Source organism: Castanea sativa, chromosome 11 (genome assembly GCF_040712315.1).
Source record: "Castanea sativa cultivar Marrone di Chiusa Pesio chromosome 11, ASM4071231v1".
NCBI classification, from domain to species: domain Eukaryota; kingdom Viridiplantae; phylum Streptophyta; class Magnoliopsida; order Fagales; family Fagaceae; genus Castanea; species Castanea sativa.
This window is the reverse complement of record NC_134023.1, coordinates 57,396,082-57,529,180: the sequence shown is the minus strand read 5'-3', so window position 1 is coordinate 57,529,180 and position 133,099 is coordinate 57,396,082. Positions and strand designations below refer to the sequence as shown.

Sequence of the window (133,099 nt, the reverse complement as noted above, 5' to 3'; positions counted from 1 at the left end):
AAATAAAGAACCCTGTTATTAAGTGTATGGGAAAAAAATTTCGATTGTTTCATGGAATACATTATATGAAAATGTTAGAAATAAAGTTTGATTGAAATGTGTAAACTTTGGACAATGAAAATGTTACTTGGGATGTGTAAAGGGTGAAATGTATAAATCCTATAAGGGAGATGTATATCCATAAGTGTACTCATTATTATAACCTTATCTTATAAACTTTATAAGCATTCTAAGGTCTTATATATATGTCGGATTACTTTACTGTTATTGTATAAATCTAAGAGACATCAAAAGAATTGTGGATGACCACTTGAATATAATAGTTTATCAATATATATTTCTTGTTTATTTTTACTTTATTTTATATATATTTCTATCATTTCACAATATGTTATTAGCCCGAGCTTCTACCCAATATTTGGAAAGGAAGTTGTCCTCCTATTGTTCTTCAATCATTAAAGATTATTTGTGTAGTTCTCTCAACTCACTATTATTAAGTGTATGGGGAAAAAATTTCGATTGTTTCATGGAAAACATTATATGAAAATGTTAGAAATAAAGTTTGATTGAAATGTGTAAACTTTGGACAATGAAAATGTTATTTGGGATGTGTAAAGGGTGAAATATATAAATCTTATAAGGGAGATGTATATCCATAAGTGTACTCATTATTATAACATTATCCCATAAACTTTACAAGCATTCTAAGGTCCTATATATATGTGGGATTACTTTACTGTTATTGTATAAATCTAAGAGAGATCAAAAGAATTGTGGATGACCACTTGAATATAATAGTTTATCAATATATATTTCTTGTTTATTTTTACTTTATTTTATATATATTTCTATCATTTCACAATACGTTATTAGCTCGAGCTTCTACCCAATCTTTGGAAAGGAAGTTGTCCTCCTATTATTCTTCAATCATCAAAGATTATTTGTGTAGTTCTCTCAACTCACTGTAAGTTTTCCTTTTAAGGAATTAGTAATTATCCTATTTACTTTTTACGTTTTATGCTCATAATTTTAGTAATTTTTAATTGATTAAAAATTTGATGAGATACACATTATCCTATTATTGTATATTATTATGAGATTCACTTTATCCTATTATTATATATTATGAGATTCACATTTATTTAGTTATGGTTAGTAATATATTGTTATATTGTCTTCACGTTTATTTATACCTATAGCTATATATTACGTGTACTTATAATCTTTAATAATGCAAAGTATTGTTTCATTACAATTAAATTTGAACATGTATATGTAGTACTATTTTTAAAAAAAATTGTGTATGATAAAATACATATATTTATTTATTTATATTTAGTCATTTAATTTCTTACGTAGTTATATATTTATATAGATGTCAAACCTTACAAAGCTTGAATTTGCCGCCCTTAACATCTCAGGCAAGAATCACTTATCATGGATCCTCGATATTAAGATTCATCTAGAAGCAAGGAATCTTGATGAGATCTATGTTGATATAATAAATCTTGAAAATATTATTATGGATGGCAACAGAGTATCCCAAAAGGATCATTCAAAAGCAATAAATTTTATTTGTCATTATCTATATATATAATAATAGGTAAAGCATATAGAAAATCCAATTAAATTTCAAATTAGAATTCAATTAAAGTCTAAATTTGCGTCATGTGTCTTATTTAATCTAAATTTTAGAATTTTGTACCAAGTAAGTTAATTTAGTGTAAAAGTTGAATTTCAATTAGAGTTTAATTTTGTGCTACGTGTCTCATCTAATCTAAATTTTTAAATTTTTGTAACAAATTAGTTGATTTAGTATAAAAAACGAGGAGTCTAATATAATAAACCATAAAAAACATAATCATATAACTAAAAAAAATTGAAATTTATAAATCATCTATATGTATATTAATAGGTAAAACTTAGAAAAAATTGAATTATAATTTGAAATTATAATCCAATTTTGTGCCATGTGTTTAAATTTATGTGGGAATTACAATATAATTATCCATTTAAGCTTGTGTCATATGTCTACTTAAATTTTTTAATTTTTTTGTCAAGTGCGTTAATGAGTACAAAATACTAAGAATCTAATATTAATGAACTATAAAATTTCAAAAAAACAAAACAATCACATATACTCGATAAATATCACCACATGTTTCTCAAAAGATAAATAAAATAAAAATCACCACATAACAAAAATCACTACACGTTCTATTTTATTAAAAATTAGGAAAAAAATTTATCATAAGTAGTATTAAATTTGTTTAAGAATTTTAATATATGACTAATTACGTTTACTTTTAAAAAATAATTTGACTAATTACCAATATTTTATGATAAAAATTGTGTTTAATTTTAAATGTATCTATATGTATGCATGTGACATGCTTTAAAAAAAATTAATTTGACTAATTATTTAAATTTTTATAATAAAAATTTTGTTTAATTTTAAATGCATTAATGCGTTTACATGGAGTTACATGTTAGTTTACATAAAAACTGAGTACTTTACTATGAAAGACCCCTTAGGAGAATTACTTTTTTTTTTTTAATACAAATTTACCTTTTTTTTTTCTATGTTCAATTAGTAACTTTAAATTAAGATACAACTGTCATGCACCCTTAACGCGATAGTCAATCCATAAGTATAAGTGCTTATAAAGTGTGGAAGGTAAGGACTGAGATTCAAGTTTTCAAAAATGAGTTTCACACATATATATACTTCGATTAAGTTAGAGTAGAATTTATATATTGTATAAAAAAAATATATATATATATTTTTAAAGAGATAGAGTTACAAAATGAGAATCATTTTTATTTGGGCAAATTACAATTTACCTACATGTGATTTGGCTGAAATTAAAACTACCTATCTATGATTTAAAATTTCACACTTACCCACCCGAGATTTGACCAAAATTTAATTTGTCTACTTATAGTTTGAAATTCCATAATGCAAATGTTCTAATAGATAGTTTTTTTTTTATTATCTTATTTGATCTTGTATTTTTTTTGTCTTTTGTGTTTTTTGAGGAAAGAAACATAAAAGTGGAACAAAATTATATATTTAGCTCTGTTTTCAACAGAGATGAGTTATAGAAATCTATCTAAGCTAACTTCAAGTAAGTAAAGTGTCAACTTTCAAACCACAGGTACGTAACTTAAATTTTGATCAAATCACAGGTAATTGTAATTTGCCCTTTTTATTTTTTATTTTAGTTTAGAGTCGTAACGTTTAAAAGTAAGAAATAATTACCTAATTTTTAGGATCTTTTAAAAGTTTGAAATTTTGAATTTAAAATAAAAAGTTATAATTCAAAATGAAAAAGAGAAAGGAAAAAACCTAAAATTTAGGAACTTTTTAAAAAATAGTAAATTATTCTTTTAACCAGTTTGTGTTTTTAAATTTAAAATTATTTAACTAAAATATAGGGGTATTTTAGAGAGTTTAAAATTTTGTGTGAGGATATTTTAGTAAACAAAATTATGAAACCTAAATAGAGAATCCTATTATTAATAGTATGAAACAAAAATTTGATTGTTTCAATGTAAAACATTATGTGAAAATAGTTTTTTTTTTTTTTGGTATTTTTTTGTAAAACATTATGTCTAAAACAAACTGTCCTTAACTTTCTAGCTTTAACTTGGTATGAGATAGAGTTGTTTTTCACCAAAATTTTTTATGAAAAATAACTCTATTCACGCAAAGCTATCTAATGCAAAGTTAAATAAGGAAAATCAAGAGATAATTTTTCAACTCATTTTAAGGTTCCTACCAAACATGGGAAAATAAGACATTTTTCTATAAAAATAATTTGTAGAAAATGGTTTTTAGAAAATGTTAATCTTGAAACAAACAAAACTTTCGTAGGAAACAACTTTGTGTCTCTATCCCAAGTCAAGCTAAATAGGGAACGTCATAAGATAGTTTTCTTTTGATTTTTTTTATTATACTACCAAATACAGGAAAATGAAAAATATTATATTCACACAAGATTTACATTTGAAACAAATGAAGCATTATAATTCAATTCATTATAATAACTACACTTTCATTTGATTCATTTTTCTAAATTTCAATTCAATTCTTCAGGTTATTAAGGGCACAATTCTAATGAAGAATAAAGGGTGGGCTAAAAAAAATGAAATTTCAAAAGCTTACGTAAGTAAAGTAACAACAATAAATAAGCAAAGAAAAATCCAAAGACATTCATTTTATAATGTTACGATTCTCCAAGTCTTGCAATATACAAGAAATGATGTCTGTTTAATTGAAAGGCCAAATTTTAGATAAAATAAATTCATAGTATAATTATAATTTGTTTAGAAAAAATCTCAAACCTAATTTAATGAATTTGTGTAGTGTTTTAATGCTTTATAGAAAAGAAGGTGAGGTTTTCTTAATTTTAATTTAATTTTTTTGGAAGAAGGTTTGATTGATTTATATTAACATATTCTAAGATTATAAGTAATACTAAAAAGAAAATTAAAAAATATATATACAATTATAACGATTGTAGGGGTATTGGGCCCAATAGTATATGAAGGATGGCCCAACGAAGTATTTTGGGCTGGAAACCCAAAATCCGAAGACATCAAAATGGTCGTGGACTATTTACATATCCAAACACGTCCGAGGAGTAGATTTGTCCTCGGGTTTCAAGGCCGAGGACATAGAAAGAGAAGTTTGGTATCCCTGGGTTATATTATAATGAGTCCTACAATTATGGGGATGCACGGTATACGTGGAGGGCGAGAGAAAGAACGGTGGAATGTCTAAAAATAAAGCTGCTACCACCGCCCATACATTAAAAGCTCTGTAAATTGATACGCTGACTGTATAGATGGAAGGATGGGACCTGAACATCGAGCTTGGAACTTGGTCCCTAATCCCAGCGGGCTTTAGGGAAGAATGGATGGGACAAGTATCCAAAAAGGGGGATTGCAACCAGGAAAGTGGAAGGTGATGAAGGGAAAGGAAAGGATATAAATAGGAGGAAAGGCATACGAAGAAGAGGAGGACTTTTCTGAGTAAAAGAGATAGAGCCAATAGTAAATGATAATCAACACTTGTATCCAAACTTGAGAAATATCATTAGAAACCATCCTCGGACACAATCCGAGGACGATTTCTCAGTCTTACTCTTTGCAAACGATTCTTTGTTCTGTTCTATTGGGCCCAAAGCCCGTTCTTTTTGTAATTGTCTAAACCATCCTTGAAATCTAAATTACAAGCCCATCCTCTACAAATTCATTGTAAAGAAAGGCCTTTCAAGCCCATTTTTCTCCCAGTCGTAGTTTGGGAACTTGAATTGTGTCCTTACAACGATGATTTGGACAAATGTGAGATTTCAAAGTTTATGCCACAACCTTAAAAGAAGTCAACAATGTAAAATATATATATATATATATATATATATATATATATATATATATATATATATAAAGTAAAAAACAAAAAATTTGTTTTGTTTATGTCACTTTGATATATTTCAAGTGAATTCGACCTTATACCTCTTTCTTAAAAACACTAGGAGGTCTAAAATTTATCAAATTTAAAAATCCTTGTTGGATTTGAAATTTCTTAATTCTAAATTTATAAAATTATTATTTGGATGTGTTTTACACCAATGACTACTTGAAATCATAAATTTTGGAATCTATTGTGTGGCGTTTGGTACAGGGTAATGTTTTAGAATTCACAAGAATGCTTAAAAATTCTCATGTTTAGTTGCAAATCACTCTAAGGAATCAGATGCCATGGGAATCTGGATTCCCTCCTTAAACCTCCCTCAGTAGGAATGTGGATTCCATTTAAAACAGGTGGGAATCCAGATTTTCAAGTTTAAAGGAAATTGTATTTTTTTTATAAATTGACAATTTGAACCCCTTTTTATTATCATTTAAACAATTAAGATAAAATATAAAATAAATTATTATGGATTAAACTCTTTTAAAATTATTATTAAGAATAAAAGTAGTTGAGAATTTAAATAGTTATTTTTGTATTGAACCTGTCATTTTGAAATGTTAGACTATAATTTTAATGAATTTTTTCTAATTAATAGTTTATATTTGGTTTTTCATTATTTATTTAGAGGAATATTTTTTTTAAGGATTTGGTAGTTCACGTTCAAATCTAAGGATAAAATGGAAAAATTAAATAATTCATTTAAGATTCTTGGGAATAAACCAAATATTATCATCTCACGTTCCTAGGAATCTTAAGAGATTCCTAATGAAACCAAACATAGGAATAGCTACATTTTTAGGAATATAATTTTTAAAAATCACATTCCTAGGAATTTGGATGATAAGAGTAATATGAATTTTCCCGTACCAAACGTCACATTGAGGTATGACTAAAAATATCTAAACTGTGAAGTTAGATGTGATTTTAAATCAAAATATTTCAAAGTTTAAGATCTTTGGTGGATTGGCTAAATCCAAATCTTTGGTCTTTTTAAAAACTACCCAAAAAAAGGTATTTGAATTTTAATCATCCTAATTGAAATCCATTTGCCAAAATCTTGCTACCTAAACACACCATCATTGGAACGTTTTTTGTTTTTGACAACCCTATCCAAATCAATCAATCTATTTTAAGTTACATCCACCTATTATTCATCATTTTTCCGGGTATCTCATAGGCAATGAATGAAAGTCAGTAAAAAATTTGGCACACCACTCCTTTATATAAAAGATAACAAAACTACTAATACTTTATGAGAGGAAAAAGAAGACTCATGCATACACTACACACACAAAATAAAAACACTCATATACATATTCATTTACTCTTTTTTTTTTGGTAAATTGAAGTGCATTGTGACATCAACTCCATAATAACTACTCATATTTAGCTTAGTACACTAATTAAAATTTTTTCTTTTAAGAATCTATTAATTTTTTATGTAGACTGGGTACAAACCTAAAATCTCATATTTGTCAACAACAAGCTTTATGAGTCAAACTATTTCAAACTCACCTCTTATTTTACTAAAATTTAAATAAACTAGCCGTAATAAATAATTATTTTAATTAAATTATTTGTAAATGAAATCTAGTATTTTTTTTCTTCACAAACTCTATTGTTTAAATTTTTTTTTATTTCATAATGAAACAACCATAGACACGATAAATATTAACATTGACATCCACGCAAAAAGAAAATTATTTATTTATTTTAAATCACCTAAGTCCGACCACAAACCAACAACACTTGTAGACCCCAGAGATACAACAACACAATCGTACGGTCAAAAACTAACTGACACACACTTCCACCGCCACACCCAAAAAAAAAAAAAAAAAAAAACCAAAGAGAACACAGAAACCAACCGCCAAGATCCCATCAAACTTCATATCTATACTACTATTTAAGCGGCTCCACCTATTTGGAGTGGATTTTTTTTGTTCCAAAATACCCCTACACTCTTAAATTTAAGTAGAGACATAACTAAATGATAGTTTAGTAAAAGATTTTTTTTGGGTCTAAAATACCCTTATTTCCTTAAATTTAAGTAGAGATAGAACTAAAGGATAGTCTGATAAAAATACATGTCTAACTTGTACTAAAACATTGTCTGCAAATTTAGAACACTCTTCTATTAACCCACTTCTTCCAAATAACTATGCGTTTAATTTTTTTTAAAATAGAAAAATAAGTTAAACAACTCATTGCTGTTTTTTTCTCTAAAAAAAACACCTCATGTTTATCCAAAAACAAGCTACATATCAAAAAAAAAACTAAACTAAATAGATATAAACATTTTTTTTATAAGTAAATACATTTTTAACTCCATTAAAATGTTGCCTACAAAATAGGACCACCTTTTTAATGGTTCTCAAAATAAAAATTATATATATATATAAAAAATAAAAAAACATAATTTTTTTTTTGCTACCCACTGAATGCACATGCGATGAGCTAGTCTTTTATAAAATATCTTAAAGCCCGCGCCAGCGTAACCACCCACTGAATGCACAACACGTGTCTCCTCTTCCCACAAAAACCAGTTACAACAACAAGAGAGAGAGAGAGAGTGTAGTTTTGTAGTTTAAAGTACGACGTTTCTTACTGACCTTGCGTGGGCCCCAATCTATTCACCAATACACACTTTCCTTATATAACCAATTCCACTACCTATTATATAAAAAACACTATTAAAAAAAAAAACAACTAAAAAAAAAAAAAAAATTTCTTATTAGCTCAACTTACTCTTTTCTCTTCTCGCTCTCATTCTCTCTCTTCCTCAAAGAGAACAGGTTTTCTTTCTCTCTCTCTCTCTGAAATTTTTATTTTTATTTTTTATGATTCTTTGTGTGTATATTTATATATATATGTATATATTGTGTATGTATACGTGTGTATAGGTGTGTGTGTTTGTGTGATTAATAAAGTTTTAATTTTTGTGAAAAATTATTGTGGTGTGTGAAGGTGGGAATTTGTAGAGAAAGATCTGATGTACTTGCCGGGGGATCTCAACTATACACAAGATCATGATGGCCCTTGAAACCAAAGGTACCAAATTTTTTGCTTTTTGTTTTTTTTTTTTGTTGAATTAATTTTTTTTTTGATCTGACGGTTACTGCTCTGAATTCTCTTTGTGTCAGTGTAATTCTGGCACTTTGATTGCTTTGATTATGTTATTGTATGGTGGTGTGTAGAATGAAACTTTTACATAATGAAAGATGAAATTTTTATTTTGAGAATTAGTATTTGTTTGAGGAAAAGGAGGGATTGGTGTCAGTGGCAGTGTTGGGATAATGGTAATTGGTAGTAGTGAGTGATTGGTGGGGATGTGAGAAATAATTGTGATGTGGGTTCTGAATTTCGAGGTGTTTTGAGTAAATTTAACTCGTTTTTGGGTTTGAATTTGCAACTTACATGGTAGTGGTTGAGTGTGTGAATTTACATGTGGGAGGTATATGATAGAAAGTTTCATTCTTGGTTATCTTTTTGTTTCTAGAATGTGAAATTAGAGCCAAGAATCAAATCCAATTGACCAGTTGAGCCTGGGTGTATGCCATGGCTGGGGAAATTCTGAAGCTGAGCATTCTATCAAACAGTTTGGTTTTGTGAAACCTATCAACAACTTTTAGCTTAGATGTTCTTAAGAAGCCTTTTGTTTCATGTCTTCCCCTTGGCATTTGTATAATGGATATTTGTAATTGTAGTGGAGCGATGGTGTCTTAAAATCATAGTGTGATTGAATATCTTTAGTTGAACAATGAACTTGAAGTGTAAATGAATTAAGGTGTTAATGAAGTTTTCTGTATTTGTCTTAGACTTGCTTCAATGAAGTTCTTAGTAGATCCTAATCCAAGTTAGAATTTCCTTGGGCAGTCTGAATGTTTGCTCGAGTCAAAATCATAATTTTGTAGTACAATTTATATCTACATATACAGCCATGATAACTACTCTACTGCATGTGGTAGCAGATGATATAAGTTTGATTTTGAAGATGTTAACTTAGTGTGTTAATTTCCTACAATTACTCATATTGACCTGCTTTGAGTTCTCAAGCAAACAAAAGGGTCTCTTTAGGTGGTCTTGGTACCCTACCAATTTCGGTTGAGGTTCCTCTTAGCGTATGGTCCGATGGTGCCTTGTTTCTTCTGTTTGTGCTCTTCTTAACATAATGTTTTGAGGGTCTTTATTTCTCTTTTTCTCTGTGTATAAGGTTGCATGACTTTTCATTTTAATCCTTCCCATATATATATATATATATATATATATATATATATATATCCTCTTCTTTAGTCGATTGGAAGCACATATTTAGCAAAAAATAAAATTAAAAATAGCAAGAGAAAAAAGTGGACCCTGCTCTGTCATTTTTGTCCTTAGCAATCCAGCCAGATGATTTTGCTTTGATGAGTTTAAGATATAAAAAATAAAATAAAATAAAATAAATAAACAAAGGAAGAAAAAGAAGAAGACGACAGTGATCTTTTGAGTTTAATTTAGTTGATTGACCAATCCAGTCTGTGTCAAATTTTGAGCGAGAAATTCCTTTTGGAGCTTTCTTGAGAACTTCCATTAAAACCATTTGCTTTATAGAGTACTATACTTTTTTTTTTTTCAAAAAAAAAAAAGGTTTTCTTGCATGTTTTTTCTTTTGTTTGATTATAAATTTATTGATGAAGATGAGGGGTGGGGTGGGGTTGTATATCTGTGGTTTACTCTCTAGAGTGGGTCCAAAAGGCCCTACCTTGGTGAGGTTCCATGTCATAAAAAAGAAAATAGTGATGGAGATGAGGGTGTGGAACTCAAGTATTCCATTGAGCTCATGGATTCATAATCCACTAGGTACTTGTGTAAATTTCCAATAAAAAAGGGCATGAAACTCAAGTGGACAAGAAGAACATGAGAGAAAAAAAATCAACTAAAGAGAATGTTAAAAATGCAAATAATCAATAAAATCTGGCAAAAATGGAAAAAATAAATGTCCATAGATTGCATAAAAAGTTCTGTTTTTTGTCTTGTAATTTATAACCAAAAGCCTCCTTTTTAACTTATTTATCACTTTCCAAAAACTACATCCTTTTAAAGCATTATTAATGAGATGTTGACATTTAATAAATCCATGAATTTCTCTTTTGTGCTTTGTCCAATTCTTCTTATAGGAAAAACTTGAGTTGGTATTCTTTATTTAATTAGCTGTAAAATAAAAGGCGGCTTATTTATGGTTGATGCTAATGATATTTAATGTCCTAATAAATTGTTTTCTGCTTCTTAAATCTTACTGCAGAAACTATGCAAAGGAACTGTGAGGCATCCGTAAAATGCCTCCAGAGCCAGGGAATTCCTTACAACCCACGTTGTAATGGGAATTCTATAGACAGCTTTACACAGCTTAAAGATGAAATAAGTACTCACCAAGGTGTGGATGTTGATCCAGACCGCCCATTGGGTGGTGGGTTTCTTGAGCCACCTAATGATTATTACAGCAAACCTACCTATCAACATGATTTTGGCACCTGGTCGACCTTCCAATTTGACTCTCACAAGGTGCCACAGTGCCAAATCAATGCATTTGAGAGCCAGTTTTACCCATTTACTGTGGAGAATCAGTTCCCATATGTTCCAATTAATATGATTGCTCAAGGTCACCCCTATGATTTCCAATTTCAAGATTTTCAGTATTTTGTGGTCATAGACTTTGAGGCTACATGTGACAAGGATAGAAATCCCCATCCACAAGAGATAATAGAGTTTCCGTCTGTCATTGTGAGCAGTGTGACTGGCCAGCTGGAATCAAATTTTCAGACATATGTGCGGCCAACTTGCAATCAGCACCTGAGTGATTTTTGCAAGGATCTTACTGGTATTCAGCAATTTCAGGTTTGTTCTGAACTCATTCAAGAAGTGAACTCCAACTTCTTTTCTTAGACTTGTGATGAATTAACTGGATAGACAAGCATATGCTTTTCTTTGGAGAACCTTTTTTTATTATAGTTTAGTGTCTCATAAAATTTCTAGTTTCTAATTAGGTCATTGAGAAATATTTTGTGACATTAGCAATAATTGATATTGTCAGTGGTAGTTTGGTTCTTACTTTATGTAGAGAGTTTAACTTCAGACTGGTGTAGCTATGTGTTTGTCTCTGATTTGTCGATTTTAGTATCTGGAGATTTGACAGATGGTTAAACATTGCTAGAAGTTCTGAGGAAAATATTTCCTCGATGAAGTGCTAATTTATGTTTTAGATCCCCCCATCCACCATCACACCAGCCTATTCACTGTTTTTGGAACTTTGGGGGAAATGTCAGTAGGACTGTATGCAGCCTATATTGGTAACAGCATTAGGTTTTGGTCCTTTTTCCAATCATAATCTAGGTCATTATATATATATATATATATATATATATATATATATATATATAATTATCCATTTTTAAATAATGGATGAAGAAGAGGAGAACAACCAAATATTTCAGTTGATACTTGCTATTCCATAAGAATATTGAAGAGTTGCGTTGTGTTTGTGTGTTTTTGTGTCTGTGTTTCTGTATACATGTCTTTCTAATTTATAAGGAAATTGAAGTTATATCTTAGATACCTTTAGAGACATACAAGGAGCAATAAATCTAGCTAAAGAACGGCTCTACCTGAAAAGAATGACCATACAGCGTCTATTATGTTTGGCAAATCAGATGATGGATCTCTAGTAGTCAAATTTGACATTGGATGATTTAGTAAAAAATGGTGAAAAGCAATTTCTCATTTTTGCAATATTGCAATCAAATCAATAATGGAGGCTAATGAATCTCAATGTAAATGATTTTCTTGAAACAAAATTCATCATTCACTCCAAATGTCCTTGTATATATATTAAAATCTATATATATATATATTCCTAAAAGAGAGAAGAATTTTTATGCATGGATTCTGAAGTTGACCGTGCTGATATGTGCTTTATTGGATCATGGTCTTAGATTTGTGTGCAACTTTACATTGATATAAGTGGAATATCAGCTGTTCATCGTGAAAAATATTCTCCAACTTTAATGTATGTTGATGTTGGGTGTCACTGTACATGGTAATTGGTATCATGGATTTTTTCTATTACTACTCCTTCCATCTCCAAAAAGATGATGTGGTTTTAGATGACTTGATGATTAATAGGTAAAAGTATCTGGATGCTGCTGCCTGAAACTGATGGAATATGTGACTAAATGATGGAAGAAATAGAAACTTGTACAAGAACATTACTGGATTTCTATAGCTTATAAAAAAAAATAAAAAAAAAGTATATCTATAATATATATACTTAACTGTGCCATGACCAGACTTCTCATATTTTCTGTCTTCTAAATCTCTTTCTTTCTTTGAATATTCTGTCGTTTTACCTGTTTGCCTTTTTACATTTTAACGTTGTTCTTACTTTATTGTCTGGTGCCAGGTGGACAGAGGTGTTACTCTGAGTGAGGCTCTCCTTAGGCATGATAAATGGCTTGAGGAGAAGGGGATAAAGAACACCAATTTTGCTGTGGTGACATGGTCGAATTGGGATTGTCGGGTGATGCTGGAATCTGAGTGTCGATTCAAGAAGATTAGGAAGCCTCCTTATTTTAACCGGTAACTATTTATGCAGATAAGTAAATATCATTAATTTGAACTCTTGGCATGTGGATATCATGTGATTCAGTTTTTCTGTTGGTGTTGTTTTCTTAGATGGATCAACTTGAAGGTTCCTTTCCATGAGGTTTTTGGTGGTGTGAGGTGCAATCTTAAGGAGGCAGTTGAGATGGCAGGATTGGTATGGCAGGGCCGTGCTCACTGTGGCCTGGATGATGCCAGAAACACTGCTCGCCTACTTGTGCTCCTAATGCGCAAGGGATTCAAATTCTCCATTACAAACTCTTTAATGTGGCAGACAACTGATCATTCATTGATGTGGAAGCAGTCCCCAGACCAAGTGTCCTTTTCCCCTAATCAATCCCCAAAACCAAAAGACATGCAGATTCCTATTTTCCAGCATCACCCTTATTGTTATTGTGGGGTGAAGAGCAGCAGAGCAACGATCAAGAAGCCAGGGCCAAAGCAAGGGTGCATTTTCTTTGGATGCGGGAACTGGACTGTCACTAGAGGAGCCCTCTGCCATTACTTTGAATGGGTTTCTCCCTGACCAGGAGTACGAGAAGATATCTCTCAATCTCTCATGGTCGTATCCTAAGTTTTCTTAACGTAAAAAATGATAAAAAAAAGAAGAAGAAGGGACAAAGTAGTGGGTTGTCTCCTAGTAGAAGCTTATGCCTTGCTGCTTGGTGAGGTTTTTTGCTTCATACAGAATACCATATAAATAGTTGGCTCAATTGCTTAATAGTGTGTCTTTGCTAAACACCAAAGTAGTCCTTTAAGAAATGGGAGCTCCAACCTGTAAAGCTGACTTATCGTTGACTGGACAACAATTGGGAATGGTGAGAAATGGGTAGTTAGGATGGTGCTTTTACATGCTCAGGCATGCTAAGTTATCTTAAATAATTTGAGAGGTAGGGACACTTATCTTAATGCATTTTCTAATGGGAATCAGTAGATCATCTGCTTGGCCTGGTTTGCTTTTAGATTCCTATTGTTGACTTGTCTTAGTTGTCCTATCTGTTCATTGTTCTAAATTGTTTGTTTCCCCTTTAGTGCTTTCTTTCAACAATGGTAACCTTTTGGATTTTGCATGAAAGTTAACTAGTGCTGGTTCTGAATTATTGTTATGTTGGGAAAAAATAAAACAAGGAATTCGATTTTTATTGTTTAGCAAACTACCAACTTAAAAGTTACAAATATAAATTATTTTAAAATTTCCGCTACTACAGTTTTCTTTCATATCTCTAGATAGTGAATAATAATACTCTTTTTCTAAGGACTCGATATGTAAAAAATACCATTTTTTTTTTAAAAAACTTTTAGAAGCCTTAAAAAAATAAGATGAAGAAATAGGTTTCTCTCCAAACTTTTTGCTAGTTTTAGTATCTCGTTATAATCTATTAAGCGATGTATCTTTATTAACTCAAACTTTTTGCTGGAAAAGGTTTCTCTCCAAAGCTCTTCAAACTCATTCTATATCTCTTTTATTAAATGTAAAATTTGAAAATATAATTATTGTATTGCATGTTTTTATGCCCTTTAAAATGTATGTTAAATTTCATTCAAATTGAATGTTAATTACTATTCTATCAGGAAACTTATCTTTTATATATAATTTTTTGCCACACAAACTTGAACAGTGAAATGTTCCGTAGGTTAAACTTTGTGAGTATTGGCAGCCTTAGAGAACTCATAGAAAGCCTGAAACAACCGCAATTTAAAGCAATTATTTTTTTCTTATCACAAGATATTTGTTCTATCAATTTACATTGTGAATGTAAATTTTCCGTCTTCTCACTCAGTAATTAGTTTATGCATGTTGAATTGGTATTCTCAACAAAGAACAAATGATCTGCTCTCAACTTGGCTTTTTTGCCTGAGTAGTGCCTGTTATCTCTTTAACTATGGGTGGGTTCTTGCCTGGATTACTAGGTAACAAGCCCATGATTGAGGAAGCACTATCATTTCAATCTTTTATGACTTGTTTGGATTGAGGGAGAGAGACTAAGAGGGGGAGTAGAGTAGAATTGGTCAAAAATTAGTCTAATTTCCAACCAACTCTATTTTACTTGGATTCTAGAATTAGAGCCCTTCCATTCCCCTTGTTTGTGTTATGAATGATTTAAGGGTAAATTACATATTTAGTCCCTAGCCTTTATACCATATTTCAATTTGGTCCTTAACCTTTCAATTGTGTCAATTTGGTCCTTAATCTTTTAATGTCGTGTCAATTTAGTCTTTGCCATTATATATTGGATGAAAATTGTTTACATTGCAAACAGTCAAAATAAAATTTTAGTTTATTGTCACATCAATAGAAGCTAATTTTTTATTTTGGCCATTAAACGCGTCATTAATTTTCATTCAAAAGATAACTGTAGGGATTAAATTGACACAGTACTGAAAGGTTAGGGACTAAATTGACACAGTACTGAAAGGTTAGGGACTAAATTGACACAATTAAAATGTTAGGAATCAAATTGAAATATGATATATAGAATAGGGACCAAATACGTAGTTTACCCATGATTTAAAAAGAGAGAAACAATGGAGTTTTTCTTGAAGTTGAACACTATTTAATATCCTCTTGGTTTTCTTCTTTATATTTTGGACTTTGATGAATTTAAGATTGAAGGTCCCTAGGACTGGGAGTACTTGGATACGCACACCTAATAAGCTAGCTCATCATTTGAAAATTCAAACCTTTTTGTTTATAACTCTTTAAAAAAAAAAAAAAAAGGGGGCGGGGGAGAGGGCATGAGAGCAGTGTTCCGTTCCACGAGATGCCTACAGGCCAAGGCAACTGTGCATATTAATGAGCCATTTGGCTTTTCTCAGAGAGTAAAGGGGCAGCTAAAAATAATGTGAATAATGTGAAAGGTTTAGCTGCTGGTTTGAGTCCAAATCTTCTGTCCCACTTTTCCTGCTCCATTTTATACTCCACCAATAAAAACTAGCCATGTGTTCACCTAAGTAATTAAATATTATAATTATTGACTTATTAATGCTACCATTATTAATTAATTAGGTGAACACGTGACAAATTTTTATTGGTGGAGTATAAAGTAGAGCAGGAAAAGTGAGACAGAAGATTTGTACTCGTATGTGCATACATGGGTTATACCTCCAAGGCAATCAGGGAAGAGAAGTAAGCTGAGACATGATTTTAGGGTCTGGCTGTTTACAATGACTGGACGAATTATATGTCACACCAAATCCCATATGGAAATAGGCACTAACAGGAGAAAGATTAACAATATACTTACAACCACAATAAGCAGAAAACAAATTTTTATTAAATTAGTCAATTAGAGCCACTACATTTTTCAAGCTCCATACCTAACTTACATAAGCACATGGGGGTGGTGGCAGCCATTCTACAATAACTCGCCGCTCACACAACACCCCATCATAAGCTAAACAAGTATAGATTAAATAAGTGAAGAAATGAGAGAAGAACAAGAATTTACAAAAAGGGACAGTATGCCCATTGAATCAGGAGTCAGGTTGCTCAGATTTCAGTGGTGCACCTGATGAGGATGCACAACTCCCATTTTGAAGGTAGAGGCTGTTGGCAACCATAGAATCACTAACCAAGCCAACGTCAACATCGTCGAAGTTTAGGGTGCCTCTAAGTTTCCGGGTACTGAAGAAAGAAGTAATTCAGATGAGGACATGGTCAATATAGTACAATAACGGGGAAAAAACCTCAAACCTTAGAAGTTGAAGCATATAGAAAAGCATACCCATTCAAGCGGTTATTGATGGCAGTCAGGTCTTTTGAAGGGCTCTGATATGCATGAGTACTCTCTCCAACGCAAGCATAATAGCTTTTCGAGCTATGTGATATCAGAGCATCCATCTGCAGACATAATTCAATTTTTATTATTATTTTTTTTTGTCAGCATAAGGAACCAATAACTAGTCCAAGGATGCTTAGCTCCTAATTTAAGAACAGGGCATTTGCAAATTCAAGTTATTTTGATTCAAGTCTGCATTAAGATCACAGTCACTGCATTATTATCACCAACATTTTATATTTATATTTTTGGGTTTGGTCAAAGTATCAGCATCACAATCAACAGAGGAAGCTAAAAAATAATATTGATCCAAAGGAAATAAGTTATCACAGTTAGCATTCAATGTAGAATGAGAACAAGAAATGCATCACAGTATTTAGGTGGTCAAATAACAATCAAATATGTCATCAAGCACCCAAAAAAATTCCTTATTATGGATGCTTCATCATCAACATAACCTTTCTTTTTTATTTTAATAAATACATTTTTTTTGGAAGAAAACAATATAGGTGAAGGTCAAATGCTACACTAAAAAATAAGAAAGACATGAAAATCATCATCTCAGATTGTAGAGAGAGAAAGAGAGAGAGAGGACATTGATTAAATTCTATTAAAAAAACCCTCAACATCCACTGGAAACTCCGGTTTGAAGATCTCAAAAACACCAACTTTAGTCCAAGAAGTGGAATCTCAAAACCCTCCACAAAAATACCATTTTGAACAATACTCCTTCCTATAAAGAATTCATTGTGTAGAGCTTAAATTTTTTGTTCCAAGGAAATTGTAAGACACACAAGTTCAACTTCTACAGACCTATTTCCATGCCTAGCCTACAAATTTATTTGCCCATCAATGAGATAATAGATGAAGGGAAATTTCTACATAAAAAAGCAGTTGATTTGCTTTCTAATCATACCACCGAATTCGTACAAATCTACACAACCCCTTAACAGTTAACTATGAATATATATATATATATATATATATATATATATATATATATATATTTCATATGTCCATTCAATTGGTAATTCTCACACCAAAATTAAGTGAAACAAAATCACCTTGGGGGGGGGGGGTGTCAAGGTTCCAACAAACTGAAAATGTAACGGAATTGCATAGTCAACCCTCTGATGAAAGATGCACATGAACTCAAACAAATGGGGTTTTAAGTGTAATATAAAACCAGGCATGTTTACGAAGTTGAAGAGTCAAGCAAACGTCAAATATCTCAAATGACTTCACATAACACATGAAGAATAATACTCAGCTCCAAATGCTTGTTGTCTTTTGCTAGAGGGGACTCATCAATATGTGAGGTCGACAAATTTGATCAAGAAGGAAAAGGAGCAAACATCCTACTAATAACACCTAAAGAAACATACAAGTACCTTGGATGATCGCAATGGAGAGACGTACACATTGTGTGTAGCTGATACTTTCTTCGGAGACATATCAGGGAGACTTGGAAAAGGAGATATTTTAGGCGATCCAGGACATTGAGCTAATCAGCCAAGAAAGACAAAAGAGGCATATCAGGCAATGACAAGCAGGATGGCATTTGCAATAAAATGAGCTTAACAATTACATATAAATTTGTAACAAAAGTATACCATCATTATTATTGTGGACTTCAGGAACTCGGTTAGTTTTTGTAGTTGCTCCAGCAGGGCCAAGCTCAACCAGCAGAGGCTTTACAGCGGGGATAAAAATTTCATTGTAAAATGTAATGATATCAACATGATCTGGTCCTGTTTTCTGTTTCCAAACAGTTCAGGGGGTTAAACTTATCTAGAAGACTGACAACTAAAGAGTAGAGATTAGACCACATACCCCATTGCGCCGTGCAGATGACCAATCAACAAACACACTGCGAAAAACTTGAGGTTTACATTGTGGTTGCTTCCTATAGTTGTAAATAATTTCCCTAAAGGTCAGATTGAGTTGAGATATCTGCAGGCAAAAACAGGTCAAGGGTAAGATAAAAGGAGAATGATTGAACAGAAGTCCAAAAACTCTCATGAGTTCATCATAGCAAACCTTTGCAACTCCATAGAAACAACAAAGGATGATTTGGTCAATGTGATGGTTAAAAAATAGAGACGTCCGCTGACTTAGTATTTGTTGAAAAAGACAATAGACATTCTCCCTAATCTGCTGAGACTGTTGTAGCCTTTCAACCATACCATTGATTCTGACAGCAGCCAACTTAGTAATCTAGAAGCACAAGCACACAACATTTAACTGTTAATGCATAACCAAAAAGAAAGTAAAGCAGCAGAGAAATTGAATGCTAACTAAGTCCAGAAAGTGAGGCCAGGTAGCAAACTCACCACAAGTACAATTAATGACTGGAATAGATGTTTACGATAATATTTCATTTGTAAATTTATAAAAATAGTGCAAAATTAAATGCAGATCCAGAGAAATTAGCATAGGGACAAAAGTATTGCAGAACACATTCACTTTTAGATTGTCTCCAAAATCCTCCACCACAGACCAGACAGATGGCTGACAGTTTGATCTACATGTCACCTACAGGAAGACTTATGATCTATCCACAGAAAAGCTTCAAATGGGATGGCTAAAAAAATTTTTGGCCAGATAAAATATGCCACCAAATGGATAGCTAGCCTCATAAGGTCTAATAAATATCATTTGTACGCAACATGGAGGAAAGGCGGAGAGACAAATTGTCTCCAAAACCTTAGCCATATTCATGATACATCCATCTGGCAAGTTCTCTTAGACTCTTGAGTTAGTGTACAAAGCGAGAATTTTCATCAGAATTGTGCTTAATACCTTGCTAAAGAATATATTGATTTCAGTTTCTGCACACGTCTCCCCTCCACCACTTGGATTTGGCCGTGTTGGACTGCACATATAAATATCCAAATGTAGAACCCTAGTTAGAGAATAGCCACAAATAAAATCATGCAAATAAATTAGATTCACCACTTCCTGCCTCCTGAGAATACATCTCTGTTAATTAGTACCTAGCAAATGCTGACTGCAAAGGAGGTGGTGGCAGCGGCTTTGATTTAAGGTTGGCCAGGAGGCGTTCCTTGACTGGTGATGTAAAGGAATTCCGCTCCACTAATACACTCCGATAGTCCGGGCACGATCTCTTTGGGGATCTGATATCCCCATTCTGGCCTGAATAATAATTAGCTAATAGCGTAAGACGTTAATAAAATTGACATCACAATTTATTTCAACAAAATAAAGCTATTCCAACTACTTTTGCACATCCCCATGTGTCTCAGCTTGGTAGTAAGGCATAACCATTGTGGTAGATGCCATGAGTTTAACTCTTACATTTGCAACAACTACTTTTCATACACCATGATGAGTTATCATCCCTCCACAGTACAAGTTTTTTGATGTTGAGAACTTGTGCATTGCATATTATGTTACTTTGAGAAAAATATTGCAAAACTTAAAAAGGAGTAAAGAAACCATTACCTGGTGAAGTCTCATGCTTCTGCAAAGAAGGGAAGTGAGGAACCCCTCCAGAAATAAATTTAGAATTCATGTTAATGTGCATGCAAATTGCATCCAAAGGTGGCATTGGTTCTGCCAATAGTCCAAGACGGTTTATTTCTGCGGAGAGGTTAGGCCTTGCTACTGTCAAAGAATTATACATGGAGGAACCCTTTTCCCATACCATACTCTCCAAAAGTCGTTCTTCTAATGAATTCAGATGCCGCCTCAATTCTCTTGGGAGGGATTCCTCATGTCTAATGAAACTTTCGATGACCTTGCTAAGATCAAAAGCTGTAATGCCAGTCCTCTCCAGCACCGCAGGAAACAACATTGTAACAGTCTTATGTGTTGCCAGAACTAGTTCAGCAGAACAGGCGAGCATACATCTATGGAACCTCTCATTAGTCAATAGCGCTGTCAAATTACTTGCATGCAGTATTTGGGCCTCTGCTCTACAAATTGCTTCCAATACCCTATAATATAACTTGAGTGCTTCAAATTTCCGTTGTTCTGCCCAGATGCTGTCCATGAGATTTGCAGATTGCAGGTTTGTAGACATACAATGCTCTCCCTGAGCAGTACTTGGAAATGTAGCAAACAATATTATTTTTGCCCTTGTATCTACTTCCTCAGTTAAATCCCTATCACAAGATGCCAGGAAACGCTTCAGCTCTGCTGAGGGCTTTGGTGGAAGTGGTGAAATGACAGTACGAAGCCACTTTGCAGTTGTCATTGCTGTGCTTACAGGCGTAGCTACCATCTTTGAATTAGAAACCCCCATATTTCCATTTGCATGAGATGCAGGAGAGCGCTGAGGAGAGAGTGGACTTGTGATCGTCTTAGCAGGTGAGGCTATTGAATCAAATTTCCTCTGAACAAAATAATAAATATCAATATTGAACATATTTTCTTCCACACAAATACACAAATTGACATCATTTGCACACATATTCTTCATTGAAAACATACCTTCACACCACTTATATTCACAGAACCTCCTGACAAGCTCCCTGAACCAAGTAAGCTGTCCTCATCATTAATGAAAACCCTCTCATCCAGTACGACCTTACCACGAATTGCCCCATCATAATCCTTTTCTAAAATACCTAAACTGGATGACAAAGATGATTCCTCCAGTAGATCTTGAAAATATGTCAAACCATCTGCATGGGTATCAAAGTTTCAGAAGTGTCTCCTAAATTATAAAATAAATAGTTATTATATATGTGTGTGTGTGTACCTGTGTCGATATTCTCCAAGTTTCCAATTCTACACTCAGATGCTGGTTGTGGCTTTTTACTCAAAATATCTGCTATTAAATTATTGGCCTTTTCCATTATTTTCCTCAACTCATCTTCTGATGTTTGATATTTGTTGCAAAGTGATGCGAGGATGTCTACACCTTTGCCATCTTTCTTAACTGAACCACACATTAACGCAATCAGCACAGATGAAGAAGGAAAATAAGGGATCAGATAGCCATGAATCATGTAAAAAATAGACATCTCTTCTGAAAAAGAAGAAGAAATCATCTAACAAAATCTGCTGGATAAATGAGGAATTACCAAATAGTTGAGAATCATCAAATTTGAAATTTCTGAAGCGAACAGGAACATGAATAATTAAGATAGCCTGTTACAGATTTCAATAAGCAGTAAGAAAACACTCTTATTGAAAATGTTGTTTCTACATTACCACACAATCTTCTAAAAAGGTAAAAAGTATTGCAAAAAATTATTATCAACATGGTCAAATTGTCAACCATAATGTACAATATACAAAATCTTTAACTTTAATTGTTTTCTAATCCTCCATCTATGACATTGGCTCATTTTGCCACACAATCTAACGACAGTGAAACTGTCTCCTCTCCTAAGCTTCAGAATAGCAACATTTAAAATAAGACACATAACATTTCATGCCCCTAACCAGAACAACATCCCAAAACTTTACTAAGCAATGGAATTGAGTAAAGCAGAAAAATGACTTACCAATATGGAAACCAAACCATTCATGCAAGTCACCAAGTCCTTAAAACGGCTGAACGCATGTACACGGAGTGCCAGAAAAAGCAACCATCCAAAACGGTGGTAGTCTGAGACATAGCCAGATGCACTAGCAACAGCGGACTGCTTATCAACATTTGCTTCAGTTGTCAAGAAAAATTCCCGGATTGCACGTTTGTAGGACCTTGAATTATTAATGTGTAAGATAATTACGCCATTTATGCACAAACTCGAAAAATTATTGAGAGAAAGTACTGAAAAACACAGTTGGGTATTGCAATAGAAGAAAGTTTCATCATATGCACAGTGAAATTCAGATGCAGAAATAGAATAATACTTTTAACATATAAGAATAAAAAATATCACTAGAGCTGTTGAGTTCCTCCAAAGTAATTAGTGGAGCTCAAAGAAAAGTCGAAAGCTTTACAAAATCCAATCTTTGACACAAAATTGTCTCCATATACCAAGCAAGTACCACCATGTGGCCACCACTGCCCTACACAACCTATTGCCACCATAACGCACCATGGCAAACAATGGCAATCGTCAATGCACACTACCACTTCCACCAAAAGCATTAATTTTAATATGGACACTCGATACTTCAGCACACACATCATGACTACTAAAATACACATAAACTAAAGAGATTTGCATGATCTCCACTAACATAAGAGCTTCTGGAAGTAGCTGTATTAAATTGCATCCTGGTCTCATTCTTCTTGCATACAATATAAAACAGTAAAACCAACTCAAGCAAAAAGAAAGGGATTAAAACAGAAACATGTGGTGTACTCAATGGAGAAGGCAAAATCTTAAACAAAAAGTCAATCGATTATGCAGCAGATACTAAAGTCATTACTTCATATAAAAGATGAAAAAAGAAAAGATACGCACTGGCTTAGTAGACTCAAGTGCACAAAATTAGCCTGCATCTCTTTTGCCTGATTGGAGAAAAATGAAAAACAAAACCATGAATAAAAGCCCAAATAAACAGACACATATTTAAACAATAATTTTTTTAATTATAGGCATAAATTGCTGTCACCCCAATACCTCAAGTCTATTCTCCCAATCTGCACCATATACATTACTCAAAGTTGGACCAGCCTTGACAACAAACTGAGGAAGCTCCTTGAAGAAGTCCACAATGCTATGAAAAACAAAAATATGAGGATGACCCCGAAACACAAATTAAGCAATCGATCACAAAATAAAGGAAATTTGAATGATCAGAAACATACTTCAGCTTTGCAGCTCTCAATATCTGGCATAACGTACATCCATTATCATCAGACCCTTGCTGCTCACTATCCCCATTCTTCTCATTTAGCCTTTTAACAGAAAACAGAACAAAAGCAAACCAAAATCTTTCTGCTTCATCAAGCTGGTACAGACAAAACACAATTCAGTTAGTTCACATAAAGACCTTTCCTCGCCTTATCTTCACATTACTGGACAATACAAACCAATAATACATACCGTTCCGTTGCCAAAAGATGAAACATTAGTCTGTAGAAGGTGTTTGGTCTCTTTGAACAGCTTCATAGCTTGCGTGCAAGTGTTCTCATCCAACGACATTCCATTCTGTCATCAAAAACCAATATTTAATTCACAGAAAGCCCACATTTTTTTTTAATAACATAAAAATATAGAACCAACCCGCCAAACCTAAATTTAAATATAACATTAATAACAAGGAATGAAGAGAAAAATAAACCTTGCAAGCCTAAATTCACAGAAAACTCACTTTCTGCTTATAAAAACCGAGTAATGCTAGGGAAAGCAAGCAGTAAAAACTAAAAGCAAATAAAGATTTAAACCGCGCGAGCCTCAATTTAAATGCATACAATGAAATATAACATTGATAACAATGAACAAGAGAACAAAAAAAAAAAAGAAAACCTTGCAGAACTCGGAGAATCGAGCTTCAGATGGGTCGACAGTAGCCGCCGCGCTATCTGTTTGTGAATTGTTGGCCGATGCTGCTTCCGAAGGCTTAGCATCTTCCATCTTCTCCAATGCAGCTGGACTCATCCAAACCCTAGCTGATTCAATCTATCACAATAATGCACCAATTTCAAATCTTTCACAAATAATTAAAAAAAAAAAAAAAATAGAAGAGGCTAATATCACTTAAAAACTTAAATTCCCAAAGTAAATATTCTGAGTCCACAAAAACCCTTAAAAACTCCAACCTCATAATCCAAATTCAAAAAAAAAAAAAAATCAATAATAAATTACGGAATTTCTAGAATTAAAACTGAAGTATGTAAAGAAAATAAAGCAAATTGTAAAAAACAAAGAAAATACTTTCTAATTATTAAAAAAAATCATATTGAAGAAAAATAGTATTAACAAGACTGAGATTTTAACGAACAAAAAATTGAAAAAAAAAAAAAAAAAAAACTTACGAATTTGGTATAGATCTGGTTGATCTCTCTGACCTAAACTGTAGGTATGAAGAGTGAAGATGCGACAGCGTTTTTTTTTTTTCAGATCGAAACCAGAAATATGGATTTTTGGGGTTTTTGTTTCTCTCTCACACACACACACACTCTCTTTCTTCAGTTCTCTCTGAACCCTATCTGTCTTTTTATTTTTATTTTTTTTCCCTCTAAATTTTCTCTCTCTTCGTCTCTTTCTCTCTCATCTATTTTAGGGGTTTTCTCTCTCTTTGTGTTGTTTTTTTTTTTGGGGAAACCCTCTCGTGTGGGTTAGTCTCGCGCGGGAAAAAATCCACACATGGATGATGCTTATCAGTTATCATCATCATCATGGCCGACACTCATACATGCATGGGTTGCCCAATGGGGTTCTGACACGTCATGGTAGTTTGAAGGTTAGGTTTTTTTTTTTGTTTTGTTTTGGTTTCTTTGTCTCTCTTATTTACCGCCAAAATTTTCTCCGTTATGGAGAGAGAGTGTGTGTGATTGAAGTCTATCGTTACAGCGAGGATGACGGTGACTAACGGAAGTGTTTTTTGGGCTTGAACTTAGTCTGGGTATGTGAAAAAGGAGGGTTCAGCCCAAACGTGTGTGAGCAATGGGGCCCAATAGGGTTGGTGTTTTTTTTTTTTTTTTTTGGGGAGAATCTCTAAAGGCTCCAACTACTGTTTTGATAAATGGCTATACTCACATTTATACTCCCTCCATCGTTATTTTGTATGCAACTTTAAAATGGTTTTTTTTTAAACCAAAAAACAAAACTTTAAAATGATATGAATATTGTCGGGATGTTTTTACGACAAAAGCCAAAATTTAATAATTGACCCAAAATTTTTCTTGAGTTTCTTATTTGTAGATAGTCAAGCTTAGAATTCTAAATGTATGATGAACAAAGGCTAATGATGATTTAACAAGAGATAAATCAAAATTACAATAACAAAAATGCTAAAATACACTTAGAACTTTAGAAACTTTGACACACAAACAATTAGAAGAAGAAATTGAGTGAGTTTGTGAGGGGAAAGGGAAAGTTCCTCTATACTAGTATTTCCACCTTTCAAGCTTTAGAATAATGAGAATCTTTGCTAGTTTAATGAGCTCTTGCTCTAAAGTTTTAGCTCTAAAGATAAAACGTGGCTAATTCATTTTGACCTCATGAAGGGGGGTTTATACTAAGTATTGAGTGTGTTTAATGATTGGCTTTTAGATAATTGCTGAGGCTTTGCGCCACCAAGATGTTGAATAACGGTGCCAGCCAAGCTTTAGGGGATAAAATAGGTTGGTCAGAATGTTCAACCACACACAACAAGAGCTAGAAGCCTATAATTGGGTGAAAATTTCGGGTATCAAACCCTTTCCTTAAGCCTTTGGGAATGTAAATGTCCCCAGCCCACTTTACAACACGCATGACCTGGGCTCATGCAAAAGGTCTAAAGAAAAGTCTACTCATGCCCTCTAGACCACACTCTCTCAACTTCCCCTTATGTCACATGGATTTAGGCCATGATTAAAAGAATGAAATAAAGTATAATACATGAATCAGGCCCCCCATAAAGTCGGACTCGGCCAAATTGGACTTATAGAAAATGTGTCATCAAAACGACCATCAACAATCACTAATTATAACATCAAAAATTTGTTAGCATTGGATTTATTCTATTATATATGTGTTTAAGCACTACAATTATGTAGTATGAAGCTTTAGAAATAAGAGATGAATTAAAGCAACAAGAGTCTCATGGCTCAATGAGATAGCATGTCTTACAAATGGTAAAGCTCATGCCCACACAATTTACTTTCTCAGAGCTGCTAGGAACATAGTATGCACTATGCAGTGATTGCACAAAAGTAGTCCTCAATAGAAAAAAGCTTTTTTCTTTTTTTGCTAAGTCAACTTGAAAGGCATCAATAGCAAAGCTTTTTTTTTTTTTTTTTTTTACAAGATAGAAATTCTATTATAAAATAATCTAATCTAAATATATATGTGTATGAAACTCCCTCTTGGAGACTTGAACCTTGACTCATACCCCTCACACCCCACAAGCACTTATACTTGTGGAATGACCATCATATTAAGGGGGTGCTGTGGTGGCATCAATAGCAAAGCTACTATTTGATAATCAATGCATATTATTTCATTAGTCTGAATAACCAACCTTTGTTGATTGATTGGATAATTGGGGCAACATATCCTCGGTTGAATATGTTATCAAGAACTACCATAAGATAAAACCTTTGTTAATCTATGTGCAACTGAAGTGAACCTCATTCAACAATATTAGTATATGAAAGTCTATAATGGTGTTGGCCCTTAAATGTGCATTACGATTGGTATTTTTGAAAACTTTACAAAGATTGATTGTATAGTGTACATGAACACCACCCCAAGATTCATTGTTTGCCTTTAATGGTCCTTCCAATAGTTAATTTGAAGGATGTTTTGGATTGATTTCACTTATCGTCCAGGGTCCAATTTTTTCCATCTAAGAGTGAAATTTACTACATGAAGAAGCAGTATGGTAGCATTTTGTGATATAAGCAATGCTATGCTCCCATTAGAAATTCAGGAGTGTCTACTATCATTGAAGGATGCCTTGTAGCATGCAAACCTCTGGTTGAGAAATATAATTTATTGAACTGTCTTGAATATCAGTATCTTTTGACTGTCCATATTGTATTGTGGCACAAAAAAAGGGGCTAATGATGGAGTGCGATATCTCAAGACAAAAAAGTTGATCAAACCAAGTTGAAAATTGGAATTTTGAACTTCTTTATACTACACAATTCTAAATGTATCAGATTTGCCTCCCAAAGACAAACACATGCAATGTACCTAATTCAGTTTATACATATAAGTAACATTGCTTATTTTAATCTATATCTATGTATATCTAAAAGCTGAAGCATAGCATTTATTGTTGCTACGCTCCAGTTAAGCCATATCATCGACCATGTTACCTTCTTCTTTTTTTTCCCTTCTTTTTTTAAATAATATTAATATATAAATAAATAGTTCAACTTTACACATTCTCTAAATCATTAAATCCAACTCAATATAAACAACCTTACACATTCTTTAACTCATTAAATTCAACTCACCATTAATTTAGCCTTCTTCCAATTCTCAACTCTTCATTTTTCCCTTCAAAACCGTTTCGCTCTTTTGAAGTTCAAACCCTTCAATTGCCACTCCTGTGATTAACTACGTTATTTTTAACACTATAAATTTCCAGTTGCTCTCTCTACCTCCGCAAAAGTTGCCAAAGTGGCATCAGATTTGGAAAGTCTCTTTGAGGTGTGTTCTTTCCCTTCTTATTTTTTCTTTTCCCCCAATTGCGATTTTTCCATTGGATTTCTAAAGTTTGTGGGTAATATGCTTTTTTGTGGGTTGCCAACAATGTGATCACTTTGGGCTATCAGTGGTTAGGATTGGTTTTTCGGTTATGAGAAGAGTTTTCAAGAATTAAAAATCTCTACAACAACTTCTTACTTCATATTCATGTTGTACAATTTTTATTTTATATTCATGTTTTACCCGTTCAATTTTTTTTATCTTTGACATTTTAGTTTTCTCGCATTTGACATTTGTTTAACTCTATGTTAAAAAAAAAAAAAAAGAAGAAAAGAAAACCAAAGTTTAATGTATTTGCCTCTAATGGTTTTGAAATAATAATAGAGTATACGCTGTAATTATACTCCAATTATTGCTTTCATATTTTTTGACTTAATGGTTCTTTTTTGTTGTGGGATCTTTCTCAATTTTTGTTTGGCTTTGATAGATATTATGTTTAGCACACTTTTTCTTATTATATGCTACACATAATAATTTGATCTTACAGTCCAATAGACAATAAAAAATCTACCTCAAAAGTTTGGTCACAAGGGAATAGAAAATCTCAAAACATGATTAGGGGTTTAATTTTTATTTGATTTTGATAATGCTAAATGTGGAATTTGGTTCTTGCAGGGTTTAGGATCATTGACCTAGATACATGAGAGTTTGACAATGAAAGTTTCTTAAGTGGCTAGAGACATTTCTAAGGAACTTTAAGAGAAGAAATAAAGGTTTTTTTTTTTTTTTTTCAAAACTTCCATGTATAGATATGTATTGACATGTATAGACATTGTTTTTGGTTTTTGATTCTTCGTTGATTTCATGATTTAGTTATTAAAAAAAAAAACCAAAATAATAGAGCAGAAATAGATAATACTTTTAAAAATATTTCAATTTTTAAAGAGAATAAATTATACATTATACCATATTACAAAATAATTATATATTCCCACGCATCAGGTAGGTCTGTGACTAGTTATATTAATTCGTAAGCAATAAAACCCGTTGGCAAGATGCTTCACTAGATGGAACAAGTTTTGGGCAAAAGCTCATCGAATTTGAAAAACGAACACCAAAAAGAACAAATAATAGATTGATTTGCTAAAATCTCTTAAGTAGGGCTGTCCATGGGTCAAGCGGATCAAGTTTGAGATGAACCTGCCACTTAACCCGCTCAGGTCAGGTGGAAGAAGTGAAGACTCATGACTGACCGGAAACCACTACAGGTCGAGTCGGATTGGGGTTTGGTGGACAATCGGTTAGTTCGGTCGAAACCAATGAAGAAGCAGTGGTGGGTGGAGAGTGGTAGATCTTCGCCGAATCTTAGCAGAGGAGAGAAAGATTCAAGCAGATTTAAGTGGATTTGAGCCAAACCTTGTCGAATCTATAGGCCAAATGTCACCGAATCTAAGACCAGCATAGTCAAATTTGAGCAATCTACAAAAAAATCACCGAATCCGAGCAAATCTAAGTCAAACAAATAATGGTTAAATTTCCCTTTGTCTGCTTTAGTGGGAATTGTGTGACCATATAATGGTTGATATCCCTAACAATATTAGAAAGGAGATAGGGAAACATGTTATTGTCTTTGGATACCAACATATATGGTTATGCATGAAAGTAACTTCATCTTATAATATAAGGAGACATAGTAACTAATTAAAAAAAAAAGTGCAAATTGCAAATCTTAGATACTAAAAATATAAAGGACTTAAAAAATTAACTACAAAAAACATGCAAGCTCACCTATCACTGAAAAGGGGTTATGAGCCGGGTTGCATGGTTAATGGAACCCTCATCTATAGAGGAAACAATAACTCAATATCATATTCGAAATTTTTTCTAATTAATGCAAGAATTCAGGTGAAAAAAAAAAACACACAAGATACTTCAGTAGAGTGGAAGTTCACCAAGTACATAATTTCTAACTCTTTAAGCCTAGTCCCTTGCTGGAAAATGCATCATTTTTAAATTTTAGTTCACAATGCTAAGAATTATGGTATTCTATCCCTAATTTTTCTTTTCTATATTTTAGTTCACTTTTGAAAACTTACTTAGTGTATAAAACACTTATGAATGTTTAGACTTCCAAAAACAAAATATTCAATACAAGCTTATATTCAAACAATATATGTGCGGAATATGAAATATAAACAATACCTAATTTGGCAAACTGCTTTAACACATAATTAATCACAAACACAACAACAATTAATGGTTAAAGAGTAAGGGAAGAGATATGCAAACATAAGATAACACCGGCCGGCACGTGTTATCGAAGAGGAAACCGAAGAACTCGGCGAAAAACTTCTCTGCCACTTTCCAAGCGGTAAATAATCCATTAGAAAATCAGTTGGGATACATGAGTAGCAATAGACACCCCAAGCCTAATCTACCCAATGCACCTAAACCCTCCAAGCTTCTTGCTCCAACAAAATTACGCCAAACCGTGTCTTCTTTAGCTTTCCGGATCCCGCAACAAGCTCCATATTGCATCCACCATCCTTGGCATCTTCCAAAACTTCCCAAGCTCCAAAAACACTCTCAACACTTTGAATGGGGGTGGGTAGTTTTTGGGTACGAATCTCCTCTCAATGGGTATAACAATGGGAAAGGGAAGGAGAAGAGGCTACAAAGATTTCTCTTTAAGAATGAGTAGCTCTCTCTCTCTAACAAGGTGGGTGTGTTGTGGAAACCTCTCTTAAGGTTTTTCTCCCAATAGGCTCCTCACAATTTCTGTGGGTAATAAGGGTATATATAGTAGGTGTGAAGAGAATAAGAAAAGTCACAATTTTTAGTAAACATGGGCACTTCGAGGGTCACTCGCAACTGGTGCAAGTCGTGAATCTAACCCGCGAGTTACCCTCCTAGACAGGCTGTACTGAGCTGGATACCTGGCCTGACTGTTCACCTTCCTGCATGTGCTTCTCTTGTAACTTTCAGTTGTCTTAATCAAATCTTCACCACTTAATACTAAACCCATTACAAATAAATCTCACAAAAATATAAGGAAATAAATTAATTAAATTACAACACATTTTTGTCATGGAATAAGCCAATACAAATGTTATGAAAAAAAATCATAACTTAACAATCTCTCCCTTTGGTTATTCCGTGACAAAACACCCTAAAACGGACTCTAGACTTAAACGTGAGTTTGGGAACAATGACAAAACTCACTCACACCTAAATCTAGAAGCTGTGATGAACTTGGAACGTTTATACCTTTAACCTGAAATGCTTGCACAAAACACATTAAACCCTCATGGTAAAGCAAGTAATAAAAGAACAAGTATAATGTAACAAGTAATAGCGATCAAGTAAACATGATGTAAAACATATGAGCAACTTGATCATACACCAAAACAGTCATATGGAAATGACTACAATGATCACATAGCAAAGCAAATGATCATCCGAACATGCAATCAATGAAGCACGATGGCATAAGGATGTATGCATGTCCAACGCACAAACACGATGCGATGAGAACAACAAAGCATAGCTCAAAGCACCAAAAAGCAAACAAGAAAACAAACATAATAAAAATAAACATGACAAAGTTTTCTCGTAATCAAAGTCTTCTCCCCCTTAGTATATGCATCTCCCCTATGATAATCTCTCCCCCTACGAATGTGCATGAGATAGAATTTCTTCTCCTAAGGATGTGCACAAGAGTCATATAAAAATGAAAAAACTCTCTAGTATACTCTCTAGAGTATAACTTCTAACTTGAAAACTTCCTAGACCAGAAAAAGGATCCAATGCATTGCGTATAAAAGTTTCTAATTCAGGTTAGTGTTTGCTGATTACAATATTTACTAAAGTTTTGTTGTGGCAAAAACCATCTCAATGGAGCAATCACTAATTTTCTTGGGACTTCAAATTGTCAACCTAAAACAAGTAATAAAATTTGTAAGCGTTTTCACAAATTATGCCAAATATTCATGTTTTTAAATAAGATGAAACTAGGTTTAGACACATACTTATGCACAGCCTTTACCCTTCATATAGAACATGTTTCAAGAAAACCAAACAGTTTGTTACAAAAATTATCATAAAAAAAAAAAATGAACTAAAGAAAGTGAGAGATGTATGTCTCAATCTATTGCATAATGATGCTTAATTTTTATAGCACCTCTAAAAATATTATTCTAAAATTTTGTCTGAAACTTCGACAATTATGATTCTAATACACAAATTGTTGAAAGCTTATGTATAAGGAGCACACCTGCATTATATGCTAGTTCTTGTAGTATAGTTGGATGCTGGATTATTATTCATACACCCTAATCGAAGTGTTACAAAGCATCTGGCAAAGTAAAAAAATATTAGCACAACAGCAACCAAAGTATTTATTATGTGTATACCAGAGAAACAACTTTTCTTTTGGCAGGACAACAATAAGAGGAAAAGCAGAATAAAATGACAAGAATCTCTTCCCTTTGAAATATATGGAGATGAGGCAGATGCTACAACAGTAGAAGGTGCGGCAAGATCCAAAAGATTCAAGATTCAACTACTAGGAAAATAAAAATTCCGAAAGTCCTGTGGTTTGAGCATTATGCCATTACCAACCTGACTTGTAAAAAGAGGGGGGGAAAAGGGTAAGAAAATTGATAGATTTGAAAGCTGTTGTCTGAAAATTATTACACTTTCCAAATGAGATTGGATTTTTTTTTTTAATCAAGACATCAGAAATGTATTTAGGATGGAAATTTTATCTTAAATCTACCTAAGGATTTGTGCATGTCTAGACACACTAGACTCGATATCATTTATGCTTTTGAATTAAACAAATTCTCCAAGCTACATTTGAGAAATTGAAGATATTATTCAACCTAATTATCTCATTGCAATAACTACATAAGACATTAGTTATTTACTAGTTACTCAAATAACATTGTGCAATAAGAACATGTTAAAAGCTTATATATAAAGAAAAAAATTGATAAGTTCCTTCAAACAGCAATACAACACTATAAAAAATGTGGAACAACTGCAAATTTTGTTAAGAAAAAAGTGCATCATTTAGTATAGTAAAGGTATACACAAGAGAAAGTGCTAAAGGGTAGCACCTAGTCAAGGCACCCCCTCGTAGGACCGTATCTAGTTGAGACCATTGTTACGCTCTGTTTGTTTTGCTGAAAAACTTTCTGTAAAAATAGTTTTCCACATTTTTCAGTGTTTGGTAGCACAAAAAAAAACTGGTCAACGGAAAACTATCTTTAGTCAATGGAAAATCCTAATAAAAATAAGGCTTGTTTTTTATAGCTTGTTTTCCAAAAAAAATTTTTGGAAAACAATCTCTATCTCACAGTACGCTCTCTCACTCTCACTCTCACTCTTTTCCCTTTTCTTTTTCTTTTCTCACACCCTCACTATCACTCACTTTGGTCTCTCCTCTTCCATAGATCTCTCTCCCTCACTCTCTCTCCATATTTCTCTTCCCCTTTATAACACAGTTCTTTGAGTAGATTTTTTTTTCCCTCATTGCTCAGTAATTATTTTATTCCTCTCTACCAACTTGCAAAAGAGAACATATTTGCTGCGGTAATTATTCATTCCTTTCTACCAAAATCTCAATTCTTTACTTTGAAATTCAAACTTGATTTATTTTTTTCTCTAAGAATCTTTTGGTTTGATGGATTCCATGTATAAGTTTTTTTTTTTGCACATAAAAGTGCTAAAAATATATATAAAAAATAAAAAAGAAGAAAGAATGAATGAATGAAGTAAAAGACGAAAATTTTAAACATAGTGCCTATATGACTCTAAATTACTTTTACATAGCATAATTTTTGTTGTTGATAGATACATTATGCAGATATTATGTAGTGATGATATATTATGTAGATACCTTATATAAATACATAATTTTGAGTAATATTAAAGACTTCTGGTTGACCATAGTAGACAATTAGTGTACTAGCAAAAAGAGCAGACAATGAAAAGTTATTGTTATTTTGTACTTATTAAAGATGTATTCTTCTGTCAATTTTATGTATATAGACAAATGGTTAATATATATATATATATATATATATATATATATATATATATATAAATGTGTATGTGTGTGTGGACGTTCATGTCCATATATATAAGTAAAATGAGTGGTAGAGATCATAAAAATTTGACAACTAATTTTTATTGTATTTATTGTCAAAATTTTAGTATGAAAACCAAATTCATTCTTGGTTTTTTTTATAATATTGATTACATTAATTAGTTTACATAATACGCATGTTTTAAATTACACAAGAAATATAAAAAATAAAAATAAAAATTTGCATACCAAACACCAGAAAACATTCTCAAGCTCATTTTCAAGGTCATTACCAAACACTGGAAAATGATATAGTTTTCTAGAAAATATTTTTTAAAAAATGAACCATTTTCTAGAAAATGTTGATGCTGAAACAAACAGAGCGTTAGGTAATGGTCCTTAGATATGCTCAAAAACTCAAAATATTCAAAATTAGGCAATTAAACCATTAATTTATTAAATTTGTGGCCTTACCACCGCTAGAAAAGGACACATAAGTGTGGGGGATATTGTATTTATTTTACTATCTAAATGAATCCTTGGAAGATATATACAGTATTTAGTATATTGTCTGCATAATTCACTGACTTCTGGTACAGAAATGATCAGAATGTAAGAGTAATTAAAAGGCTAAACTTTGTTTACCATTGCTTTGCTTTGCGACGAATTATTCCAGTTTGGGATGTTTATCTGAACTGCTTCTTTTGCTGTCATGCTCTACAATCTTTACACTTCTTACTCTCTTTGGCCTGAAAGGTTCCATGACTTCCATCCATTCCATTCATCTATGGCCCAAAAGAACATGCAGAACGCTGCCCCATGTTTGAACAGAGACTGCAGTCACGTCAAGAAGAAAATCTTATCGCTTATCAACCTTTTGGAAAATGAAAAGCTCCTACATTTGGAAGCTTCTGTGAGAAGTAACAACCTACCATATAATGGGTAAAAGAACATAAGAAAAAAGATGGTTATTTTAAATTTTGGAAAAATTCAAATTTAGTTTATAATCTTTAAACTAGTATTAGAAAAGAACCATTGCACCTAAAAATCACACAGCCCAGCACAAAAGTATGAATTTTCTATAGATCAACAGTTCAAATGAGAATATTAAAATTAATATTAGTAGATATATAGACCCCCCCCCCCCAAAGAGAGAGAGAGAGAGAGAGAGAGAGAGAGAGAGAGAGAGAACCAACAATATACCTACAAAGTAAGCTAATTCCTGCGATGGTAATTGCTAGATTAAGTCCTCTCGACGTGTTTTAAAAACCACTCTATTTTTGCAATTATTAAGAAGCGACCATACAGACATCATATTATCAACATGGTCTTATGTACAAAGATATAGATCATTAGAATTTAAAAAAAAAAAAAAATCAAGGGAAGGATTATCTTATCCTAATTTTTCTTGTTCAAATAACTTTTTGGAGAAATCAGGTGTCTAATGAACATTTTATAGACAGGAAAAAGAAAAAACAGATTGAAAAGAAAGAGAGTTTTAAATTGGTTCAATTCAGCATAAGAAAGAAGTTAAATAGTTTTTAGAAGTTGTCTAGAATATCAAAACCCTCAAAACCAGTAGCTGAATTTTAATTTGGGATTAAAAGATAGATAGATAGATAGATGCTTACCTAGAGAATTTGTTTCTTCTTGCTGGTTCTCATATTCCACGATCACGCATGGGACATGAGAAATGATGGGCCAATCTTCACCTGTAGGCCTCAAGCATCTTCGCCATAAGATTGGACAATTCTCAATTGTTAACTGCTTTAAAGAGATGATATTGCGAATCCCTTAAGGAAGTGAAGTAAGATTGAGACAACCCTGAATTGAAAGTTGTTGTAGTGATGTGAGGTTGGCTATCCAAGGGAGAGAACCCAGTTCTTCACAGTTGTATATTTTGAGTTTTCGGAGAGAAACGAGGTTTTGCAGCCACTCCTCTGGATAAGATTCTAAATCTTTGACCAAACATAACTCCATAGACTGTAATTGAGAGAGAGGAAAGTAGCATGAGGAGGGTGACGTGGTTGCTCCCATTTTCATTTTCATTGTTTGTTGCAATACCTTCAAACTAACTCTAACCATTTTTAGATCTTCTTTGATGTATGGAAACAGAGGCATGCAAGTCAGGTTTGAGCATCCGACAATCTTTAACTGAGAAAGACAAGGAGGAAATGATGGAAGTAAGAGATGGTCTGGTTGACTATCATCATCATCATCTGAATTCCTCCACCACCGCTTCCATAATTCAAGATAAGATAAGGATGGGAAGAATGGTGTTTTTGAAGAAGAGGAACCACTCAACACATTACTCACACAGTCTTCATCTGATATGTATTCAAGTGCTGCCATAAATTGAAGACATATAGACTTGAGAAAAGGGAGATGATTTAATGGTGGGAGGTGCTGCAATCTTTTATTATTAAATACTACCAATTTGACAAGATTAGTGAGCGAAGAGACCCAACTTGGAATTCTCACACCCATATATAAAGACAACCACAACACTTGAAGATTTGGATGTGGCTGGAGCCCTTCCAATGACATTTCATCATAAAATTTGGTTTCTCCATCATCCCACACTCGATCCCACAATAAATGCAGCTCTTGAAGATGTTGTTTCTCCTTCATGTTTGTGGCTTTACATTCCACCATGTCATCTTTTTCATGTCCCAAATTTCTGATCACAAGGCTTCCTCCCAGATTGCTCAGCTCCTTCAATTCACTTAGCCCACCACCAGTTCTACCCTGTTTTTTCTTATACCAACTACAAGAGCTACCCTTCAAACGTTCTTCCCTCACCACAAACATTGTTAGTATCTCAAGAGAATTAAGACGACCAAGTCCAAGGGGCATATGAGTCAAATTCGAGCAAGAAGCAATGTCTAGTTGCCTAAGATTGGCCGACTTTATAATGTCTCGGGGTAATTCTATAAGTGAGTAACAACTATTGAGTTTTAGTGTCTGCAAATGCAGTAGCTTGGTAATGGTATTAGTGAGAAAATTTATTTTATTATCAGAAAAATCAAGATATCGTAAATGTTTCAATTCTCCAATTGAATGTGGCACTACATGTAGACTTAAATTGCTCAAATATAATGCACGCAAATACTTAAATTTTGAAATGAGTGCATTACAAGTAAGGTTACCCAAAATTTCCCCTACACTAGATGTGAGAATTGTTCGTATCTTCCTTTTACTAGGGTTGGGAGTTGATACATGGCGAACTTTTTCAATAAAATTTTTCCCACTTGAATTTAATATGGCACATTCCATTTGAAACATAAGACTTGCAAGATCATGCATGAGATCATGCATTTTACATGATTTTATGTTGCCCAAATCATCATTCTCTACATCTTGAAAAAATGACCTCCAAAGTAATTCCATAAAGTATTTTCTACCAATATCCACAAAATGCTGCCTTGGACCTTCTAGCTCAATAAAACCTTGCGCTATCCAAAGATCAATAAGTGTATTTACATAAATTCTATGATCTTTTGGAAACAATCTACAATAAGCAAAACATTGCTTCAAGTGTGATGGAAGGTGATCATAATTCAACTTAAGAGTTAATGAAATGTTATTTTCTTGTTGAGCTATTTTTGAGAGTTCGTTATCTAAAAAAGATTGCCACTCAATTTCAGTGCTTTTGCCATACAACAAGCTTCCTATTGTTCTTATAGTGAGGGGCACTCCAATGCAGTTTTCCACAATCTGTTTTCCTAGGGCTACTAAGGTTTGGTTTTCTAGCTCTTTACCCTCTTTAAATGCCATTTTTACAAAAAATGACCAAGCCTTTTCAGGAGCTAAGCCTTTAAGTTCATGAGGTGAAGTCGTGCCCATTATCTCAGCTACCATTATAGAGCGAGTAGTTACCATTATCCTACTCCCTCTTGCACCACCCATTAATAAATCTTTTAAAAGAATCCATTGATTTTTGTCCTCATTCCACACATCATCTAAGACAATGAAATATTTTTTTCCATTAAGTTTTCGTTGAAGGTGTTTTTGTAAAATATTAAGGTTTTCAATTTCTTCACACCTCTTGCCTCCAAAACATTCTAAGATTTGTTTCACAATCCGTTTTACAACAAAGTTATCAGAGACACAAGTCCACAACATTAGCTCAAAATTATTTTTGACATTTTCATCATTGTATATGAGTTGAGCTAGTGTAGTTTTCCCTAAACCTCCGCTCCCAACTATTGGAATAACTGACACATTCTCTACAGTGTTGTTATCCAAAAGAAGTTTTATAATTTCTTTCTTATCATCCTCTCTCCCAACCACATTTTCTTCCAATACAAAAGAATAAGTTTCCCTCCCCCTATTCATGACTTGTTGCTCAATGGAGCTTTGAATAAAGTGGAAGTCCTTCTTATCTATTGTAATGGCATCTAGTCTCTCCCTAATTGCCTTTATTCTATGACCAATCTTAAGACTATAAGCAAGCTGGTTTGAACTGGAAAAGAAAATTCGTACCTCCTTTGTCATCTTATTTCCAGTCATCATTTTGTATCTCGAATCTTCAGTGGATAAATCGTCCAGCACGTCATCTGCATCAAGTAAGACATCTCTAAGCTTGTTGAGCTAGTCTTTGACCTTCTTGTTATGAGAACCCTGCTTTTCTGCATCTAGAAGCACAGCTTGGATTATGGAAACTGTGTTCTTAATATTTTCAAGCTCAGCTTTGACATCACCATACGCCAAGTTGATCTCTTGGAGAGTTAAGGGACCCAGCATTTCAAGGACTTTCCCAGCAAGGTTGAAAAGAACTCCTTCCGCCATTTTTTTTCTTTCTTTCAGGAATACTATGTGGGTTTGTGGGATGATGGAAGTGATAAGAGGCAGGTTGCTGTTGTTGTGTACACTTATAACAGCCACATCAATTTTTATAGTAAGCCTTGAGAAAAATCTTGCTCTCCTGGAACTTGTTAATTGTGGTAATAAAAATTGAGAGTCAACTCTTTTGATACTAAAAACCCGGATTCCACTTTGTAGACATAAAATTTTGTTACAGAGTCAACTCTTTTGATACATGCATTCAAAAAAAAAAAAAAAAAAAAAAAAAAATATATATATATATATATATATATATATATATATATATATATATATAAACAAATACCTCATGTGAGAGAGTATGCGGTTCTGCCATGTGGTGCTCTCTTTGGCAATGAATTTGTTTACATAAATTCTTTACTCAAATGCAATATCAAAGATAAAAACTAATTAAAATTCAAAAGATAATTCCCATGAAAAAAAATTCAAAATATAAGCAATTTATTTTCTTAAATTCATTGTATCAAGACATTTCTCAAGTGTCACATTATAGATAAGGACTAATTAAAATTTAAAGGATAAGGACTCTTTATTTTTTTGAGTTCATTGTTGCAAGACTTTCCTCTCTCTCACAAAACACTAAACATTTCGTGTTTCCACTCACCCTTTTTCACCTCTGGCACTTCTGCTACTTTACATACACCTACCTATAGTCTTTCATCTTCATGCCATAGGTTAGGTGCTTTTTTATTTTGTTTTAGCCCTCACAATTTCTTGGTTTTTTTGTCTTTTTTTTTTACTACTATTTAGTGTGGTATTGGTATGAGCCTCAACCATAAAAGTAAAAAACGATGATTATTATGGAGTTTTCTTTGTTGTGAATCAAGATTATCTCAACTTTAGTTGCAACCCTAAGTTTAATTGTAGCTATTCAGGAATAGTCTGAAACGGTATACAAATCACAATCATATTGTTAGTTCTCTCCATCAAAGCTACAATTAGGTAGTTCTTCACATAATTTTTATGTTCTTTCTCATGTATCTTTTATGTATAATATATACTTATCCACCTATATTTTTTTTTGATTACGTTTGTTAGTGCTGTAAATTATAATTGTTGTAGCTTGTTAAGATTAGTTTCAAATGATTTAATTTGTTGTTACGATTTGGATGCACGATTGTAAATTAATTAGCGTGCTCTTCTTTTCTATATAAAGACAAAACTCGTGTGTAAAATTAATAATACAAGATTAGTTCTCCCATTTTTAACTTATACTTTTTTTGAATTTTAGAATTCTCTTTGTTTTTTTTAAAGGATATAAAAGCCATATTAGAGGTAATTAAATATTGATAAATGGAAGTGTATCTAGCCAATTTTTATTTATTTGATTATGTTCTCTATATGTTGGTACACAAATAATTTTGTTTCATTTAGATTACGAACAAAGTGTTTGAGATTGGGGTCTTGGGATTTGGTGGTGAGAATGAAGCGGTTGAGGAAGTGTTCAGTTTTAGAATAAAGTCTACCTTTTATCTAGATGTTATTTTATTATTTTAAATATTAAATTTATAATAAGGTGTAAACTCCTAGAAATGTCTAAAAATTATGTAATTACAATAATATATATATGTTAGTAAAGAAATTCTACTCAATAGTTGGAAACTACTTCTAGAATAAAGAAAAATTAAAATGATAAAATATGAATTAAGAAAATTAAGTTTCAAGGCATTAATACTATATAACAAAATGATTATTATATATGGGTCTTAAAAAAATAAAAATTATTTTCAAATGAAATTTCAAGTATCTGCGCATCGCGTGGGAAATTATCTAGTAAACAATAAAAAAAAAGGTAATTACGTTCTCCGCCCTTGAAGTTTGGGAGAATGATATTCCACCCCAAATGTTCCCTTTCCGTTAATATTAATAATGGAATATTCCAATTTTTAAAAGATTCTCAATACTAAAGTTCAACCATAGGATTCTAAAAAAAAAATAAAGTTCAACCATAGTTAGTAAAAATAGCATATTATAAACTCAATTCTATTTGACGTATAAAAAAGTCAACTTTTTTTTTTTTTTTAAATAATTTTTATAGAAGCAAATCAACTTAAATTGAAGACTGAGCTACATATTCAACTAATATTATTCAAGTTTGAATTGCCAAACAAAGGTGTTTAGTATCTCAATATGCTAATTAACCTTACTTAGTAAAACGTTGTTCTTTTCATATATATATATATATATATATATATATATATATATATATATATATATATATATATTGCTTTGTAAATATATCTTAAATCTCTCTCCTTCCCCAAAACACATTTGTGAATTACAATTTTAACAGAAAAAGAAAAGGGTGACGAGTCTTATTTTGTAGTCGCACATTACCAAAGGGCATGTTAGTTTTAGAAATTGTAACTCTAAGAGGGAGGGTAATTTTGGAAATCTACTCTTCACCAAAGGGCATGTTAGTACACAACATTTTTAACATTAATATAATAGAGTTTAGTCAAGTGGGGAAAATGTTTTTTTCGTAAAAGTTTGGATAGGGTATTATTTCATCAAATCTCAAAGGATGAGAATGTAGTTACCCAAAATAAAAAATAAAAGGAAAAAGAAGCCAGTCCATTGTCTCTACTCTCTCAGAAATTATTATTACCGTCTATAACCTTACAGTTTCAACCCTTTTTCCTCCTAAACCCTCAAGTACATTAGGCATGAAAGGATATTAATTAAGCTATAAGGCTCTTTGTAGACACTGTGGTTCTTGGATTATTGTAATCGGACATTGCGTGAACATATCAACATACATTGTTTCTGATTTCCACTTTGTTGACGTGATATTTTGTTAAGAAAGTCAACTCTGTTGATAGTTGATACTCACATGCTTTCAAATAAAAATGAAAAAAAAAAAAAGATATTCACATGCATATGCAGGGAATGTGGAAATCGGGATTAGTTGCTCAATAATCAACATTACATTTGCTTTATACAAGATAATCGGGTCTTGTTGCTAACAATGCGCAGCCCTGTTCTCTAAAAAATGTTTGTTTAAAATTACGCATGCCATTTTCTTCTTAATAAGTAATTAAAGAGCTGAAAGAAACATTAAAAATAAAAAATAATAGGAAAAAGAAGCATCAAGCAAGCTAGTCCATTCTCTCCATTTTTTATAGCCTGCCCAGCAATTTTAGAAATACTCTCCCATGATACTCGGAGCAAGTTTTCCTCCTGCACTGAGTCACAAACAAAAAAAAAAAAAAAACCTTTAAAAAAATAAAAGTCTTTAAAGTAAAATATTTTACTAGTCTTTAATAATTTGGGGATTATAAACAATTTAATTAAAAACAATATGATGTTATAATAAGGTGATTAGTTTTAATTGGTGTAGAATACCTCGATCGTCATTTGTTGCCTACATTCCGAGATAAATTAACTAATTAATAATTTTACATTTGACATGAGAGTGAATTGGAAATGGATTTTCCGGTTATATTTTTCAAAGTATTAAACATTGGCTTTGTTTATTGATTAAGTATGCATATATGTGTATAGTTTTAAACATACGATCTTAATCAAAACTGTTTCCAATTAGAGAGTCTAGAAAAACTGGATATAAAAAAAAAAAGTTCAAAATTGATATGATTTGATAGGTCAAAAATGTATTGACTGCTTGTGATAAATTAATTTATTAATTAATCAAATTAACATGCAATGTACATGGCAGCACAAACAAATCACCAACTAAAGTAAAATGCAGCAAAAAATAAAGTTGACAAGGTGATTTGTTTTCGAATGGGGAAAACTTCCAAGGCAAAAACCCCACCGGTGATTTTAAGGTCACAACTTCCAAGAATTCATTATTATCACAACAAGCGGTTACAAGTAAAGGAATCTCAATACCTTATACCAACCTACAGTTGAATTCTTACTCCAATACCTAATTGGACTTGTTCTATAGTGACAATCTCTCCTTTTAATGCACGACTCCCAGTACGTGACTATCCAATAGATGCGCGGATCCCAATACGCGACTTGATCACCAACTTGAGAAGGATGTTGGCTACAAAGTTCTTCAGTTCATCACACAATGAAGATCATGAAGTTGCTTGGTCACAAACCCTACGGTATACAAACACAGCAGCTTCTTCAAGATGAACTAGGGCAAACTAGGTTTCTGGTCACAATTTGCATGAACAACTCTTTGCTTTACACTTATGCAATTGTGCTCTTTGTGACGGTCCTTAAAATAATCCTTATATATGTTTAGAGTTGTAAGAAAAGAAAAACCAAATACATACTCACGGATTGGCATGAAATCAGAACTTAAAATCTGATTTTCATAATTCTCGACAAATACCCTATCTGTCGAGCAGCTGTCGAGCTTCGTGCTTAGACAGCTTTTAAAATCTCGATAGATATTAGCTGTCGAGTTTTAAAAACCAGCACTTCAACACTTGATTCTTGGACAGACTTGCATGGCTTTAACACATCCTAGATCTACCCAAATACAAGTAAAGTGCGTTTTGTCAAAGGATTAGCCAATACATGATGACATATGTTCCTAACATGAATCACATATGTCTTAACATAAATTTATTTCAAGTTCAATTTAGATGTGAACTAAATCTATTCTATGTTCTAAGTTTATTTTTTATGGCTAAGTAATGAAAGGAAGCAAATAATACTGAAATTTTAGGTTTGATATATCAAGAAAGAAAGAAAACTTGCGGTAGGAGGGGATTGAAAAGGGGAAAAACTAACCTTTTTTGTAGGTTAAGATCCTTAGTTAATGAAAACTAAAGTCATATACAATGTACCAACAATTGAATCGCACACACCGTGGTCCTTGGTTTATAATTTCAGGAACACATATGATTTCCACTCTGTTATATAATATTTTGTTAGAGAGCACAATTTATTTTTATTTAAATATGATAGAATTTCAATTTGTCCTACACGCTCATCAAAAAGATGTAGAAAATAAAGGCCCCGATTGGTATGGTAACTCAAACACATGTTTTCAGTTTTTAAATAACATTATACGTATTTTCACACACTTTTTTCACTCACATGTATTTCCACACATGTTTTTAAGTGCATATACCAAACAACTCTAGAATTGACAAAATTGGTTGGAGTTGAACCAATTAACCTGACCTAAAGAAAAAATTAGACTTGAACCTTATTTTTTGGACTTGTATGGGAAACAAATCAGCTTGTACCCAGCCAATTCGGGTTGGGCTGACCTTTTGCTTTTTATTTTTATATTTTTTAATAAAAAATTGAAGGTAATATGCACAGTTGGATGAATCAAATTTAATACTTGAGGTAAAATTCTTACTCATTATGGATCTTCTTTTATTGCCTAAGAATGTAGAAGCTTTGATGTTATAAATACGACACCCAATTCTAGTCAAGCCTTGGTATGCAAGCAAAGAATAATATTTGTACTTTAAGTCTGTTAACATTGATTTAATACATGGTTAGCCTAGTGTTTAATCTTCTATAAATACTCACGTTGGGTTCATTGTAATATATATTTCAATATAGTGAAGATGTAGTTATCAAGAGCTTCATTCGTAGTCGTAGGTCATTTGGCCAAATCACTTAAATTTGAAAAAAATGATTTTCTATTAAGTTTTTGGATACTTAGTTAGAGTGTGTTTGAATTTTGCTTATTTCCAATAGCTCATTTACGCAATGTTAAGTTTATTGTATATGATTTTTGGTAATTTTTATTGTAAATGTGTTGAAAAAGCTAAAGCTAGTTTTTTGAGAATCATTACAGAAACAAAAAAAAAAAAAAAAAAAAAAAAAGAAGTGTACCGAAGGCATGGGAGGCCAGAGAAGTTAGGGCCTAGGGGCAACTAATCTGGATAAAGGTGAATCCCCAGGCCCTTGGGCTTAAATAAATAAATTGATATATGCCCCCAGAAGCCATCAAGAAGTTGATCCATATTTACTTATTTAAAAAAAAAAAGTTAAATTATTTGCAAAAAAAAAAAAAAAAAAAAAAAAAAAAAAAGCAAAGACAAAAGGCAATATATATATATATATATATATATATATATATATATATATATATATATATATATATATATATAAATGCAAATCTCGAACACACTCTTAACAGCAATCCACTAACAGAAGTAGACAGAAGGATTAAATTAAAAACAAAAAAAGTTTTTTTTTGAGAATAGAACAAAAGTTAAATGACTAAAATAAAGGATTGACTAATTAAAAACCAACTAAAGTTGAATACTGTAACTTATAATTTAGCGTAAAATTAAATAGGCCCATGTGATATGGGTCTCTATCTTTTGAATTGTAAGAGGTGTCTAAGGCATGCTCTAGTGGACAAGATCATTCGGAAATGTTTTTGGTGAGGAACAGGATCCTCTGTATTGCCATTGAAATGGACAAGATCCTTTGGGTGAGGATACATTGATAGATTTCTGAACATTACAAATCATACTACTAAGCTTAAACTCATGATTCTCACTATACTGCCTTTTAGAAATTAGAAACAAAAATAATATTTTTCAAATACCACAAAAAGAAGAATAAGAAGACATGTTTATATATATATATTTCTAAATCTTGTTAAGGGTAGAACCTAGAAGAGGGTTGGGTTTATGTCCCGTGTATTAGTGCACTAGACAAGTTAGAATGCGGACTCATGTCTAGTTTTGGTTTTTTCCTTTTTCCAATTAAAACTGTTGCTTATTTATTCATTTTTTCAACATTTGTTTTCCTTTTATAGGTTTTGAACCTTTGAAAATATTGATAATTTAGAAACTAATCTGTTTCCCCTTTTAAATGTGACATAAAAAATAATAGTCTATTTTCATTAACAAAAAAAGTCTCCCTAGCTATGATATAAATTAAAAAGATGTCAAAATTTAGCTATAAAACTGGTTGTAGCCTTTAGTCTACAACTTTACTCAATAAAATAAACATTATTATATATTTTGAAAATCTAACCGTTGAATTGCATATTCTTTATACTCTTAATATACATGTCAAATTTTGTGTCAATCGAATATTATTTACTATATAATTTATAAGCTTATATTTTATGCATAATTTTAAACAACAAAAACTTGCATTTAAATAATTTATTGATGACATAGTTATTGATCTTTAATTTTCTAAAAATTTTGCAAGCATAGAGGATATAAGAAAATAATGTAATCCAATGGTGAATTTGTCAAAATTCATGTCCAATAAAAAGATATAGTGTAAGGTTTTAGGTTACAATCAATTTTGTAGGTAAACTTTGTCCTTAAAAATATACCTAAAGGAAATTATCTATCACCACCAATACTCTTTATCATTAGTCTTTAAATGGATAGAGCATACTGGTTCCAAGCATGCAATACAACTTGAGTGAGGAATGAAATCCCATGACTATTGAGGGTCTTTTTTTGCCATCACAATTCACAATGTGTACAATATTATGTTCAGAAAAAGGAGAATTGAGAAAACACATTTCTGGCTCAAGAGTTTATAAAGAACTACAATAAAACCTATTTGATCCCAAGATGTGCAATTGAGGTTAACCTTCTGAAGGTATATGAGTCTATAATTGGGGGGTTGGGGCCTACAACACTCACTTCTATTGGTATTCCCGGAGCCTTGTCAAATATTGATTGCAAAATGAACAGCATGCCCAAGATATACCATCCTTAATAATTCTTTGAACAGAAACTTTAAAGGGAGGAATGGCCTAAGACCAAGGTTGTCATGATCAGGATCCTAGATAGGATCTTCTCTTGATGACCTACAACAAAAATAAAATATTTATGTAATTCAATTTCCATAATACTAAATACTAGTAATTTTTTTAAAACTTATTCTCACATAAATAAATAAAAAACTAATTTTTCATACATGAGCAAGGAAGAAACAAAACCCTTTTTTAAGTATTAAAATTTTCAATTATAAGCACTGAAGATTTATTTGGAGTTGGAATAATTTAAAAATTTATGGAGTTATATATAAAAATCTACAAAATCAATAATGGGTAGCCAGCTAGAGACAAACTTTGCTTCAGCCGAAAAGTAAATCTATTAGTTTTCTTAAGTATCTAATAATCGATCTCTTGTACAAAAAAACAAGTATCTAATAATAGACCTTGTGTAAAAACAATAAACCATCGTCTCTTTTCATTTATTAAAATTAAGAAAAAAAGATAGGAATACAAATTACACCATTTAAAATTGATAATTTGTCATCTTGGTCTTTAAAGTTTCATTTTCTTCCTCTTTGATTACAACTTTATTTTCAATTTATGAAAAAAAAACTTTGTACTTATTTTAGATAATTTATGTGTCTTTCCATTAAATTAAAATAATTAATCACTTAGCTTCTGTCGGGGACGTTTTTGTGACAATTGACAAGGGCAAAAAATGTGAGAATGACCCAAGTCTCATTTTGGGTTTTTTTTTTTTTTTTTGATAGGTCATTTTGGGTTCTTTAGAAGTGATTATTTGTAGAGAGTATCAAGTTCAAAATTTCAATAGTTAGTAAATACTAATTAAATGCTAATGGTACTTTAACAAGAGAGAAATTAGACTGACAATAACAAAAATGCTGAAAAATGCAAAAAAACAACACAAGTTCGAAACTTTGACCCACAGTCAGCGAGAAGATGAAATTGAGAGAGGTTGTGAGGAAGAGAGGGATGGTTCCCTTCCCCCCCCGGCAGGCACTCATATTTCCAACCATGACTTTAGAATTGTGAGAATGTTAGTTGGCTGAATAAGGTTTTTGCTCTAAAAATTTAGTTCTAAGGGTAAAACGTGGTTAGTTCCTTTTGAATTTGATTGAGACTTTTTATATTGAGTGTGGGGTGTTCTAAGCGATTGGTTTTTTGTCAATAAAAGAGGCTTTGAACCCCAAGGTATCAATCAAATATGTTATGGTCAGATTTGCTTTGATTAGGTTAAAGGGATAGCTTGCTTTTTGCGTAATTTGGGAAATGAAGTGGCCTAAATTCATAGGCTGATATTTCCTAGACATGACAGATCCTTGGAGGCTGCATTTAATTGTTGTGGCAAACAAGGCTAGCCACTTAGGTTAGCTATGTGTTTTAGGCAAAAAAAGTGTAGAGCAGAAAAGTAGGGCCATAGTCAGCCAGAGCATAAAAGTTCTTTTAGGGGGGAAATTTCGAGTACAAAACCTCCTCCATGAGCCTAAAGTGCTACTAGCACGCATGGGCTGGGCTCATGCAACAAGTCCAAAAGAAACCGACCTATACCCTCTAAACCACACTTCCTCAGTTTCCCCAATATGTTGCATGGGCTTGGGCCACGCTTAAAAGATTAAAATAAAATATAATACATGAATTGAGTCCACAAGGAAGTCGGGCTGGGTTGAATCGGGCTTGTAAAACATGTGTTGTAAATATGGGTATCAACAACTTCCAAAGCACAAAAGGGTTGACATATGGAACTTACCTAAAGTGTAAAATTGCATACACTACATGCATTTCTAGTTATAATTACAAAAGAAACTACCTTCAAACTGTAATCTCAATTCAAAGTTATTAAAAATGAGAAACAACTTCCACTAATTTTTGTAAGAAAATACATGTCATTTAATATCAGAAAAGGGTATACTCAAGGGCAAGTGCAAACCAATAGGACTGCATACAAGCCACCCCTTCCTATGTGAGATCAACATATAGAATTGACCAATTTAACCCATAATTTATTAAATTTGTGGCCATACATGTCCATCAAAAATGAATTCATGAGAGAGATATTGTATTGGTTTCTAAATGATCTATGGGAAGAATGTTGATATTGGTTTCTATATATTCTTTTGGAAGTTGGCACAAAAATAATAAGGTAAGAATAATTAAAAGGCTAGAATTTGCTTACCTCTACATCGCTTTGCAGCAAAGTACTCCATCTTTGGTACATTTAATCAAACTGCTTCTCTTACCTATCACGGCTCAACTATTTGTACTCGTTCCACCTCTCTTTGGCCCAAAAACTATATCTACCCATCTCACAATTCCCCATATTCTTTTCTTTCTAGTGATTAAAGAAAAGAACATGCGCGTTGTTGCTGAATGTTTGAACAGAGACTGCACAACCAAAAGTTAAGAACCAAATGCTAAGGCTTTAGGAGGTAGAGGTAGAGGTAGAGATATAAACAAAACACCAAAACATAGAGAATGAAAATATCCTAAACTAAGATTTTGCTGCTTTGAGCATTAATAACCTATCATAAAAAACTCATAGATAAATTTGTAAGAAAAAGCGAGTATTCTAAAATTCTGTTTAAAATTTAGGAGGTAAATTCAAACTTCAATACAGAAAGCTTATGTATAACAGGAAACACACCCCAAAAAAAAAACCCCCCCTGAAAAGCATACAATAGAAGTTATGAAGCACCAGAAAAAATGGAACATTTTCAGCACAAGAACGAAAGTTTTATTATTGTGTTTACCAAAGAAAGAACGAAGAAGTTTTCTTTTTGTCAGGACAATATATATATATATATATATATATATATATATATATATATATATATATATATATATAAGAAGCTAAGCACAATAAAAAGATGAGAATATTTTACCTTTGATATATTGGGAGAAGAGGTAGAGACTGCAGCAGTAGAAGGTGGGGCAAAATCCAAAAGATTCAACCATTGGAAAATAAAAAGTTCCTACAGTCAGGTTTGAGCATTAGCAACCTGACTTATAAAAATTGAATAAAAAAAGACCAAAAAACATAAGGAAGTTCAAGGATTTTCTGAAATTTAAGAATACATCCAGAATCTAATTGGATTTTATTTTATTCCTTTATTTATTTTTTAATAATTTGATAGTTGGGGGTGGAGGATTTATGAATTCTCAACCTCTTTGTCGGAAATACCGACAAAACACTTAGCTATTCTTTTTTAAATTATGAGAAAAGAAATGCAACGATGAAGATTGTTTTATTCCTTTTTCCTTTTAAATCTACCATTAAATTTGTGCACGTCTAGACATGCTAGACTAAATTATAGCCAGTCTCTTCATTTGGTATAGCTTTTTATAAATGTAGTTATTCGAAAAAATTATACTTAAAAAGAAAAAAGTAAAGTTTAAAAGAAATTGTGCTTTGAAAAAGTAAGGTTAACAAAGCTTTATCAAATTAGCAAATGCTTTTGACTTTAATGAATTCTCCTTAAACATTTGGGAAAAAATGACAATATCCTCAAGTCCAATCTACCTTTAAATATGTGCATGTATGAAAAAATTGTACTCATTAAATCATTCTCTCATTCTTCTTTGACTCTAAAAGTTTCTTCACAACAAGTCACCAACATGTAGATATCTATCCACAAAAAAAAAAAAAAAAGGAGAGAATTTGATAGACACGTTGGAAACTTTTATAAATGAATGAATTTAAATTATCCTTTTTCTTCTAGCATTTTGAAGAAATCATGTATCTAATTAAAGTTCAATATTATAGAAAAATAAATAAATAAATTTTGTATTAAGAAAAACAAAAGAAGATGATTACTTTTGAGTTCTTGATCCACAATTGCAATTTTTGAATAAGGTTCAAATTTTGGGGGTTAAAAGATAGATGCATACCTTAAGAAGTTTTGTGTTGCTCTATCATCCACATACACGTCTCGGACATGAGCAATGTTGGGCCAATCTTCACCTGTTTGCCTCTGGCATCTTGGTTGTAAGAGGGGACAATTGGTAATTACTATTTCTTGTAATGCTGAGAGATCGCGAATCCCTCGAGGCAATGATGTTAATTCAGGGCATTTGTCAATTTCAAGGCTTTGTAGTGATGTCAGGTGGCCTATCCATCTCGGCAGTGCCATCAAATTAGGACAATTAATAATTTGGAGATATTTAAGAGTGGTAACCTGTTGAAGCCCATTTGGCAAGGACACCAAATTTGGAATTCTCTCTAAATGCAGAAAACGGAGGCTCCTAAGGCCTTGCCATTGCATGCCATCATCTTCATCATTTAGTAGAGCAAGCTCATTGCAGTACATGATTTTCATCTCTTGAAGTGATGTGAGATGTTGAATACCTTTACAGGGGAGAGATTTGAGTCCATTGCAGTTGTAAATGGAAAGTTTCTTGAGAGAAGTAAGGTTCCGCACACACTTCTCCTCTGGAAGAGATTCTAAATTGTTAACCTCTTCTAATGAGGAAGAGGTTGATGTGGTTCCTGCTGTTGATGGGCTCTCTGTTTCTTCCATAATCATTGTATGATGAAAGGCCTTCAAGCTAGTTGTGTCTAATATTAGCCCTTCTTTGAGATACGGAAACAAAGGCATGGAAGTTAGATAAGGACATTCAGTAATCTTCAAAAAAGAAAGGCAAGGAAATGATGGTAGTAAAAGATGGTCTAGCTCATTACCATCAACTTTCCTCCACCAACCCTTCAAATTTGGGCATTCATACATTATGAGAGAAGATAAGGATGGGAAGAATGTTGTTTTTGAGGAACCAACTGCTTTTCTAAGAATGTCTTTAGATATGTATTCAAGTGCTTCCATATATTTAAGAATGACAGACTTTAGAAAAGGTAGTTGACTTATTGGTGGGAGGTGTTGCAATTTGATATTTCTATAGAATTCCAAATTGACAATATTAGTGAGTGAAGAGACCCAACTTGGAATTATCACACCCATATAAAACCCCAACTTCAAAGCTTTAAGATTTGGATGTGGCTGGAGCTTTTCTAGTGACATTTCATCATAACATACATTATTTTCAGCCCCCCTCGAGTCCCACCATAATTTCAATTGTTGAAGTTGTTGTTTCTCCTTTAGTTTTGCAGCTTTGCATTCCAGCTCCAGCATGTCATCTTTTCCATGTCCCAAATTGTTAATACTTAGGCTTCCTCCCAAATTGCTTAACCCCTTCAATTCACTCAATCCACCACTGCACTTAGCCTTGCTTACAACAAAAAGTGGTAGTATCTCCAGAGAAGTACAAAGTTCAAGTCCAAGGGGCATATGAGTCAATCTTTGACATTCAAAAATATCTAGATGCCTGAGATTGACAAAATTTTTAATGTCCCTCGGTAATTCTCTAAGCGACTTACAATACTTGAGTTTTAGTGTTTGCAAATTCAATAGTTTAGTAATGGAATTAGGGAGAAATTCAATATCTTCATTTTCAGAAAGATCAAGATATCGTAAATGCTTTAATTCTCCAATTGAATTTGGCACTACACATAGCTTTAATTTACTCAAATCTAATGTGCGTAAATAATTGAGATTTGAAATGAGTGCATCACAAGTTAATTTACCCAACTCTTGCCCTACACTAGCTCCAAGGATTGTTCGTATTTTCATTCCTTTAACCATGGGGATTGGGAATTGCCTCAATGAATACCTAAGATCAAATGATACATGACGAAGTTTTTCATCAACATTTTCCTCACTTAAAGTTAACATGGTACTTTCTGCCCCAGCCACAAGATTTGCTAGATCATGCATGAGATCGTGCATTTTGCAAAATACTATATTGCCCAATTCATCTTTTATTACATCCTGAAAAAAAGACCTCCAAAGTAATACCATAAAATAATCTTTGCCAACATCCTCAATACATTGCTTTGAATTTGATAACTTAATAAAACCTTGCGCTGCCCAAAGATGAATAAGTGTTTTTACATCAATTGTGGAATCTTTTGGAAACAATTTACAATAAGCAAAGCATTGCTTTAAGTGTGATGGTAGATGATCATAACTCAACTTAAGTATTAATGAAATATTATATTCTTCTTGTTGTGTTATTTTTGAGAGTTCATAGTTTTTGAAGGATTGCCATTCATTTTCTGAAGGTTTGGAACATAGCAAGCTTGCTATAGTCCTTATGATGATAGGTACCCCACCACACTTTTCCACAATCTCTTTTCCAATGCTTATAAAGGCTTGGTGTTCTAGCAGTTGGCCTTGTTCAAATGCCATTTTTACAAACAAGCTCCAACTCTTTTCTATAGGTAGGCCTTTTAGAGCATACCATGAAATTGACCCTATTATCCATGCTACCCTTTTTGAGCGTGTGGTCACAATTATCCTACTTCCCCTTGCACCAACCATTAGCAAATTTCTCAAGAGAAGCCATTTCTTTTTATCCTCAATCCACAAATTGTCCAAGACAAGCAAGTATTTTTTTCCATTAAATCCTTCTCGAAACTGTTTTTCCAAGATCTCAAGGCTTCCTTCATGCTTCCTCTTTGTCAACTGTTCTAAACTTTCCTTAACAATTCGTTTTACATCAAAGATATCAGAGATACAAATCCAAAGCTTTAGCTCAAAATTTTTGTCCACATTTTCATCATTATATACTAGCTGAGCTAAAGTTGTCTTCCCCAATCCTCCAATGCCAACTATTGGAATGATAGAAATATTCTCTACAACATTATCATTAAAAAGACGTTCTATAATCACTTCCTTATCATTCTCTCTCCCAACAACTTCTTCAAATACAAAAGAATAAGTTCCCCTTTCTCTATTCATGACTTGTGGCTCAACAAAGCTTTGGCTAAAATGAAAATCCTCCTTATCTTTTGCAATGGCATTTAGTCTCTCCCTAATTGCTTTTATTTCATGACCCATCTTAGGACTAAAAGTAAGCCGGTTAGAACTTGAACAGAAAATGCGTACCTTCTTTATCAATACTTTCTGTCGCAAAACTTCAGTGGAGAAATCATCCAGCAAGTCATCTGCATCATGGAGAACATCCTTAAGCTTTTTGAGCCAATCTTTGATCTGCTGGTCTTGAGAACTCTGCTTTTCTGCATCTAGAATCACAGCTTGGATTGTGGAAACTGTGTTTGTTAGTTTTTCAATCTCTGTTTTGACGCTAGAGGCCAGTTTGACCTCTTGGAGAGTTAAGGAACGCAGCAGTTCAAGGACTATTTCTGCAAGGTGGAACAAAGCTCCTTCAGCCATTGTTTTTCTTACAGGAGTATTAGATGAGCTTATGAGTAGCCACACACACATTTATCTTCTAATCCAAAATCTTGTAGCTTGTCTTTGAATGGTTGGTGGTGGCACACACACCATCCCACGCGGTTCTGTTGATGCTGACACTAGGAGAAAAGTTGTGTAATGGCATTACTTATTTTGAAACAAGCATTACTGGATTAGAGTCTCATTTAGTAAAGGTGTTCATAATGTATTTGTGTTACACAATATATAAATCCCAATTTTTATTATTATTATTTTTTTTTAAAAGATGGTAGATGATTCACGCACTTTTTTAAAAAGTAAGCACTTCTTATAAAATTCTTAAAAGAAATTTAGTATTAGGATTTTAATTGCACTTGTGTAGACTTCTTTGAAAATCAAATACAGAGGGTTTCGCTAAGGGCATAATGTTTTATTAGTGTACATAAAAGTGTGCTATATAAAAAACATGCTCTACAAAATGTAACACTTATGTGGAAGCATATATTTGTAGTACGTATTGCTCTATCTGTCCTATACTATTGGCCTTATTTGAAAAATCCAACTTTTTGGAAGATTGTTAATTAATACATCATCTTTCAAATGGAAATGTACAAATTTCAGGTCATCATTTTCTTAAGTTTGGTATCATTAAATAATATAGGTTAAAAAAGAAAATAGTACACAGCAAAAATTTTAGGCTAAAATACAAATAAATTTTTTAAATTGTTCAATTGATATTTTCATCTTTCATTTTTATAATTCAGTCCACAAAATTTACATATTTTGTCACCATTAATCCTACCGTCCCAAAAGTGCCTATTTCTATTAAAAAAAACTTTTTCTTAATGCTAATATACTATTAAATTCTCTTTTAAAAAATTTCATAAAAATCCTTTAAAAAAAAAAAAGAAGTTGAAACAAGGATTGCTACAATAAAGTATCGCTTTCAGACGTATAAGAGCATTCTTATCAAACATTCTAAAAAATTTAGCATTTACCATCTCAAAACCTATATTTATAACATATAACACACCACTTTACAATACAACATATATCAAAACTTCTAAAGTTCCTGAAGGACTATTCAAACGGATTTCCGATTCAAAGCCTGATGACCAATCGGAACTGTCCTCCGCAGCCAATACCACGCCGGTTCCAGCGGCGGACAAGGGCGTAGAGATCATGGTACAATGCCAGGCTGTACCCACACCTTCCCAAAACACGTGTCCAACACCGTCCCAAAACACGTGTCTGCACGCTACGTATCCAGTACCATCAAATCTAGAGGGAAGTGGAAAACCTACGTATGGATCCAACTGCTCAGTATTAGATTCGGGACAGATGGCACCTGTGACAGCTCAGGAATCCTCATCCACTCCCAACAAACAAATGGGTTAGACCTTCCGTAACCTCATTCTTCTGACCCCTGTAAAAGTTAGGCCAAGCAGTAGCATACCATCAGTTGAGCTGGACCAAGAGGTTCAAGAAGTAGACCATATAGTTGAATGCCCATTCTATGAGGGTCAAGGCCCACAAAATCTTCATGACCACACTCACACTCCATAACACCACTTCCCAAGCCCACAAAAACAAAAAAACATAGCACTTTCTCATTCTTATAGTCCATCCAAACCTAAGCGCCACTCTATTCGCAAACACACCAACACCTCAGTTGCTCTGCCACAAAATCTCATTGAATCACAACACCGTGTCTCCGACCCCAACCAACCATCCTTTACAACCACAACCACCCAAAGTTCGCTTAAAAGAAAAACCCCCAAATTTGTGGTTGAGCTAGTTGCTAAACGAATTCGAAGGGCGGTGGAGGCAAGTGAACCAGTGTACTTCGACCCAGACACGGCAACACTAATTCCACGGCCAAGTCTCGAACATTACATCTTAGGGGAAGAAGGAAGTTCAAACAGCCCAGGGCTAACCAATTGTCTTAATGAAGGTAACATACCTCAACTGTCCAATTTTAATTCCAGTTCTCCAAGTACTATCTGTGATCTTCCAAATGTTTCTATGGCCGAGGAGGCGGGCCTTATCATGCCCCCACCGTCGCCATGAAAATCCTGGGTTGGAACAGTCGAGGCATCTGCAACACCTCGATAGTTCAAGCCCTAAGGGCTCAAATAAAACAAGTAAAGCCCAATGTTATCTTCTTATCTGAAACAAAGGCAGATGGTAGTCGTATGGAGATTGTTAGGAATGCTTTAAAATTTGAAAAAAAAAAAAATTGTTGTTGAAGCAAAGGGCCGTGCTGGTGGTCTATGTATTTTGTGGAGGGATTGTGTCTCAATCACGGAAGTGGAGTTTAATAAAAATCTCATTGCGGTAAATGTCTCTGATCTTATCTCTGATTGGTTGTTAATTGGTTTCTATGGCCTTCCATACCACATAAAGAAGGCAAAAGCTTGGGGGAACTTATTTGCGTTGATAGAAGCCTATTAGGGGCCCTAGGTATGTATGGAGGATTTTAACTTCATTCTTAATGAGGATGAGCAGTTTGGAGGAAACAGGGGAAGTTCTTCAGCAACAAATTTCCTAAGGGAATTAATGTTTGAATTCAATGCTGTTGATCTTGGCTACTCGGGGAATAAATTCACTTGGGCTAAAGGTCAGTGGGGTAATGCTCAGATTAAGAGAAGGCTAGATAGGGGTGTTGCGAGCATATCGTGGAGATTGGCTTTTTCGAAGGCATGCATTTCTCATCTATGGGCTATAAAGTCAGATCATGCTCCCATTCTCCTTGACACAAGCCCAGAGGATAGTTTTGCTCATAGGCCATTTAGGTTTGAAGCAGCTTGGCTTAGAGACAACAGTTGCAAACTTGTTATTGAAAATGCCTGGAAGGCGGGAACGAAAGGCTCTCACTTCATTCAGCTATACAAAAACTTAGCTGATACAAGGGAAGCACTGAGGAAATGGAACAAAGAAGTCTTTGGCAAATGTCAAGATAGAGTAAATTCCCTTCTCCAAAAAATCAAAGATATCCAGGAAAAAGAGCCGTTCGAAAATAATGCCAGTGTGGAAGCAGCTTTTCAGTCTGAACTGACAAAGTGGCAAAGTTCCACTGAGAAACTCGAGTCTTATAAAAGACGCTATTAAGAAGTGAAATCCTGTGGCGCCAGAAGTCTAGGGAATTATGGCTTAAGATGGGAGACAAGAATTCAAAGTTCTTCCATCTATCCACCATTATCCGTAGAAGACATAACAACATTGATGCTATTAAGAAAGAAGATGGGAGTTGGATTACTGAGTCCAAGCTCATTAGAAATGTGTTCCTTGGAAATTTCAAAGATCTGTTCCAACAGGAAGAAGTTTATTTTCCGAAGCATCTTGATCACCTCATGCTTCCTTGTATCACGAAGGAGGAAAATGAGTACCTCCAAAAAATTCCATCTCTAGAGGAGATTAAGGAGACACTCTTCCAAATGCAGGATTTGAAAGCACCTGGACCGGATGGCTTCCCAGCTTTGTTCTATAAGCAGCTCTGGCCTACTGTGGGCAACAATGTCATCAAAGCAGTAACATCATTTTTTGAGATTGGGTCTATGCCTAGAGAGGTAAATTGTTCATTGATTGTTCTCATTCCTAAAATTACTAATCCGACATCTGTTAACCATTTCAGGCCAAATAGCTTGTGTAATGTAGTCTATAAGATCATCTCAAAGCTTCTAGTCGTAAAATTAAAGCCAATGCTGGATAAGATCATTTCGCCAGCTCAGTCAGCCTTCATACCCAATAGATGCATTGCGAAAAATCAGATTATTGTCCAAGAGCTATTACATGGGTTCAAATCTCGGAACACAAAACCGGGACTAATGGCTATAAAGCTTGATCTGCAAAAGGCGTATGATAGAGTTAATTGGAGGTTCATCAAGAATGTCCTACTCCACCTTGGGTTTAATGAGAAGTATACAAACTGGGTTATGGCTTGCGTATCATCTGTCTCGTTTGAAGTGCTTGTAAATGGTGGCAAATCTGAAAGCTTTAAGCCGAGTAGAGGGCTGAGGCAAGGGGACCCATTATCCCCGTACCTTTTCATCTTGGGGCAGGAAGTGCTGTCGAGGTTAATTGAGAATGAACTAAATCTGAAAAACATCAAAGGAATCAAATCTAGTATTAGCGGCCCTATTATCACCCATGTAATGTATGCTGATGACATTGTGATCTTCTCTAAAGCCTCCAACAAAGATGCAGCTAACCTGGTGAAAGTATTGGATAAATATTGAGAGTGGTCGAGACAGTCTATCAACAGAAACAAGTCTGGCATTTTCTTCTCCAAACATACGCATAAGCATACCAAAAGGGCTGTGAAAAGCATCATGCAATTGAAAGGCCTAAAAAGGGATGCAGTGTACTTGGGGGCCCCCCTTTTCCTCTCTAGAGCACCATCAAAAGATTTTGCTTAACTTCAAGTTAAGTTGGAGGCCAAACTTACAGGTTGGAGGAGTAATTGTCTCTCATGGGCAGGAAGGAAGACCTTAATAACCTCGATTGCTCAATCTCTTCCAAACTATGTCATGTCCACCTTTAATATCCCAGGCAAAGTTTGTGAAAATCTGGATGCCTTATCTAGAAGATTTTGGTGGAAACAGAAAGAAAAGGAGGGCAGGTTCCTCGCATGGAAATCATGGGACAAGATGTGTAATCCTAAATGTGTTGGCAGTCTTGGGTTCAAAAAAGCTAAGAACATTAATAATGCCCTCTTAGCCAAATTGGCTTGGATGATTGCCTCAGGTAGAGAAAGTTTGTGCATGAGAACTCTAAGAGCAAAGTACAGAGTTAAGCAAGACTGGCTTCGCGCTGAACCCCATAAAGCTGCATCTCCCATATGGAAAGCCATTGAAAAAGCAAGGTCAACCATCATTAAGGGAGCATGTTATCTCATTGGAGATGAAGACTCTATAGATGTGTGGCTGGACCCTTGGGTGCCTTGGGTGCATGGTTTCATTCCCTCCCCAAAGGATAACTTTGTTGATCAGTCCCCTTTAAAAGTTTCACAGCTTATTGACCAGGAGTTGCGTTGTTGGAAGTATGAGGTCATTAGGGAGCTCTTTACCCCTACATCAACACAAGCTATACTAGCTATCCCCATACCTGCTAGACAAAAGGAAGACAAGTTGTTTTGGGTGTTGGATTCAAAAGGTCAGTTCTCAGTTAAAACAGCATATCAGGCCCTAAACCCACTGCCACCATCTCTCAACACCAAAGTCTAAACTGGAGGAAACTTTGGAATCTCAAAGCACCTGAAAGATTGAAGGTGTTTCTATGGAAGGTGGGTGTCAATGCATTACCCACCAGGCAAAATATCTCCACTTGGATTGGCTTAGAAGACCCCAACTGTGTCCTATGTGGTCATAACACTGAGTACCTTGGCCACCTCTTCTTCAAATGCCCATCTGCCAAGGCTTTATGGTTTGCACCATGTTGGGGATTCAAATCAGATGAGCAAACAATTAATTCAACCGAGGACATCATCAATATCATCCTAAATCCCCTTGTGGCATCCAGCCAAGGCCGTGAGCAATGGACAGTTTCCCTCATCATGGCACTTACACTTGAGGAGATTTGGCGTATCCAAAACCATGTCTTGCATCACAATGTCAGTATAGATATTCCTACCTCTAGCCAGAACATTATTCACAGGTTTCAAGAATACTTTGTTGCTACATCTGGACCTGCACACCCCAAAACCCCATCCATCTTGAGCCGCTGGGTTCCTCCACCTCCTGGATATATAAAAATCAATGTAGATGCAGCCTTATCTGCCAACAAAGCAGCCTGTGCAGTGGTAGCTAGAAATCACCTTGGCGATGTGGTGAAGGTATGGGCTAGAATACTACCATCTCGACCCTCCCTCCAAGCCGAGACAAAAGCCCTCCTTTGGGCTGTGCAGCTTGCTAAGCGTGAACATTGGAATCTAGTCATCTTTGAAGGGGACTCAAAGATTTGTTTTGATGCACTCAGCCTTCCATCATGCGACCCAGCTTGGTCAATTTGCAATTTAGTTGATAACATTCGCGATTTATCTGTTGCTTTCCTTTCTTGTTCTTTCCTTTGGGTCAATAGGTGCTGCAATAATGCTACACATGTAACTGCTAAGTTTGCTTTAAGCTCTAACTCCTCTTGTTTTTTCAATTTAGGGAACCTCCCATCTGCTCTGTATGTAGCTTGTAAGGAGGATTCACCTTGATGTTTTCTTTTGGTGTTTTTAATGAATTGAAGATTACCAAAATATATATATATATATATATATATATATATATATATATATATCAAAACTTCTAATTTTTTTACAATTTCATTTAAATATTGTTTCTTTATTATTTTTCACTAATTTTTTATTTTTCCTCTCTCTAAAAGTAATATAAAAGTGGGCTCTACGGAATAAAAAAATAATATAAATTTTTACAGTGCCGTTTCAAATATGAAATGACACTGTTCATAAATTGCAAAATTTTACAATAAGAAAGGTTTGATGGAGCAGGCTTAAACCTTTCAAATGCTAAAAAAAAAAAAGATTTTTAGCATTTGAAAGGTTTGATAAGAATGCCCTAATAGTCTCATTTACAGCGAAGGTGTTCATACATATGTAAAACTTGAATCATACATGATACAACACATTGTATAAATCTGAATTTTTATTATGAAAAAAAAAAAAAGATTTTCATTTTGGAATATTCCTTCACCATATAAAAATAATAATACAAAACATAAATTGACATTCAAGTATGGACAATGGAGAGCACCCTAGCTATAATCAAATCCAGGTAGCAAAGAAGAACCCAATAAACAAGTTGTTTGTGCACACAAAAATGCCAAATCATAAAATTTGAAGAAGAAATGAAATATTTGATAGTCAGCCTGACAGCAACATACAGGTTGAGAATTGCAACAGCAACATTAAACAAGTTGAGAATTGCAAATTCAGCATTCCTAATGAAATGAATGGATCCGTTCAATTGTTCTCATTCTCTGGCGTAAATGTTGAAGATGACTAATACTTTTCCAAAGGAGAACAATGTCCAATCCACATTATTATGTGATCTTAACCATCTTCCTTGTAATAGGTCAAATTCTAGACTTGACACAAAATTTGCTCTGTATTAATGGTGAATAATCCCATTGATGACCCTCCCATAGTTAACTTCACAACCATAATGGCTGATATCCCTGACAAAGAATTAGGGAGTTAGAGAAACTTTTGTTATCTTCATATACCTAGAGATATGATCATGCATGCAAACAACTTTCACCCCATAATGAAAGGAAACAAGGGAGTTTTCCATAATAAATTAAAGAAAAGAGTATACAATTTAAATATTAGATATTTAAAAATATAAATGAACTGTCAATTTTACAAAAAAGAAACATGTAGGCTCACCTCTCATGGAAAAGGAGTCATGAGACAAGTTGTGTGCTCAATGGAACCGCCATCTATAGAGGAAACAATGATTAAAATATCATATTAAAATATCAATAACAGCATAATTGTATCATTTAACCAAAATATTATAGCTACCTCTATTTTGTACTCTAATAACCCAAAAGAATAGCTGTCCAACATTGAAGCAATTAGTCGGCAAAACGAGAACAGAGGCTCCAAGTATCTTACCTACAAAATATAATGCAAGTCTTAAACAAGAAAAAAAGAAGAAGAATAAACCAATAAGAACTTCTTGAAGTAATCTATGCCTATGCTGACCAAAATAAGTAGGACCAAACAAAATCTAAGACAACTCCAGCAAACATATGGGCAAAGGATGAGTGTAACATTGGGAGCTGAAACTGAAACTGGCAAGAGGTAAAAGGAGTGAACTATTGACAAGATTTGGAAGGCATACACTCACACTTAAAGTGAAAGCAATTAGTAGGATTTAACTTTTTTATTTGGACAAAATGTAACCTAGTTGGATTTAACTTCAATTGTTGTGAGAAATACGTAAAATTGCCTCTTCTGAAGGCTTCTCAAAACTTGCTTCTAGAGAGAATACAGTAGTACAAAACTTCAATCACCAATTCTTCCTTGATTAATAACTTCACCAAGCAGCAATATTCGTACAAGGTAAATTCCAAGATTATAACTTACAACAACAAAATGTAACAGGAGAATTCAGGTGAAAAGGCAAGGTACTCCTCCAAGTGGAATTCAACCAAAATTCTCCCTCTTCATTCCTCTCCATATTACACAAAGATAGGATCATCTTCACACTTTCCACTTACTTCAAAGAAATTGTTGCAGTGACCTTCATCCCAACCACAAAAGAGAGAGAATATTATTAGGAAACAGATACTATAACATGAAACAGACATTCCTATCATTAGCACAACTCCAATTAATTGTGATATTAGTGGAAAATCGATTTTTTCTAATAAGCATGATGATACTTTTCTGCCACTTTTTGTTCTTTCTTTGTGTTATTTCACTTTCAGCTTGAAATCTTTGTCGACTAGACGAACAGGATTCCAGTGCATGTGAATACAAGTTTTCGAGTTCAAGTTTTCAGCATTAATAAACCATCATAAAATAATAGGTAAAAAAGTAAGAAAAAAGAGGATATTCTACAATTCTGTTTGAAATTTTGGAGAAAATTTTTAACATTAGTACAGAAAGCTTATGTATAACAGGGAACACACCCAAAAAAAAACCTGAAAGCATACCTGGAATAATGAGCCAATTCCTACAAGGTAGTTGGATGCTCAATTTTCATTCATACTATAATGGAAGTTATGAAGTATCTGCAAAAATAAAACATTTTCAACGCAAGAAAAACTGAAAAAATTATTGAGTTTACCAAAGAAAGAACTTCTTTGGAGATGAGGTAGAGGCTGTAGCAGTAGCAGGTGCCACAAGATCCAAAAGATTTAATCACTAGGGAAAAAAGTTTTTAAAGTGACTTGGCTTATAAAAGTAGGAAAATAAAAATTAAAAAAGTAACAAAGTTTATATTGCTAGTAATTTTCCTTTTTGATACTATATTGCTAGTAATTTTTCCATTTTTTGATACTCCCTCAAAGTGTTAAAAGATTTTCTCTTGTTCATTCATTCTCTTGTTCTTTTTTTTACTTTTTAAAGCCAGTATACACACAAACATGTGAGGAGTATTTTGGTTTAATCATCTCATGAAAAGCATTTAGTAGATATATGTTAGAAACTTTTATGAACAAAAAAAAAAAAATTAACTACCCAAATACCGGTTTAGTAAGCTAATTCCTGCAGTGTTAGTTGCCTGGTCAAGTCCTTCCTTCAAAGTTCTAAGAAATTTGCTATGATTCTGCAATTATGAACACAAGCGACCATATATGTCATTTCATTAACACAAGTTTAGATGAAAAAATATAAATCATTAGAATAAAAGAACAGATGATAAAACAGTTATCCTTTTTCATTGTCCTAATAATTTGAAGAAATCGTGCGTCTTATAAAAGTTTTGATTGGAAAAATGGGAAACAAATGAATACCATTGAGTTCTTGACCTGTTGCACAATTGCAGTTTATGACTAGGGTCTGAATTTTGCGCCCAAGCTTGTTCTTTGCCTCAGTTGGTTCTGCATAAGAAGTCAAATGACTAAGAAATTGTTCTCAGCAGATTCTGATAATTCACTTGCAATTCTGGGACATGCTGCACAATTGCAAGGCCTGAAAGTTTTGAATAGGGTCTGAATTTTAAGTTCTGCATGAAACCTGAAAAGTCCATTGCCTGATAAATTCTCCAAGATATATCAAAACAAGATTATTGGTGTTGGTTTCTTCATTAAAAGTCAAATACCTGAAGTTGTTAAAGATGCCATCAGATTCCAACTTCTATCCAATATTCACTACTACTCATGTTTGTGGGACTGTATTTGGACCCCACTGATTAAAAAAGAACAGATGTGCTGCTGCCTCAAGATTACAGGGACTTCACAACCAAATGCAGCAAGGACTACGGCTTTAGGAGGCAGAGAAAGTGATAAAATAACAAGCACTTGAAAAACCAAAAGTTCTTAAACTTGAGTGTAGCTCTGAAATTAACAACCTATTATTCAAAAAATGGGGGGGAAAGCAAGCAAAATGAGGGATCTTCAAGTCTTAGTTATTCAAGTAATAAAAAAACTAATTATCCCATCAAAAGCAGTAACTAAACCATTAGTTATTTCTATATATCAATAGTTCAAATGAGAATTTAAAAATTAATCTTAATAGATACATAGACCTGCAAAATACCTGCAAAATAAGCTAATTCCTGCAATGGTTGTTGCAAGATTAATTCCCCCTCTGGAAGCTAATAAACCGTACCCAATTCCTACACAAATTCTGCAATTATTAAGAAACAACCATACACACATCATATTATCAACATGCTCTTAGGTGCAAAGATATAAATCATTAGAATTAAAAGAAAGAAAAAAAAATGGGGATTGATTACATTATCCTAATTTTTCTTGTTCAAATAACTTTGTGAAGAAATCATGTGTGTAATTAACATTTTATAGACTTTAAAAAAAAAAAAAAAAAAAAAAAAAAAAAGACCGGAAAGAAAGAAAGAGAGTTTTAAATTGGTTCAATTCAGCATAAGAAAGAAGTCAAATAGTTTTAAAAGTTGTCCAAAATATCAAAGACCCTAAAAAAACCAGTAGTTGAGTTTTAATTTGGGATTAAATGATAGATAATGTAAGAATAGTTCAAAGGCCAGAATTTGCTTTCCTCTGCATCACTTTGCAGTGAATTACTCTGTCTTTGGGATATTTAATCAAACTGCTTCTCTTACCTGTCACGTCTCAACCATCCTTACTCGTTCTACTTCTCTATGGCTTAAAAATTCCATGAACTCTATCCCCCATACTCGTGTGGGGAGCCTGCAGGCTGGCCTCCTCTTCTTCGCAGTGATTAGAGAAAAGAACATGTGTAATGTTGCCCTATATCAAACAACGTCTGTACAACAAAAAGTTAATAACCAAAGGGGCTTTAGGAGGTGGACAAATAGACAAAACACCAACCACATAGAAAATGAAAAGTTCCTAAGCTTGGATGCTGCTTTTAGCATTAATAAGCCACCATAAAATAATACATAATGAAGTAAGAAAAGTAGCGTACTCTGAAATCTGTAGATAATTTACCATTGGATTTGTGCATGTCCAGAAACACTAGACCAATCTCATTTTATACTTTTCATTTAAATGAATTCTCAAGAAACATTGGGAAAATAACATTGTGGAAATCAATTTCTAGTATATATAAGAACACGTTTTTAGCTTATATATAGAGAAAATAATTGACCAAACAGAATCCATTTAATAAGAATCCTGCATTTTTAGTTGGCATGGTAGATACTCCCCTCAAGTAGTAAAAGTTTTTCTCTATTTCTACAATTGTCAGCAAAGCAACCAAGTACATCACCTCATAACTTAAAGTCAAATATATAAACGCTATCCTTTCTTCTCCATATACGTGAAGATGTCATACATACAACAGCAGGCCTTTGAACATACAGAAAGGAAACAAAACATAAAGAGATTTCCCAATTGCTTTTTTAAGAGAAGATGATTACCATTGAGTCCACTACTTGTTAAATAATTTCAGGGCCAAAACTTTTTGAACAGGGTCAAAATTTTGAGCCAGGTTTGTTGTTTCCTTGATTTGTTCTGTGTGATAAGCCAAATGATTGAGAAGTTAAATACGCAATTGAGGATTCCACTCTTATGTTCTTTCCCTCCTACCCATGTTTTTGCTGCCTCATGTTCACACAGGGACTCCACAGCCAAAATTCAAGAAGCAAGGGCCACCGCTTTAGCAGAGAGAGAAAGTTCCAAAATAGCAACCATTGGAAAAACCAAAAGTTCTTAAACTTGGGTGTTGTTGTTTTGAGCATAACAACCTATTACATAAAAATGGGTAAAGTAAGAGAAATCACAGTATCCTCTAATCTCAATTGGAATTCAAGCAAAAAGAAAAACCTTAATTGGAAATTTTCAATTGAGTAACATATAAAAATTCAATCCAATCTACCTTTGAATTTGTGCATGAATGGGCAAATTAGACACATTCAGTCATTCTCTCGTTCTTATTTGACTTCAAAGTCTGTCTTCACACCAATGATTCAACATATGAGGAAGCAAACAAATATTTTTCGTTTAATCATCTCATTAAAATGTTTAACTTTTAAGAAACGATAGAATAAAAGAACAAATGAAAGACTTTAAAAAATAATTTCCTAATAATTTGAAGTAATCATCTGCATAGTTTTTGAATAAAAGAACAAAAAGATTACCACTGAGTTCTAGTTGAAAAGATTCCGAATTTTGAGGCCAAGCTTGTTCTTTGTCTTAGTTGGTTCTGCATAAGAAGTCACATAACTAACAAGTTCTCCAAAATATCCCAAATCTCAAAAGGCACCAACAAGAAGATTGACGCATACCTGAAGAAGAAGAGGCTGGCTATAACTCTGACTCTGACTCAGATTCTGCAATTATTAAGAAGCAACCATACACGCATCTTGTTATCAACATGCTCTTAGGTACAAAGATATAAATCATTAGAATTAAAAGAAAGAAAAAATAAAATAAAATAAAAGGATGGATTACATTATCCTATTTTTTCTTGTTCAGATAACTTTGTGTGTGTCTAATTAACATTTTATAGACAAGAAAAAGGAAAAATACCGAAAAGAGAGAAAGAGAATTTTAAATTGGTTCGGTTCAGCATAAGAAAAGAAGTTAAATAGTTTTAGAAGTAGTTAATTTTAAATTTGGGATTAAAAGATAGATAGAGAAGATGCATACCTGAAGAAATTGTTTCTTGTTGCTGGTTCTGCCTATCCACTAGTACGCGTGGGACATGGGCAATGATGGGCCAATCTTCACCTATTTGCCTCTTGCATCTTTTCCCTAAGAGGGGACAATCTTCAATTCTCAACTCTTTTAAAGAGGTGAGATTGCGAATCTCTTGAGGAAGTGACGTCAGATTGGGACATCTCTCGATTCCAAGGGCTTGTAGTGACGTGAGGATGCCTATCCAATGGAGAGAACTCAGTCCATCGCAGAAATATATAGAGAGTTCCCGGAGAGAAACGAGGTTCCGCAGCCACTCCTCTGGAAGAGATTCGATATCCTTCATCTGACATAAGCGTATATCCTGTAATTGAGAGAGAGGAAGGTAGGTTGATGTGGTTGCTGCTCCCATTTTCATTTTCATTTTCATTGTCTGCTCCAATACCTTCCAGCTACACCCACTCAATACCAGCCTTCCTTTCAAATATGGAAAAGGGGGAATGGAAGTCAGGTTAGGGCAATCGATGGTTGTTAAGCTCGAAAGAGAAGGAGGAAATGATGGAAGTAAGAGATGGTGTGGCTCATTATCATCATCATCATCATCTGAATTCCTCCACCATCCCTTCAGATTTGAGCAAAACCCTATGTTAAGAAAAGTTAAGGATGGGAAGAATGGTGCTTTTGAAGAAGAAGAAGAAGAAGAAGCACCCAAGACGTTACTAACACTGTCTTCATCTGAAATGTATTCAAGTGCTTCCATTCCCTCAAGAGAGAGAACCTTGAGAAAAGGGAGTTGATTTAACGGTGGGAGGTGCTGCAATCTCCAATTATAACTCAATTCAAATTCAACAAGATTAGTGAGAGAAGAGACCCAACTTGGAATTCTCACACCCATATAACAACTCAATTTCAACGCTTTAAGATTCGGATGTAGCTGGAGCCCTTCCAGCATTTCATCACATTCGCTTTCTCCATCCCACGAACCCCACTTTAATTCAAGTTGTTGAAGATGCTGTCTATTATTTATATTTGCATCTTTATATTCCCACACGTCATCTTTTCCATCTCCCAGATTTTCAATTCTTAATTTTCCTCCCAAGTTGTGTAGTTCCTTTAATTGACTTGGCCCACCATTGGACTTGGCCTTTTTTTTCTTATACAAACCACTACAGCTAGCCCCAGAACCTTCCTTTCTCACAACAAGCTCTGGTAGTATTGTCTCAAGACAAGTAAGGTGTTCGATTTCAAGGGGCATATTAGTCAATTCGATGCAACCTGTAATATCTACAAACCTGAGATTGACCAACTTTTTAATGCCCCTGGGTAATTCTCTAAGCGAATAACAATACTGTAGTATTAGTGTCTGCAAATTCAGCATCTTAGTAATGGAATTAGGGAGAATTTTAATCTCAAAATTTCTAGGAAGATCAAGATATCTTAAATGCTTCAATTTTTCAATTGAATGTGGCACTACAAGTAATTCTAGATTACTCAAATCCAATGCACGTAAATACTTAAAAGTTGAAATGAGTGCATCACAAGTTAAGTTACCCAAGTTCCCCTCTACACTAGATGCTAGAATTGTGTGTATCTTCCTTCCATTAAGCATGGGGATTGCAAGTTGCATTGATGAATCCACAAGATTAAATGATACATGACGAACTTTTTCAATATCATTTTCCCCACTTGAATTTAATACGGCACTTTCCGTTCCGGACACAAGACTTGCAAGATCATGCATGAGATCATGCATTTTACACGATTCTATATTGCCCAATTCATCATTTTTTACATCTTGAAAAAATGACCTCCAAAGTAATTCCATAAAATATTTTCTACCAATATCCACAAAACGTTGTCTTGGACCTTCTAACACAATAAAGCCTTGTGCTGCCCAAAGATTAATAAGTGTAACTACATTAATCAAATAATCTTTTGGAAACAATCTACAATAAGCAAAACATTGCTTCAAATGTGATGGAAGATGATCATAACTCAACTTAAGAGTTGATGAGATCTTATTTTCTTGTTGACCTATTTTTGAGAGCTCATTATCTAAAAAGGATTGCCACTCAATTTTAGAGGTTTTACCATACAATAAGCTTCCTATTGTTCTTATAGCAAGAGGCACCCCAATACATTTTCCCACAATCTCTTTTCCTAGGTCTATTATGCCTTGGTTCTCTGGCTCTATGCCTCCTTTAAATGCCATTTTTACAAACAATGACCAAGCTTTTTCTGGATCTAGGCCCTTAAGCTCATGAGGTGAAGTTGTGCCCATTATTTCCGCTACCTTTATCGAGCGAGTAGTTACTACTATCTTACTTCCCCTTGCACCACCCGTTAGTAAATTTTTTAAGAGAAGCCATTTATCAGTATCCTCATTCCACACATCATCTAGGACAAGGAAGTATTTTTGTCCATTAATTTCTCCTCGAAGGTGATTTTGTAAAATCTCAAGGCTTTCTTCATCCCTCCTATTTCCCAGAGATTCTAAGATTTGTTTCACAATATGTTTTATATCAAAGTTATCAGATATACAAATCCACAACTTCAGCTCAAAATCATTTTTGACATTTTCATCATTGTATATGAGTTGAGCTAGTGTAGTTTTCCCTAAACCTCCAATCCCAACTATTGGAATAATTGACACATTCTCTACAGTATTGGCATCCAAAAGAAGTTTTATAATTTCTTCCTTATCATCCTCTCTCCCAACCACATCTTCTTCCAATACAAAAGAATAAGTTTCCCTATCCCTATTCATGACTTGTGGCTCAACGGAGTTTTGAATAAAGTGGAAGTCCTCCTTTTCTTTTTTAATGACATCTAGTCTCTCCCTAATTGCCTTTATTTTATGACCCATCTTAAGACTAAAAGCAAGCTTGTTTGAACTTGAAAAGAATATGCGTACCTCCTTTGTCATCTTATTTCCAGCCATCACTTTGTGCTGCAAAGCTTCAGTGGAGAAATCATCCAGCACGTCATCTGTTTCATGAAGGACATCTCTAAGCTTGTTGAGCCAGTCTTTGACCTCGTTGTTATGAGAGCCCTGCTTTTCTGCATCTAGAAGCACAGCTTGGATTGTGGAAACTGTGCTCTTCAGATTTTCAAGCTCAGCTTTGACACCACGAGCCAACTTGATCTCTTGGAGTGCTAAGGAACCCACCACTTCAAGGACTTTCTTGCCAAGGTCGAAGAGAACTCCTTCTGCCATTGGTTTTTTTCTTTCTTTCAGGAATGCAATATGGGTTTATGGGATGATGAAAGTGATGAGAGGCAGGTTGTTATTGTGTCCAGCTTAGAATAACAACATCAATATTTATAAGCTTTTCGCCCTCAAGGGTTATCTTGTTAAATACTACTTTACTCGTAATTGTCTTTCTAGCGATGCTTTGTAAAAGTGTGGTTGGTTCAATACTCTAATATTAACTAATATTAGTATATCTCAAGGTTCAATTCAAATTTCTTTATGTATATAATTCATCTATTTAATAATTATTTGCCAATGGGATCATTTTAAACACTAGAAAAAGTTTTTTTTTTATTTTTTATAATTCTAAAACTTTAGACTGTTTTTTCTACCTTTTTCTCTTTTCCCTTTTATGGTGTGAACATATGTTTTAATTCATTTCATTTTTTAATGCGATATTGGCAAGCCTATTTCTCTTTATTTGTGTGCGTTTGGATAGGAAGAAAATGATAGGAAATTTTGAGTTTTTCTCTTTTCATTCATTTTATTTTTTCAACCAGACTTTTGAGTATTTTGTGCTTTTTTTTTTTTTGACTTGGCTTTTTTATTTATTAAAATGCTGAGGTGGCTTTTTAAATATCATTTTATTAGCCATGTAAGCTTCAAGTATGTCAATGTGCAATTAGTTAGCTATGTCAGTATTTTTCATTAATGAATTAACGGTAAGGACCAAGTTGACTGCAACTTGAAATTAGCAAGGACTAAATTGACTACTACCAAAATATAAGGACCAAATTAATTGTAGTTCCAAAATGTAAGGACCAAAATGGTATTTTTACTAAAAATTAATGAAAATAAAGTCCAATATGAACATGAGAATACGAAATATTTAGGGAATGTTTTGTAAAGTAGTTTGAGATTAAATTTTTATAATTTTTTAAAATATGTTTAAATAAAAAATATAAACATATATATATAATATTATTTAAAATGTAAAAATATGAGTTTATAATACTAAACTAAGACGTTGTTATTCATATTTCCGTGTCAGCACCAGATTTGATTTTTGTACCAACCCAAATTTACTTTCAGCAAAAGTTATTAGACCTGTGAATCAATTGTTAACAGGACAAACATTATCATCTCAACCTTATCTCTTTGTACTAGAATTATTGAAGCTTTTCACTATTTCATATTAGTCCTACCTTTGACAGTTTGGATTCTATCCACTTTTCATCAGATTAGAGTGAATCAGACAACTTAGCACTTATCCTTGTTGGCGGTATTAGGAAATTATTGCCAACATGTCACTGTACCAAGGATGACTCAAGTTACCGTTCATCAAACAGTATTTTGGACGTATCAGGAAATAATTCACAAATGCCAAGAGTCACTGTCCTGGATTGAGATGCAATTAACCCCATCTCTCCCACTCACACACTATTTTTTTTACTAATCCTACAGTTTTTAACTTTCATTTTTTTTTTTACTCAATAGATTTAAAATTGCAACTTTTTTTTTTGAGAAAAATTTAAAATTACAACTTTAAATCTCAGCCACTCACACCGATTATACCAGGTTTAATAGCTATTGTAACTGATCTCAATCCATCCAACCACACAAAATAAAAGAAAAAATTAAAAAAAGAAAAAGAAAAGAAGAACAATTATATGTGGTCTGGTCAGCATCAACAAAGCACAAAACCAAGAATTCCAGAACAGCTAGCCTCAATAATCATACCCAACCAAAACGTTGTTTTTTAATTGTAAAACTTTAGACTGTTTTTTCTCTTTTCCTCTTGCTGGGGTCGTGTCAATATTATAGTATTTACAAAGTGGAAGTGGGAAACCGTGTGCGGTTTGTGGAGCAGTGAAAGTGATGAGAGATACAGCTAGCCTCAATAATTATGCCCAGAGAAAAAGTTGTTTTTTATTGTAAAACTTTAGACTGTTTTTTCTCCTTTCCTTTTGCTGGGGTCGTGTTACTGTGTTAATCATTTACAAAGAGGGAGTGGGAAACCGAGTACATGTGATTAGTGTGAACGCAGTTAGCAGCTGTGGCAAGCAGTATTGTGAAAACTTATAACTTTTAGGATTTAAATGAATCAACCAACCTTTTCTTTTTATCAGAAATGGATCGAGCTGCTGAGTCCAGCTCAAACTTGAGTTTATGATTAGCAACTGTTAAGCATCCCTTAAATTTAATAACATGTTCATAAATAAAATTAACATCATGCTCGATTTTCTGTCTTTTTTTTTATCATAGCATGATGCTAGATTTAAGTATATATTTATGTATATAGGTTTTTAAAAAAACATATATTTATGTTTATACATGCATAAAAATCTTCTTAAATATATGTAAGATTTGAAAATTTGTTATTTATAAGTAAAAAAATGATAACTATTAGCTAGTAAAAAATTGGGTACATCAAATAGAGAATATTTGTTTTTAGCAACACAACAAAGCGCGGAACCAAAAAAATAAATTGTCCTCTTATTGGTGGTAGCAATAGCATCACACATAAAAATGAGCAATTATACGTGGTCAGGTCAGCATTAACAAAGCGCGGAACCAAAAATTCCACCACAGCTAGCCTCAATAATTATGACCAAAGAAAATGTAGTTTTTTATTCTAAGCGTATGTTTGGGTAACGCTGAACGCTGGACATTTTTATAAATGGTTGATTTGGAGAGTGATTATTTGTAAGTAAAAAACTGAAGATATAGTGGGCTCAAATGATAACTAATAAAAAATTGAATGCATCAAAGATAGATTATTTGTTTTTAGCATGATAACAATACTAAGGTTTTGAAAGATAATGAGAATATTTTTACCATCCAATCTATTAAATAAAACAACATTGCATTGTTGCTAATTTTCTACAGAATTGCTTCTTCCACATTCAATCTTTCCCCATCAATTAATCCCTACACCACATGTAATTGTTCTAATTCCACAGTTACGGAGAGAGAGTGTGTGTATGAGTACGATTGAAAAGCCTTTGTTCTAATTTCTTGTGTTTGTTTGGGAACTCTTGTTCTTGAGAATATAAATTAATTAATTAATTAAAATTCATAATTTATAGAACAATAATTTATATGAGCCTCATCACATGTGCTTTGTGAGTGCAATGAGGCTATTTTTTTGTAGTTTTTTTTTTAAAGGAACTTGTTGTAGTTTTTTTTTTTTTTAGAACATGGAGTAGGTTTTTTTTTATAGGAACATGGGGTAGTTTTGGTTGTGTACATGGGGAAGTGAGAAGTTTTATAGAATATGGGGTAGTTTTATAAACATGGGTAGGTTTTTTGTTTTTAATTTTTGTCAATTTATTGTTTTAACCTCATTTCTTATGTTTCAAGAATAATGATAAGTTAATTAAATTAGGGGTATTTTTGACAGTAAAAAATGATTTAACTAACTGTAAGTGCACAAATGCACCTGGCCCCAATAACAGTTATGGGCCAAGGCCCAATGAGCCTTAAACAATATGAATTTGTAGAGGGTGGGCTTGAAACCCAGGTTAGAAGTGTGTGGGGATTAAATGACAAATTAAAGATTGCAAATACTTAGAAACAACAAGTGATATTGTAAATTGGCCTCCTCGGACTTAAGCCGAGAGCTGTTCTTCTATTATATCTTTCTCCTTGTCTTTTTTCTTCTTTAGATTACAAAAAGTCCGTCCGTCTTTCTATTCCCGGTTTCTCCTTAAATACTCCTCTTTTGAACACTTTGTACACGTGTTGCCCCACCTCCCCCTTAGCCTAGATATTTCCCTTCTCAGTGCCTTTGAATAGTAACCAGAAGTTTCTCTTCTGTTCGTTCAGTGTCACTTCCCCATAAATGCGGCCAGGGTGGTAGGTGCAGGGTCTTTAATGTGGAGGTAGCAGCCTTTATCTTTGACATTTCTTCAACATCGGTACTTCTGGGGCGTTCTAGGGTTCCCCCCTTTTAACCATTGGCCTTAACCATGTCATCCCCTAATCTTTACTATGAAATCCCGAATTCTTCGGTGTTCATCCGAGGATAAGGTCACCCTCGGCTGGATCCTCGGATCCTCGGCGTATGGGCCGACCCATAGTACTAACAATTTCTAAACCCAGGATCAGGTCGGCCTTCCTTAACACGGCCCAAAAGGCCCACGTTCCCATCAGGATCTTTTTGCCCCCCACACTAACTTTCCAAATCCTTTTAATATATAGAGATAATTACATTTTCCTAAATTTTTATTTACAATTTGTTTAGTTTTTTGATGAAACTGTGCTAAAATATACTTGTACTTTGAAAATGTAAGAAAAAATTGAGGTTTTAAAAAATTGTACATAAATAAAAATTATTGTATACTCCATCTCACAAAGGGGTGAGTCCCACCCACCATTGGATCCACCCATTCATGCCAAAGAGGGAGCATACTCTCAGAGTATGCAATAGCAGCCCGTAAATAAAAGTTTAAAAAAAAAAAAAAAAAAACTAGCTTATATAAATTGTACCCAAACACACACAACCCTATTAGAGAATATAGATTAATAGATTCAAATCTTGCCAACTTAGAAAAGAAAAGAAGAAGGATTCTAGAGGGTAGATAGGATAGAAGCAATTGTCATTAATGCCAAGTCCTCGAAAGAAAATGAAATTTTGAGGTGAAAGGAACAAAGGTGGTTTAATTCACTTTATTCTATACAAATCACTTAAGACTCCCTTCTTTTCTTATGTGCTTTGAATTTAATTGCAGTTATGCCTCCCCTTTTTCTTTTCTTTTTTCATAATAAAAAAAGTTGTGGTCAAAGTTATCTTTTCAATTTAATTAGAGACTCTCAAGTTATCCGTTTATTAATGTCGTTTGTAGTGATATATTTTACTGATTTTTGTTTAATAAAAAAAATTGGTTTCCTAGCTTGTCAAAAATTATAGTACCATACTTCATAGCATTCATAAATATTCATTTTAGATATGATTTATTTTATCTTTTTATATATAAATTGATCTTCTTATTACAATGCATATGCTTAAGATTAATTATTGAATATTAAAAATGAATATAATTTTTTATAATTAAGAGAATATAGTAGTAGTTTAGAAGAAAGAGATGGCTTGTTAGAATAGGATAATACATGACTTTATAATTCTCTTTGTTAATAGTAAAGATACGGAGGTTTTGTGTCAAAAGTTGACATTTTTTCCAAATCATCATAACTGTTATCAAATAAGCAGTGACAAAGTCAAGAATTTTTATTTAGGATTCATAATTATTATAGTGATAAACAAACTAAAATAAGCTAAAAACATATTCATGCACTAATATATATGTGTGTGGGTGTAAATACAATTTTTTTTTTAAGCCAAAAATCTTAATTTCTTAATATTAAAATTAGTTATAACTCATAAATATATTGTATACAAAATTATTGACTTTGATATGTAATTTTTACTAATACAAGGTGTAAGGATAATAGGCCCAGTAGTATATATTTATATATATGTTGGGCCGGGGGCTCAATCCGAGGACATCTAGTAGTTCGAGGATGGGTAAACGTTTTTATGGAAGTCAGCATTAATGAATAAAGAAAGGGTTCTGGTCATGAAGGTTTGAGAAAGTGGTCTGAGGAGAGATGCTTCATCGGCTGAGCAAAGTAAAGGTCAGAAGGTGCAAACTGCCATCTAGAAGCAACATTTCAGGAGATTCTATTGATGAAAATATACATCATGAAAGCACAGGACAAAGGAAAGTTATGAAATATTTAAGAGAAAGCTGCTACCACTGCATTGAATGCTCTGTAGCTAACTCTCTGGCTGTATTAATGAGGAAGTGATACCTGAACAGCAAAGTAGAGGTCAGAAGGTGCAAACTGCCATTTAGCAGCCACGTTTCAGGAGATTCTAATGATGAAAATATACATCATGAAAGCACAGGACAAAGGAAAGCTATGAAATATTTAAGAGAAAGCTGCTACCACTACATTGAATGCTCTGTAGTTAACTCTCTGGCCGCATTAATGAGGAAGTGATACCTGAATAGTAATTTTCAGCCTTACAGCTACTTCTAAAGACTTCAGGAAGGTGCTGATAGGACAAGGATCAACACCAGCAATCTAATCTACATGTGGAGAGTAGAGATGAAAGGAGGAAGATAGTATAAAATAGAAAGAAGACCTTGAGGAAAAGCGATTGGAAAATTAAGAGAAAAATACTATAGCAACAAGAGATTTATACAAGAACTGATCTCCTCGGATTGTGCCGAAGGCGATTTTCTTTAGATAAAGCCAATCTATCTTTACTTTATTGTCATCTGGATCCATTGTAATTGTTACCCACTCATTAGAGCATAGTTTTCTAACCCACTCTCTACAAATTCATTGTATTGACTGTTTGGGCCTAGATCCTTTTACCTTTTGAGCTTAGAGACCAATTTGTGTTTTTACATAAGGTTAGTGAACGTAATATTTTGTAAGTTTTAAAACAAAAATCATTATAACTATGTAACTCAAGTAATATAATTCAAATTATAATTTATTTATTAATTATCAACATATATTTGTGAAGGAACACAAAATTTTAGTCATTGTAACGTATAAATAAGTTCAAAAAATTGTTTAATAATAAAATAAATAAAGCTTAAACATGTAATTTAGTTTGTTGAAAGACTCAAACTCGACTTGTGCTCGTAATAAAATTAATTAAATAATTTTGAAAATTAAATACTTCGTTTATAGCAGTAAGTGCATTTAGAGGAGTGCCCTGGCTTTATTCAACCCTTTTTGATGCTTCTAGTGCAATAATAAATTGTTCTATCGCTTTTTATTCTAATTTTTTTTTTTAAATCGATCATTTTTTCTCTCTTTAATTTTAAATATGGTGCCTCTTGGATTGTATTGGTAAAGAATGGTGAAGAATATTAAGAAAAATAACCACAAAAAAAAAAACTAGTTTAGAGAAAAGTTTCTCTACACCAATATTTAACCATCATGATGGTTACATATTGGTGTAGAGAAACTTTTCTACATGACCTATCAATTCCTACTCACATGTAGTTTTAACTTTTAACTATATGACTTATTTCACTGTCATGTGATTTGTTTATCACTTGATAAATTATATAGTTTTTTTTATGGGAAAAATAAATTATATAGTTAAATATGTGTGGGTAATTGATTGATTGTTATTTATTAGTTTTAAGCCGGAAAACTTGGTTAAAAAAAAACGTTGGCCTAAAAGTTATTATCCATAATGAAATTTGAAAAGGGTGACGTGTTGCTATGCTTAGAAATTTGAATGATAACTCAATATTTAGAATTTTTATCCGAGTAATAATTAGTTAAGCAATAATAATTTTTAAAGCTAAATTACAAGGTATATCCTCTAACTTTGGGGGCAGGCTTAGGTCTAGTTGCATTGGAACTAATGGGATGCTACCACGTGACAATTCCTAGAAACATGCCTACATCCTATCGGACCCAATGTATAGGACACTAGACCCAAATCGAACCCCTTAGGGCTCGTTTGGTACATGTGTTTAAAAACTGAAAATTGTTGTTTGAAAATTTTTATAAAAATACGTGTGGACGAAAAAGTGTGTGAAAATGCATGAAATATTATTTAAAAACTGAAAATAGTTGTTTGAAAACAACCACCAAACACCCCCTAACTTTGATATAGTTGCAATTTAATCATATAATTTTTTTCCCATTTTAGTCATTTTACTTTATCTTATTTTCAATGTACTTCATTATGCTAGTCCTATCTAATGCGTACCATTAAGTCTATCAAAATGACAAAAATAAGTGTAGCTAATGATTTTATCATCACATTTTAGGGTGGCGAGTCACATTAAACCACTCGTCGGCGCCGCTCTCTAGCTTATTCACTTCCAATCCATATTCAAATCAGCGGCGCACTCATATCCAATCCAACTCGGCGGCGCTTCTTCTCTTCCATTCTAAATCGGCGGTGACACCCACAATCTTCAGGTTCTCTGTTTCCATCTCAATCTCCAACTTTTATTGACTATTCTTTCTCCTGGGTTCAACTAATCACTATGAAAGTTTAGGGTTTATATTGGGTTTTTCATTATACCACGTTTGGTTGTTGAGAAAAAAAGGTAGGAGTCGAAAAAATTAAAGTTGGGTTTTTTTCTTTATCTGGGTCTTATAAAAGCAGTAATGTGAATGTCCACTCAATTTTGCCCAACAAACAGTTTTGGAGAGTAGGGCGTTAAAGACACGAATTTTTTTTTTGGGGTTTTCTTGATTTTTTTTTTTGAGTAACCAAATAGGGTGTTAATGTTCGTGAAATGGCACTTGGGTTTATGTTATTTCTCTAAACTTTGTGGGTTTATGATATTATTGTTTTGTTTGAGTTTTGATTCTTATATATTTGACAAATTAATCTTTACACCGAAGGGCTTTGGCAAAGAAATCTTGGGCTGGGCTAGAACTAGAACATCAGGTTTGGGTTGAAGAATTACCTGGGGACATTATCCCCCTTGCTCTGTTTGATTAGTTTTCTTATGTTTTAATAAACGCATCGGTCTGTCTCACAGACTGGTTTCTCAAAAAAAAAAAAAAAAAAAAATCTTTACACTTTTGAGTTTGGTATGTGAGACGTGAAACTTGAGTGAGACGTGGGAACCCTTATCCATAAGTTGGGATAAAATTAACACTTCTACAAAAATAGTCTGAGGCTGAGGCTGAACCTGGCTACCAGCATATACTCAAGGTATGGTCTCTCTTATATAAATTAATGCATTACAAGTGTCTTTTAAAGACATTAGAAAATTAGGAATATTAAATGCAGACCATAAATGATTTGAGTCATCTAGGTGTTTGAATGCGGTACATGCTACATAATGATGTTAACATGCACCACCTAGTGGGTGAATTCTCTCCCACAATCAGAATGTTTGAAAAATAGTTTTAGAAATCATTCAGTTCACATTTGAACATACTTTAAAATGTTCATTTGCTTCCCCATTTAATTAAAATCTAAGTTAAGCCTTACCTGCAGAGTATTTGATTACAAAGATATAAGTGAGCACTAGGATTTTTCTAAACTAGGAGTTGTAGAAGATGTCCTTATTAGTTGAAAAAAGAGTAACCATCACATATTAAATTTTATAACTAAGTTTATTATAGGGTAATGCACCATTTGCTGGTTCTGCCAACTTCTTTGGCATTTTCAAGTTTTGAGTGGCAGAGATTGGAATTCTCAACTGATTTGGTTGGGAGTGTGGGGAGGACACGATACTATGAACCTATGGACTTAGGAGATTTTTTTTTTTTTTTTTTCAACCACCTTGGCAGTAAGAACACCAATTTTAGTGTTGGTTTGTGCTATATTTTAGAGTTGGTTTCCAATTGTAGAGTTGGTTTCAGGAGCAGATATTTTATCTGGATGATGTTCACCATAAATTGAAGTTGTAATAAAAACAGCCTTCCTAATTAGATCATCTCCTGTATCAAAATTGTGTCCCTCATTTAGCATTAGTTTCTACTTTCTACTTTCTAGCAGTGTGGCTCTGCATAGAGCCAGTTGGTGACAAAGGCACGGATTCAACTGGGAATTAGTCAGTAACAAAGCGATCTCTCAACTTGAGTAACGAATAGTTGGTCCCCCAGCTCCCAAAGCATTTGTACATTACTGCAGAAGTTGTAGAGTAGCACTACACCTAGAGAAAGAGAATGTAGCAAGAGACAAAAACCGAAACCCACTTGTTTGTTTGACAAAGATATAGCAACTCTGACACCTTTACCTCAACAACAATTACAGAGTACAGGGTATAGTCATCTCCAATTCTGAATAGCAACAACAGATGCTACACAGATAGTTTCAAGTTTAGCCCAGTGATTACTTTCAAATTAGGATTAGCTAACTATTTTTCTTTTTTCTTTTTTAGTCCAGTTACTGTGAAAAATCAGGTTAACATTATTTCTCATTGAGAGTTTATTTTAGCTTTGGTTTTTCCTAGGTGAGGTGAGGTACTCTGAATCAAGATGATACCGAATAAACGACTTACCATCATGATTGGCTCAATCCCCCTTTCTGAATTAAAAATCCAACTATGTACAACACTTGCTTAATCAAAAAATTACATCACATCATCTTCAGTCTAGAGCAAAACTTTTTTTTTTTTTTTTTAGATAAAGATAGAAATTTTATTACTATAAGGAAATTATAATCGGATACACAACCATGGGCACAACACAGTTCAAAACTCCACATTTGCTGTAGAGAAATACACCAAACACTAAAAACCAAACACCACACCAAGGCCTTAACAGCAAAACACTAAAGCCCAACTACCAAAACACACTAAAAACCAAAACAGCACACCATGGCCCTATCAGTACAGATTCAGAGCTCCACATTGCTTGACTGAATACATCAAAACACTAAAGACCATATACCAAAAAAAGACACTAAAGACCAAAGCAGCACACCATGGCCATAACAACACATTTCAGAACTGCACATTGCTGGAGAGAAATATATCAAAACACAAAAGACCTTACATCAAATACTAAACCTTTCAACAACTCATAACACAGGTTTACAAGCAAATTAAGGAGTCCTCATTGCTGCAGCTAATTTCTGGTACTCGTCCAAATAGGCAATTGCCCCCTCCATAATAGCTTTAGGATGGTGTTGGATCTTTTCGAAATAGAATTTGTTTCTAGCGTTCCATATAGCCCATGAGATCGTTGCCCATCCGTCCAACTCCATCTTTGTTAGCCGATCTGCTTGCATCCGAAATGGTGCAAAGAAGTCTTGTGCATCATTTTAGCATTTTTGTATTTTTTCCTCTGCAAAGTGCCCACACATTCCTTGCCAAAGGGCATTCCCAAAGAAGATGACCTGCAAACTCAGTTTACTGGCAGCAAACTTCACACTGTGGATCAACCTTTATTTTCCTCCGATGCAAATTTTCACTTGTAGGTAGAATGTTTGAGCAAGCACGCCACGCAAACATTCTAACCTTAGGTGGAACATGTAGAGTCCAGATTTTTTTCCAAATAGCCCAGTCAGTTACTGCTCTTGAGTGTTCAGCCTTCACTCTTTCCTTAAGTTTTAAAGCAACATGATATGCAGACCGCACAGTAAACATATTTGCTGAATTTTCCTTCCATAGCAGCTTGTCCCGAGAGGCAGTCATAGGCAGAGGTATAGCTAGAATTTCCATTCTTGTTGGATGAGCAAAGAGATCAAATATCTTCTCCCTATCCCATTGCATTGTTGAACTATCAATCAAATCACTCACAAGCAATTGTGGCTGGTCTGCATCTAAGAACACAGGTTCATCTTAGCGACATATATTGTTATTTGGCTGTGTAATGGCATCTCTTTTCACTTCATCCTAGTTCTACCCCACAGGTTCTTTATATAGAACATCTTTAACGAATGTGTAAAATGTAGAATTATTGACTTTTTCCTCTCATGCTTGTCTTATGTACTTAGTACTTACAATTCAATTAAAATGCTAAGGTGTGACAAACCAAATCAAAACACATCTTTCTCTCTCTCTCTCTCTCTCTCTCTCTATAGCACGTGTTCATGTAATGTGCATAGTGTACACATTTCATATTCCATAATGCTAAAGTAAAAAAAAAAAAAAAAAAATTAACTGGTTATAGTTTCTCTCACCTCTTGACTTTATGAATAAAAATCCAGGTAATGCATGCGTGATGGCTTTGTAGTTTGTACATCTTTCGTTATAGAAAGAGAGTTCATTTCTTTGAGGCTAAGGAACAAACACTTTTGCTGCATATTAGCAGAAAAGAAAAAACCAATGAAACTAAATGAGTTGGTATTGATACAGTAAAAAGTAGAAAGGCAATAATCTACACATGTAAGACCGTCCAAAAGCTTAGAAGTCAGAAATTGTGATTCACGCATTTTTTTTAATATCTTAGTTGGTTCATTACTTCATTTTGCTTCCAAGTTTCAACTAAATTCTTTGATGTTTATGGTTTACCTTTAATGATGTCTGTGGTTTTGGTTCACCTAAATGGAAAAAGAATAAAAGTTCTTCATAGCTCAAAGAAGAAAAGAATGGAAAGGTGCATATTTTGTGGATCATGTAGGTTCATCCCTTGATAAACAAGATTGGAAACCAGCATTTATTGAATCACATGTATCACCATACCTACTACAGGATATCTAGTTCAGTTTGTCATTGCAGAATGTATCAATATAAAACTATGATCTATGAATGACATGGTTGTACATATCCGATCTAACTTATATATGACAATATACGCAATTAGTGATTTTCATAACATGATGCTTGACCAAATTTTAGAAAAATTTCCATCCCAAATCCAAACTTATCCAAATCTGCCCATTTATGTTGTTATCCTGAGAGAATTAGGAGCCTTTAGTTCAATCCCATACAAAATAACGGGTACGTACTAAGGCCACTCCTGTTCCATTCAATCAGAGTGGGGTGGCTCTTGTATCTCCCATGAATTACCATGTACTTTGCAAAATATGGTAAGGCTACAATAGAAATAAATTATATTTTTCTTTAATCTGGGAAGTTCCTTTGTCTATCACATATTGACCCTTAGTTAATGTACTGATTGGAACTTGGAAGTTGGATATACGAATTGGGTACTCAGGCCCTTTCTTTTAGGGTGTAGGGGCTTGAAGTTATTGTTATTGAAATTGTAATTTTGCATGCAGTCCAGCATAGCAGTGGACATTTTGTAGGCCTGTGGTCTTCCTCTTGAGTTCTAAGAGTATAAATTTGAATAAAAAGTTTGGATGTCTTTTGGTGCTGTAAACATGGCTGGATTTTTAAATGTCCTATATGAATAATGGCATATATTTTAGATCATAAGAACTTTGTTATTAGAGTGCATGTTAATTAAAATGTCTTTTTAAGTCTTGGTCATATACAACATTTACGATTTATGTAATCTATCAACCAAAACCATGTCTAGTATTCTGCATAAATTATCAGAATCCAAGCAGAATGCTAAGAAAATGCTTGCATTTAAATATTTTGTTATAAATTTTAAGGATATTAATTTATTTTTAATTCTTGTGTTCCTTCTGTGTTTATCACTTTAGTCATAATGTCTTTATTATGTGCTTTATTTAATAAATTCCCCTTTGATGTGCAGAAAAATACCAGAATTCTCTATGCAACGATTGACTGGGGGAGTGGGACTCGCACTGACAGAGCGCCTATGACCGCGGCATTGGTGTCTCGAATTATCACGCCCAAACTAGCTAAGTCAGTGCTTTTGAATAGAGCTCTATCGAAGTTGGCTTTGTATCGTGGCCGTGTTGGGACAAACCATTTAGACTGGACTGGATTCCGGACTAGGACTGGTGCATCATTGTGAGCCTTAAGGGAGTCTTGCAAGATTCTGGCAGCTTCAAAGAAGACCTGGTTCAGTGGCATTAACATCACTATGATGAATCTCCCTCAAGACTACACAACATACGAATAAATTAGATTAACATCACTTCAAATTTCTAACATATATTTTCTCAAACATCTTCAGTGCATTTCACAACTCAAACCACAGTAATAACATAGGGAATGAGAAAAAACTGATCAACTGTAACAAACTTCAAACTGAGAGATTTTTATCAAGCTAAGAATCATAGTTCTGTTTTAGTGAAAGAAACTAAGGAATAAGAAATGGATACTCTTAGGCAAAGAAATCAAGATTAGAAGAAAAAAATCATAGATTTAGTATCAACATTTCCAAAATGCCAAAGCCAATAGACCCATACACACAACAATTACAAGAAAACCCATTTTCATTCAATCACAACAGATTCGGCCATATTGCAAAGTCCTAATTTTCAAACTCAAGCAAAACTATCAAGCTTTACACTCAACAAGAAAGCCCATTAATCAAGCTAATAAAAAAAAATCCAATTTCCATAAACATAGCATCACAGTTTTGGCATAAAAAAAAAAAAAAAGGGGCAGAATACAGAGAGATGAACTAAAACTCTATGAGGCATTTCAACAAACATCTTCAATACCCACCTAAAAACTAGCTTTAAAAATGCCAATAATAACAGTTATTGCTAATTCCAGAAATCCAAACAAGAAAACCCATTCATCAAGCTAATCAAAACTGAAACAAAATGTTATTCATAAAACAAAATGTTATTCATAAAACAAAATCTCATCCCTCTCACCTCAAAATCAGTGAGCAAACAAGAGGAAAAAAAAAACCCACATAGAAAAGAAAATAAATTAAAGAGAAAGAGCGGGTACCCAACGGTCATTAGCGTTGGTGACGTTGTTGAGAAGCACCGCCAGAGATGGTGGTGTTGGGGCAAGCAAAATCTTGGTCACGGCTAGACTTGAGAAAACGAGAAAAGAGAGGGACCTTAAGAGAGGAGAAGGTTAGATCGACAAGCACCGCCAGTGATGGTCGGCAGGCTTCGGAGGCTTCCAGTTGTAGCCATGGTTATGGAGATTAAACTTGTTGGAAGAGAGAAAAGTTTTGAAAATTGGATTTGGTGAATTTGAAGACAATAGAAAGGGGATAGGTGAAGAAAGGTAGCCCAACACTAGGTGAGACACGAATCGATGACGTGGCAGCTAGTTACAACTGTTGGATTAAATCAAAGGCTGAGATTATGAATCCAATTTTTCTTATACGAAAGTGCAGAACGATGGTACTACTCCATGGGGAATTCCATAAAAGTGCACCGACATGTGATATTGGTGTTGCATAATGTGAGGATAGTACCTTCAAATGTGAGAAAAAAATAAGAAAATTATGAATGTGATAAAAGTACAGTCACATGTGATGTTGGTATTATGCAATGTGAGCCTGGTACTATAAAATGTGAGAAAAAAAACAAGGGAACCACCGAACGTGATAAAAGTATAGTCATATGTGATGTTAGTACAGTCAAATGTGATGTTAGTACAGTCACATGTGATGTTGGTATTACGAAATGTGAGGCTGGTACTATAAAATGTGATAAAAAAAAAATAAGGGAACCATCAAATATAACAAAAAAAAATAGTCACAAGTAATGTTGGTACTGCGCAATGTCAGAATGATACCATAAAATGTGAGAAAAAAAAAAGGAAACCACCGAATGTGACAAAAGTGCAGTCACGTGTGATGTTGGTACTGCGCAATGTGAGAATGATACCATAAAATGTGAGAAAAAAATAACGGAACCATCGAATGTGACAAAAGTACAATCACATGTGATGTTAGTACTGCATAATGTGAGGATGTTACTATAAAATGTGAGAAAAAAAATAAGGGAACCATCGAATGTGACAAAAGTACACTCAAATATGATGTTAGTACTGCACAATGTGAGGATGGTACCATAAAATGTGAGAAAAAAATAAGAGAACCACCGAATGTAACAAAAGTACAGTCACATGTAATGTTGGTACTGCGCAATGTGAGGATGGTATTATAAAATGTGAGGAAAAAAAAAAAGGGAACCATCGAATGTGACAAAAGTACAGTCACATGTGATGTTGGTACTGCGCAATGTGAAGATAGTACCATCAAATGTGAGAAAAAAATAAAGGAACCATCGAATGTGACAAAAATACAGTCATATGTGATATTGATACTACATAATGTGAGGATGGTACCATCAAATGTGAGAAAAAATAAAGGAACCATCGAATGTGACAAAAGTATAATCACATGTGATGATGGTACTACGCAACGTGAGGATGGTACCATCAAATGTGAGAAAAAATAAAGGAACCATTGAATGTGACAAAAGTATAATCACATGTGATGATGGTACTACGCAATGTGAGGATGGTACCATCAAATGTGAGAAAAAAAAAAGGAACCATCGAATGTGACAAAAGTACAGTCACATGTGATGTTGGTACTGCACAATGTGAGGATGGTACTATCAAATGTGAGAAAAAATAAGGGAACTATCGAATGTGACAAAAGTACAGTTACATGTGATATTAGTACTACACAATATGAGAATGATACCATCAAATGTGATATTTTGGTAACCTGGTATAGCAAGTTGACTACTAATAAGTACCATACCCAAAAAAAAAAGGGGTACGCTAGAATTACCCCCTTAACAAAAGCCAAAAAAGAAAGAAAATTATAAAAATATATACTTTAAAATTTTATATATAATTTTTTTTCTCTCTAAAAAGGTTGGTTGGAGTTGGTTTATATCCGATATTGGGTCACTGAATTTGGGGCCTTATGGGCCGACACTGACTGATTCGAGCTCAGATATTGGGCCAGGCCGGACCATCGATTAACCGTGGTGCTCTACCTGTACTGTATGAGTATGAGTAATGCTATTCTTTCTCTCTAGCTCTCTTCCATTCCTTCTGTCGATTCCAGATTGGAGCGTTCATTGCTTTCTTTGAGGTTTTGCTTGAAATTCTTCGTACAAATCAACATGGTAAGCCTTCTTATGTTGTTCCGTCGATTCCAGTTGAAATTGCATACAACTATTTTTTTTTTCTTCCCTTAAATTGTTTTTGGTTTACCATTTGATTTTTATTATTTTCCCAAATTTCATACATGGGTACGGCATAGTTGTTAACAATTTGTAAAATTTTCATCACTGTATTGCTTAAGAGTTCCATTAATCTCCACCCATTTGTTTAAAATTGTTTGTTAGATGTAAACTCTGATTTCTATGTTTATCTTTGCTTTATTTACTTTTTTTTAAAAAGCCTAACCAATATCCTTTGTGGAATGCTAAAGTTGCCCAATTTAACTATCATTACCCGGGTTGAGGTTTTGAGTGTTAACACTCAAAACCTTGTGATAAAGTTAATTGTGTAAACATTAAAACCTTCTGGGGGGGTTTTGAGTGTAACAGAAGACCCCCCTGTGGTACTGTTTTATACGCGGGTTAAGTGTTCAACTCAAAACTCTGAGCGGCTTTCGTGTTGTTTAGGGAAACCAAATAGGGGTTATTATGGTATTAATGTTAGTATCATGGCATGTGTTGTTTATTATTCTCAGAAAGTGTTCAGGAAGTTATAAAACCTCAGGTATTTCACACATCATATATCAACATGTATCAGCTTTGTTTCCTTTTTTGTTTGGTGTGATTATGGTTGTTTAAACAAACATTGATTATCCCTTCGTTGTGCTGTTCATTTTAATTTTGTTTAGTATATGGGAGGCTGTAAGTTCAAGACCCACCGGGTTCATGCATAACTCACCCAGAAAAAAAAAATATATTTATGTTGTTATTTGTAAAATAAATTGAATGATATAATGGCATTTGAGAGAGATCTATGATTTGAAAGGGCAATGTATCTTCGGTGGATACGGTTTTGGATAGAATTAATTTAGAAGTTTTACCTTTATGTCTTGTAGTTTCTCTACTCTCTAACTTCAAATGATTGTTTTAATGGCCTTTGTCTTATTTGGCTCTCAATTTACAAGGTAAGCCTTCAGCTCTACCTTAGTTAATTTGAGCATTTGGAGTGCGTGAAAAAGTTGGTGTGTGAAAACCTTCTTACAAGCATTACTTAAAAAAGAAAAAAAGAAAGTAAAAAAAAAGGAACAAATAAAAAGCTCAAACCTTTATATAGGAGTTATTTTCTTGTGTCTCCCAAATGAAATTACCCATGTTTCAACTGTGATCAATGCTTGATCCTTGGAGTGATTTCTGATCATATGTCTTTAACATATTTACTGTCAATGACTTACTCCACAAGGACTCCCTCTCCAAAACCATACCTCCGTAGCCATTTGGGCAGTAGAGCACCATTAAAACATAGCATACTTGATACTTCTGATACCTAAGCCCCCTTGTTGTATTGGCTTACACAGTGTAGACCAATTAACCAGGTGGAATTTGTGTTCTCCATTATGATCCCCCCAATCTTTTCTAGCTTGTTAGCAATACTGACTGGTAGTGGAAAGAGAGACAGGAAATAAGTAGGGAGGCTTGAAATTGTACTTTTTATTAAGGTGAGGCAACCACCTTATGAAAGATAAATTTTCTTCCAACCCGCCAACCTCTTCTCCATTTTCTAAATAATCCCATCCCAGATTCTACAAGATTTGTAAGGAGCACCAAGATGAAGACCCAGATACTTCATAGGAAGAGTGGAAATCTGAAATCCTACAACCCAAAGTACCAGTCAGAATTTCCATATAGGAACCATCTCAGACTTCAGCCAAATTAATGGGAAGTCCAGGGTATCATCTGCAAACAGCAGATGTAAAATATCCATAGCATCCGCACCAGTTGATGAAACCAAAAAACCATCAATTGACAACCCTCCTTTGCGTTTAACATTAGTCTACTAAATGCCTCCATTACCAAAACAAACAGCAAAGGTGAAAGAGGATCCCCTTGCCGCAGACCACGAGTACAAGGAAAGAATCCTTTAAGAGTACCATTAATAATGAATTAATGATAAAGAATCCTTCAATGGACACAGTGTCACTCCATTGGCAATAATTTACCAAGCCAAATTCTTTATGTCCTTTTCTGGTCTCCAAGACGACAAACTTGTGGCAGATCTGCTTGTATTAATTATTTCTTTGTAGTTATTCCTTTTATTCACTCCATGTAGTAGGAAAGCACTTTTCTAATAAAATTTATTACTTATTAGCAATAAGATATGCTTGTATTGATTCTATTATTTACATTTTTGGGTACTTCTTTAGGTTCCTTTTAAATGTTCTTTTGTAAAAAAAATTTTCTTTTTTTCATATTTGATTGTTGAAAAGATGCAGATGTTAAAAATATAAGAAATAAACCAATGTTTGCTTGTATATTTGATTTAGGAAATATTTGCAATTTGGTGATCTGATTGCTTGCCGCTTGCACACTTTGAGACTAGTTTTATGTTCAGATTAATTTTGAAACTAACATAAAAACTGAGAGACTTCAATTTTCTAGAAATTAAATTAGGTTAATATGCTGTGTTCATCGTGTTTAAACTATGTTGCTGGGGATTTGTTTCTTAACCTTTGGTTAACAGAGCAAAACAACCCACAAAAAAAGAGCAATTTTCTCCAAAGGCGGGGCATGTATAGTATTTTTCCTATCGTAGTTTACTTCTATTATTAACTAAATTTTGTGTGCGATTGATATAAGTTTTATATTGTGCAGTCATCTGCAGTACAGTTGGGAGCAAATAATGCAGTATGGGCAATCGATTGATGACAGTGAAACTATCAGGTTCATATTCCTCGTCTTCTTGGTCTGTACAAGTTTCTTCTTACTAAATGTTAATCACATCATAGCATATGACAGTCTATAGCGGGGCTTCATATTCTCACTGCAATTGCATTTCCAAAGCCATTTCAAAGATTGCAAGATATATAACGCCCCCAAGATAATGGTTCTTTGAACAGTCTATAATAAAAGTATTTACATCGTTCCAGGTTTCGAAAGTTGAAATTAGCCTATTTATGCTTTCTTAATGAAATTAGCCCACGTGATCTAGAACGTTATGGATAAGTTTCACCAACGGTTTAGGCTTCAAGTTAATCCAGCCAAGTGCAATATTTTTTACATGTAGAACAATATGTTAGAGTTTTGAGATACAATCATGCTCCCAATAAGATATTTAGGAGCACCTTGGACAATTGGACGAGTACTTGATGAATGTAGAACTCTAAATGAGAAAATTTCAAAAAGAATTAGTCCTTTTGACTGTCTTGAATATCCGCAGCTTTTGAAGCATCTCTTTACTTTTAATTCTTTTTGGCCGCTGTCCATATTGTATTGAAGCACATAAAAATAAATCGTTAACCTCTTCTAAGCACAACCACTCTAATTGTGAGAGGGGAAAGTAGCTTAGGGAGGAAGTTGATGTTATTACTCCCATTTTCATTGTTTGCTTCAATACCTTCAAGTTAGCTCCATCCAATTGTAGCCCTTCCTTGAGAAACATATGTTAAATTTTATTTTATTTATTTATTTATTTTTTCCATTGGGCAAGGGCAAAACCTTGAAGATTACAGCCAACTCAAAGAGAAATCACTTTCTTTTGCAAGAGACTTCTTTGTTGCAAAACCTAATTCAAATGTTAAATGGATAAATCTCAAAAACCTTTCTTTTTACTCGGGGGAAATTAAAGAAACTTTCCTTTTTACTCAAAATATGCTAAAAATCCACAACCACAAGGTGATGATTAACATGGCTTGCATTCTTAAAGCTACTAAGGCCAAAGTAGGCAGATATATCACTCATGCAATGCCTTCTTTCTTCCATTCTAGTGAAGTAGGAAGTAAATGCAATAGCGATAATACTGGTTCATTATTAAGGGTCCTAGTCCATCAAAGATGAGTGAGCCAGATCAATATCACGTTGTAATACTTCGTACAAACTACAGAGGCATATAACAATAACAAAGCTACTACTAGTTGATATAGCAAAGCTACAAAGCTACAATGGCAGAAACGTATTCTTGGCTCAAGAGACTATAGAATTATAACAAAACCTCTTTGATCCCAAGATGTGCAATTGAAATATCCTCAAAAATGAAGGCACATGACAAACTATAATGGGTCTGGGGAATTAAACACTCATTGCTAGGGGTGTTCACCAAACCGCAAAAATCGTAAAAACCGCATCAAAATTTCCCACAAAATGGCATAACCGCACCGCACCGCAAGTAACAATGCACCGCACCACACCGCATGATGTAGTGCAGTTTGCGGTTTTATAATAAGAAAATCGTATAAACTGTACCGCACCCTCTCTATATATTAATATATTTATTTTTAACGTTAAGTATATTATTAATAGTTTAATAATCCTAGTTTTCAAAAAATAAAAGTTTGATAGTTTTAGTAAGTGTTGACTAGAAAAATCAACCAAAAATAAAGAAAAACTAGCTCAATAATTTAAAACTTGGCCCAAAAAAAAGAGAAAAATTAATTTTGGGCTGGGTAGGAAAAACCCAAAATTTGAAAAATATACCAATTTCAAACCGCATCTTATACATAGTACCGCACATGTGACCGCAAAAAAGAGGTGCGGTGCGGTTATGGTTTTAACTAAACTCTAAACCGCACCTCACATGTGATCGCAAAAATAAGGTGCGGTGCAGTTATGGTTTTAGCTAAACCGCATCGCAAAGTACGGTGCTAAAAATGGCCCAAAACTGCACTGCGCCGCACCGCACCGCGAACACCCCTACTCATTGCAATTGGTATTCCTGAATCCTTTTCAAAGATTGATGGTAGAGTGAATAGCTTCCCATCGAATTATTGTTGCCTTAATTACTTAATGGTTTTTTGAGTAGCTAATTTGAAAGGATTAAAATGGACTAAAGAAGGGCAATCAAGTCCCTATTCTTGTTTATGCAAGTAATGGAAGTATTTAAATTGTTCTGGGTGTTTAATGCTGAATTTATCCTGTTATGCTCTGTTAATAACTATAATGTAGTTCATAGCTGCTAATTCTGAACCATGTTTTGGCCAAGGTTTACTTGTGGTCCATGTTTCAAGCTAATCTGAGTCAAACATGATAACCTCTCAATCAGATTATTTAGAAGTCCCTCGGATCATTGAAAGATCACTTGAAGAATGTAAAGCATTGATTGGGAAATTTTAAAAACTAATTCTATCAGTAACATTTGTCCGTATGGTATTGTAACAAATTAGTTAGAAATAATCATAGAGCGAATCGATTCTATGCGTGTTCCAGCATTATCAAGTCAAAAGAGATACTTTAACAGCATTTTGGCATACGTACATAAGGTATAACTAAGAAGCACCCCTATTATAAGCAAATCCAGATAGCAAAAAAAAGAACCCAATAAAATTGATAAACACCCAAAACATTACTCAAAGCTGGACACCCAAATCATTAAATTGAAAGAAGAAATGAAATGTTTGATAAGTCGACTGTGCAGCACACTACACATGTGCTAAACATTCCTGATGAAATGAATGAATACATCTGTTAAAATGTCCTCATTTCCTTGGTGCAGCCTTAATTGGAAGATGAGTGAGTGAGACTTATTGAAGAAGAAAAATAACCATTCCACATCATTATAATATGACCTTAAGTCCTTAACCATCTTTGATATACTGTGATAGCTCAATTAATGGCGAATTGCACATCCTTATAATGGCTAATACTAATTAATATCTTCAACAACTAATAAGAAAGGATTTAGAGAAACATGTTTTCTTCAGATCAAGAGTGAATATACGACGGTGTTTTTGTACAGATCCAATCAAGAAATAGTTTATGAACCCTATCTATCTTTATTTATTTTTAGGAGCTGAATAGCTGGGTTAATGAAAAAAGGGGCCTGGCCCAACCATGTGTGAGAGCAATGGTGCCCAATGGGCTGGTCATTTTGTTTTTTGCGGGTTTTGAAACAGTGGTGATTTGATGGGACCCTCTACATTGCCTTGTTGTACACCCAACTTCTCTCTCTCTTCTTCTTCTTTTTATTTTTAATTTTAATTTTTTTTTATAAAGCTATACGGTTACACCCAAATTTATGCTCTTTCCGTCCCTTTTACCCAAAGAAAAAACTTGCTAATAATTCTTAATTTGAGTAAAAGATACAAATTCAATCCAATCAAACATTGAAGTTGTGAATGTATGAAAAAAAAAGTTAGACATTTTCTTCTGACTTTAAAGAGTCAGTGTTTCACACCAACATGTGAGGAAACAAACAAATATTTTGTTTTAATAAACATATGTTGGGAACTTTTATAACCACCAAAATACCAACATACTAAGCTAAATTCTCTGTAGTATTAGTTGCCCCGTCATGTCCTCCCTTCAAAATTCTACCAAATTTGTTATAAAATTCTGCAATTATTAAGAAGCAACCATATATGTCATATTTCATCAACTCAAGCTTTGATACAACAATACAAATTATTAGAATAAAACAACAAATGAAAGAAAATACATTTTATACTTTTTTATTCTCCTAATAATTTGAAGAAATCGTGCATCTAATTAAATTTTGATGGGAAAACAAAAGTAAAGGGAATTGTTTTTTTTTTTTTAATTATATAAATATATCATTGAGTCCATGACTATACTTGCTTTCAACGTTTAACCATTGAAAAATTATACGCAAGACGGTAAACCCTAATCAAGAAATTTTAAAAAACAATTAGTTTGTCAAGATTATCCACATTAAATGTACAGTAGCACATTGAACTAGAAACAGGGCCAGGCCGATGACATCGATTCAATCCTATGCATATTAATTCTCAAATCAAAAAAAGATAATTAAACCAAATTGAAATTTGAAAATTTGCACTTTTATGCTTGGCGCCATGCAACCCTAACTGGACTAGTTCTGCCTCTAAAGTTAGACACATGAACACAAAGCACATAACTTATTTAATACAAATTAGCAATATTTTGCAAATTCCATTTGTATTAACCGGAAACAGGAAACGTCATTGGTAATACTATGTTTCATTAGATGGAAAATTTCACAAGCAAACACACTAAATTTAAATAAGAAAAAAAGAAATAGAATTAAAAGTCAAAATATAACGTAACTATATTAAAAAAAAATAGAAATAGAAAACTCAAAATAGCATTCAGCTTCTCCATCATCCCACTTTTCATTCCACCATAATTCCAGGTCTTGAAGATGTTGTTTCTGCTTCATATTTGTGGCTTTACATTCCAACATGTCTTCTTCTCCATGTCCCAAATCGCCAATAACTAGACTTCCTCCCAAATTGCTCAGCTCCTTCAATTCGCTCAGCCCACCACCAGACCTAGCCTTTAAACCCTCTTGCCTCACGACAAACTTTGCTAGTATCTCAAGAGAAGTAAGATGCCCAAGTCCAAGGGGCATATGCGTCAATTTGTAGCAATAACTAAATTCTAAATGCCTGAGATTGACCAAATTCTTAAGGCGCCGCGGTAATTCTTTAAGTGAATCACAAGAATAAAGTTTCAGTGTCTGCAAATTTAGCAACTTGGTAATGGAATTAGGGAGAACTACAATATGTTCATTTTTAGAAAGATCAAGATATCTTAAATGACTCAATTTTCCAATTGAGTGGGGCACTACATGTAGCCCTAAACAACTCAAATCTAATGTGCGTAAATAATTGAGATTTGAAATAAGTGCATCACAAGTTAAGTTACCGAACTTTTCCCCTACCCTAGCTGCAAGGATTGTTCGCATCTTCCTTTTATTAGCCACAGGGATTGAAAATTGACTCCATGAATCCACTAGATCAAATGATACATGATGAACTTTTTCAATCACATTTTCCCCACTTGAATTTAATATGGCACTTTTCGTTGCAAACACAAGAATTGCAAGATCATGCATGAGATCATCCATCTTACATGATTCTATATTGCCCAAATCATAATTTTCTACATCGATCTTGAAAGAACGACCTGCAAAGTAATTCCATAAAATATTTTTTACCGTTATCCAAAAAACGTTGCCTTGGACCTTCCAACACAATAAAGTCTTGCGCTATTCAAAGATCAATAAGTTTATTTACATAAATCTTATAATCTTTTAGAAATAATCTACAATAAGCAAAGCATTGCTTCAAATGTGATGGAAGGTGATCATAACTCAACTTAAGAGTTAAAGAAATGTCATTTTCTTGTTGAGCTATTTTTGAGAGTTCATCATCCAAAAAAGATTGCCACTCAATTTTAGTGGTTTTATCATACAATAAGCTCCCTATTGTTCTTATAGCGAGAGGCACCCCAAAACACTTTCCAACTATCTGTTTTCCTAAGGTTACTAAGGTTTGGTTTACTGGTTCTTTACCTTCTTTAAATGCCATTTTTACAAACAACGACCAAGCCTTTTTTGGATCTAAGCCTTTAAGCTCATAAGGTGTAGTTGTACCTGTTATTTTCGCTACCTTTATCGAGCGAGTAGTAACCACTATCTTACTTCCCCTTGCACCCCCCAAATAAATTTTTTAAAGGAATCAATTTATTTTTGTCCTCATTCCACAAATCATCCAAGACAACAAAGTATTTTTTTCCATTAAGTTTTTCTTGAAGGTGATTTTGTAAAATCTCAAGGCTTTCTTCATGGTTCCTCTTTGTCAACTGTTCTACAATTTCTTTAACAATCCGTTGTACATCAAAGATATCAGAGATACAAACCCAAAGTTTTGTCCCAAATTTTGTTGGAACATCTTCATCATTGTATACCAGTTGAGCTAGTGTTGTCTTGCCCAATCCTCCGATACCAACTATTGGAATGATAGAAATATTCTCTTTAACACTGTCATCATAATATCTTCCTTATCATTCTCTCTCCCAATAACTTCATCTTTGAGTACAAAAGAATAAGTTTCTCTGCCCTTATTCATGATCTGTGGCTCAACCAAGCTTTGACTAAACTGAAAAGCCTCCTTATCTTTTGCAACGGCATTTAGTCTCTCCCTAATTGCTTTTATTTCATGACCTGTAACTCCTTTGTCATTTTGTTTCCAGACATCACTTTTTGGCGCAAAACTTGGGTGGAGAACTCATCCAGCAAGTCATCAGCATCATGGAGGACATCTTTGAGCTTACTGAGCCAGTCTTCGATCTGATGGCTATGAGAACTCTGCTTTTCTGCATCTAGAATCACAGCTTGGATTGTATAGACTGTGTTCCTCAGATATTTGTTAACGTACACTCATATGTGGGCTTGGCCCATTTAGATCACTTACTTGTACTGCACACTGTACTACTTGTACTGCACACTGTACTACTTGTACTGCACTCATATTTACTTGTACAACACTCATATGCCTTCTATATAAAGGCACTCATGTATATTATTTTACTTGAGAAATACAATACTATTCAATTCAGTATTTTTAACATGGTATCAGAGCCACTGCTCTGACATTTTCTTCGCAGTCTTGTCTTTATTGGTGTAACTCCATTCTTCATATTGCTTCCGTTGTCACAACAACTGCCACAGTCTTTCACCGATGAACCTTCGAGTCTTCCAGACATCGTCCTCAGGTTCCGGACCTGTAGCAGCCGCCGTTGGGGAGTTTGAACACTGCAAAGACCACTGCCTTTTTCGGCACCGCTGTGAATATTGCTCCAAAAAATTTTCTGAAGGTACCACGAAGATCGTCTTGCTCCGATCTGCCTGCTCGTGAAAACCTTATAGTCATCGGAGTCTCCACGCGCCCTCACGCGCCGCCCAAAGGTTCTGCCCTGAAGGTCACGCGCCCACGCGCCTCCACGCGCCGAAACCGAGCCGCCACACGCCAGATTCGTCCTGCTGACGTCAGCCCTAGCCACGTCATCTGCCACGTCAGCCTGCCACGTCATCGCTGACGTCACCTTCCAGCGCGCTGCTGACGTCACCTCTGACCGTTGACCGTTGACTTGGACCGTTGACCGTTGACTTTTTCTGGAGTTGACTTTTTCAGGCCAGGTTCTCCTTACTCAGTTTTTCACGTAGATTTCATTTTTGCAGTCTGTTTTTGCATATTGTGTCTCTAAATGGATAAAAAGGATGTTTTTCTTCCTCTTCCCATCAATACTGTATTGGAGGGGACTAGGAATTACTTATCTTGGTCTCAAGCTATGCGCAGTTTCCTTAAGGGTCGCATGCTCTGGCATTATTGCACTAGTGCAATCACTATTCCTGTGAAGGGGGCAAGTGAAGAAGATGCAGCTTTTCTCAATCGCATGATTGAATGGGATAGTCACAATCACATGATCCTCACATGGATTCGAAATACTTCCATTCCCTCCATCTCCAATTTGCTGAGCAGCTTTGATGATGCGAAATCAGCATGGGATATGTTGGCCAAAAGATACTCTACCACTCACGGATCCATGAAATATCAGTTAGTGGTTGAATTGCATCAACTCAGGCAAGAACCGGGGCAGTCCATCAATGACTACTATGATCAGCTTCGCTTCATTTGGGACCAAATTGACCTTTCTGATCCAACTTGGGCATGCTCAAAAGATGCCCAACAATATGCTGCTATTAGAGATGAATTTCGTCTCTATAAGTTCCTGATGTCACTCCACAAGGACTATGAGCCCATTCGAGGTCAGCTTCTGAATCGTTGTCCTCCTCCCTCTCTTGATACTGCTGTGAATGAGTTAGTCAGAGAAGAAGCTCGCCTTGCAACTCTTCGAGCCCAGGATAAGTTTAATGTTCTGGCCCTTACTCCTTCTATAGAGCAACCTCAGCACTCAGGTGATTCTTCTGGCTCCAGCAATCGTCGCAGACAGACCAATAAAAAGTTCTGCAACTATTGCAAGCGCCCTGGCCACACTATTGAGACTTGTTACCGTCACAACAAATCTACTGCTGCAGTTGCTAACACTGAGTCTACTCCGCCAATGCCTCCCATTTCAGCTGAGTCCCAGTCTTCTGGATCCACTATCAACCTCTCACCCACTGACCTACAGGAGATCATAGCTCAAGCTGTTCGTATGGCTGGTAATGCATCTCTTTCCACTGCTCTCTCAGTTTTACCCGGTAAGTCTCAAACTTGGCTTTTTGATTCTGCCTGTTGCAATCACATGACACCTCACTCGTCCTTATTCTCTAAACTTGACCCTGCTCCACATCCCCTCAATATTCACATAGCTGATGGTTCCACCATGCATGGGAATAGTCTTGGTTTTGTTTCAACCTCTAACCTCTCTGTTCCTGGGGTCTACCATGTTCCCGACCTATCCTATAATTTGTGTTCTGTGGGACAATTAGCTGAACTAGGTTATCGCCTTATTTTTTACTATTCTAGGTGTATTGTGCAGGATCCGAGGACGGAGCAAGAGCTTGGGACCAGTCCTAGAGTTGGGCGTATGTTTCCAGTGGATAATCTTCATCTTCCACCTGTTGCTCCGGTGTCTGTTGCTGCTGCTGCTGCTGCTGCAGTGTCTTCCCTACCTTCTCTCTCACTTTGGCACTCTCGTCTTGGTCATGCACCCTCTTCTCGGGTACAACAGTTAGCTTCTAAGGGTCTGTTAGGTTCTGTGTCCAAAGACAATTTTGATTGTACTTCATGCCAGTTAGGAAAACAGCCAGCTTTACCTTTTAATAATAGTGATTCAATTTCTAATAGTATTTTTGAGTTAATTCATTCTGATGTTTGGGGACCTTCTCCTGTTGCTAGTATTGGTGGATCTCGATATTTTGTTGTTTTCATCGATGATTATTCTCGTTACAGTTGGATATTTCCTATGAAATCTCGTTCTGAAATTTTGCCAATATACAGTAACTTTGCAAAAATGGTTGAAACCCAATTGTCCAAAAGAATCAAAATATTTCGTTCTGATAATGCTCTTGAATACACTCAATATGCTTTTCAAGCTCTGTTACACTCCTATGGCACTGTACATCATCTAACTTGTCCAGGTACCTCTCAGCAAAATGGTCGAGCTGAACGTAAACTTCGTCATATTCTTGACACTGTTCGTACTCTTCTTCTTTCTGCCAAGGTTCCTCCTCCATTCTGGGGTGAAACTGCTCTTCATGCTGTTCACACCATTAACCGCATTCCAAGCACTGTCATCCATAATCAAACTCCGTATGAGCGCCTCTTTGGGTCACCCCCTGACTATCATCACCTTCGCTCTTTTGGATCTGCTTGTTTCGTTCTTCTTCAGTTTCATGAGCACAACAAACTTGAGCCTCGATCTAGACTCTGCTGTTTCCTTGGTTATGGCGAAACACAAAAAGGGTATCGCTGTTATGATCCTGTCTCTCATCGCCTTCGTGTTTCTCGTAATGTTGTCTTCTGGGAACACTGCTTGTTTGTTGAACTCTCTCATTTTCGTTCTTCCCTCACTACCTCATCTGTACTTGAAGTTTTTCCAGAGGAGTCTCATGTTCCTTCTCCAACTCCAATTGATCCTCCTTTAGACTTCTCTATACAAACACCCGATCCTTTTAATGTCTCTTCTGGCCAGGTCGAAGATGAGCAGATTGATGACGAGCTATCCCAACTCGAGCCTGGGTCCCCCGCTCCTGCTCAGCCTGAAGATCCTCCACAAGACCTTCCACCTCCACAAGACATTCCACCTCGTCACTCAACCCGGGTAAGATCCATTCCTACACATTTACTTGATTATCATTGTTACACTGCATTTGCTACACTCCACGAGCCTCAAACCTATCGTGAGGCCTCCACTGACCCTTTATGGCAGGTTGCAATGAAAGATGAAATTGATGCATTAACCAAAAACCATACTTGGGACTTAGTTCCTCTCCCTCCTAGACAGTCTGTTGTTGGTTGTAAGTGGATCTACAAGATTAAGACTCGCTCAGATGGGTCCATTGAGCGCTATAAGGCTCGCCTTGTTGCAAAAGGTTTTACACAGGAGTATGGGATTGATTATGAAGAGACCTTTGCACCAATTTCCCGCATCTCATCTGTTCGTGCCCTCCTGGCTATTGCTGCTGCTAGAAAATGAGATCTTTTTCAGATGGATGTGAAAAATGCATTCCTTAATGGGGACTTGAGTGAAGAAGTTTACATGCAACCTCCTCCAGGTCTCTCCATTGACTCCAACAAGGTTTGCCGCCTTCGCCGAGCATTGTATGGTCTTAAACAAGCTCCTCGAGCCTAGTTTGCAAAATTTAGCTCTACTATTTTTCGCTTGGGTTACACTGCCAGTCCTTATGATGCTGCCTTATTTCTTCGTCGTACTGATAAAGACACCATTCTACTTCTCCTCTATGTGGATGATATGATCATAACTGGTGATGACCTTAGTGGCATACAAGAACTCAAGGATTTTCTTAGTCAGCAGTTTGAGATGAAAGATCTTGGATATCTTAGCTATTTCTTGGGGCTTGAAATCACTCGTTCCTCAGATGGTCTTTATATTGCTCAAGCCAAGTATGCTTCTGATCTTTTGTCTCGTGCTGGACTCACTGACAGCAAAACTGTTGACACCCCAGTTGAGCTTAATGCGCATCTGACTCCCTCGGGGGGGAAACCATTGTCTAATCCTTCTCTTTACAGACGATTAGTTGGCAGCCTAGTTTATCTCACAGTTACTCGTCCAGACATTTCTTATGTTGTTCATCAGGTCAGCCAGTATTTGTCTGCTCTACGGTCGACTCACTATGCTGCTGTTCTGCGCATTCTTCATTACTTGAAGGGCACTCTCTTCCATGGCCTTTTCTACTCAGCTCAATCTCCTCTTGTACTTCGTGCATTCTCTGATGCTGATTGGGCAGGAGATCCCACTGATCGTAGGTCCACCACTGGCTATTGTTTTCTACTTGACTCTTCCTTGATTTCTTGGCGAAGTAAGAAACAAACCTTTGTGGCCCGCTCCAGTACTGAAGCAGAATATCGTGCTCTTGCTGATACCACATCTGAGCTTCTTTGGTTACGATGGCTTCTTACAGACTTAGGTGTGTCTACATCCTCTGCTACACCTCTTTATTGTGATAATCAGAGTGCCATTCACATTGCTCATAATGATGTCTTCCATGAATGGACTAAACATATTGAGATTGATTGTCATTTTATCCGTTATCATCTTGTTCATGGTGCTCTCAAGTTCTTCTCCGTCTCCTCCTAAGATCAACTTGCAGATATCTTCACCAAGTCCCATCCTAAGGGACGCCTTCGTGATTTGGTTGACAACCTCAAGTTGGTCTCACATCCACCTTGAGTTTGAGGGGGCTGTTAACGTACACTCATATGTGGGTTTGGCCCATTTAGATCACTTACTTGTACTGCACACTGTACTACTTGTACTGCACACTGTACTACTTGTACTGCACTCATATTTACTTGTACTGCACTCATATTTACTTGTACAGCACTCATATGCCTCCTATATAAAGGCACTCATGTATATTATTTTACTTGAGAAATACAATACTATTCAATTCAGTATTTCTAACAATATTCAATGTCAGTTCTGACACCAAAGGCCAGTTTGACCTCTTGGGCAATGAGAGAGCCTAGCACATTAATGACTTTCCCAGCAAGATCGAACAAAGCTCCTTCCGCCATAGTTTCTTTCTTTCAGGAATAGTACGTAGATGGGTTTGTGGAGTAGTGAAAGTGATGAGAGAGATAGCTGTTGTAGACTTGTAGTGTCCAGCTTAAAGCAGCCACGTATACATTTAAGAGAGTAACCCTATACTTGTAATTGTCTTTGAATGGTGGTGGTAGCACGCACATGTGACTAAAAATATCCTGATTTGACTACAAAAAAAAAATATATGGTATTTGCGGCATAGCAACTAAAATGTTGTCACAATAAATCTTTATAAGAGGAAGCTGGAAACCGGCCCAATCTATTTTTTAAATTTAAAGAAGCCCACTAATATAGCAATATCACAATATTGAATAATTTAAGAAGCCCATTATTTTTCCCGCAAACTTTCATTATACATGGTTGAGCTTTTGTATATTGGAGCTTTTTTTTTTCTTTTTCTTTTTTTTTTTAAGTTTTATACAAGCACAACAATATCTATAATGTTCATAAAAAAAACAATATCTATAATAAAAAACAGTGTGCTTTAAAAATTCTTATTTACCCAAAATAATAAATTAACTAGTGAGTAATTCATGTAACACAATATATTTTTATCAAAATATGATTGTTTATCTCTTTTATTTTTGTATGAATATGAAATCTGATAATTATGATAGTTATAATAATTATAAACTTGTGAAGTATCAAAGTCTTATGTGACAACTATTAAAAAGTTAACAAAATGGTAAAGGTAATAATTTTATATATATGATTAGATAATTTTAAAATAAGTTGAAAAAATGCACATAATAGAGTCTCACTTTCAAACTTGTAATAGACTCTCATTTTTATTTTATTTTTTGAGAACTAATAGACTCTTATTTAGAACAAAGGTGTTAGTAATTTTAATGTATTTATGTTGCATTATGAAAGCATGTTGTGTATATGGAACACTTGTGTAACACATCACAAACACAACATATAAAACCCAATTTTATTATTAAAAAAAAAAATTACATGATTAAAATAGTTTTAAATAAATAAGCAAACTGTTTGAAACTAAAAATCTAGAGTTTTATCCTCGTCTATACCAAAAATCTAAACACTATAAAATAAATAAATAAATAAGCAAACTGATTTTATTTTTTATTTTTAAAAAATAGTAATAGGATTTTAATTAAAATTGTAATTTTAAAATTATTAAACTTTGATAATTGATATAGAGAGTTTCACCTAGAACATTATCTTCGTAATTTTCTTATATTTAAAAAGTTTGATATATAGGAAAGCACGTTATAGAAAGCATAACACTTTTTTGAATCGTATGACAATAGCTTATATAAGACCTAACTTTTGATTTATGGTACTCTACTCTATCTATGCCAAATTATTGGTCTTATTAAGAAAATCCAACTTTTTAAGAAAATATTATCTAAGATGGGTTACACACCACATTCTGGAGGACTATTCAAGACACCCTGCCCACTAAGGAAAATTTATGACTGTTGTTGATGATATGCTAAAATGGGTTGTGTAGCTGTGTGCAAGACAATGAAACGGTCCTTCCCACCTTGTGGCAATGGGAGCATAGGTGGTTGGCGTCCAATAAGTATACAGAAGATATGCCAAAATACCCATAAATTTTTTAGAATGGTCTTTGAAAATGAGGTTGGGAACCGCAGCAAAGAAGAGTTGGAGAAGTTTGTTGTTCTTGCATGGCCAGCTTTGGTACCATTGAAACACACGTACACATATGTGCGGTTAGTGAAGTGCAAACATCGATCATTATACAGGATGCAACCAAATTCTATGAGGATTACAAAGCTCATACCTCGAAGACAACCTTCATGCATATAGTGATTCTCAATAGCAAAGAAAATGGGTTCCAATGCAGTCTGACTGGTACAAGATTAATTTTGACAAAATTGTGTACTTTGGAAAGATCTATTAACCCAAATTTTGATTTCTATTGTTATGTCTCATGTCTTATAATTTTATGGGATAAAATGCAAACGATGCCTTTATCAAATATATATAGGTAGATAGATAGCAAGAAACATCATTGCATTATTGGCAAGATGTTTCACTAGATGGAACATGTAAGAGCTCATTAAATTTGAAAAACAAGTACCAAAAACATAATTAAAATGATTGATTTGCTTAAATATCTTAGAATATTTTCCAATTTATTTACTAATTTAACATTCCCACAATGGGAAAAAAAAAAAAACTCAAAACATTAATTGGCAACGGCATACAAGTACAAAGATCACTCTACTTATAATCGTAAAAGCAACCCAATAAGACCGAAATAGACCGAGCAGGACCAAATTGGACCGAATATATGAGGCACCGTTTTACCTTCTTCATATCTATGACACAACTTATTTATTCTTTCTTCATTTTCTTCTGATTTGCAATATTTTAGGATGACATCAATGAAAAAACGTTAACTAAAAAGTATATTTCTTGTACCGCATGGTTCTTAGATTTCAATGCCGTAGTAGGGTCGGAAGCATTGCAAATATATATGACCATTAGATTAAGGGGATGGATTTGGCTTAATGGCTACAAAACTCGACATAAAAAACATCAAATTTAGCTAAATCTTATGGGGCTTGATATCTACCAAACAGACTCACTCACATAATAAGGGTCTCCATTTTTTGAATTGTAAGAGATGTTAAGGCATGTCCTTGTGGGAAAGATAATGAACACAACACATAGACCGCTAAAATTTTGCAGCAGATGCATGGGTTATGGCAAAAATGTTAAGAAGGATGAAAGTTTTCAACTCATTTGGAAATGCTTTGGGTGAGGGTAGATTATCAAATACAACAGATTATTGTACTGAACTTACAATAGTCTACCATGACACCTTTGAAAAGTTATAAAATGAACGGAAATTTTCAAAACTTTTTTTATAAATGGCAAAACCTTCGTTACTAGTCATTATGTCATTAGTCCAAATCAAGCAGCCTTTATTTAGAGGGGAATTGGAAAAGGGTAGTCATATGCTTCCTGCAATTGTATTTCCAAAGCCATTTCAAAGAGCGATTGCAGGGTCAACAATGTCCCCAAGATGTACTGTTTACTTCAATGTTTCTTTGAACTGCTGCTTCTAAGGGATTCATAAACTATGACAAGGGGATGAATCTTTTCTTGCTATATAGAATGTTTTGGATAAGTTTTACCTATGGTCTAGGCTTCAAGTTAATCCAGCCAAAAGCAACATATTTTACATGCAGGAAAACACGGTAGCATTTTGTACTAGAACCATGCTCCTAAGAAGATATTTGATAATAGGAAGATTACTTGTAGAATGCAGAACTCTAGTTGAAAAAATTTCTTAAAAATAAGACTGTCTTGAATTTCAGTAACTTTTGATTGTCCATACTGTATTGTATAGGAGCACGTAGAAATAAAAGAAGGCTAAAAATGGAGCGAATAAGTTCTTTGCAAGTTCCAACAATCTCAAATCTAAGAGGATAAAAATTAAACCAAGTTTAAAATTGGAATTTGTAGTTTCACTTTAGCACCATGCAATTCTAAATAGACTAATTTTGCTTCTAAGAGAAGGACACATGCAATACACAATTCATTTATACAAATTGACAGTGCACTACAAATTCCAATTGTATTAACAAGAAAGCAGGAAACATCATTGACAAGATGGTTCATGAGATACAACATGTTACAAGAAAAGCTCACTAATTTGAAAAGCAAAAAGATTTTTATTGCTTAAATTCCTTCAGTTTGTTGAGATGTCGAATTTATTTCAAGAGGATTTTTTTCATTATCGTAAATGTTGTACCCTGTGCACAAAGCTCCCACTTTTGCGGGGTCTGGGAGAGGTCATGATAAGCATCTTTATCCCCAATTGTTAAAAAAAAAAAAAGAATAAGAAGAAAAGAATTACTCAATATTAATTGGAATACAAGTACAAAGAGCACCCTAATTATAATCAAATCCAAGTAGCAAAAATAAGTTGATCCACCAACAAAAAAATGTCACACAAAGCTGGACACTCAAATCATAAACTTTGAAGAAGAAATGAAATATTCGATGCAGTACTGAACATGCTGAAAATTGGAAATTCAACTTTCCTGACGAAATGAAAAGATACATTCAACTGTCCTCATATATGTAGCAAAACTGTCGAAGATGACTAATACTTCTCCACAAGGATAGCTACTTAATAATACTCTTTGATCAGTGATTCACCAACCACTAGATTGATGAATAATCTCTCCAAAATCTGCTCTTTGATTAACGAATCACCAGCCACTACAGGTGGCAATCCAAACAAGCACCAATGTGGAGTAATGTTTCCAAGCACAGAGGAAGGCAGTTGATGATAAAGGCCATGATGAAAGGGACCCCAACTAACATAGGGCCCTTTCTATGATATGTGATCACTAAATTTTATGCTAATGTAGAAAGATTGTTGGGAAACTGATACTATAACATGAACACACACCTAGCCTCTGCACAAAATATAAGTGTTCCAAGTCTCATATATGTAATTGCCCATGGCTTGGAATATTGTGGTATCCTAAGCAGCCTTACGTAGAATTGAAAGACTACTTCAAGGATGACTAATACCATGCTATGTAGAGATAACAGCACACCGAAAGAGGTTCTTTGTTGTGGAGGTCTCAAAAGCCATCTCAACAGAGCAAGCCCCAATTTGCCTTGCACTTGAAGTTGTCAACTGAAAAACAAATTTAAAAATTTGTAAGACTTTTGCAGATGATGTCAACTAAAGTGAGGCGTATTGCTCAATCTATTGAAAGATGATGCTTCATTTTTGTAGAGTCATCTTTAATTTTGCCACACTCTCCTGTGTGTTATATACAGAAACACATAATTTAGAAATTCAACAAAATTGAAAGCTCTTAAAAGAGAACAACGAAAAAAGAAACTTATCAAGATAGAAGTTGAAGGATTTAAGAACCTGTGCAGCTAATGGGGTGAGATCCTTCTGGTCCAGGTTATAATATTTAGGGCACCAGCAATCTTATGATCCATTACCGCCTCCTCAATTCATGTTTCTGATAGTTTGAGAAAGAAAAATAGGCAAACTATTCATCTTACATTTTAGAAACATGAAATTCCCACATGATTATAGCTAAATAATTATATTAAGCAATTTAAATCTCTTCTATACATCTGGTGTATTAGGGTTGTGCCCCTTTTGTACTTTTTTAAAAAATGCTTACTCGTTAAAAATAAATGCATATAGCCAAATCAAGTAGTTTTGGCTACCAAATGTGTCAAAACAATAGAAAAGAGTGAACTGAAATGGAATATATATCACCACATTCTTTAGGATTATAGCATGCACATAAATTGAATAGTATCAATACTTAAGCCTTATAGTTTAGTCTTGCAATCCATTCTACAGTAGTTAGATTTTTTTTTTCAATTTATAAAAATTAAAATTAAAAAAAAAAAATTTAAAGAGATGAATAAAGAAAAAGAAGAAAACAAAGAACATGATGATATTTGATAGCTTGTGAAGGATGCAGCTTAATTAGTATACCTGTAGAATCTTAGGTATATTTCTTCAGCAAAAGGATATTAATCTCTGTCCCATCATATGGTTTTTCTTTTCCTTCCTGCAGAAATATGAGATTTTAGCCAAAAAAGTATAATGACATAATTTTTTGAAAAAATAAAAAGAACTTTTCCTTTAAAAAAGAGTATATAAGTTTGAAGAAATATTTGAAGATGAAAGGAAGATTGCAAGCAGCTGTAGGAGGCAGACAAAGCCAAAAAAAAAAATCATTAGGAAAGCAAAAAAATCCTAGATGTGTACTGCTTTGAGCATTAGAAACCTTGGATATAAAAACAGATAAAGAAGAAACACACCAGAAAGCAGCAAAAGTTTTGTTCAAAATGTTTGAACAAACTTTAAATCTAATTAGAAATTTTTAGTGAGAAGATAGGAAATGCAAATCAAATGGAAACTTTCAATGAATTTGTTGCTTTTATGGATTAGCTCATATGAAAATTTGTAAATTAATTGGGCAAATTATAGATACCATCCTGGTGGTATACTCTTAAAACAAGGAACTAAACTGTGCTTTATTTTGTGACACTTACCTCCCCTGTGGTTTGCTCTATTAGACATTTCCATTTATCAATAACAGAATTTGATGATGTGGCAAATGAACTTACTAGAAAAGAATTGATAAAAAGAACATTCTACCCCAATTTACTTTGATGAGCAGTTAGTCAAGTAGGGAAAAATGAGAAGCTGTGCGCATTCACGTTGTCTTAACAGCATTAGTTTGTTAGTCCATTACTAAACACAAGGGAGGTAAGTGTCACAAAATAAAACATGAGATAGTTGCTAGTTTTAAGGGTATTCCACAGGGGTGGTATGTGTAATTGCCTAAATTAGTTGTAGTAGAATCTACAATGGAAACCATTATAGCCCCACCTCCCCATCAAAGTATAAACCAAGTCTGCAGTGTTAGTTGCCTAGTAAAGTCATCTCCTCAAAGTGATAATTATCTGACTCTGATTTTCAAATTATCACTATCAACCATATATGTCGATACATCACCACAGTTTTATGTACAAAGATATAAATCATTAGAATAAAAAAAACAAATCAAAGAATTTACATTGTTCTTTTTTCTTGTCCTACAAATTTCAAAAACAATGTGTCAAATTAAAATTTTGATGACAGGAGTGGAAAAGGAACAAAATAAATAGAATTAAAAAAAAATGAAAAACGTTATTACTGCTGACTTCTTGTCATATTGCACAATTGCAAATTTTGGATAGGTCTGAATTTTTAAGCCCAAGTCTATTCTCTGCATGAGAAGTCAAATAACTGAGAAGTCCCCAAAACATCACAACTCTCAAAAACATAAAGAAGAAAAAAGCTAAAAGCATCTTTATTTTATTTTCTATGAAAAATTGTGATTAACAGATAGACACATACTTGAACAACTTGTTTCTCACCGCCTCCATCAGCATAATGTCACGACTGGAACATGAGAAATCTTGGGCCAATCTTCATCAAAGCATCTTGCTTGTAAAATGGGACAACTAGCAATCATCAGCCGTTGTAAAGAGGGGAGATCATGAATCCCTTGAGGCAATGATGTCAGATTAAGGCATTTGCAAATTATAAGCCCTTCCAGAGATGTGAGGTTGCCTATCCACTCTGGTAAAGCCATCAAATTAGGACAATTGTCAATCTGAAGATTTTGTAAAGACGTGAGATGGCAAATCTCTTGAGGCAGTGAGGTCAGATTGGGGAATCCTCCAATTTTAAGCGTTTGTAGTAACGTGAGGTTATCCATTGACTCTGGTAAAGCCATCAAATTAGGACAATTGTCAATCTGAAGAATTTGTAAAGACGTGAGATGGCAAATCTCTTGAGGCAATGACGTCAGATTGAAGCATCCAGAAATTGAAAGACGATGTAGTGATGTGAGGTTATCCATTGACTCTGGTAAAGCCATCAAATTAGGACAATTGTCAATCTTAAGATTTTGTAAAGACGTGAGATGGCAAATCTCTTGAGGCAATGACGTCAGATTGAAGCATCCAGAAATTGAAAGATGATGTAGTGATGTGAGGTTGCCTATCCACTCCGGTATAGCCATTAAATCAGTACAATTATGAATTTCGAGTTTTTGAAGAGTGTTAACATGTTGAAGCCCATCTGGTAGAGACACCAACTTTGGAGTTCCCCAAAAACACACAGAATGGAGGCTCCGAAGGCCTTGCCATTGCATGCCGTCATCTTCGTCATTTACCAGAGCCAGCTCATCGCAGTCCACTATTCTCATCTCTTGAAGAGAGGTGAGATGTTGAATACCTTTACAAGGAAGAGACCTAAGTCCATGGCACCGATAAATGAAAAGTCTCCGAAGAGAAACAAGGTTTTGCAGCAACTTCTCTGGAAGAGATTCTAAATCATTAACCCCTTTTAAATACAAAAAATCTAATTCAGCGAGAGGAAAGTAGCATGAGGAGGATGTTGATGTTGATGGTCTCTGTTTATTCATTGTTTGCTGCAATACCTTCAAGCTAGCTTCCCACAATTTCAGCTCTACTTTAAGATATGGAAACAAGGGCATGAAAGTAAGATTAGGGCAATCTTCAATCTCCAATTTAGAGAGACGAGGAAATGATGGCAGCAACAGATGGCCTGGCCCATCATTATCGTCTTTCCTCCACCATCCCTTCAAATTAGGGCAATTAGTTATTTCGAGAGAAAGTAAAGATGGGAAGAATGTTTCTTTTGAGGAACAAAACACGTCACTAACATTGTCTTCTGATATGTATTCAAGTGCTTCCATATTTACAAGGCAGATAGAGTTGAGAAAAGGGAGTTGATTTAATGGTGGGAGGTGGTGGCATCTACGATTACTCCGCAATAGCAAATCGACAAGATTAGTGAGTGAAGAGACCCAACTTGGAATTGTAACACCCATATAATACAACAAAATCAATTCTTCAAGATTTGGATGTGGGTGGAGACCTTCTAGTGACATTTCATCGTAACATTCGGTTTCTCCAACCAACTCTGAGTTCCACGATAATACCAGTTGGTGAAGATGTTGTTTCTCCTTCATATTTGCAGCTTTACATTCCATCATGTCATCTTTTCCATGTCCTAGATTCATAATCCACAGGATTCCTCCCAAATTGCTCAGCTTATTCAATTCACTAAGCCCACCACTAGCCCTGGCCTTGACACCTCCGCCTCGCACAACAAAAAATGGTAGTATCTCAAGAGAAGTCAAATTTCCGAGTCCGTAAGGCATATGAGTCAGTGTAATACAACCAGAAATATCTAGATGCCTAAGTTTGACCAGATTTTTAGTGTCCCGGGGTAATTCTCTAAGCGCACGACAATTCTTGAGTTTCAGTGTTTGCAAATTCAGCAGCATGACAATGGAATTAGGGAGAATTTTAATGTGATCATTTTCAGAAATATCAAGATATCTTAAATGCTTCAATTTCCCAATTGAACTCGGCATTTTTTGTGACCGATAGCTCAAATCTAGTGTGCGTGAATACTTAAGATTTGAAATGAGCGCATTACAAGGAAAGTCACACCCTCTTCTATGTCCAAGAACCGTTCGTATCCTCTTTCCGTCAAAATTGATGATTGGAAACTGCTTTGACGAATCCAAAAGATTAAACGATACATGACGAACATTTTCACCAATATTTTCCTCAGTTGAATATAATACAGTACATTCTGTTCCAGCCACAGAGATTGCAAGATCGTGCATGAGATCGTGCATTTTACACCATATATTGCCACTAAAATCTTCTCTAACATCTTGGAAGAATGACCTCCAAAGTAATAACATGAAGTACTCTCTACCAACATCCTTAACACGTTGCTTTGGATTCGATAACTTAATAAAACCTTGCGCTGCCCAAAGATCAATCAAAGTCCCTACATGAATCTCGTAATCTTTTGGAAACAATCTACAATAAGCAAAGCATTGTTTTAAGTATGATGGTAGATGATCATAACTCAACTTAAGTGTTGATAAAATATTATTTTCTTCTCCTTGAGTTATTTTTGAGAGTTCATAATTCTTGAAAGATCGCCACTCATTTTCAGAAGCTTTGGAGTGTAGCAAACTTGCTATTGTTCTTATGGCAAGAGGTACCCCAACGCATTTTTCCAAAATCTCCTTTCCCAGGCTAATAAAGGCTTGGTTCTTTGGCAGCTGGCCTTCTCCAAATGCAACTTTTACAAACAAATTCCAAGCCTTTTCTACAGGTAGGCCTCTTAGAGCATACCATGCAGTTGCCCCTGTTATGCTCGCCACCATTTTAGAACGAGTGGTTACAACTATCCTACTTCCCCTTGCACCTACCATTAATAAATTTTTCAAGAGAAGCCATTTAGTATTGTCCTCATTCCACATATCATCCAAGACAAGCAAGTATTTTTTTCCGCCAAGTTTTTCTCGAAGCTGATTTTGCAGCATCTCAAAGCTTTCTTTAAGAATCTCATCTGTCAACTGTTCTAAAATTTCTTTAACAATTCGTTTTACATCAAAGATTTCAGAGATACAAACCCAAAGTTTTAGCTCAAAATTTTTGTTGACACTTTGATCATTGTAAACCAGTTGAGCTAGTGTGGTTTTCCCTAATCCTCCAATACCAACAATTGGAATGATAGAAATATTCTCTACAACATTGTCATCAAAAAGAAGTTCGATAATCACTTCCTTATCATTCTCTCTCCCAACAACTTCATCTTCAAGAACAAAAGAATAAGTTTCTCTGTCCCTACTAATAACTTGTGGCTCAATGAAGCTTTGAACAAAGTGGAAATCCTCCTTATCTTTTGCAATGGCATTTAGTCTCTTCCTAATTGCTTTTATTTGACGACCCATCTTAGGACTAAAAGCAATACGGTTAGAACTGGAAGAGAAAATGCGTACCTTCTTCTTTCTCATCACCTTGTGCTGCAAAACTTGGGTTGAGAAATCATCCAGCAAGTCATCAGCATCATGGAGAACACCTTTGAGCTTTCTGAGCCAATCTTTGATCTGATGACTATGAGAACTCTGCTTTTCTGCGTCTAGAATCACGGCTTGGATTGTGGAAACTGTGCTTGTTAGTTTTTCAATCTCAGTTTGAACACCGAAGGCCAGTTTGACCTCTGGGAGAGTGAAGGAACCCAGCAGTTCAAGGACTTTTCCGGCGAGGTGGAATAAAGCTCCTTCCGCCATAGTTTTTGTTTCTTTCTTTCAGGAGTATTATTATTAAGATCAGATAGGTTTGTGAAATAGTGAAAGTGATGAGAGAGTCTTTGTTGTGTTCTTCAGCTTATAATTGCTACATCACTGTTTATCTGCTTTACACTTTACACTTTACACTTTACGCTTTGAAGTAATCTACTAATCTTGTTGACCACTTTCCTCGTACTTTTTGACCTTTGTCACTGTACGAATTATTTTGATTTTCTCTCATAACATTTACAAATTTTGAGTTTTAACGTTACTTGTAGTTTTTTACCCAAAAAAAATATTTAAACAATTGTTCCTTATCATTATGACTATGAATCTTTAAATAAGGTTAATCCACAAATGTTGAATTATATTAATTTAATGATGTGTATTCTTTAAATAACGTGGCACGGTTTAATTGGATGTGGACCCAAAACAAATTTGTTTTGAGCTTACTTCAGTATGGGCACAAATGGAAGGGTTCCAATCAAAACAATAGGTAACATTAGTGGACTAGATCAAAATATTCATATTTTAAGGGGAAAAAATAAAATCATCCTCAAATTTTAAATGTGTAATTTATAATTTAGTCTATTAGGTTTTCTAAGAAGCGTTAATCAATCTCTATAATAGCCTAATAAAATTGTTAGAATTATTCATTGGATCTTATTTCTAAAGTTGTTCCTCTGTTCGAAAAAGCTTAAAGCATTACATAAAATTGAAAAGGGTAAATTGAATTTGAAATATTAGTCCCTACCAAGCATAGGAATTGAATTTGAAATAGAAGAAAAGAAAAAGAAAAAGGAGCTTGGCACGCGGAGATGGGTCGGTTTTCCAACACTATTCAATACTGTTATTCACCAAGTCACACGCAAAAAAGGTCGGAAAGGAAGCCTTTGAAGTCAAAAACAGCTTTTCTTTTTCTTTAAATAAATACTCATGGGGACAAGTAGTCGTGCACAAACATTGCTACCTTTGCTCCTTGCTATGGTGGCTTGGCTTGATTTCAATTCCAAATCCAATTAATCTATTCTCCTCCATAGATATCGATCGATTGCGAGTTTGATTTGGTTAACGTTTGGATGCAGTTAAAATGATTTTTCAGCTGCATCTAGTGTTTGTCAGTGGGTCTCGTGCACTGTTCACAGGACCCACAAACCTCTTTTTCAGCAAAACTTTCATTAAAAATAAGTCCCACGGTACTATCTACACATTTAAAAAAATATGTTGCTACAGTATTTTCAGTTTTCAGCAATAAGTATTATCTAAACAAACCCTTGATCAAACTTGAGTCGAGTCGGTTTCCCGAGTATTCCAAGTTCTTGAACTGCCCTAATAATTCATTAAAAAAGAATATATTAAATAGAAGGTGAGGAATATTGTTGTTTTTGTGATAAATTTTACAAATTTGTGGTAATTGTAGGAAATGTACGTATACTCTTTAGGATTGAGTAAAAGACCGAGTGAGGGAGTTCAATACAATGCAAAAAATCTAGTATCACCAAAAAAATATTCACAATTTTGATCACAACTTTTTTATGTAGTTAATTGTGATGGGTGGAGAAAAAGTAATATGTCTATTACTCCATGTGAAAGTCTACACAAAGAATAATTGTGGCAAAAGTTATAAGTTTGTTTGTGTAAAGGTGACTTAGGTATGATGAATAATGCTCCAAGGTGCAATTAAAAGGTGTACAAAGTCTGATTACACTACAAATTTTCACCATTTGGGTTCAATACTCCAATCTCTTACGGAGAGAGAGTGTCTAATTGAAGTCTGACGTTTTACTATGCGGATAATGAAGGGCCTTTTTTCGGGCTTTGAACTTATTTGTTGTGTGTTAAAAATAAAATTAAAACTCCATTCTTTTTTTTTTAATGGAAAATTTTAATTTTTTAAAAATTATTCTTCTATTAAATAATAAATATCCATTGCAAATTGATCCATGTGGCCAGGCCATGTCCAACTAAAAAGCTTTGTTATTATTGATCCTGGAACACATCCTGTAATTACTTGAAATGTCTCTCCTAATTTACTGATCCAATTAGCAATTTATAATCTCGAAATGCACAAAACAGTCACACCAGTCTTCTAAAAGGGGTTGAATTAAACAACAATCTCCAACTTTTTGTGGTTACATCAAATCATAGTAAAGAGATCTCTTCCTTTATTATTGTTTATTATGTTTTCTCAGTAACAAATTTTATTGATTTTTTTTTATACACGTTATATTATATTTCCGTTAAGAGGAGAATAATTTTTTTTTTTTTAAAGTACTCCCAACTCAACACTTTTGTACACAAACATCAAACCAGAACAATGCAAGAAAATATGCTTAGGACCGTTAATGCTTCATTCCCATACATTGTGCAAGTTTGATCCTATTGCCTTGTTTGCATAATCCAACTTTGAAATTTAAGCTAATCCACACATAGACTTTTGACACAAGTTAAATCAACTAAATTTGATAGCAATGGATTTATATGATATATAAGTATTTATGCATTACAATTATGTTGAATGAAGCTTTAGGAATAAGAGATAAATGAAACGGGAGGAATCTTATGACTTAATTAGATATCCTGTCTTAAAAGATAGAAAAGCTTGATGGACACACAACTTACTTTCTCAAAGCTACTAAAAATATAGCATGCAGTGATTTCACATAAGTAGCATATCTGTCTTCCACATAAGTAAATTAGTGGGTCAATGCAACAATAATGACCATCAGTCCTAAGCGTATAGTCCATCAAAGATAAGTTGAGTTTAGATCAATATCATATTGTAATATTGCATACAAACAACAAAGGCATAGAAAGGTTCTCTTTTTTTACCAAGTCAACTTGAAAGGCATAGATAGCAAAGCTACTAGTTGATAATCAATGCCATGCCAGTCTTTAGTAAAATAAAATATTTGATCCCAAGATACGCAGTTGAACTTAATCTCATTGAACAATATGACAGTCTAAGGTTACTTTGAAGGGATGAATGGATTAACAAAGAGTATTCTCTCTCACTATACTTGTATGGGCTAGTAATGAAAATATTTAGTCCTTCCAAGTTAAAGTTGAATTTAGCCCAAATATACTATGTTAATAACTTAATTGAGATCATAGCTACCACTAACTCTTTCCATGTTTTAAAGAATGTTTTGGATAAATTTCACCTACAGCCTAGGCTTCAAACTAATCCATCTAAAAGTAAAATTTTTACATGGAGAAGCAGTATTGCAACACTTTATGATACAAGCAATGCTAAGCTCCCATTAGAATTTCAGGAGTGTCTATTGAAAGATCACTCGTGACATGCAAATCTCTTCTTCTTTTTTTTGTTAAACTTTGCTTTTTTGCAATGTAGGTGGACCCCTTTGAAACCTCCTAATCGAGTGCCTCATTAACAACAGCCTAAAAAGAAAGAGAATGATTATAAAAAAACATTATTAAAAAATGTTTATTGGAGTTGGCCCATATCTGTTACAGAGTCACTGAATTTGGGGCCTTGTGGTTGTGGAGCGGGTGGACCTTATTTCACTTGAAGGTTTGTAAGGACAAGTAGTTTTGTTGGCCAGCAGATATTGGGCCAGGCCTGGACCATTGGTAACCCAAGTAGCATTGATTGCTTTCTTTCAAGCCTACCAAGGTGTTTTTTTTGGGCTTGAAAATCTTCATCAATCAACCTGGTAAGCCTTCTTATTTTCTTGCTTTTGTTTTACCATTTTGATTATTTATTTCCTCAAATTTTAACCATGCGTACGGCCTATTTAGTTGTTAGTACATCATAACTGGATTGTTTTAATAGTTCCAGTACCAAACTACCAATTATCAATGTGTAGCCTAGCTATTTAGAATTGGTAGATGTAAACTATGATTTCTTTGTTGATCGAAGCTCATATTGCCAAGACAACCTAGACTTGTTAAAAACTGAAAATTGTTGTTTGAAAACATTTGTGAAAATACGTATGAGTAAAAAAGTGTGTGAAAATACGTGTAATGTTATTTAAAAACTGAAAATAGTTGTTTGAAAACACAAACCAAACACCCCCATAAGTGATTCCCAATAGCAGAGGAAGTAGTTTCCACTTCAGTCTAACTGGTACAAGATCAATTTTACAAAACTGTGTTCTTTGGAAAGATCAATTACCCCAATTTTTGCTTTCTATTGTTAATTTGTTATGTTGGATGTCTCCTAATAAAATGCAACAGTAATAATAGTCACACTCTTATATACCACACACTCATTGTAAACGCATGGCCACATGACTAATAATTGTGTATTTAAAACTCTATTCAAAAGGAGTGTATACAAAATGTGCAATACGGAGCTCACTGAATTTGAAAAATAAAATCTGAAACAAAGATAAAAATGACTGCTTTGCTAAAATTTTTCCAGCTTGTAAACATGTAGAATTTCTTTCCAAAGTTTTTATCCGCACAAGGAAAAATAAAATACTAAAAACATTAATTGGCACACAAGCACAAAGGGCAGCCTAGTTATAATTGCAAAAGGAACCCAACAAGTCGATCCACTAAAACCTAACACAAAGTTGGCCACCCAAATTATGATATTTGAAGAAGTAATGAAATATTTAATAGCCTAGCTGACAACAGATTTCAACATGTTGAGAATTGCAAATTCAGCATTCTGGATGAAATAACTAGATCTACTCAATTGTCCTCGTTTTCTCTTCCAAAACTGTTGAAGACGACTAATACTTCTTCAAAAGGACAAAACTGAGCAGTCCAAAACAGTATGTGATCTTTAACAGCTTCTTTGTGATAGCTAGATTCAAGAATGATGTAAAAAATTCCACTTCGTCTGTTTAGTGTTACATAGTCTCCATTCGATAACCATTTAAAGGGGAACTACATGGCCATATAACGGCTGACATCCCTAACAAATAATTACAAAAGAGAGAGAAATATGTTATTGTCTTCAAATATCTGTAGATATGGTTATGCTTTAAACCAATAATAAATAAATAAATCTAAACTGAAAAATCCAGATACTTAAAATATAAAGAAACTGACAAATTTACCACAAAGAAACATGGAGGCTCACTCTTATAGAAAAAGGCTTTACCGTCATCTGTAGAGAAAACAATAGCTAAAATATCATATTAAATACTAACCAATTTCCATAGACTTTTATCATTTTGCTCAAAAATATTATAGTTTACCTCTATTTGCCACTTCACTAACCTTAAACAATGGCTCTCCTTAAGACATTGAGGCAAATAGTCTGCAAAATGAGGATAGAGGCTCTTACTATCTTAACTAAACATAATGTAGCAGTCATCAACTAAAAAAATAAAAAATAAATAAATCAACAAGAGCTTCAAGAGATAATCTATGACTATGCTGACCAAAATAAGAACAGTTAAACACCACCATTCTAATAAGTGAACAACTCCAGTAAACATTCATGCAAAGGATGAGTCTCTTGCTTAAGTCAATGCAATGGAAAGTTTGTGAGAGTAAGGTCAGGAGGCGAGGCAAGCAAAAAGAGAAAAAGGAGTGAACTATTCAAGACAATTAAATCACAATGGTACTAGTATAGTAAATGAAGAAGAAAATAAGAGGACATTGTATTATGATGTTTTCTCTCTTGTCATTAGATTTTGTTGTTAAATAGAAATAAACATTTGACATTTCACCATTGCACTCATGAATTTTTCCTGCCTTCTTCAAGGAAGTATGAAATAGAACTACTTGAAGCGGGGGGAAAAATAATAAAAGGAAGAAAAAAAAAAACAGATGTAAATTTTTCTCTAAAGACAAAGTATTAGAGATTTAAAAATACTCTAAACCTAGCAGGTAGAACTTTACCAGTAGAATTTTTAGGGTTTATATCAAGCTTTAAAATAATTAAAATTTGTGAATATCAAACTCTAGGGCCAAAAAAATGTGAATAAAAGAATAAATAACCAAACAAAAAGTTGACCTTAAGTAGAGCAGTTGGAACCATACACAAGGCAATGGACAACCTTAAGAAATTTTGAAGGCAGACACTCATACTTCAAGTAGTAAGAACTAAGAATCTAAAAATCTAGGAAGGGCATAAAATCCTTACTAAATGAAGGGAAAAATTCATGTCCCTAGAACATAAGCATTCTCATCAATATATCCTGTGCAGGGGCGGGGGAGGGAAGTTGACCCTAGAACATAAGCATTCTCATCAATTTATCTTCAATTGTTGTGAGAAATATGTAAGTTCCATTCCAGTGCAATTGCATGTTCTCATGGCTTCTAAAAGTTTTCTTGTACAGAGCATATGGTGGGACAAAGCTTTGGTCATCAACTCTGCCTTGATTAATAATTTCACAATATCACCTATAAGGGAAATTCCAAGATTCTCCAATAAGAACAACAATTAATAGGAGATATTAGGTAAAAAAAACAAGGTATTTCATCTAAATGAAAGTCAACCAGGGACACACTGGCTTCCATCCAAACTGCAAAAGAGAACCAATATTATTGGGAAACTGATGCTATAATATGAAACACACACTTAGCATCAGCACAAAAAGGAATCCATTGTATGTGTATAAAAGTCTCAGGTTCATGTAAGTGTTTGTGATAAACATATATGTAATTGTCCATAGCTTTAAATATTGTGGCATCCTAAGCAGCCTTAAAAAGAATTGAAAGACTACTTCAAGGATGACTAAAACCAAGCTAATGTAGAGATAACAGCACTTACCAAAGAGGTTCTTTGTTGTGGAAGTTTCAAAAGCCACCTCAATGGAGCAAGCACAAATTTTCCCTGTACTTGAAATTGTAAACTGAAAAACAAATATAAAAATTTGTAACACATTTGCAAATTTTGTCACACATTCATTCTTTTAATGTAAGAAATGAGTTTAGTCACCTACTTGTACACAACAATGAGCTCCATACTGCACAAAAAGAGAAAGCTACAAAATTAAGAACTCGCCTATTAAAAACTATTATTGTTACAAAAATTATGTTGCAAGAAAAATTTTGAAAAGTCAAAACTGTTTGTTACAAAAATGATCATGAGTATAAAATTAATAAAAGTAAGTGAGAGGTGTATTACTCAATCAATTGAAAGATGATACTTGATTTTTGTAGAACCATCATTGAAAATCCTTTTGGTTTCAATGCCACACTCTCCTCTTATGCTCCATTACCACCTCCTCAATCCACGTTTCTGATAGTTTGAGAAAGAAAAATTGGCAATGTATTCATCACACCCTTTAGAAACATGAAATTACGACATGATTTAAGCTAAAGAATTGAATTTAAATTTCTTGTATACATCCGATGTAGTAGAGTTGTGTCTCTTTTTGTGCTTTTTAAACAAAATTCCTACTTTAAGAAAATTAATCTCTTGTACACATGATCAAAACATTTTTTGCTATTCTTGCTATTCCTCTCCAATCAAATGAAGCATAAAGTTAAAAAGTCACTCTATTCAGCCTACCACTGACATGTAAAATTTTCTATTTGCATAGTACTAGATCTTGAAGTTACTCTATTCAGCCTACCGGTGACGTGTAAAATTTTAAGCATATATTTTCAAATTATCCTAAATGGAAAATTGAGAGACACTTTAATATTGGGTAACACTTTTTTCTTGGCATAAAACCACTGAATCATTCTCACCCACTTCTATTAATCCAGCATGTAATGCCCCATACTCACAAGTGGGGGCCTGCATGCTGGCCCCCTCTTCTTTGAAGTGATTAGAGAAAAGAACAAAAAGCATAATGAAGAATAAATTTTGAGCCAGGTTTTTGAAAGACAAGGAGGAAATGATGGAAGTAAGAGATGGTGTGGCTCATTATCATCATCATCTGAATTCCTCCACAATCCCTTCAGATTTGGGCAATTCAATAATGTAAGAGAAGATAAGGATGGGAAGACTGGAGTTTTTGAGCAAGAAGAAGAAGAGGAACCATCCAACACGTTACTAACACTCTTCATCTAATATGTATTCAAGTGCTTCCGTTTCAATTATTAATTACAAAAACTACCAAGTGCTTTTTTTTTTTTTTTTATAAGTAAGAAGATAATATTATTAATAAGAGAAAAGCAAGAAAAATACAAAGAGTTCATGGTAGTGATCACATGAAAAAAGAAACAAAAAGACAAAAGCAGCCCCTAGTCTATCCTAATAGAAGAAAGAAAATCCATAAGGGTAGAACAATCTGAGAAACCCCAACATCGAGATCAATCAAAGAGGGTCCGCTGGCAAGACTCTAATAGCTGAACCACAGTTTTCCCCTCATCCTCAAAAGACCGCTGATTCCGTTCAGTTCAAATAGTCCACATTAAACAGCCTGGGACCAAATTTCACATATCAAAACTATGCTTCCGAAGCCAATGATACCAACAAAATAATAAGTCCACAATTGAATCTGGCATGACCCAATTAATCCCAAACAACCGAAGCATATACATCCACAAAGAATGAGTATCGAAGCAATCAATGTAATGCTAATCTCAGCTTTACATGGGGATTAAGCGTATCATTATCATGCCAGACACACATACATGCAAGAGTTTTACCCAATCAAGATCTGACACATTGTTGAGCTTTGAGAGTTAGGTTTTCTTTTATTCTTTTTTTGTTTGGTCTCGCCTCTCTCATTTACCACCAAAATTTTCACAGTTACAGAGAGAGAGAGAGAGAGAGAGAGAGAGATTTTGCTTTAATTAGATGAACCTAATAATAGTCTCATTAACTGAAAAACAGGCCCAGCCCACTTGTGGGCAATGGGGGCTACTATATCTATATGTCGTTTTGTGTGGGCTTGGAAAGAAAGAGTGGTGATTTGATGAGATCAATTACACTGATGTGCTGTGATTATGAACCTCACTGCTATATAAGTATAGCAGCTGCCATTCTCTCTTTTTGTCACTTTATATTTGCAACTTTAAAATGGAAGGAATTTTTCTTAAGAAACACTACAAGGATCTTTTTAAAATGTTATATAATTTTAAATATGAGTGACCTTCCAAAAATAAAAAAGTTATAATTTATGAGTGACCTATGGGTTTTAATTAGTTCAACAGTTTAAAGTTTATTATTATCGTTATCATTGAGGGAACATCATAGATTCAAATAAGTTTCAAAATATGTAAAATTTCATTTCAAAGTTTCCATCTCCTTAAGAAAAAAATATATATATAAAAAAGAACCTCCAAACATAAATTGTATATAAACACAAAGAGCACCCTAGTTATTGCAAGAGGAACCCAATAAGTTGATCCACCAAAAGCTCACACAAAGTTGGCCTCCCAAATCATAAAATTTGAAGACGTGAAATACAAATACTTGATAGTCTAGTTGGCAACAGAATTCAACAAGTTGAGAAGCAACTTTTCACCCAGAATGTGAGACAAATACTATTAAAAAATCTAATAAATATCCCATATACTTAAAAATAAAAAAGATTAGGAGTTATGAGTCAGGTTTCATGCTTAGTGGAACTGCCATCTGTAGGGGAAACAATAGCTAAAATATCATATTAAATATTGACCAATTTCCATAGACTCTTTTTTTTTTTTTTTTTTTCTCTCAAAAATGTTACAGCTTACCTCTATTTGCCTCTCTATTAGACCCAAAACAATGGCTCAAGACATTGAGGCAAATATTCTGCAAAATGATGAAGGCTCTTACCATCTTAACTACAAAACATAATGCAGCGATTATCAACAAGGAAGAAAAATAAATAAATCAATAAGACAAGCATGAGATAATCTATGGCTATATATGCTGACCAAAATGAGAGCAGTTAGACAAAACAATTCTCATTGGATATTGTTGTTGAGCAGAAATACACATTTGACATTTCAGCATTGCACTTAGAATTTTTTTTTTCCCTGAAACATAACTACTTGAATCTGAAAATTAATATTAAAAAGAGTAAATTTTGCTCTAAAGACAAAGTATCTGTGATTTAAAAATACTACAAACCTAGCTAGCAGTAGCAGGTAGAACTTTACCAGAAGAATATCATGGATTAAATCAAGCTTTAAAATGTGTAAAATTTGTGAATATCAAGCTCTAGGGCCAAAAACTATATGTAAAAAATAAATTGTGAAAACTATTCACAAAGTTGACCTTCAGTCAAGCAGTTAAAACCATATATGAGACAATGGACAACCTACCCTTCAGAAATTTTGAAGGCATTCACTCATATTTCAAGTGGTAAGAATCTAAAATCTAGGAAGGGCATAATATCCTGACTAAATGCAAGGAACATAATAATTCTCATCAACATAATCCCTACCAGCAGGGGGCAGGGGAGGGAAGTTGAGCTCTTTCAGAGTTCTATTTCTTAAAGTTGAATTGAATTTCAATTGTTTTGAGGAATATGAAAGTACCATACCAGCTTTATCCAAATGCATGTTTTCATACCTTCTAAAAACTTGTTTGTAAAGAGCATATGGTAGGACAAAGCCCTGGTCGCCAAATCTTCCTTAAAAAATAAGGAATTTAATCCGAATGTAAGTCAACGGGGACGTAATCTTTCTCTCCCTAATTCTAGTCCCTAATGGAGAATGTTCCTTTTCCCTTTTCTCTAAAATACGGAGATATGGATCATCTTCACACTTCAGACTTGCTTCAAAGACGACACAGTGACCTCCACCCACATGGCAAAAGAGAACGAATATTATTTGGGATCTAATACTAGAACATGAAGCATACACCTAGCATCTGCACAAAAGGGAATTCATTGCATGTGTATAAAAGTTTCAGGTTAATATAAGTGTTTGTGACTCTCATATATGCAATTGCCCATGGCTTGGAATATTGTACCATCCTAAGCAGCCTTAAGAAGAATTGAAAGACAACTTCAAAAGGATGACTAAAATGATGCTAATGTAGAGATAACAGCACTTACCGAAGAGGTTCTTAGTTGTGGAAGTCTCAAAAGCCATCCATGGAGTATGCACAATTTTGCCCAGCACTTGAAATTGTCAACTGAAAAACAAATATAAAAATTTGTATGACTTTTGCAGATTATGTCACACACTCATTCTTTCAAATGTAAGATTAAATGGGTCAAGTCACCTACTTGTACACAACAATGAGCTCTAGACAGCACAAAAAGAGAAAACTACAAAATTAAGAATTCACTAGTTAAAAAATATTATTGTTACAAAAATAATTTGCAAGCAAATTTTCAAAAAGACAAAACTGTTACAAAAATTATCATAAATTTGAAACTAAATTAAGGAAGTGAGAGGCGTATTACTCAGTCTATTGAAAGATGATGCTTGATTTTTGTAGAACTATCTTTGAATATCCTTTTGGTTTCAATGCCACACTCCTCTATTTTATATACAGAAACAAATAATTTAGAAATTCAATAAAATGGGACGCTCTTGAAAGAGAACAATGAAAAGGGAGCACAACTGATCCATATGTGGTTCAATAATATATGAGGCAGGGTCCAAGGATTCAAGAACTTGTATAGCTAATAGGGTGAGATCCTTCTGGACATGGTTAGAATATTTGGGGCACCAGCAATCTTATGATCCATTACCACCTCCTTAATTCATGTTTCTGCTAGTTGGAGTAAGGAAAATTGGCAAAGTATTCATCACACATTTTAGAAATACAAAATCCCCACATGATTTGAGCTAAATAATTAAATTAAGCAAATTAAATCTCTTGTATAGATTTGGTGTACTAGGGCTGTGCCCCCATTTTGTGTCTTTTTAACAAAATGTTTACTTATTAAAAAAAATTGTATTAAGCAAAATCAAGTAGTTTTGTCTGCCAAATACCAAAAGATGTCGAAACATTTTTTGTTGTTCTTGCTCTTTCTTGCCAATCGAATGAAGCATAAAGTTACGATGTCCCTAGAATTTTGCTACTTTAAACTCTAAAGCATATTTGTGCTTTTGATGCACACTAAGCTATAGAAAAACAAATTTCGCAGATATTATTGTTAAACAGAAATACAAATTTCACATTTCGGTGTTGCACTAATGAATTTTTCCTGCCTTCTTCAAGGAAGTATGAAACAGAACCACTTGAATCTAAAAAAATAATTTTTGCTGTAAAGAAAAAGTATCAGTGATTTAAAAATACTATAAGCCTAGCCAGCAGATAGAACTTTACCAGGAGAATTATCATGGATTATATTAAGCTTTAAAATATGTAAAACTTGTGAATATCAAGCTCTATAAGGCCAAAAATAATATGGAAAAAAGATTGTGAATATAAGAATAAATAACTATACACAAAGTTGACCTAGAGTAAAGCAATAAAAAATGAGGAACAATTTCCACTCATTTTTCTAAGAAAATGCATGTCATTTAGTATTAGAAAAGAATATACTCAAGGGCAACAACTAAAGAGTAGGACTGCATACAAGCCACCCCCCCCCCCCCCCCCATAGGAGAGATCAACATATAGAATCAGCCAATTAAACCATTAATTTATTAAATGTGTGTCATTACCTCCATCAGAAATGGATTCATGAGTGTGGGGCATATGGTATTTTTGGTAGTTGGCACAAAAATAATATGGTAAGAATAAAGGGCTAGAATTTGCTCACCTCTGCATCACTTTGCAGCAAATTACACCGCCTTTGAAAACTTTAATCAAACTGCCTCTCTCACCCTTCACAGCTCAACCAACCTTACCCCTTTACCTCTTTTTGGCCTAAAAACTCCATACACTCTATCCATCCATTATGCAGATCGCCCCCTCTGCATTCCAGTGATTATAAAAAAGAACATGCGTAATGTTGCCCAATGTTCGAACAGAGTCTGCACGACCAAAAGTTAAGAAGCAAAGGCTATTTCTTTAGGAGGTAGAAAAATAGACAAAATTTCAAAGACATAGAAAATGAAAAGAACAATGATGTTATCCTCAAGTCTTAATTGGAATTCAAGTGAAATGAAAAGCCTTAACTAGTAATATTTAATTGAGTAACAAATAAGAATTCAATTCAATCCAATCTACCTTAAAACTTGTGCATGTACGCAAAATTAGACTCTGTGCAGTAATTCTTGTGTTTTTTTCTGACTTAAAAGAGTCAAGTCTTCACGCCAACATATGAGAAAGCAAAAATATACTCCAAAAAAAAAAAAAAAAGTTAACCACCAAAATACCTTTATAGTAAGCTGATTCCTTGGAGTGTTAGTTGCTTGGTCCTGTTCCTCCCTTCAAAATTCTACCAAATTTGCTACGATTCTGCAATTATTAGGAAGCAACTATAGATGTCATTTCACCAACACAGGCTTAGATACAATGATAAAAATCATTAAAATAAAAGAAAAAATGGAAGAATTTATAGTTATTCCTTTTTATTCTCCTAATAATTTGAAGAAATCATGCATCTAATTAAAGTTTTGATGGGAAAAAAAAACTGATGTTTCTTTCTTTTTCTTTTTTTTTAAAGAAGATTGACTTTGAGCCTAGACTGTACTTGCCGTAATAGCAAAATCTCAAAAAGCAGAATGAAAAAGAACAAAAAAATTGGTTTTCAATTTTGCATAAAAAGCAAAGATACTTGTAGTAGTTAAACCACAATTTGTAATTATATTCTATTAACAGATAAAAATTCAATTCAAACTATCTTTGAACTAGTGCATGTATGAACAAATTAGGTTCATTCAGTCATTCTCTTGTTCTTTTTTCACTTTTTAAAGCAAGAATACACACAAATATGCAACGAGTATTTTGGTTTAATCATCTCATGAAAAGCATTTAGTAGATATATGTTGGAAACTTTTATGCCCCCCCAAAAAAAAAATATTTAACTACCAAAATACCGGTTTAGTAAGCTAATTCCAGCAGTGTTAGTTGCCTGGTCAAGTCCTCCCTTCAAAGTTCTAGGAAATCTGCTATGATTCTGTAATTATGAACAAGAAACCATATATGTCATTTCATTAACACAAGTTTAGATGAAAAGATATAAATCATTAGAATAAAAGAACAAATGATAGAACAATTATTCTTTTTTATTCTCCTAATAATTTGAAGAAATCGTGCGTCTTATAAAAGTTTTGATGGGACAAAGGGAAACAAATGATTACCACTGGGTTCTTGACCGGTTGCACAATTGCAGTTTTTTAATAGATTCCGAATTTTGTACCCAAGCTTGTTCTTTGCCTCGGCTGGTTCTGCGAAGTTCTCCAAAATATGACCTACCTCAAAAGGGGGGAAACGTAAGCAAAATGAGGTATTCTCAAGTCTTAGTATTATTATCCCATCAAAAAAACTAATTAAGCCATTGGTTATTTTCTGTGGATCAGTCGTTAAAAATGAGGATCTTTAAATCAATCTTATAGACCCCAAAAAAAGAGAGTGAACCAACAAAATACCTGGAAAAGAAATTGTTTCCTGCAGTGCTATTCGCTCGGTCAAGTCCTCTTCTTGACAACTGACTCAAACTCTACAATAATTAAGAATCAACCCTACAAACATCATATTATCAACATGCTCTTAGGTACAAAGATATAAATCATTAGAATTAAAAGAAAGGAAAAAAAAAAAAAAAAAAGCGATGGATTACATTATACTAATTTTTCTTGTTGAAATAACTTTGTGAAGAAATCGTGTGTCTAATTAACATTTTATAGACAAGAAAAAGGAAAAATACCGAAAAGAGAGAAAGAGAATTTTAAATTGGTTCGGTTCAGCATAAGAAAAGAAGTTGAATAGTTTTAGAAGCAGTTAATTTTAAATTTGGGATTAAAAGATAGATAGACAAGATGCATACCTGAAGAAATTGTTTCTCGTTGCTGGTTCTGCCCATCCACTAGTACGCGTGGGACATGGGCAACGATGGGCCAATCTTCACCTATTTGCCTCTTGCATCTTTGCCGTAAGAGGGGACAATAAGAAATTCTCAACTCTTTTAAAGAGGTGAGATTGCAAATCTCTTGAGGAAGTGACGTCAGATTGTGACAACCCCTGATTTCAAGGGTTTGTAGTGACGTGAGGATGCCTATCCAATGGAGAGAACTCAGTCCATCGCAGAAATATAAAACGAGGTCCTGGAGAGAAACGAGGTTCCGCAGCCACTCCTCTGGAAGAGATTCGAAATCGTTCATCTCTGCTAATGATAAAAACTGTAATTGAGAGAGAGGAAGGTAGGTTGATGTGGTTGCTGCTCCCATTTTCATTTTCATTGTCTGCTCCAATACCTTCCAGCTACACCCACTCAAACCCATCCTTTCTTTCAAATATGGAAAAGGGGGAATGGAAGTCAGGTTAGGGCAATCATAAATCCATAATGTAGAAAGAGAAGGAGGAAATGATGGAAGTAAGAGATGGTGTGGCTCATTATCATCATCATCATCCTTTGAATTCCTCCACCATCCCTTCAGTTTTTGGCAATACTTTATACTTAGAGAAGATAAGGATGGGAAGAATGGTGTTTTTGAAGAAGAAGAAGAAGAAGAGGAATCACCCCACACGTTACTAACACTCTCTTCATCTGAAATGTATTCAAGTGCTCCCATTCCCACAAGAGAGACAACCTTGAGTAAAGGGAGTTGATTTAACAGTGGGAGGTGCTGCAATCTATGATTACCAACCAATTCAAATTCAACAAGATTAGTGAGACAAGAGACCCAACTTGGAATTCTCACACCCATATAACGACTCAATTTCAACGCTTTAAGATTTGAATGTGGCTGGAGCCCTTCCAGCATTTCATCACATTCGCTTTCTCCATCCCACGAACCCCACTCTAATTCAAGTTGTTGAAGATGCTGTCTATTATTTATATTTGCATCTTTATATTCCCACACGTCATCTTTTCCATATCCCAGCTTTTCAATTCTTAATTTTCCTCCCAAGTTGTGTAGTTCCTTTAACTGACTTGGACCACCATTGGACTTGGCCTTTTTTTTCTTATACGAACCACTACAGCTAGCCCCAGAACCTTCCTTTCTCACAACAACCCCTGGTAGTATTGTCTCAAGATAAGTAAGGTGTTCGATTTCAAGGGGCATTTTAGTCAATTCGTAGCTGCAACCTGTAACATCTAAAAACCTGAGATTGACCAACTTTTGAATGCCCCTGGGTAATTCTTTAAGCGAACGACAATACTGTAGTATTAGTGTCTGCAAATTCAGCATCTTAGTAATGGAATTAGGGAGAATTTTAATCTCATTATTTGCAGAAAGATCAAGATATCTTAAATGCTTCAATTTTCCAATTGAAGGTGGCACTACAAGTAATCTTAGATTACTCAAATCCAATGCACGTAAATGCTTAAAATTTGAAATGAGTGCATCACAAGTTAAGTTACCCAAATACCTCCTCCATACACCAAATACTAGAACTGTGTGTATCTTCCTTCTATTAGACATGGGGATTGAAAATTGCATTGATGAATCCACACGAATAAATGATTCATCAAGATTAAATGATACATGACGCACTTTTTCAATATCATTTGCACCACTTAAATTTAATATGGCACTTTCTGATCCAGATACAAGAGTTGCAAGATCATGCATGAGATCGTGCATTTTACATGATTCTATATTGCCCCATTCATCATTTCTTACTTCTTGAAAAAATGACCTCCAAAGTAATTCCATAAAATATTTTCTACCAATATCCACAAAACGTTGTCTTGGACTTTCTAACACAATAAAGCCTTGTGCTGCCCAAAGATTAATAAGTGTAACTATATTAATCAAATAATCTTTTGGAAACAATCTACAATAAGCAAAACATTGCTTCAAATGTGATGGAAGATGATCATAACTCAACTTAAGAGTTAATGAAATGTCATTTTCTTGTTGAGTTAATTTTGAGAGTTCATCATCTAAAAAAGATTGCCACTCAAATTTAGAGGTTTTACCATACAATAAGCTTCCTATAGTTCTTATAGCAAGAGGCACCCCAATACATTTTTTTACAATCTCTTTTCCTAGGGCTATTATTTCTCGGTTCTCTGGCTCTATGCCTCCTTTAAATGCCATTTTTACAAACAATGACCAAGCTTTTTCTAGATCTAGGCCCTTAAGCTCATGAGGTGAAGTTGTGCCCATTATCTCCGCTACCTTTATCGAGCGAGTAGTTACTACTATCTTACTTCCCCTTGCACCCCCCATTAATAGATTATTTAAAGTAATCCAATTATTTCTATTCTCATTCCATACATCTTCCAAGACAATGAAGTATTTTTTTCCATTAATTTCTCCTCGAAGGTGATTTTGTAAAATCTCAAGGCTTTCTTCATCCCTCCTATTTCCCAGAGATTCTAAGATTTGTTTCACAATATGTTTTATATCAAAGTTATCAGATATACAAATCCACAACTTCAGCTCAAAATTATTTTTGACATTTTCATCATTGTATATGAGTTGAGCTAGTGTAGTTTTCCCTAAACCTCCAATCCCAACTATTGGAATAATTGACACATTCTCTACAGTATTGGCATCCAAAAGAAGTTTTATAATTTCTTCCTTATCATCCTCTCTCCCAACCACATCTTCTTCCAATACAAAAGAATAAGTTTCCCTATCCCTATTCATGACTTGTGGCTCAACGGAGTTTTGAATAAAGTGGAAGTCCTCCTTTTCTTTTTTAATGACATCTAGTCTCTCCCTAATTGCCTTAATTTTATGACCCATCTTAAGACTAAAAGCAAGCTTGTTTGAACTTGAAAAGAATATGCGTACCTCCTTTGTCATCTTATTTCCAGCCATCACTTTGTGCTGCAAAGCTTCAGTAAAGAAATCATCCAGCACGTCATCTGTATCATGAAGGACATCTCTAAGCTTGTTGAGCCAGTCTTTGACCTCGTTGTTATGAGAGCCCTGCTTTTCTGCATCTAGAAGCACAGCTTGGATTGTGGAAACTGTGCTCTTCAGATTTTCAAGCTCAGCTTTGACACCACAGGTCAACTTGATCTCTTGGAATGCTAAGGAACCCACCACCTCAAGGACTTTCTTGCCAAGGTCGAAGAGAACTCCTTCCGCCATTGTTTTTTTCTTTCTTTCAGGAATGCAATATGGGTTTGTGGGATGATGAAAGTAATGAGAGGCAGGTTGTTGTTGTGTCCAGCTTAGAATAACAGCAGCAATATTTATAAGCCTTAAGGGTTATCTTGTTAAATACTTTCCTTGTCATTGTCTTCTAAGTTCCAATGATGCTTTTCGCAAAGAATATTAGTTTCTTTTGGTGAAAGCAAATAATATTACAAAGCCATACTTCTCGACAAAAGGTAACACCAACAACTTTGTCAATTGTTCCTTCCTTCACGGATGGCGTGAGTGGTTCGAGGTTCTTTTCTTCATAGGGTGGCTTGATTTTATTTCATATACCATTCTCCTCCATCTTTGTGGTTCTTAAGATACATTGCAGGCTTGCAGCGTTGCACCCTATTATAGATAAAGGTGGTTTAATAAATTTATTCTTTACAAATCACTTTAGACTCCCTTCTTTTCTCATGTACTTAGAATAATTGCAATTTATGCCTCATCTCTTTTGTTCATAACCAAAAATTTTCTAGTCAAATTATCTTTTCAATTTAATTGGACACTCACATAATTGTTCATTTATTAATGTCACTAGGGTATAATCCTTACATATGCACAATACAATTAAAAAAAATACAATTACACATATATATGAATTCAAATTATACTTGCTCTCTCTTTTATTTTTTTATTTTAATTTCTTTTGGATATACACATGAGTTTACTCTTTCTTTTTTTCTTTTTATGTTTATTGAGTTTTTGATAATTTATTTATATTAGACCCTTTGTCTTTTGTACCTCATTAATTCACCTAGAACAAAATTTAAAAAAAAAAAAAACTTAAATAGGACACATGGTGCAAAATTAAACAACAATTGTAATCCAATTTAAAACCTATTAATATATATTTATTGGACTCATCGTTTCTACATTAAATTAACTCATTTGGCACAAAAATTTTAAAATTTATATTAGATGGGACACATGGCGCAAAATTAAACCCTAATTGAAAACCAATTTTTACACTGAACTAGCTTGTGACTCCATGCATATGCATAGATATACTTAAAGATACACAATAAGATGCATAATATAATTCATATATATATAATTTAAATACTATTGATAGTCATTTTTATATTTTGTTAACTCTTTAAAAAAATTTGTAAGGATATTATTAAGTATAAAATGTAAATTGTCAACATTTTTTTTTAATTAGTTTGAAGCACTTTTTTTTTTTATGATTCATTTATATAGATTAACTCACTTGGTACAAAAATTTAAAAATTTAGATTAAATGGGACACGTAGTGCAAAATTAGATTTTAATTGAATTTCAAATTGAAATCTAATTGGATTTTTTCTTAACTTTACTTATCTATATATCTATATAATAATAATAATAATAATAATTGATGGGGGACGAAGACGCTGACCATCCCTGGACGGTCATCACCTCGGCAGCCCTCCAGGAGTTATCCTCAGAACGAGGGTAACGGGCAAGGCCGTCCTGAGGATGATGGCGAAGCTCCATCCCTCGTCCATGGGATGCGCACAGCTTATCCCGAGAGGGCTCGTCCACATAAAGATTTGTGGACGAGGATGCTATTGGGATTATCAGGCACACTCGACAAAGGAATTCCAGGACGAGGATATCATACTTAGGAAAATCTCCGAATATAATATGATAATCCCTTATCCTACACATAACTGTCATATATCCGTTGTGAAATAGAAATGTAACTCCTAAATGGTTATGGCAGTTACATTTAATCATTTTACCTCCTCGAATCTAGGGGAGGTTCCAGTATTCAATAACTGTCTATGGGAACGCTATATAAACACTGATTCTGACAAAACAAAGGTATGTGAAACTTACTCCAAAAAAGTTGGAACTTCAAGAATAATAGAGAGAAAAACTAACTTTGCCATCGGAGAGTTTTTGGCCGGCAGCCTCGGTCGCCTTTTGATTCGCTTTTCTTTTTCTTTAGGCCGCAGAGGGAGCAAGTGGTTCTTTCAAGTCCGAAGCATCCAGCCTACTGATCTTCTTTACATCATCAATAATAATAGGTGAAGCTAAGAGAAACTCAAATTAAAATTTCAAATTAGAGTTCTGATTTTGTATTATGTGTCCTAAATTATTTATTCCTAAAGAGTTTTATTTCTTAATTTTAGAATCAAATATGAGACCACATTATAAATATTCATTCATGTAAGTTATTAAGTACAAAAACCAAAGAGTTTAGAATAAATAAATAGTAAAAAAAAAAGGTGTTTGACAATAATAAATAAATTAAAAAACATAGACAATTTACATTTTATACCTAACAATATCCTTAAATTTTTTTTTAAAGAGTTAACAAAATATAAAAATGACTATCAATAGTATTTAAATTATATATAGAGCAAAATTTAGGTACAGTACCTTAGGTTCCTTACTTAAAATTTTGACATCTGTCAAATTTAACATCTTAAACAAACGGCGCGTTAAAACTATTTTTTTTTTCTTTCTTCCTTTCCTGTACTACAAGTCTACAAACGACTTCTCTTCCAAACCCAAAACTTTTCTCTTCCAAACCACCCAGGACCTTTCTCTTCGAAACCCAAAGCCCAAAAAAAGAAAGAAAGAATCATCGATTAGAGGGGAAAAAAAAAAGAATCAGATACACAGACCAAGAGAGAAAGAAAGAATCATAGATCAGAAAGAAGAAAGGAAACAGACCAGAAAGAATCATAGACCAGAAATGAAGAAAGGAAACAGATACACACCGAGAGAGAAAGAAATAATCATAGATCAGAAAGAATCATAGATCAAAAAAGAAGAAAGGAAACATACACACACCGAGAGAGAGAGAGAAAGATATGAGATTTTCTTTTTTTCTTTTTTCTGGGTTTTGGGTTTCAAAGAGAGGGGTCATGGGGGGTTTGGAAGAGAAAGGTTATGGATTTGAAAGAGAAGCCGTTTGCAGTACAGGAAAGGAAGGAGGAAAAAAAATTAGTTTTAACACTGTTTGCTTGAGGTGTTAAATTTAACAAATGTCAAAATTTTAAGTAGGGAACCTAAGGTACTGTACCTAAGTTTTGCACTTATATATATATATATATATATATATATATATATATATATATATGAATTATACTATGCATTTTATTGTATATTTTTAAGTGTATCCATGCATATGCATGGGGTTACAATAATCCTTATATATGTTTAAGGTTGTGGGAAAAGAAAGCATAAACATGTATACACAGATATGTGTGAAATCAGATCTAAAAACTGATTTTCGTAAATCTCAATAGATAGGTTATCTATCGAGCAGCTGTTGAGCATTGGGTTGAAGATCCCTTTTAAACCTCGATAGATGCTATATGTCGAGCTAGCTGTCTAGCTTTAAAATACAGCACTTCTTCACTTGATTCTTGGACTTGAACTCTTATTTTTTGAAGTATTAAACACATCCTAGATCTACCCAATTATAAGTAAAGTATGTTTTGTCAAAAGATTAGCAAATTCTAAATGACATATGTTCCTAACATGATTCATGTATGTCCTTACAATCTCCCCCTTTGGCAATCCGTGACAAAACCACAACAAACAAATGAACATATGAGAGAAGTCATAAATCATTCAACTCATACTCACTTGTTGAATACAATAAAA

At 34.0% G+C, this 133,099-nt stretch overlaps 7 protein-coding genes, 1 long non-coding RNA gene and 2 pseudogenes across 30 annotated transcripts; 3 read left to right on the top strand and 7 right to left on the bottom strand.

Annotated features, from left to right (window-relative positions):
• Window positions 1-8,161: 8,161 nt before the first annotated feature.
• Window positions 8,162-14,096, top strand: LOC142614571 (uncharacterized). The gene is made up of 5 exons (XM_075787127.1): window positions 8,162-8,274; window positions 8,447-8,530; window positions 10,764-11,356; window positions 12,918-13,093; window positions 13,190-14,096. The coding sequence occupies exons 2-5, from the start codon at window positions 8,509-8,511 to the stop codon at window positions 13,641-13,643; spliced, it is 1,245 nt and encodes a 414-aa protein (XP_075643242.1). The 5' UTR covers window positions 8,162-8,274; window positions 8,447-8,508; the 3' UTR covers window positions 13,644-14,096.
• Window positions 14,097-16,370: 2,274 nt separating this feature from the next.
• LOC142617302 (retinoblastoma-related protein) lies at window positions 16,371-25,115 on the bottom strand. 2 transcript variants are annotated; one of them, XM_075790088.1, is made up of 19 exons: window positions 24,803-25,115; window positions 24,294-24,446; window positions 23,871-23,975; window positions 23,633-23,775; window positions 23,445-23,541; window positions 23,286-23,332; window positions 22,374-22,572; window positions 21,948-22,014; window positions 21,623-21,802; window positions 21,352-21,545; window positions 20,362-21,253; window positions 19,893-20,052; window positions 19,699-19,771; window positions 18,937-19,113; window positions 18,730-18,849; window positions 18,510-18,654; window positions 18,288-18,400; window positions 16,843-16,958; window positions 16,371-16,742 (listed from the first exon to the last, which is right to left on the bottom strand). In XM_075790088.1, exons 2-19 carry the CDS (start codon window positions 24,423-24,425, stop codon window positions 16,592-16,594), a joined length of 3,111 nt encoding a protein of 1,036 aa, XP_075646203.1. In that variant the 5' UTR covers window positions 24,426-24,446; window positions 24,803-25,115; the 3' UTR covers window positions 16,371-16,591. The 2 variants fall into 2 exon arrangements, with proteins under 2 accessions (XP_075646203.1, XP_075646204.1); XM_075790089.1 differs by having other exon boundaries at window positions 24,294-24,436; window positions 24,803-24,937.
• Window positions 25,116-34,716: 9,601 nt separating this feature from the next.
• On the bottom strand, window positions 34,717-39,009 carry LOC142617906 (putative disease resistance protein RGA4; annotated as a pseudogene).
• A 7,304-nt stretch (window positions 39,010-46,313) lies between these two features.
• Window positions 46,314-64,260, bottom strand: LOC142614568 (putative disease resistance protein RGA1). 9 transcript variants are annotated; one of them, XM_075787110.1, is made up of 13 exons: window positions 64,169-64,254; window positions 63,424-63,980; window positions 63,157-63,236; window positions 62,623-62,700; window positions 62,051-62,207; window positions 61,484-61,576; window positions 61,346-61,398; window positions 60,841-61,134; window positions 54,002-54,086; window positions 50,615-53,921; window positions 49,609-49,698; window positions 48,903-49,111; window positions 46,314-46,798 (listed from the first exon to the last, which is right to left on the bottom strand). In XM_075787110.1, exons 10-11 carry the CDS (start codon window positions 53,614-53,616, stop codon window positions 49,674-49,676), a joined length of 3,027 nt encoding a protein of 1,008 aa, XP_075643225.1. In that variant the 5' UTR covers window positions 53,617-53,921; window positions 54,002-54,086; window positions 60,841-61,134; window positions 61,346-61,398; window positions 61,484-61,576; window positions 62,051-62,207; window positions 62,623-62,700; window positions 63,157-63,236; window positions 63,424-63,980; window positions 64,169-64,254; the 3' UTR covers window positions 46,314-46,798; window positions 48,903-49,111; window positions 49,609-49,673. The 9 variants fall into 9 exon arrangements, with proteins under 9 accessions (XP_075643225.1, XP_075643217.1, XP_075643219.1 ...); XM_075787102.1 differs by having other exon boundaries at window positions 50,615-54,086; window positions 63,424-63,646; window positions 63,732-63,980; XM_075787104.1 differs by having other exon boundaries at window positions 50,615-54,086; window positions 63,424-63,601; window positions 63,732-63,980.
• On the top strand, window positions 56,422-57,063 carry LOC142616781 (uncharacterized). Its single transcript, XM_075789563.1, has one exon. It carries the CDS (start codon window positions 56,422-56,424, stop codon window positions 57,061-57,063), a length of 642 nt encoding a protein of 213 aa, XP_075645678.1.
• Window positions 64,261-64,763: 503 nt separating the features above from the next.
• On the bottom strand, window positions 64,764-70,078 carry LOC142614570 (putative disease resistance protein RGA1). Of its 4 annotated transcripts, none has more exons than XM_075787124.1 (6): window positions 66,724-70,078; window positions 66,360-66,404; window positions 66,213-66,277; window positions 65,951-66,026; window positions 65,493-65,819; window positions 64,764-64,876 (listed from the first exon to the last, which is right to left on the bottom strand). In XM_075787124.1, the coding sequence occupies exons 1-2, from the start codon at window positions 69,926-69,928 to the stop codon at window positions 66,379-66,381; spliced, it is 3,231 nt and encodes a 1,076-aa protein (XP_075643239.1). In that variant the 5' UTR covers window positions 69,929-70,078; the 3' UTR covers window positions 64,764-64,876; window positions 65,493-65,819; window positions 65,951-66,026; window positions 66,213-66,277; window positions 66,360-66,378. The 4 variants fall into 4 exon arrangements, with proteins under 4 accessions (XP_075643239.1, XP_075643237.1, XP_075643238.1 ...); XM_075787122.1 differs by having other exon boundaries at window positions 65,951-66,022; XM_075787123.1 differs by lacking the exon at window positions 65,951-66,026.
• Window positions 70,079-77,736: 7,658 nt separating this feature from the next.
• On the top strand, window positions 77,737-83,401 carry LOC142615052 (uncharacterized). The gene is made up of 2 exons (XR_012840647.1): window positions 77,737-77,869; window positions 83,024-83,401. It is a non-coding gene; the product is annotated as an uncharacterized LOC142615052 (long non-coding RNA).
• A 9,968-nt stretch (window positions 83,402-93,369) lies between these two features.
• Window positions 93,370-100,807, bottom strand: LOC142616779 (putative disease resistance protein RGA1; annotated as a pseudogene).
• Window positions 100,808-104,786: 3,979 nt separating this feature from the next.
• Window positions 104,787-111,539, bottom strand: LOC142614757 (putative disease resistance protein RGA1). Of its 2 annotated transcripts, XM_075787385.1 has the most exons (4): window positions 107,734-111,539; window positions 106,321-107,602; window positions 105,733-105,829; window positions 104,787-105,489 (listed from the first exon to the last, which is right to left on the bottom strand). In XM_075787385.1, exon 1 carries the CDS (start codon window positions 111,506-111,508, stop codon window positions 107,762-107,764), a length of 3,747 nt encoding a protein of 1,248 aa, XP_075643500.1. In that variant the 5' UTR covers window positions 111,509-111,539; the 3' UTR covers window positions 104,787-105,489; window positions 105,733-105,829; window positions 106,321-107,602; window positions 107,734-107,761. The 2 variants fall into 2 exon arrangements, with proteins under 2 accessions (XP_075643500.1, XP_075643499.1); XM_075787384.1 differs by having other exon boundaries at window positions 106,321-111,539.
• A 4,347-nt stretch (window positions 111,540-115,886) lies between these two features.
• Window positions 115,887-129,502, bottom strand: LOC142614569 (putative disease resistance protein RGA1). Of its 10 annotated transcripts, XM_075787115.1 has the most exons (18): window positions 126,217-129,502; window positions 125,819-125,889; window positions 125,531-125,641; window positions 125,267-125,346; window positions 124,604-124,685; window positions 124,045-124,258; window positions 122,734-122,810; window positions 122,554-122,595; window positions 122,380-122,459; window positions 121,893-122,192; window positions 121,070-121,127; window positions 118,563-119,808; window positions 118,378-118,401; window positions 118,206-118,287; window positions 117,576-117,835; window positions 116,683-116,744; window positions 116,542-116,609; window positions 115,887-116,396 (listed from the first exon to the last, which is right to left on the bottom strand). In XM_075787115.1, exons 1-2 carry the CDS (start codon window positions 129,440-129,442, stop codon window positions 125,858-125,860), a joined length of 3,258 nt encoding a protein of 1,085 aa, XP_075643230.1. In that variant the 5' UTR covers window positions 129,443-129,502; the 3' UTR covers window positions 115,887-116,396; window positions 116,542-116,609; window positions 116,683-116,744; window positions 117,576-117,835; window positions 118,206-118,287; window positions 118,378-118,401; window positions 118,563-119,808; window positions 121,070-121,127; window positions 121,893-122,192; window positions 122,380-122,459; window positions 122,554-122,595; window positions 122,734-122,810; window positions 124,045-124,258; window positions 124,604-124,685; window positions 125,267-125,346; window positions 125,531-125,641; window positions 125,819-125,857. The 10 variants fall into 10 exon arrangements, with proteins under 10 accessions (XP_075643230.1, XP_075643228.1, XP_075643235.1 ...); XM_075787113.1 differs by lacking the exons at window positions 121,893-122,192; window positions 122,734-122,810 and having other exon boundaries at window positions 118,563-118,676; window positions 121,070-121,159; XM_075787120.1 differs by lacking the exons at window positions 122,554-122,595; window positions 122,734-122,810 and having other exon boundaries at window positions 118,378-118,419.
• Window positions 129,503-133,099: the final 3,597 nt, after the last annotated feature.

Bases quoted from the DNA above. Each gene is read 5' to 3' on its own strand.
- LOC142614571 (XM_075787127.1), top strand. From the start codon at position 8,509: ATGATGGCCCTTGAAACCAAAG. The intron at 8,531-10,763 runs GTACCAAATTTT...ATCTTACTGCAG, and splicing joins GATGGCCCTTGAAACCAAAG to AAACTATGCAAAGGAACTGT. The intron at 13,094-13,189 runs GTAACTATTTAT...TTGTTTTCTTAG, and splicing joins AAGCCTCCTTATTTTAACCG to ATGGATCAACTTGAAGGTTC.
- LOC142617302 (XM_075790088.1), bottom strand. From the start codon at position 24,425: ATGAGTCCAGCTGCATTGGAGAAGATGGAAGATGCTAAGCCTTCGGAA. The intron at 23,776-23,870 runs GTATGTATTATT...TGTCTGTACCAG, and splicing joins CATCTTTTGGCAACGGAACG to CTTGATGAAGCAGAAAGATT. The intron at 22,573-23,285 runs GTGCGTATCTTT...TAATAATTCAAG, and splicing joins CACTTGAGTCTACTAAGCCA to GTCCTACAAACGTGCAATCC.
- LOC142614568 (XM_075787103.1), bottom strand. From the start codon at position 54,003: ATGTGTGTGTGGCTACTCATAAGCTCATCTAATACTCCTGTAAGAAAA. The intron at 49,699-50,614 runs GTATGCATCTAT...ACCTGACTGTAG, and splicing joins GCAACACAAAACTTCTTAAG to GAACTTTTTATTTTCCAATG.
- LOC142616781 (XM_075789563.1), top strand. From the start codon at position 56,422: ATGGAGGATTTTAACTTCATTCTTAATGAGGATGAGCAGTTTGGAGGA.
- LOC142614570 (XM_075787124.1), bottom strand. From the start codon at position 69,928: ATGGCAGAAGGAGTTCTCTTCGACCTTGGCAAGAAAGTCCTTGAAGTG. The intron at 66,405-66,723 runs GTATGCATCTTC...TAATAATTGCAG, and splicing joins ACAAGAAACAATTTCTTCAG to AATCTGAGTCAGAGTCAGAG.
- LOC142614757 (XM_075787384.1), bottom strand. From the start codon at position 111,508: ATGGCGGAAGGAGCTTTATTCCACCTCGCCGGAAAAGTCCTTGAACTG.
- LOC142614569 (XM_075787115.1), bottom strand. From the start codon at position 129,442: ATGGCGGAAGGAGTTCTCTTCGACCTTGGCAAGAAAGTCCTTGAGGTG. The intron at 125,890-126,216 runs GTATGCATCTTG...TAATTATTGTAG, and splicing joins ACGAGAAACAATTTCTTCAG to AGTTTGAGTCAGTTGTCAAG.